Genomic DNA, 144,179 nt, shown 5'->3' on the forward strand with positions numbered 1-144,179 from the left:
GTTGGGAAGATCCTCTGGAGAAGGGCATGGCAACCCACTCCATTATTCTTGTCTGGGAAATCCCATGGACAGAGGAGCCTGGCAGGCTACAGTCCATGGGGTCACAGAGAGGCAGACACGACTGAGTGACTAACACTTTTGCTTTTTTTCTTTTCTTTGAGGTAATATTTGTATTTCGGAGAAGGCAATGGCACCCCACTCCAGTACTCTTGCCTGGAAAATCCCATGGATGGAGGAGCCTGGTAGGCTGCAATCCATGGGGTCGCTAAGAGTCGGACACAACTGAGCGACTTCACTTTCACTTTTCACTTTCATGCATTGGAGAAGGCAATGGCAACCCACTCCAGTGTTCTTGCCTGGAGAATCCCAGGGACGGGGGAGCCTGGTGGGCTGCCGTCTATGGGGTCACACAGAGTCGGACACGACTGAAGTGACGCAGCAGCAGTATAGTTGTTTGGATTTTCATTTTTTTTTTTTTTTAGGTTTGGTAATTAGTTTTCTGTAGGAATGCCTCCATTTTTATCTACTTTAAAAATTATTGGACTTATGCTCATAATACTTCTTTATAATCATTATTTTTCATTTCTATAATTTGTGTTTGTATTATCTTTTTTTCCATCAATGTAGCTAATGGTTTATCAATTTGCTTTTTCAAAGAATCAGCATTTGGGTCCTTTTTTCTATTTTCTTATTTTTTTTATTCATTGACTTCTATTCTGATCTTCACTATTTCCTTGCTTCTATATAATTTAGGCTTGATTCACTCCTTTTTAGCTATTTTCTTGAGGGGGTGCTTAGTGGGAATATAAACTGGTAATGTAAGTTTTTAAAAGACCATTAATTTCCCTCTAAGCACACTTTAGCGTGCCATGTCACTTCAGTTTTATCCAACTCTTTGTGACCCTATGGACTGTAGCCCTCCAAACTCCTCTGTCCATGGGATTCTCCAAACATGAATACTGGAATGGGATTGCCATGCCCTTCTCCAGAGGATCTTCCCGACCCACGGACTGAACCCCATGTCTCCTGTGACTCCTGCATTGCAGATTGAGTCTTTACTGCTAAGCCACCAGGGAGGCCCAAACACACTTATAGAGGCAATTAAAGCTGATTCCCTTAGATTTGATGTTTTTCTTTTAATTCAATTAATTAGATATTTTCTAACTAAACTAAAATTAGATATTTTCTAATTTTCTCTGTGATTTCTTCTTTGGCCTGTATCTTATTTAGAAAATATTAATTTTTAACTATTTGGAGATTTCTCAGATTTCTTTCTGTGGCTTTCTAATTTAATTTCTCCTTGTAGAAGAGAACATATTCTGTATGTTCTTAATCCTTTTCAATTTGTTGACATGTGTTTTGTGACCACCATATGGTATATTCTGGAGTGTCATTTGCACTTGAAAAGAATGTGTATTCTGATGCTGTTGGATGGTTTTCTATAGTTGTCAACTATTACAAGTTGGTTGATGTTTGATGGTGTAAGTCAGATTTTCTATACCCTGTTGATTTTGTCTTGTCCAATCAATGGCTAAGATTAAATCTTCAACTGCAAATGAACAGTCAATTTCTCCTTTCAGCTCTCATGATTTTTGCTTTACATTTGTTAAGAATTTCCTTCCTTTTAAATTCTATATAGTGTTTCACTTTATGTACGTAGCACATTTTGTTTACCCATTCATCCAGTAATGGACACCTGAGTTGCTTCCACATTTGAGTGAAATAGCTCAGTCATGTCTAACTTTTTGCAATCCCATGGACTGCTGCCTACCAGGCTTCTCCATCCATGGAATTTTCCAGGAGTACTGGAAAAGTACTACAGTACTTTCCAAGAGTACTGGAGTGGGTTGCCATTTCCTTCTCCAGGGGATCTTCCTGACCCAGGGATTGAACCCTGGTCTCCCGCATTGCGGGCAGACGCTTTACCCTCTGAGCCACCAGGGAAGCCCTCTACCTTTCAAGCTATTCCAAATACCTCAAATTTGGATTTACAAATTTCTCTCTCTCTGGTTTCATTTCTTTGGGGTATATACTCAGAAGTGGAATTGCTGGATCAAGTGGTAGTTCTATGTTTATTATTTTGAGGAACCACCGTGCTGTCTTCCATGGTAGATGCACTATTATATATTCCCTTCAACCATCAAAGCCATGGGTTTTGACCTCCCACAGCAAATCAAGTCCATTCCTTCTGGGAGCAAAGCTGCTAGTTTTCTCGGCTAGCCCCACCTACACAAATAAAATTTCAGTTCTGGGGCAACAGGGCAGCCTTGGGCAAGGTTACAGATATCTGCTCTTCCTAATAGAATCTTTAGCAGTTTTTCAAGAATAGCTGATTCTCAAATTGTCTGTGTTTGATTTCCAATGCCCTGAAATGGTTGTGTTTGACAATTTTGTCCAAGTTATACTTGCTTTGTGTGCAGAGGAATTGTTGACCATAATATATAACCACAGCTGAAAGTCTATTCCACAGTTTCTCTTCAAGTAGGAATCTGTATTAGTCAGGGCCTTTCAACATCATGTAAAAGAAATCCAACAGAATCAGTTAGGACTTTTAAATTTTTGAGTTACAGAAAACTCCCCAATGTAAACTTGTTGAATCAACACAGGAAATTCTAAAAAGTCTATAGGACTGTCTATAAGACAGGTCAAAGAGGTGAGGTTTGACAGTGCAGCTCTAATGATGCAACAGGGCACATCTGACAGAACTGACCTCATTTTCAGGCCTGACTGTTGCCTTTTCACCTAAACCTTTTCCCTACAGACTTTTTGTAGGAGCAAAATAGCTGCCACCTGTCCAGACTTCACAAATGTACACCCTGCCAGAAGAGCAAGGATGCTGCAGTTTACCAGAAGCCCCAACCCACATCCCATTGGGTCTCATCAGGTTCTGATTGGGTTACCACCTCTGAAAGGCTCAGCCACCAAAGGGAATGATTATGCTGCATGGCTTAAATGGGAGGAATGACTCTCAAGAGGCAACCAACAAATACGTTCCATAACCACAGAGTAATTGCATTGGCTCACCTAGCTAGGTTCACATACTCAAAGCACTTCAAAAGAGCTATACAAACCATGGCTTCTGAAGCTGAAGCCAGTCTGCGTAGTGCCAGCTCCTGCTTTCTCTCCCCCTGTTCCCCAACCCCCCACTTGTTTTAGCCTCTTTCATTGCTGCTGCAAAAATGCCTCTTTTTTTAAAAAAAAATTATTTACTTATGGCTGTGCTGGGTCTTCGTTGCTATGAGTGTGCTTATTCTAGTTGCAGCAAGTGGAGACTAGTCTTCCCTGAGGTCCACAGGCTTCTCATTGCATTGGCTTCTCTTGTTGCTGAGAAGCACAAGCTCTAGGCATACGGGTGCAGTTCTGGTGCATGGGGTTGCCCCGAGGCATGTGGGATCTTTCCCAACCATGGATTGAAACTGTGTCCCCTGCATTAGCAGGCAGGTTCTTAACCACTGGACTACCAGTGAAGTTGAGAAAGGCCTCTGTGTGTATAGCATGACCATCAATAACATGCTATCTTTCCTCCCTTTTGTGTGTCCATATAGCAACTTCCAACATGGGTTCAATAGCCAACATGGTCAGTGCCCATCCCTTGGCCCAATCAATGTTGCCAGAGGCAACAACTGTAATTGGCAAGATAACATGCCCATCCCAGTGGACAGAGGACACCGTTCTGTTGCCAGACGGGCAGTAAGAAAGCTTTTCAAAAAGTTAGAATACAATGGCTGCCGCAGACCATCTTGGTCTGTTGTGGGCCAGTTGTGGGCCCTTCCTCAGCGTCAAGCCAAGGGGACTGAACTTTTGAGTGGGAAATGCAGGGTACAAGGGAGGGATCTACCGTCAGACTTGAGGCAGGCTGATTTGGAACAGGGTAGGGTGGATCACAGAGGTCAGTCTAAACATGTAATGAAGTTGTAGGAAGAGGAGCACAGGCAGGAATGGAAGTGATTGGGAAGGGCCATCTATTTCCAATCTTGGGGCTTCCCCGGTGGTTCAGATGGTAAAGAATCTGCTTGCAATGCAGGAGACCCGGGTTGGATCGCCGGGTCGGGAAGATCCCCTGGGGTAAGAAATGACAACCCACTCCAGCATTCTTCCCTGGAGAATTCGATAGACAGGAGACATCCCCCAGGTCAACTGCCAAACTTTATAAGACAACAACATTTGCAGAACAATTATTGAAGCCTTTGTGAAGGGTTTCTGGAGGAAATGCAGTTATTTCCATCTTCCTTCAGATCCAGTTCTGTGTGCAGGGGCAGCTCTGACTCAAGAGCTCTTCGGTACAAGGTGCAAGGATCGAGGGAGGCTCTTGACGATCCCCGTTTAAGGAACGCCGAGGCCAAGGCCGACACAAAATTCTAGCACGTTCCTCTTTGGAAGCCCGGGGCGCTTCCTTTGTCCAAATCCCCAGCAAAAGTCCCCACCCCAAGCCAGACTCCCCACCCAGCCAGGGATGAGCCCCACCCCGCGGCTGCTGGGCCGGCCTCCGGGCCGGTTTAACTGGTTGGGACTGAAGCCCGCAGTGAAGACGGTCTGCGCCTCGGGAGCTAGGGAACAGGTTGTGCGGAGCGTAGACAGGACAACTCCTGCCCTTCTCCGGAGTTCGGCCGGCTCTGCCCGCAGCAGTCCTTCCCGGAGCCCGCGCTGGATAGGTACGCGACCACCCGGGTCCCCCACCAGCGGGAACTGCGCAGGCGCCGGAGGCGCTCTGGCGCAACGCGTTCTCTCGCGCGCTCCCGGGTCTCCCCCGCGGGCCCCTGGGCCGGGCAGGCGTGATGCTTCCTGGATGTTGTAGTGAGCCGCCCGCGGAGGGCCGCCTGAGGACTGGGCATTGGGTTTCCGAAGACTACTATTCCCAGCGTGTCCCGCGCAAGGGTCACGGGGCGCTTGCCCTCACGGCCCCGGCCGTCAGCGCTGGGGGGAGGAGCCGGGAAGCTGGCTGCGGCGGGCGGAGGGAGTGCGCGTGCGCGGTGGGCCGGCTCGCCAGGTTCTGTCCCAATCATTGTAAACAGGCGGAGGCTGGGGCGGGGTGGGAATGGGGCGTCCGAGGCCGGCCGGGGGCGCAGCGCAGGAGGCGGCCGCGGCGGCAGCGGCGTGAGAGCAAGGAGGCGGCGGCTGCGGCGGCTGGCGGTCGCGCGGCGGCGGCGGCGCAGGTCAGTGGCGGGCGGCGGTCGCGGCGGGGCCCGGTGCCTGCAGCCGTCCGCGCGCCTCCCCGCGGCGTCTGTCAGGCAGCGGGCCGGGCTCTCGCGGCCGGGCGGCGAGGCGGGGGCGTGGCTGCCGGGGCTGGGCGCTGGTCGACGGCTCCGGCCCGTGTAGCCCGTTCCTCCGCTCGCGGGCCGGGGCTCTTGGGTCCGGGCGAGGAGGGTGGAAGCCGGGCCCTTCCCCGGGGCCCGGGCCTCGGATGGCGGAGAGGGACTCGGGCTTTTACGTAACCGCGGCCGGGATGCTGGAGGGTCTCCGGTGCGCGCCCGGCGCGGAGGGAGGCTGGTGGACGCGGGGGTGCTCGAGGGGGCCGGCAGGTTCGAGCTGGGAATTCTTCTCAGAACTCCTCGTCAGGTGGGCTTGTGCCCACAGGCTCTTGTGGAGGTCAGCTGTGGGGTGGCTTTCGGGTTTTTTTTGTTTGTTTCTTGTTTTAACCGTCGTGAGAGTGAAACAGGTTTCCCCGCATACCCCACACCCGAGCCTCCCTCAAGTCCTCACGCCCCTCGGGTTTGGGAGTCGTGACTCCAGAGCCTCCCCGCTGAGCACGCAGAGCATCTTCTCCTAAGGCCTGGTTGAGTGCTCGAAGGTGATCAAGTGTTAACTCGAGCGTTTTGACGGTGCGGGTGAAAGTGCTGTGGTTTGGACGCCGCGTTCACGTGGACGCGCTGGGTCAGGAGCCGGTCACCGCGGGTTGTGCGACTGGAGCGGGCGGGTCACCGCCCTGCGGCCCCGGTGGCGGTGCAGCTGCTCGGCAGAGAGGCTCTCACGGTCCCCGGAAGGCGTCGGCCACGGGCGGTTCGCTGGTCACGGAATCTTGTCTGGAAATGAGAAAGGTAATACATTTTCTGCCTTCCGAATTAGCTTCGCCACTTGGTAACTCCTTTCTGAGTGTCTTCCTGAGGACGAGTTAATTGCTGTCAGCTGTTTCGGCAGATGGTGCCGGCAGGAAGGAAGTTAGCAGAGGGGCTTCCACTTTTCATAGTGACCCATAAAAGGAAGCGAGGTGGGCTAGCTTAACAGGAGCCGCTGGGAAGTAATTCTTTAAACAGAGTATCTCGAAGCTGCGAGAGATAATTTATTATCTCTTTAAATTAGTATTTTCCCTTTCAGGTCTTCCAGGGACCATTTCTCCCTTGATTTAGAAAAATGGAAGTGGTATCAGAAACTGCATATTAACTTTAATTACGGTGTTTCCTTTACAAGGAGAGGTTGGGCCCAAAATGTAACCCAAAAGTATGTTTTTTCTTTTTTGGAAGAAAAATCTCCAATAGAAGCTTTTATTAGTATATGTAGAGGAGATAAGTAAAAGTGCAGGTCATTTAGTTTAATTTCTGTGTAGCAGGTACTGTGAAGACTTACAGATGGATAAGGCAGTGCCCCTGCCTTCAGGATACTAAGACTTTATCTCTTACTTGAACTTCCATGAAGACAGTGTGTTTTTGAGATTGCTTTGACTGGAGGAAGGCCAGGGGCACAGTGGGTATACAAGGGAGGTAGTGGTCAGAGTTTTAAGGGACGGGGAGGAGAGTGTGGAAGGGGGCAGTGGTAGGGAAAGGTGTATGGGAAGGGATGAGAACAGTGAGGAGACAGGCTGACAGGATGGGCATTTTGGTAGGAGGATCTGTTTGAGAAAAGCCAGGAGTCCAAACTTACAGAGTGAGTGTGGGATCTGCAGGTATGGCTCACAAGGGTGGAGGGTGGTGGCAAGCTGTGAAACCCAGGAGGTAGGCAGAGGCCAAATTAGGAAGAGTCTTGAAGACAGGTGAATAATTTCAGCTTTACCTAGAAGCAGAGGGGAGTCACTGAGACAGGATAAAGAGACCTAAGCCTCTCTCCCCATTGTAACTCCTCCCTATGTGTCAGGCATTGTATTAGGTGTTTTAGACTTTATGTCCTTAAACTTGAGGAAGGCTTTGGCATGACAGGCAGAAATTGCAGGAAAAGAGGTTAAGGCCAAGGGAAAGTTGAACCAGAGGATTGTGAGGATGGAAAGTTGTTCTCTGCAGCTGTAGCATGGGGCTTACGGGGTCAGTAGCAGAAGATGAGGCTGCACAGATCGGTCCCCATGCCATCCTAAGGGTTCTCGAGGGCTTTTTCTCTTGGAATAATAGAGTGTATGAATTTTAACCAGGCAAGAGGCATGATAAAGTTTTCATTTTGGGAAAATCCCTCTGGTATCATATAGATGTCAGAAGGGATGGAGGGAAGACAAGGCAGGATGTAAGAGGACGGTGAACAGTTTTTGTAATATTTGAGGTGACAGATAAGGGCCTAAACTAAGGTAGGGTCAGTGGAGATGCAGAGGAGTAAGTTAATAGCACAAATATTAACAAGGTTGAATTAACAGGATTCAAGGAGAATTGGATTTGAGAAGTGAGAAAAATAGTAGGACAAGATAACTGGATTTTAATTTGGGTGATTGAATAGACAACAGGAAAGTACACTAAGACAGGGAATTCAGGAAGATGAGCAGATCTGGGGAGGAACAGAATGGCTTTTGGATACAATTAGTAGGAGTTACCTATAGAACATGCAGGTGGAAAAGCTTGCTACAGAGTCAGGTGTGTGGGTTTGGAGCACATGGGAGAGGTCTTGATAGGAGAGTCATCCGGATCTATCATAGGTGGTACCTGAAGCCTATCATTAGGTAACACGACTTAGTTTCCGGATGGAGAGTAGTCCTGAAATAGGCCGTGGAGAATAATAGCATTTGAAGCCAAATTGAAGAAGAACTGAAGAGGGAAATTCCCGTGTATATAGAAATGTCGAGAAATCGTGAGAAAGTGGTGTAGAAGCCCAAATGGAATCATTTCAGAAGGAAGCTGTACTTCACAACTGCCTCTCCAGAAAAATAAATAAATAAAAAATAAAGGAAGCTATGTGCTTCCTTTGAGAACTTGAGGAAAACTGGGTTGTTAGGCGTTTGTTGAATTTGATAACTGAGAGCACTTTCATAGCATCCTACTTAGTGCTGTCATCTGGGGAGGGAGCTGTTCGGTTGAATTGAGGTGTAAATGGAAATTCAGAGTGGAGAAAGCCATTTTAGGTTATTTCAAGAATAAACAAATCTTCAGCTGTGAAGAGAAGAGTAGGAAGAAGTGTTACCAGAGGTTAATAAAGGGATAGGAAGGAACTTTTAATTTGGCAAAGACCTGAGCCTGCTTCTTCCTTGTTGTTCAGTCTCTAAGTCGTGTCTCTTTGTGACCCCATGGACTGCAACACGCCAGGCTTCCCTGTCCTTCACTATTTCCCAGAGTTTGCTCAAACTCATGTCTGTTGAGTCAGTGACGCTAACTATCTCTTCCTCTGCTGCCCTCTTCTTTTGCCTTCAATCTTCTTAGCATCAGGGTCTTTTTGAATGAATCGACTCTTCTCTTCAGGTGGCTAAAGTATTGGAGCTTCAGCATCAGTTCTTCCAATGAATATTCAAGGTTGATTTCCTTTAGGATTGACTAGTTTGATCTCCTTGCTGTCCATGGGACTCTCAAGAGTCTTCTCCAGCACCACAGTTCGAAAGCATCACTTATTCAGCACTCAGCCTTCTTTGTGGTTTAACACTCACATTCGTACATGACTAATGGAAAAACTATGGCTTTGTCTATATGGACATTTGTTGGCGAAGTGTGTATTTGCTTTTTAATACTCTGTCTAGGTTTGCCATAGCTGTTCTTCCAAGGAGCAAACATCTTTTAATTTCATGGCTGCAGTCACCATCTGCAGTGATTTGGGAGCCCAGGAAAATAAAATCTGTCACTGCTTCCATTTTTTCCCTATTTGCTATGAAATGATGGGACCAGATGCCATGATCTTAACTTTTCATTCCAGTCCCAAAGAAGGGCAGTGCCAAAAGAGTGTTCAAACCGCTATAAAAGTGTGCTCATTTCTCATGCTAGTAAGGTTGTGCTCAAAATCCTTCAAGCTAGGTAGACTTCAGCAGTACATGAATGGAGTACTTGCAGGTATACAAGCTAGGTTTAGAAAATGCAGAGGATCACATTGCCAGCATTCGTTGGATCATAGAGATAGCAAGGGAATTCCAGAAAAACATCTGCTTCCTTGACTACATGAAAGCCTTTGGTTGTGTAGATCACTAGAAACTGGAAAATTGTTAAAGAGAGGTGGAAATGCCTGACCACCTTACCTGTCTCCTAAGAAACCTGTATGCAGGTCAAGAAGCAATAATTAGAACCTTCCATGAAACAACTGACTGGTTTAAAATTGGGAAAGGAGTACACAAGATCGTATATTGTCATCCTGCTTATTTAACTTACATGTAGAGTACATCATGGGAAATGTCAGGCTGGATGAATCAGAAGCTGGAGTCAAGATTGCTGGGAGAAATATCAACAACCTCAGATATGCAGATGATTCCACTTTAATGACAAAGCAAAGAGGAATTAAAGAGCCTCTTTTTGAGGGTAAAAGAGGAGACTGAAATTGCTTGCTTTTTCCTTATGCTACCTTTTTTGAGATATTCATATAACATAAAATTGATCCTTTTAAAGTGTACAATTCAAAGTGTTTTTGGTATGTGTAGGGGTGCAGTCACCCCTACAATCAATTTTAGGATCTTTCATTTCTGCCCTTCGTTGTCAGCTACTCACCATTCTCCCTGCTCCCACTCACTAGGAACCACTAATCTACTTCTACTCTGTGGGTTTGCCTGTTTTGGACATGTCATGTACATGGAATCATATATGTGATCATCTATGACCAACTTTTACTCAGCATCATGTTTTCAAGACCTGTCCATTTTGTAGCAGGTGTCAGGACTCCATTCCTCTTCATTGCTGAGAATATTCCACTGGCTGGTTATACCACATTTTGTTTCTTCATAAGTTGTTGAACATTGAATTTCTTTCTACATTGTGGCTATTTGAATACTGCTGGTGTGAATAATCATGTGCAGCATTTTTTTGTAGATACATGTTTTCATTGTTCCTGGATACATACCTAAGTAGAATTGGCCAGATCATGTAGTGACTTTTATGTTGGAACAGTTTGAGGAACTTCTAAACTGTTTCCTAAAGCAGCTGCACCACTTCACTCTCCAGTGTAAAGATTCTCATTTCTCCATATCCTCACCAACACTTGTTATTTTCTGGTTTTTGAAAATTTAAGCTATCCTGGTAGATGTGAATTGGTAACTTACCGTGGGTTTGATTTGCATTTATTTCCCTGGTGGCTGATGATGTTGAACTTCTTTTCATGTGCTTATTGGCCATTTGTATATCTTCTTTGGAGAAATATTTATTCAGGTCCTTTTCCTAGCTTTGCATTGGGTTGTCTTTTGTTGTTGAGTTGTGAGAATTCCTTTGTATATTCTGGATGGTAGACCCTTATCAGTATATGCTCAGTTGTTTACTACTGTTTTGTGACCCCGTGGACTGTAGCCCTCCAATCTCCTGTCTATGGAGTTTTCCAGGCAAGAATACTGGAGTGGGTTGCCATTTCCTCTTATAGGGGATCTTCCTAACCCAGTGATGGAACCCACATCTCCTGTGCCTCCTGCATTCTAGGAGCTGAGCCATCTGGGAAGCCCCTTGTCAGTGTATGTGATCTGCAGATACTTCCTTCCATTCTCTTGGTAGTCTTTTTTACTGTCTTGATAATACCCTCTGATCTACAGAAGTTTTAAATTTTGATGAAGTAGAATTTATCGGTTTTTTCTTTTGTTACTTGTGATTTTGGTGTCATATCTGTGAATCCATTGCCAAATCCACAGGTGTGAAGATTTACACTCTTTTCCTCTAGGAGTTTTATAGTTTTAGTTCTTATAAGTAGGTGTTGGTTCATTTTGAGGGAATTTTTCTATATGGTCTGAGATAGGGCCTGTTTTTTGTATGTGGAAATCTTAATTATCCTGTTCCTGTCTGTTCAAGAGACCATTTCTTTCCCATGGGATAAAAATGGACACATTTGTTGAAAATCAGTTGACCATAGATGTTTGGGTTTATCTTGGACTCTTGAGATCGATTCTGTAGGTCTGTATGTTTATCCTGATGCCAGTACCACATTGTTTTGGTTACTCGAGTTCTGTGATTGCTTTTGAAAGTACAAAGTGTGAGTCTTCCCTCTTTGTTCTTCTTCATTATTTTTGTATGGGTATGCGAGGCCCCTTGCGATTCCATACTGAGGATCAGATTTCCATTTCTGCAATAAAGGCTTGTTGAAATTTTGCCTTGAGTCTATAGATCATTTTGAATTACAGCAATACTTTGTCATCTTAACAGTACTGAATTGTCCCATTAAAAAGGAGTTTGTTTAGGTCCACTCTAATTTCCCTCAGCAGTGTTTTGTAGTTATCAGTGTGTAAGTCTTTCACCTCCTTGGTTATATTTATTCCTGTTTTATTCTCTTGGCTGCTAATGTCCAGGCATTAGCAGACCAGTAAGCTACCACAACAGCTGTGTATCTCTTGGGTGTAGCTTCAGCACTCAGCCACTTGACTACTTTGGTATTAGCCTTTGTTTCTGTCTGCAGATGTCAAGATCATCCAGAGGTGAGTGGGGAGGGCTTTCTTGGGTGGATGAGCTCAATGAGATCCACCTAAGACACTTCTTAATTGACTGGTTTAAAGACAAAGACAAGGAGAGAATCTTGAAAGTAGCGAAAGAAGTGACTTGTCACATACAAGGGATCCTCAGTGTCATCATCAGCTTGCTTCTCATCAGAAAACACAGGAGCCAGAAGGCAGTGGATGACATAGTACACTACTGCAAGGAAAAATTATCAGCCGGGAGTTCTGTGTCCTGAGCATGTGCGTGGCGCTGGGCATACACGTTTCTCTTGATTTCCAGAAATTTGTTGCAGCAGTTCAAGGTCTTTGTTCCCCAGAACATCTTCCTGCTAAGCCTTTCTTCTCATGGTTTGGAGGGAGTGTTCACTTCAGCTGTTGCCTGTTGCTTCAGGGGCAGCGGCTAACACCTCTCTCTGCCTGCCCCCTAGTGGGCTTAGCCCTGGATGTGGGGAAATTTCTGAGGTAACTGCATTTAGGTGAGATAAGGCAGGTTGCTTCTGCAGGTAGGTCTTCCAGAGAGCCTGGAATAATAATTTCGGTTTGTTTGCGAATGAGCTTTGTTCTGCTCTACCAGTGCTGGGGATGTGGGCTGTTATTTTCAAGGCTGCCACTGATCTGGGAAGCCCAGGATAGGATTGGAGTGAGTTAAATATCACAGAATCCTACGTTCTCGCTAAGATTCAGCTGTTTTTCTTGAATAAATGCTCCCTAAATTGCTGCAAGCTTCTGGTTAGTTTCCAGGGTTGTGAAAAAGTGGATTCTGACTGGTTTTAGTTGGCTCTTCTGGAAGGTGAACTTTTGGAGTTCCTTAAGCTATCATTTTTGGAGAAGGAGATGGCAGCCCACTTCAGTATTCTTGCCTGGGAAATCCCATGGACAGAGGAGCCTGGTGAGCTACAGTCCATGGAGTTGCAAAGAGTTGGACACGATTTAGCAACTGAGCACTCAGGCTATCATTTTACCAGCGTCACTCCATCTGTTTATTTAGCACTCCATTCATCATTAGGCTGCCTCTGTTACTAGAGTTCACATGAGTCTTTTGTAGACAACACATAGTTGGGTTAGTATTTTTCTCTGTTCTTTGTGCTTTTTTCCTAAAGAATTTGAGGTGCTTGTAGAGATGCAGCATAATAAAGGTTTTTGGCCATCAAAAACAGTGCTTTGCTTACTTCTGTCTATTTGGGGGACAAGATTTAACAGTGAATTTGCTAGGTCAGAATGATAGTTTTTGGTAGATACTGCTGAATTGCCTTCTAAATGAATCAGTTTACACTTTTACCAGTAGCATGTAACTGTCTCTTTCATCACACCCTCCCAGTGTTGGGTTAGCAAACTTGTTCCTCTTTAGAAAATTGGTAGGTGAAAAAGAGAATCTTTTAAATTCCCTGTTTTTTTCATTTTAAAAGTATTTGCTTCAGATTTAAATCCTCAGTCGCTTTTTGTTTTTATTAATTTGCAGAGTAATTGTCATGTCTAGTGCCAGTACTTTTTCTGCAGGTTTCTTCTTAGCTTCTTACATTTGTTTATGATTTTTTTTTTTAACAGTGCACTTACGATTTTCTGAACGTTATTTGAAATGGGAGTCAGGAAAGAAAAAGCAGTAAAACTCTTCCTTTTTCACACTTTTATGGGCGGAGGATATAGTTTATAAAATCTCAAGTTTTGTCCAGGAATTTTATATTGTTGCTTTTGTGTAGTTATTATCGTTGCTGCATACTGAGTACCTGCTGTAGACCACGAATGCTATTTTGCAGTGCTGTGGCATGTCGGTGTCAATATTGACAGATAAGGAAACCCCATCTATGAAGGGTGATGGTACTTAGACCCGCAGCTGTGCCACATTCTCTCTCCCCATCAGGGTCTCTCCCAATTTCTTTACTGAGGACTGGGGGCCTGGGTGAGCCATTAAGGATAACACTGAAGAAATCACAACTTAATCTTTTCTGGTATATTCCTCCAGAGGCATTTTATACACATACGAGCAAAGAATGTATAACCATGTATACCTTCTGTTCCAAACAATCATAGTGTAAATGGTGGAATGAGGCTTTTATTTGTTGAGTGCTTACTCTACACCAGGCACTAGGTCTGTTTCTTTGCAGGTGATCAGTTTGAAAGAAATCCATCAAACTGATCACCTTAAAGGGTTGTATAGATATTTAAATGTGAAGCTTTGCCTTGCTACTGCTGCTGCTAAGTCACTTCAGTCGTGTCCGACTTTGTGTGACCCCATAGACGGAAGCCCACCAGGCTCCCCTGTCCCTGGGATTCTCCAGGCAAGAACACTGGAGTGGTTTGCCGTTTCCTTCTCCGAAGCTTTGCCTTAAAAGTAATTAAAAACAAAAATACTAGCTGAAGAACAAAAATACTAGCAGAACTTGTTTGGAGTTGCTTTCAGAGTGATACCTTGATAAAATGAAGCATGATCATAATCAGTTGGAGGCTAAATTAAATCAGAAGCACTGCAAATTGAGAGCCAGATTTGTATATATCAATTTGTATATATTATGAAATGATCACCACAGTAAATCTAGTTAGCATTCATCACCACACACAGTTACAAAAAATTTTTAAGAAAAAATTTTTTAAAATCTAGATTTATTTTTGTCACGTTTATTGCTGTTTTAATTTGTAAATTCCCCAATGATACATGATATGGAACATCTTTTCATAGGCTTATTTGTCATTTGTATCTTTTTTGGTGATGTTTCTCTTCTGGTCTTTTGCCCATTTTCAAATTGTTTTGTTTTCTTATTATTGAGTTTTGAGAGTCCTTTGTGTATTTTGGATGATAGTCCTGTGTCAGGTATGTCTTCTACAAATATTTTCTCCTAATCTGTGGCTTGTCTTCTCACTCTCGGTCTTCAGTTCAGTTGCTCAGTCATGTCCGACTCTGCGACCCTGTGAACCGCAGCACACCAGGCCTCCCTGTCCGTCACCAGCTCCCGGAGTTCACTCAAACTCATGTCCATTGAGTCGGTGATGCCATCCAACCATCTCATTCTCTGTCGTCCCCTTCTCCTCTCGGTCTTAAGTCTCTTAATTTTTATGTTCATTCTCCCACTCTTCCTCCTTCCCCTCTCTTTTTCTTTAGTATTAGCTAAATAAACTACATTGTATGCCCCTATATTTTGAGACTTAATCAGAATAAGATTTTATCAGTTTAGTTTTTCTAGGCCGGTGTCTTTTTTGTCTGTGATATTAACAGCCATTGATTGTTGCCAGGATCTGTTTTTAAATTGCTTATTAAGTGGTGATAGTCTTTTATTTCTTTGTTTATTACATGAAGATTTTGATAAAAGGAAACTTGGCTGAACTGTGCTTTGTATAGGAGGTTCAGAATAAATGCTCCCCCCTCCTTTATTTGCCAGTTATTCCAAACAATTACATGGTTCTCTAGTTCTCATATCCTCCAAAGTGATGAGTGAATTTTATTTTTAAATATCCTTATGGAAAAAGGACATGGAAATAAAATTTGCCTGATTTGTGTAGCCTCTGGTTGGAAGATCAACACAGTTTCTAGAGAGCTAGAATCCAGAAAAGCTTCTTACATGGAGTGAAGGACGGATTGCCTCCATGAAAGCTCAGACTAACCCAACAGCATTTCTCAACAATTTTGTACAAATATTGTTCTTCATCAACCAGAAACATAGAATTGCACACTGCAAGACTTCAGAAATAACTCACCTGCTGAATCTTGAGAGTGACGAAGCTGAAGATTCTGCTGAGGTGTCTGAACTGCTGGGACCATTTAAGTGTCCCAAAGACCTAGAAATGGCAATGCCTAAAAGTCAAGATGACTGGTCCAAGGAAGACATTGTGCAGTTACTGGAATGTATAGAGAAAAACATTCCATCCAATGACAGGCACACATTCAAAATGACCCAGTCAGTGATGGACTGGGGTAAAGTAGCTTTTAAAGATTTTTCTGGGGAAATGTGCAAACTCAAATGGTTAGAGCTTTCCTATAACTTGAGAAAGTTTCGCACTTTGAAAGAATTAGTCCTGGAAGCTAAGGAAAATGTTAACAATCCTTCCAAAAGCAGAAAACACAAGAAACATCCTGATTTACCCAAGAAGCCCCTGACCGCTTACCTCCGCTTTTTTAAAGAGATGAGACTTCAGTACCTCCAAAAACACCCCAAGATGAGCAACCAGAAGCTGACCAAGGTTCTGTCTGAGGAATACAGGAAGCTTCCAGAACAGCTCAAGCTGAAATACAGTCAGGATTTCCAGAAAGAGAAACAGGAGTTTCAGGAGAAAATGGCTCTGTTTAGAGAACAGCACCCTGATCTAGTCCGGAACTCCAAGAAACCTGATGTCCCCAAAGGAAGTCAAAGCAAAGTACCAAAGAGGTTTCAGGAAAATGTGCAAAAAGTGAAGTCTCCTTCAGAAAACAATTTACCCATGAAGCGGAAATTCCACGGAGAGCCCAAGAAGCCCCTGATGAATGGCTATCACAAGTTCCACCAGGATCTCTGGTCAAGTAGGGAGCTGAAAGTGTTGCCCCCGAGGGAGCGCATGGTGGAGATCAGTAGACGCTGGCAGTGGGTCCCCCAGGACCAGAAGGAGCTTTATAAGAAGCAGGCGGAGGGACTGCAGACACAGTACAAGGTGGACCTTGATCTCTGGCTCAGGACTCTGTCTCCTGAAGAATATGCTGCTTACAGAGAGGCGACCTGTACTAAGCGTAAGAACATGAGCATGATGGGGGGCCTGAACCCCAAGATTCAAAGGATGAGTCCACAGTCCCCATCATCAGGGAATCTACAAGGAAGGCTTAGAGAGGACCAGGGGCTTCAGACTGCAGAGTTAGCATCATCAGACACAATTGGAGAACATTCTCCTGCCTCAGGGAGATCAGAAGGAAATGAGGAAGATGCAGAGGAGGATGCCTCTAACTCCTCAGCCCAGTGCAGAGAAGATGAAGACTGTGAATTTAAAAGCAGTGGGGATGAAGATGAAGGCTGTGATGTTGAGAGCACTGTCTCTAACTCACCTTCCTAAGGGGACTCCTCTGACTCAGACTCCAGAGTTAACTTTTTATCCCTTAAATGGTGGAACAGAGGACTTTCCAGCAAAGCTCTAGGGAATCTACGTCAAGGGAGTGGAGTCTGCTCCTTCCCAGTTTCCCTCCCTCTTTTCCTTCCTTCCTTCTTTGTTTCCTTTCCCCTCCTCCTCCATGTAAAGGAGGATAGGTTGGGAAGAAGAGAACTTGAGACGTATTCACTGCATCAGGTCCATATACATGAGAGGAGGGGACACTGCTGGAGAATAGCTAAGTATGAACTAGCGTTGCTCCAACCTCCAATACCACCCATCCCTCCTCCTGGGAACCAGGATATATCTGAAAATCTGTTTAAGGTTAATGCCCTCTCATTATTCTTTCTTTTTTTCCCCCCTGAAAGTTCCTGGCTTCTTTCATATTTTTGTTTTCATGAAAACTTGCATTTACTAAGTAGTTGCATCTTTTATATATGTAAAAATAGGTTTGAGTGTTAATTTTGTTGCTAGAAATCTTAGAGGTTTATTTTATTGTTCATAACTGTGTTTCTCGGTAAACAATTATAATACCAGAAATAATGACAATATTTAAAAAATAATAATAATAAATATCCTTATGAACTCATGGATTTAAATATACTTGATACTTCAGTTCATGGCAGTTATTAATTTTATTGGTTCTCTTTGGCATCTTTGGCCAGTGGGAGCATCTTCTAGTTGACTTCTGAGTCCTTTTGTCTTGATTCCAAGCATCTTCCATTTCTTTTGTGACTTGCTATTTCAGCCTCATACATATCTTATGTATTTGACCTGGCGTCAGCCTAATGGAAATGTTTAATAGTATGTTAAATTATATTGTTAGGCTCACACAACTAAATGCGTATTTATGTTTTAGCAACTTTCAGTTCAGTTCAGTTGCTCAGTCGTGTCCAACTCTTTGAGACCCCATGAACTGCAACACACTAGGCTTCCCTGTCCATTACCAACTCCGGAGCTTGCCCAAACTCATGTCCGTCAAGTTGGTGATGCCATCCAAACATCTCATCCTCTGTCGTCCCCTTCTCCTCCTGCCTTCCAACTTTCCCAGCATCAGCGTCTTTTCCAATGAGTCAGTTCTTCGCATCAGGTGGCCAAAGTATTGGCGCTTCAACTTCAGCAGCAGTCCTTCCAGTAAATATTCAAGGTTGGTTTCCTTTAGGATTGACTGGTTTGATCTTGCAGTTCAAGGGACTCTCAAGAGTCTTCTCCAGTACCACAGTTTAAAAGCATCAATTCTTCGGCACTCAGCTTTCTTTATAATCCAACTCTCACATCCATACATAACTACTGGAAAACCATAGCCTTGACTAGACTGACCTTTGCCTTTTCTAAATTCAGGTTGAACATCTGGAAGATCACAGTTCATGTACTGTTGAAGCCTGGCTTGGAAAATTTTGAGCATTACTTTGCTAGTGTGTGAGATGAGTGCAATTGTGTGGTAACTTGAACATTTCACTGGCATTGCCTTTCTTTGGGATTGGAATGAAAACTGACCTTTTTCAGTCCTGTGGCCACTGCTGAGTTTTCCAAATTTGCTGACATATTGAATGCAGCACTTTAACAGCATTGCCTTTTAGGATTTGAAATAGCTCAAGTGGGATTGCATCATCTCCACTAGCTTTGTTCCTAGTGATGCTTCCTAAGGCCCACTTGACAGGCAACTTAGCCATTTGAAAAAAATAATACACATAAGCTGAAAGAGAAAATAATTTTCATCTTAATCTTAAATAACTAAAATTAGTGGTCTGTGTGTGACCATTGAACACTGCAGCTTATGATACTTTGCAGTCAGATTGAACATCACCACCCTTATTTCTTGTTCCATGTTGATTTTTTAAAAACCCCTAGAAAACCCTGCTTTGTGAAGGTATGCTGTTGAAGGGAATGTGTACGGTCAAGTGTTGAAAGCCACCTTCTTTCTGGTAGCTGTGCAGTGTCTGACAGGTGTCGAGTAGCCCTGTGCTTCCCTCAGTTTGAGCTACCCCAGACCTGTGGAGTTTGCTCGCAGTGCCCTGAGTCCCTCTGCGCGCTGTCGGGGGACAATGGACTAGATGCTTTTGCCCATTTCTATTGTAACCGATGGTGTGCATTTTAAAAATTACTAAATGAGGTTTATTGGGCTCCCCTGTTTCCAAGCTAAGTTCTGATTTAAGATTTACTTGAGATCATGTGATTATGAGATATGGCAGGATAGATACCACCTGTCTCCCAGCCAAAGGATATACTGTTACTTTAAAAATGTGCTGTTTTACTGTTAAGTTCCAAATGATAATCACTGCAGATGGTGATTGGAGCCATGAAATTAAAAGATGCTTACTCATTGGAAGGAAAGTTATGACCGACCTAGACAGCATATTAAAAAGCAGAGACATTACTTTGCCAACAAAGGTCCATCTAGTCAAGGCTATGGTTTTTCCAGTGGTCACGTATGGATATGAGAATTGGACTGTGAAGAAAGCTGAGCACCGAAGAATTGATGCTTTTGAACTGTGGTGTTGGAGACAACTCTTGAGAGTCCCTTGGATTGCAAGGAGATCCAGCCAGTCCATCCTAAAGGAGATCAATCCTGTGTGTTCTTTGGAAGGACTGATGTTGAAGCTGAAACTCCAGTACTTTGGCCACCTCATGCTAAGAGTTGACTCATTGGAAAAGACCCTGATGCTGGGAGGGATTGGGGGCAGGAGGAGAAGGGGACGACAGAGGATGAGATGACTGGAAGGCATCACTGACTCGATGGATATGAGTTTGGGTAAACTCTGGGAGTTGGTGATGGACAGGGAGGCCTGGTGTGCTGTGATTCATGGGGTCTCAAAGAGTTGGACACGACTGAGCGACTGAACTGAAGTTTTTTAAAATTTATTTTTTATTGGAGTATAGTTCTTTACAGTGTTGTGTTTCTGCTGTATAGTGAAGTGAATTGGCTATATGTATACACATGCCCCCTCTTTTTTGGATTTCCTTCCCACTTAGGTCACAAGGTTTTTTTAATAAGAAAACTTTTTTTTTGGTCCTTGGTGTTTGTGACTGCTGATGATATAGCACTTTTGATTTTGTGTAAAGGCAGTGTACTTTTCTCTCCATACTTACTATACATACCTTTGACTTGGACAGCTGTGTGCAGAACTGAACTGTGTCCTCCCCAGCCTTTCAGCCCAGGCAGAGGTGAATTATTTCTGGCTTCTAGGTACTGTATGTTCTGGTTGCTCATTTCCTGACACCTGGAGTTCTGAACCTCAGAGTTTTTATGTTCACCTAAATAATGGACATAGTCCGTGCTTTGCAGGTTTGTGTTTCATCCAGAGGTTGACTTTATATTGCATTATATCAGTTTCCTAAAATGTGAATTTTTCTGTTTTATTGTTAATAGTCATGTAATAGTTACTGTCAACCTTACAAAGACATTCATACGTTCGTATTCATTATCATGAACTTTGGAATTTCACATCTTTTAAACTGATTTTGATAGCATGTATCTTAGAGATGTTTTATTATTTATTTATTACGTTTGACTGTGCTGGTCTTCGTTGCTGTTCATGGACTTTCTGTAGTTGCAGCAAATGGGGGCTGCCTGCCAGTGGTGCCTGGGCTTCTCATTGCAGCGGCTTCTCCTATTGTAGAGCACAGGCTCAGGAGTGAGGGCACACAGGCTTAGTTGCTCTGCAGCATGTTGAGTCTTCCGGGTCAGGGATCGAGCCTGTGTCCCCTGCATTGGATACTGGACTACCAGGGAAGCCCTCTTAGGCACATTTTGATCAGCGACACTGAGAATGTTGAGAAGCTGAGTGGAAAACATAAATCTCTGTGTCATTCAGTGAATTTCTCTATGACATATGGGACACTAATTAAAAGTTTTTTGGCTAAGCCCCTGGGGGTAGGGGAGAAATTAAAATAAAGATTAAGTTTGATGATATATAAGACTACAGAAAAGAAACAGTAACTCGAGTAAAATGTCTATTAAAGTACTTGTTGTTTAGTCACTCAGTCATGCCTGATTGTTTGCGACCCCATGGACTGTAGCCCACCAGGCTTATCTGTCCTCACAGACCTGAACAAAAGTTGGAAGTTTTGAAAGGACCAATTACATAACAACCCAGAGGGCTGACAGTTGGTCTGTGGGGGTGTGTGTGGTTCTGTGCCTGTGGATACTGCTGCGTGTCACGGGCGCAGACTGTGAACCTCGCGCGTGTTAGCATGGCAGAGACTTCGCTGTGGACAATAGGAAACTCCCCAAGCCTTGTCTGCTTCATCTGAAGGATTATTTGCCTCGTCTCAGCTCGTAAACTTTTTTTTTTTCTTGAATAGTAATATTCATGTCTTAAGCGCCGAAGAATGCGCCGAAGAATTGATGCTTTTGAACTGTGGTGCTGGAGAAGACTCTTGAGAGTCCCTTGTACTGCAAGGAGATCAAACCAGTCCATTCTAAAGGAGATCAGTCCTGGGTGTTCATTGGAAGGACTGATGCTAAAGCTGAAACTGCAATACTTTGGCCACCTCATGCGACGAGTTGACTCACTGGAAAAGACTCTGATGCTGGGAATGGTTGGGGGCGGGAGGAGAAGGGGACGACAGAGAATGAGATGGCTGGATGGCATCACCGACTCGATGGACATGAGTTTGAGTGAACTCCGGGAGTTGGTGATGGACAGGGAGGCCTGGCGTGCTGTGATTCATGGGGTCGCGGAGAGTCGGACACGACTGAGCGACTGAACTGAACTGAAGAGAAATCCTTTGATGAGTAGAGTTCCTTATGGCCTATAAAATTTTATGTAAGTGAGAAGTGTGGTTACTGGGCCTCAGCGGTTTGTAGAATAGTCTGATTTACGCAGAGTGCCTGCCTTCTTTCTGGGAGTCTGGGACTTCAGTACCCGCTCTGCAGGGAACGCCGCTGTGACCGGGCTCCTCGGGCTGACTGAGGAGCAGTCAGAAACTCTTGGCGCTTCGCATGTGTCCCTGTGTCTCCCCTGCCAGGGGGCCCTTGGGAGCACACGCCTGGCTCCTCTGGACTCAGCCCCTTGTGCTTTGCCTTTTTTGCACTGTATCCTGTCTCTATAATGAGTCTTAGCCTGAGCGTGACTGTGTGCTCAGTGATGTGAGTCCTCCTAGCGAATTGCCAACCCCAGGGTGGCCTTGGGGACCCCAGCCCAGTGTCAAGACTCATAGGCAAAATGCTGGTCCCCACCTTGTCCCCGCCCCTCGAGTTTTAAAGCTGAAGCTTTCCTTTCAGCTATTGCTTTTGCTGTTTATTTCCTTTACCTGACTAATACCCTTAAACTGCTGTTTTTGAAGATGGCAGTTTTGAATGTCCTCTGTTACCTGGGCGTTTGGTGGATGAGGTTTTGGGTCTCTGAGACCCTTCCCTGGGTTCCCTGCCCCCAGCCCTCCAGCATAGTCATTCTCTGCACAGTGTTTGGTTCCGTCAGTCACCATCCATCATTTTCATTGTGGTTATTACAGAAGCATTGTGTAATCCTGAACCAGGAGGCGGACGACTACAGTTTCATTTTCCCATCTACCTTTTTTCTTAAAGTTAACGGTCGTCTCTTACTGTTATTTGTTTTTTACTCTGTTCTTATGACAGATTTGTTCCCAAAGCTCCAGTCTTGTTCTTCTTTTCTGCACAGGCAGATGTCTTGGAACCCTTCTTCCCCTGGGTCACAGGGACTGTGTCACCAGCTGGCCACAGGCTTGCTTTTCCCTCGTTCCTTGCTGCCCGTCAGGTCGCATCTCAGGTCATCAAGTTTCTTGGGCAAGTGTACAAGGAATGCAGTCCTTGCGCCTGTGTGTCTGAAGTATCTTTATTCTACCTGTATACTTGGGTGGTTGTTGAAACTGGTTTTCTTATCAGAATTTTGAATATGTTTTTTTATTGTCTGTAAACTTCCAGTGTCCTATTGGCAAATTGATCGTGATCTTTTGTAATTTGCTTGTCCTGTTCCTGCCTGGTAGGAGTCCTTCAGGGTCATCTCTCTGTCCCTTGTGCCCTGAGACCTCATGGTGTGCTCTGATGGGTCTCTGCATGTATGGTGTTGGGTGCTTGTGATCTAGATGCTCTTTAATTCTGAGAAAATTTGAAGAACAAGAATGTATTTTGCATGCACATGTGCTTATGGAGTTGGACATCCCCGGATAGTAGGTTAATGGGGGGTCAGTGCTCAATATGTTCTAACGAGCCAGTATCTGGATTCCCTTGTAGAGATTTAGGTTAGAGACTTCTAATTTACAGATTATTTTCAAAAATCATAAAAACAAGGAAAAGCTGCTTCCAGTGACTTTTAGGCTGTATTAATAAAAATCGTTTATAAATACGGGGTTTGTTTAGCTTGTGAACTAGTTAAGCAGGCTGTTGGTTTTGTGGAAGAGGCCCTTGTCTGTGTAGATACTATCAAGTTTATTGAATCATTGGAGTTATTTTCAAAACCTCATTTCAGGAGACTTCAGTTTAGCAGTCGGTCTTTCCTGCAGATACTGCTTTGTCCTTTGACATGGGTGAGTGGTTGCCCTTACGTGTGCTGATTAACACTGGTACATGAGCAGAAGAGACTATTGGGAACAGTGTATATCCTGGTTCTTTAGAGGAGCAAAGTTTTTTAAGTCTTTATTAAGTTTGAGTCTGATTTTGTGAAACTTATTTTTGGCTTTACCCCAGTTAAAACTGTCATAACGGTTTTTTTCTACATGAAATATTTAATTTCAAAGGTATAATTTTTGGGGATTCTAAAGTAAAATTCTAGATGTATGGAAATACTTTTCACAGTTTTTGTTATTACAGAAGTCACATTTTTTCCCTTAAATTCTCTCTGGAGAGAGATTTTTCCCAGATAGCCATAGGCTTTTATTTTGGGAAAGACTGGAAATAGACATTCCTATTGCAGTGATTTTGGGTGTGGGGGGCTGGGAGGGGATGTCAGCCATTAGGGTGAAAGTAGCAACATTTGAGGAGAGTTCGTATTTTTAATGGCTCATGATCATCTCTGCATAGCATCTGTGGTTTTTTCCCTAATCTGTGAGATTTTATTGAGGTGTAATTTATATTCAATGATAGGCACAGTTTAATGTTTTTTTTTTTGTGACCCCATGGGTAGATCTAGAGGGCATTTTGCTGAGTGAGATAAGTCAGACAGAGAAAAACAAATACCATATGATCTCACTTATGTGTAGAATCTGAAAAATAAGACAAAATGAAAATAGACTCATAGATACAGAGAACAAATATGTGGTTGCCAGAAGGGAAGGAGGTGGCGGATTGAATAGATGAAGGGGATCAGGAGGTGCAAACCCCCGGTTATTAAAAGAAAAGCCTCGGGATGTAACGTGCAGCATAAGGAATGTGGAATAATGTTGAAATAACTGTGTGGGGACAGGTGGTTACTAGACTCACCACTGGTCATCATTTCAAAATGGACGTAAATGTCAAAGCACTGGTACACCTGAAACTAACACAATAGTGTGTGTCAGCAGTATTTCATTAAGATGTGTTTCAGCAAATGTGTATGTGTGTGTAGCCCACATGCCTTTCAGGACATAGAACACAGCCATCAACCTGGAGAGTTCTCTCTAGCTGCTCTGTACTCTGTCCCTGCCTCTTCCCCAAATCCCAGGACCACAGTTCTAGATTCTTGTGATGGGGATAAGCTTGCCTCTTCCAGAACTTCATATAAATAGTCATACACTATGTAATCTTGGGTGTCTGCAGTGCTATCTTGAAGTTCATGTGTTTTGTTGTATGGATGACTAGTTTGTTCATTTCAAAAAATGCTAGTATTCCATTGTGTGAATATATTACTGCTTGTTTATCCAGGCTTGTTAATGGCAGTGTGTTTCTGTTTTTTATCTGTTAGAATACAGTTACTCTGATCATGTGAATATGTGTGAATATGTTTCCATTTCTCTGGGGTAAATACTCAGGAGTGGAATTGCTGGGTCATATGGTAACGGTTTAACTGGAAGATACTGCCAAATAATGATACTTTTCCAAAGTGGTTAAATGTTACATTCCCACCAGCAATGTATTAAATTTCTAGTGCCACACATCCTCACCAGCCTTAAGAATTATAGTTCTGTTTCCTTTTCAGCCATTCTGGATGGTGTCTGTTGATAGCTCATTGTGGTTTTAATTTCCATTTCTTTGATGTTTAGTGATGTGGAGGTTTTTTCATGGGCTTATTGACCAGTCATAGATTTTCTTTCGTAAAGTGTTTGTTTGATTTTGCCCATTTTTGTTTTGGATTGTCTGTTGTTGAACTGTAGAAATTCTGTATGTATCCTGGGTTTAAGTCTTTTGTGAGAGACACACACACACAGTAAGTGTGTTCGTCTTGGCCTTGACTCTTAATTTTCTTCTTATCTTTTGATGAGTGAAAGTTTTTGCTTTCGATAAAAAGTCCAGTTTGTGGACTTTTAATTCAGTAGTTAATTGCTTTCTGTTCCTGTCTGGGAAATTCTTCCCCCAAGGACTCACATATGTGTTTTATTCAGAAGTTTTAAGTTGTTAGCAGTGAAGTTTTGTGTCTGTAGTTTGTCATGCACACTTTGTGGTGATGCGATGGAGGGCTGGCCTTCTCTCTTCCCCACTTGCTGAAGACTTTCCTTGCCCTGTGAATTCCTTTGGGGCCTTTGTTGACAGTCAGTTGACTCTGTATATGCGTGCCTCTGCGAGGTTTCTGTTTTGCTCACTAACCTGTCCACCCTTGCTCCAGTACCATACTGTCATGGTTACGTCTCTGGTGGAGTAGACCACAGAGTAGACTCTGTTCCAGGCTTCTGTCTGGAAGGACCGCCCCCTTCTAGTCCTTCAGCTGAGAGGGCTGGCTTTTGTCATCGCTGGTGTTTCTGGCATCTTTTGCTGCAAGTCTGTGATGCAAAAGAGCCCTCCAGGGTCAGTGTTGGTCCTCATATCTCGAGGCTTCGTCCTGTCTGCCTTCTTTGCCTGTCAGCGTGCAGTCTTTTTCTTAGCTGTGCTGACATTTTTCTTAAATGTTGACAAGTTTACATCACTTCTCCTTTTGCCTCAGAAGTAGGAATTTCTTTTTCTTTTCCCCCCTCACCTTTGGCTGTTTATGCTGAAAGTCACCGTGGACCCTTCGAGGCTCGTCTCTTCTGCCACTTACTCAGGACGCTGAGGTGTGCTGAGGCTCCCTGAGCTCAGGACCGGCCCTGCACCTCCATTCCGGCCTCACTCCATGGCCGCTCCTCCCAGCCATGCGTGGCTGAGTCAGGGCAGCAGCTGTTCCTCTGGAGTGGTCTTCGCAAGATCATTCCTGTCAGGAACAGGACTCTTCCTTGTCAGTCCAGTGTGCAGACTACAGAGTCGGGGGTAGTCCAGACCCACCTGCATTCTGTGATTCGTGGTCCTGCCCTCATGCCTCTCAGCCCAGCGTTGTCACTCTGTACTTGAACTTGGTGATGGCCTCCTCAGCTCAGCACCAGCTGGCTTTCAGTTCAGAACCATCTTGACTTTCCATGTCTTTTCTGTTGCTTCTTCATAAGTCTGCTCCCATCAGACCCGTCTTCTTGCTGTTCTCATAACAGGCCCCACGTTTCTGCTTGTGTCCTTAATATGCTGCTCCTCCTGGCATAAGTGTGCTCTCGTGTGTGTGGGTGTGCACACGTGTACACAGAGGGCACTTTAGCAGAAAGAATGTGTGTTTCCGTCAAGCACATCCCAGTTTTACCTCTTGCAGTGTGGTGTCAGATAAGTTACTTCACTCCTCTGAGCCTTAGTTCTACAGTTTGTAAACCTGGAAAAACACTTTTCTCACAGGACGTGTCAGGTTGATGTGAAAGTTCCTGAAGCCACAGAACTCAAATAAGATTCGGGTTTCCTTCCTTTGTTTCTGCAATTAAAAGTTGAGGCTGAGGGCCAAGTCATTTCTCCTCATCTTTATGTCATCAGTGGGACACAGCGTGTTGGGAACATGGAAGAGACTTGTCAGTGGGTTTAGTTGGTTAAGGAAACGTCTGACTGCTTCCCGTGCAGCCTCTACTGTGTTACATGCTGGGCTTGCGAATTACTGGGCAAGATGGCCCCGTGCACAGGTCCTTAAAACCCAGTGTTGGCATCCAGGTGTGCTCCTTGATTCTGTAGCTCGGGAGGCGGGCATGGCTTAGCCTGGGCCACGTGAGGTGTGAGCAGGGGTTCCTGGAGAAAGGGATACTGGTACTTGATTCTTTTTTAACAGCTTTATTTAGGTGTAATTTGCATACCATAAGATTTCACCCACTTAAAATGTCAATTTATGGTTTGTAACCATCACCACAATCCAAATCTAGACTGTTCCCATCACTCCAGAAAGATTCCTTGTGCCCATCTGCGGGCCTAATGTGGAAAGACGAGTATGAACTGGCTGAGCAGGAATCCTGGAAGGAAGGCTGGGTCCCAGGGCGTGGCGGAGACAGAGTGCAGGGAGGCATGCGACCCGGGGCCGTGTCAAGCTGTGCTCCTTCCTGCGCCTGTGTTTTGGTTCTCCAGTCTTCAGACCTCAGTTTCCTCACCTGTGATGCATAACCGATAGGCTGGTGGCATATAGCTCCCTTTAAAGTCTCATCCCTTCAGTTAAGAAAATAATGTATTTAAAAAAAAAAAGCCGTCAGGACCCATGCAGTAAAACCAGAGAATGAGAGAGAGTGACAGCGATGCTTGCAGTTCCTTTGATGAAACTTCTCGTTTAATGTTTTTCCTGCTTAGGCAAGTGGTAATGTATACTGTACTGGTAGAAAACTGGTGAAATGTAAAAAAGTGAAAAGATCACTTATAACCTTATAATTCAGAGATAATTGTTACTAAAATTCTCTTGTTCTTACATTTTTTGTGTGCTTATATATTTAAAAGTTGATACTGTGCTGTAAATTGCTCTCCTCAGACTATTATTGTCAAAAACAATTTTTATGAGACTAAAAAACATGGCCTGTTCATTTGAAAAACATGATAATAGCAGTACAAGTGATAGATGGGCATGTTAAGGCTCAAAATAAAAAATCTCTTCCCTCCTCTTTTACAACTTCGGAGACTTAACAATGGTTTACTGTGTCAGAGATGGCTTGTGTGTGACTTTACAGTCCATTATTTGGAGCAGGCCTAATTTAACATGTCTTTTATTGATAGCCATTTAGAGATTGCGGTCTTTGCTTTCACAGTGCTGAAATGATTATTTTCATGTGCCCATCTTTGAATGCTTGTAAAAGGATGTCTGAAGGATAAGTTCCTAAAAAGAGGAATTCTTAGATCAAATAGAGCACATTTAAAATTTTGATAGATTTTGCCAAATTGCTTTTCAGAAAAGACTGTGCTGGTTTATACTTCAGCTGTTAGTGGATATTCACACCCTTACCAGCACTTGGTATGCTGGTATATTATAGACTTTTTTTGTTCTTTGCCAGTCTGATGTTATAAAAATTCTAACTTACAGTCTTATGTTCTTAAAATTGCAGTTGTACTTGAACATTATTTTCATGTGAATATTAGTAATTTTCCTGTGAACTGCTTCACATTCTTGCTGTGTTGAAATTTTCATTGACTTGTGAGAACTCTGCTTTTTAGAAAAGTTCACTATCATAATTTACACATTTTTTTTTTCACATTTGCTTGTGTTTTGACTTTGTTTATGGTCAGAGTTATCAGTTATCACTTGTGTTTGTTTTTAAAATTTCAAAATCACCTTAAATCAGTGCAAAGAGAAGTGATTCTGGTAGTTTTTCAGATGAATATTATAAAAACATTAAATAGTAAGAACTAACACAATTCACTTTTGAACATGGTACTTAAACTGTGTACCATTGTCTAATGAAGAAGGAAAATGTGAACAGATCTTGAACTTTTCTTACATTTGTACTTTTTAAAATTTATTTAAAAAATTTTATTATTGAAATATAGCTGGATTACAATGTTGTGTTGCACCGTGACTCAGTTATACACATATATATATTCTTTTTCATATTTTCTGTTCTGGTTTCTCACATGATATTGAGTACAGTTCCCTGTGCTGTACAGTAGAGCCTTATTATTTATCCACATTTGTCCTTTGTAATGTCCATTCTAGCAAAACTGTTTTGTGTATAGGAATGAGCAAATGAGGTTCTTCCTTTGTTAGCTGTATCAACACATGGATTGTCTAGTGCAGTATGTAACTTCAGCTAATGATCTGTACCTGTGTGAATCACTACATCTGTCACTTTAATTGTTTTGTAAATTTTACTTATGATACTGAACTATTTATGTGTAGTTATTTAAAGAGTCTTCTTGTTATTCATGGTTGTTGGTCATAACTTAAGAAAAATTAAGGTTTTCTGTTGGATAGCAATCAAAATGAAACCCCTTACAGCGGCGGGCTCTTTTTAGGAGAAACTTTGTGTCCTGCCTTGATGTCCTGGTGTTGCTGCTGCTGCTGAGTCACTTCAGTCGTGTCCAGCTCTGTGCGACCCCATAGATGGCAGCCCACTAGGCTCTGCCGCCCCTGGGATTCTCCAGGCAAGAATACTGGAGCGGGTTGCCATTTCCTTCTCCAATGCATGAAAGTGAAAAGTGAAAATGAAGTTACTCAGTCGTGTTCGACTCTTGGTGACCCCATGGCCTGCAGTCTACCAGGCTCCTCCGCCCATGGGATTTTCCAGGCAAGAGTACTGGAGTGGGTTGCCATTGCCTTCTCCAGCCTTGATATCCTGTGTCCTTTCATTTGGTTAATTTTCTTCACACTTGAAGATCCAGTGCTGTCAGCTTTTTGAGAACTGACGTGCATGTGTGATACACAAATGCAACTTGAGATGACAAAACCAGCGACGGTTCTTAAGGGGGGGGGGTTTGCTGAGCTGTGCATCTGTCTGCTGCCCCTGGGTGTTGGTGGGCGCCAGGTGACCGTGCTGCTCTGTCTCCCGCAGGTGTGATGGATAGGTGACCGAGAAGCCCTCCTCGCTGTCGTCAGGGAGGCAGCATGACTGAGTGCTTCCTGCCCCCGCCCAGCAGCCCCAGTGAGCACCGCAGGGTGGAGCATGGCAGTGGGCTCACCCGCACCCCCAGCTCCGAGGAGATCAGCCCCACCAAGTTTCCCGGGCTGTACCGCACGGGCGAGCCCTCACCCCCCCACGACAGCCTCCACGAGCCTCCCGATGTAGTGTCTGACGATGAGAAGGACCATGGGAAGAAGAAAGGAAAGTTCAAGAAAAAGGAAAAAAGGAGTAAGTGCCGTTGCCTCTGTGCTGTGGCTTTAGTCTAGATAAATTTCTGCTCTAGTCACGTGCTCCTGCCGTCCTATATCCAGGGACTCCTGTTTCGTATTTTCTTTTCAGGGTCTCAGTTTTTGTATTTTAGGGTCTTACTATCGCAAGTAAAAATACTGAATTTCCAGAACTGGTAAAGTTTTCTGGTGGAGGTTTCTTAAGTTAGTTTTTTAAAATAATGTATGAAAAATAAATGTTGAAATTTTGTGCTTATGGAGTCTTACTGTCTTGGTGAGATTGTGTAGGAGTTGGGGTGCATGGTAAAAGATAGTGTATTTGTTTTCTTAAGCAGATGCCAGGACACAACCATATGGGATTCCTGTTCTATAGGGAGGATGATAGCTTTTTATTATTGGGTTGGCCAAAAAGTTCGGGTTTTCCTGTAAGATGTTACAGAAAAACTCAAACTTTTGGCCACCCAATATCATGCTCTTCTTTTGCCATTCTGGTTGGTGTGGAGCTCTTGGTATTTTAACTAGAGGGAAATTTATGCAATACCTTTAATCTCTATTATAACATCTATACTATTAATCTCTGTTTTAGCTTGTAAGCTATTTGGCTAAAGAAAAGAACAGGAGAGTTTTAGATGTTTAAAAAAAAACCCAAAAAACAGGGAAGCCAAACTTGGGGAGCTCTGATATTGAGTAGCTGTCGGTGTGAAACCCAGGCTTCTTACTCAGGGGCGTGGCCGACGCTTGAGGTTAGGGGTTTCCCGATTGGTTCTCCCCAGAGGAGGCTCTGTCCCTGCTGCCGGCCCCAGAGGGAACTTAACAGCCAGAGACCCAGGAGCCAGGTGCGGTGGGGAGGAAAAGAGCACCTGCACAGTCCTGCATCTGCATTTGTGACTGGAGACGGCTTCAGATTCCAGGAACCAAATAGGAAAACCTAAGCTAAGAGAAGTGTAGGTTAGAGGATGTTCTTCCAACTGTGAAGGAATATTGTATGTGATGGTGGGATTCTTTCCAAGTAAGTTGAAATAATAAATGATTATTTACAGTAATTTGGTTTGTAAAAGTTCCTCTTGCACACGTGTATAAAATAAAACCAGTTGCAAGGGTAACTAGCTCTGGGCACGTTGCCCTCTTGTGGTTGAGAGATGTCACAGCAACACCTTTCAGCCGAGATGAGTGGCTGGGAGAACAGGAGGGCTGGGCCACAGGTGGAAAGCTAGGTCGCCAAGGCCAGGTGACTCTTCTTTGGTCCTGTTTTAAACATAGAAAACGGACAGTGTGACATTCAGCAGACTGTGACTCACACTTCCTGCGTTTCTTTGGCAGCTGAAGGCTATGCTGCCTTTCAGGAAGATAGTTCGGGGGATGAAGCCGAAAGTCCTTCCAAAATGAAGAGGTCCAAGGGGATCCATGTCTTCAAGAAGCCCAGCTTTTCTAAAAAGAAAGAGAAGGATTTTAAAATAAAAGAGAAACCCAAAGAGGAAAAACATAAAGAAGAAAAGCACAAAGAGGAGAAGCATAAAGAGAAGAAGTCAAAAGATTTGACAGCAGCTGACGTGGTTAAACAGTGGAAGGAAAAGAAGAAGAAGAAGAAGCCGATTCAGGAGCCAGAGGTGCCTCAGCTGGACGTCCCGAGCCTCAGGCCCATCTTCGGGATCCCGCTGGCTGATGCAGTGGAGAGGACCATGATGTACGACGGTGTGCGGCTTCCCGCGGTCTTCCGGGAGTGTGTGGACTACGTGGAGAAGCACGGCATGAAGTGCGAGGGCATCTACAGGGTGTCAGGTGAGGGCCACGCTGCGCGCTACCGGTCGGCTTGCCGACCTGTATTTCGAAGGAAGGAGCAGAATACTGTGAGCAAGATTGTGACACAGGTCCTAAGCCTCATTCATGTCCTTGGTCCTTCCAGTTGAGCAGAGGTCCTCACACTGTGTCTGTGTGTGTGTGTGCGTGCACGCTGCCTTTTTTACTCGATCCCCACACCCCCATTAGGAGGGTTCACAGTGGGTTCATTGTGCAGTGACTGGACTGGCGCATGTGGGCAGCACCCCTCTCCTGGGCGCCCCCGAGAGGCTGGGTGCTGGGAGGAAGTCAGCGGGGCGTCTGCGTCCAGGATGTGTCTTGGCCACGAGACACAGTGACTGACGCTGTCGTGGGAGTATTTCCTCAGTTCAGCTGAGGGATGGGCTGTTCTTGCTAAGTGTTTAGACCCCAGGGGTGGATTCCTCTAGGTCAGGTGTGGCTCTGACATAATGTTAGTGAAGTCTAGGTTCCATTTTCCTACGTTCTGTTTGTGTGAAAACTTATATCTCACACTTGGCAAGAGTGTGATTCCTATTGGGTGTCTAAAGTCAAGCAAGACACGTGTGGTCCAAAATTGAGACTCTGTTCTTACAAAGCGGTGCGGCTTTGGTGTTGATGCAGGATGCACGTCCTGCCTGTGTGACATCTGTGCTGTCGCTCTTCACCTTCCCATGACTGAGGCTGTAACGTGCATCTTTGCTCATGCATATTCATGATGAGTCAGATCATACACAGTTAGAATAAAGAGACTAGATTTAGTTTTTCCATTTAATTGGTTCATGCATATTTCTTGAAGGTAGATTTGATATGCCCTTTCTTTGTTAAGAAAGGGCAGGCATGTTTGATAACTGGGGAAACCTTTACATAGCCCACAGATAACATGTCATTTAAGAGTGTTTTGGCTAATATGCTGCTATTTTATAGAAAATAAGAAAATGAATTAGGCACTAAATTTTAACTTATAACTTCTTAGTTACATAAAATACATTTAACTGAACGTAAAACTTGCCTTTTAAGAAAAATTAATGATGGATTTTTAAAGATCTGCACAATATTAACATAGCTGCTTCTCGCTCGTGATTTTGATAGGCATGAGGAAATTTCATTTTAGGTGAAAGCTTCTCTGAAGGTTCCTACAGCGTTGTTCAGAGGATTTTTTGGACTTTGTCCTGATTTTTTATGTTTGTATTCTTTTAGAGCTGGAGGTGTGGAATGTCTTCTCTATTCGACACTGAGCTGCTCCCCTGGTCCTTGGCTCCTTGGAGAACTAGCACCCGCTTTGATCAGTTTTGTATTTATTTGTGAGGCTCTGGCAGAACACTGCATTCAGCATTCTGGACTGCAGAACTGTGCCTGTGACTTTTCTTTTTGAATGCTAGTAGTATCGCTTTTTCATGGAGAACTTTGATTCACACTTACTCATGTCCAAGTTCTAGATTTAAAACTAATCTATTTTCATCTGCTCTTTCTATACCTGGGACTTTGAAGTGTTCAATTTTTAAAAGGAAAACGTTTTGGTAACAATTTCTGAGTAACAGACTAAACACATATTCTAATTGTTCACTTGTGCCATTTTCTGGGCAGGCACTGCTGGGGCAAAACTGCATATCTACAAGGAGTTCATGAGAGGGAGGAGGCCGTCAGGGATTTCAGTCAAAATTATCACTCACCATATTTTATTCAGAAGAGTAAGAAAATAGGACTTAGTTTCTAACTTTTCCACCTCAAAATGAAGATTATAGCAAAATAAAGTCTATATTATTATTTTCCTATTTGGAATTGCTGGTTTTGTCAGCGCTGGATTAAGTTACTGATTTATTGTGATGCCATTTAAAGGTTTTGTGATGTTTACCATTACAATGTCAGCCTCGTGGCTTGTTTTTAATAACTGGCCTCAAGTTTTTTTTTTAAATTGAAGTATAGTTGATGTACAATATTCTTTAAGTTTCAAAGATACAGCACAGTGACTCACTATTTTTAAAGATTTTACTCCATTTATAGTTATTGTGAAATACTGGCTGTGTTCCCTGTGCTGTACTGTGGAGTATATTCATTTTGCACATGGTAATTTGTACCTCTTAGTTCCCTACCTCTAACTTAGCCCTCACCCTTCCTCTCTCCTCTGGTAACCACTAACTTGTTCTCTATGTCTGAGTCTATTTCTTTTTTGTTACATTCACTGCTTTATTTTATTTGTTTAGATTCCATAAAGGAAGTACTTGTCTTTCTCTGACTTATTTCATGTAGCTTAACACCCTCCAGGTTGAGCCATGCTGTTGCCAGTGGCAGGATTTCATTCTTTTTTATAGCTGAACGGTATTCTGCTGTGTATAGCGTCACACCTTGGCCTGAAGTTTCAAGTATTGAAGACAGCGGAAGCTACTTTGTGCTGTCATAAGTGAGCAATCAGTGTCACTGACTTCTGTCTTAAATGCAGATTGGAGTCAAGACTTAACATACTTAGTGTCTGAAAAACATTTATTTGTGTTTCTTTCAGACCAGTAAGAAAAGCAGAACAATTTGATTTTAGTAACCCAGATTTCACTTTTTTTTTTGTTCTAGCCCTGTTTCAGATTAAGAAAACATGTAAAGAATTTAAAGATAGATGGGTATTATTTATTGGGGAATAATTTTCAAACTGTTTGTTTAGATGGTGAGCTCACCTTTTCCATTTGATACAGTTTTTGTTTATTCAAAAGTACTCACCCACCCCTTTTTGTAGCGTGCTTGTGTGTCCTGAGTTGTATTTTATATTGTCAGTCTTGTGACTGGTTAGAAAAAGCAGTTGGCTACTCGTGTAGAGGAAGGCTTATGCTCAAATTGTAGTTGAACTTTTGCCTACGTAATCTTTAAAAACATATTTTCCCTGAATCGATTAGCATATTTGCTTAATGTTTCTGTGTTTGCTGTGATATTTGTTCTGAATATTGTTTTTCCATTATCATTTAGCATTTGGCTAAATTCATCCTCAGAGTGTAGCCTTCTCTCTTATTTACGGAGGAATTGTGTGAACGATATGCAGACAGACAGCTAACATGCCAGGTTGGCTCTTTTCCCATCTCCCCCAGGGGTGATGGTGGGCATGCTAGGGAATAAAGCTGTGTGTTTGATTTTTTTTTTCTTGACACTTTCTTTTGTTCTGAATTTAAACGTTCTCAGGAATTAAATCCAAGGTGGACGAGCTGAAAGCAGCTTATGACAGAGAGGAGTCTCCAAACTTGGAAGAGTATGAACCGAACACAGTGGCCAGTTTGCTGAAGCAGTACCTGCGGGACCTGCCTGAAAACCTGCTGACCAAGGAGCTCCTGCCTCGCTTTGAGGAGGCATGTGGCCGGAGCTCGGAGGCCGAGAAGGTGCAGGAGTTCCAGCGCCTGCTGGAAGAGCTGCCCGAGTGCAGCCGCCTTCTCATCTCCTGGCTCATCGTGCACATGGACCATGTTATTGCCAAGGAACTGGAAACGAAAATGAACATCCAGAACATTTCCATAGTGCTCAGCCCCACTGTGCAGGTACACGGCCTTTCTGGCACACGTGTGGGCCTTTGGGGTTGGGGCGAGGGCGCTTCCTATTGCTGAGTCGTACACCAAGCAGTGGACCAGGGACAGTGGGCAAGGGCTTGGCCTGAGTGTCGCTGTTTTCTTTCACAGTGTGGATGGTGTTGACGTGAAAGGTGGTGAGCATGTTGGCCTTTTAGCTGTGCCTGTGAAATCTGAGTATTGTCCGGGTTTGGGTACACCCAATGACAATGACCTCTCCTTAGTGGAGGAGGAGCCGGGGTACCTGCAGTCCCAGTTCATCCGCAGAGTTTTAAAGATTTCAGTTACTTCATCAAATAGCATAACTGCTCAGTCATGTCACACAGAAATACAGACTCAGGCCCAAGGGGGCCTAACATTATTCATTTGGTCGTGGACTTAACCTGAAGGTTTCAGTCACAAAGATTATATAAAGTATTTTATAGAGTCTTAACCTGGGGAGGCATTTCAAGGAGGTGGGTGGTGATTCTTTATAACGTAAATTTCTGGTCTTCGTTTCCTGCTGCTCATTTGGTGCTGGCATAGAATGTGTGAGTTCCTTTATTGGAGTTGCTGATATTTCAGTCTGGCCAGAAACAGAGGCAGAATAATGAGAGGGGTTATAGTTTTTGTTTTAAGCCCCCTTGGCGAATACACCAGGTCACATGTTGGTCACTGTTATGTATAACAGTGTATTTTCCTTCACTGAAGATTCTTTCATTGCTCATTGTTTATAGCTTGGAAACAAGATGTTTCTTAAATTTCCTCTTAGTTAAGTTTTCAGAATTTGGTAAATATTACATTATTACTTAGTATTTCTATAGTAGGGATGATGGTGTCACAGAAAGTGCAGGTGTGTTGTCAGAGTAAGTTTGAGGTAGGAAACAGTTTTTTTTACTAGCTATTTAGCCACCTAACATCCTGGTGTCTTCGCATCTGAGCTTTGGAGTTTCCTGGAAGGTGTTTGTCCCTGGAGTGGGGGCTCCCATGCTCAGCCCAGCTCTGCAGCCACAGGCTCCCCTGTTCCTCAGTTGATTCACTCGCGTGTGTTAGAATGCCTCATAGTAACTGGAAAATAAAGAACATAGGATTTAAAAAATCAGTTAATGCTCTGGTGCTAAAACAGAATAAATCAATGATCATCAGCCTCTGCGTCCATTTCTTGGCTTTTCCCCAGCCCCTCATAGTGCTGAGTCTACCACTTAACCTGCACTTTCTCATTCTCTTCTTTACGTTGGCCATTAAGTAGCAAAGCATGTCCTGTGACTCCTGAGGGTTAAAGGAGGTACTTAGGCAATAGACACAAATGAAATGATGATTTTAATATTTTTCTTGCAAATCCTTTTTTTTTTAGATTAGCAATCGTGTTCTCTATGTATTTTTCACACACGTGCAAGAGCTCTTTGGAAATGTGACACTGAAGCAAGTGACAAAGCCCCTGCGATGGTCTAACATGGCCACGATGCCCACACTGCCCGAGACCCAGGAGAGCATCAAGGAGGAGATCCGGAGACAGGTGTGTGCATGCCCACCCTCCAGCCCCCGAGCTGCCCTCCCGCTGACCCTGTGGGAGACTGGGGTGCTGACGGCCCGTGAGTCCCTGGTCCTTGAGCACTTTCTGTGTGTATGTAGCTTTCGGGCACACTCTTCATGGCACACCAAGGCCAGAACTTCCCATGTGGTGCTGATTCATGCACACAGAGCACAGGTTTGGAAATCAAAAGACCCGGCTTTAAATTCTTGCTCTGCTCCTGACTGACCAAATTAGGCACATTGCTTAACCTCCTTAAGGCTTGGGGGTTGCATTTAAAAGTGAGTCCTCTCCTAAGTTTGATCTGAAGATGACCTTAAATGAAATAATGTGTTAAAAATGTTCAGCAAGGTGCCAGGTATGTCGTAAGCAGTCCAAAAATGTTGCCTTATCTGGACAAGGCTGCTTTTATCGGCCTTATTTTACAGATGAGAAGAATGAAAGTTGGCAGGGGTAAATAACTTACTCTGTGTCACCTGGTTATTACCAAGTCGTACAACCAGGATTTAACCCCTGATCCTGTGCTTTCCCACTGTCCTTCTGAAATAGCGCTGGTCAGTTGTGTGTGCTTGGCAAGCCCAGTAAGAAACTCAAGACTAAGACATTTACTTACATTTGATTATTAGTACGTCTTTTGTTTGCGTGTAACACATCAGATCCCTGCTCACTTTTCTTCCCTATCATTTCCAAGTTCCTGTTTCTTAGTAGTTGATATGTTGGGGGAAGGGTTATGAATTGACTGCTGGGAACCAATGTGTGCTGATGAATTAGAACCTAGTGCTCAGGCAGAAAAACTAAGGAGGATTTTTCAGTCATAGCCTTGAAAACACAATCTGTGCCATTATGTCATTTCTTTAATGATAACTGAAAAGTAGTCGATTTTGCATCTTTAGAGATGGCATGTGGCTTTACTTTAAGATGATAAGACATGAAATCCTATTCAGTGTATGGTGTATTACTTTCTAGGAGTTTCTTTTGAATTGTTTACATCGAGATCTACAGGGCGGGATAAAGGATTTATCGAAAGAGGAGAGATTATGGGAAGTACAAAGAATTCTGACAGCCCTCAAGAGAAAACTGAGAGAAGCTAAAAGACAAGTGAGTAAATTTATTATTTCGGTATATCATGTTTATGATGAAATGCAAAAAGAATTCGCTAACATCTTTTATATACCATTCTATTTTTTTTAAGAATGACAACAAATCCCTTTTGAAGGGAAGTTCCCTGATGGGAGATTTGTTCATATGTTTCCAGTTCTGGATTATTGATCCTTCAGCTTGGTATGAGGGAAGTGCTTCCTTTAGTTTAGGAAGTTGAGTTTTTTAATTAAACTGTTTGACTAAAAGATATCAGTTTTGTTGTTTCTGGCTTGGTTGGACCTGTAAACAGGTTTCCAGGGTGAGAAGCAGTCCAGTGGTGATACATTTCAAAGGCTGCAGGGGAATAGGAGGCCTTACGCTTGGAGGTACCGAAGGTCAGGCGGGGTTTTCTTTTCCTGGAAACAGGCAAGTGACACGTTCTGCCCGATGAGTTCGGGGTTTGCAAGCCAGACTGTTGGTCTCCCTGTGGCTCAGTGTGTTGCTTGGCGCTGGGACTCTGTGAGTGTCCCGGCCACTCTGAGGTTGAGGTCCCACATCTCTGGCCCCTCCTGCACCCACGTGCAGATTCAATACCAGGGTCCAAGAGCACTTCAAAGGGACACAAGTTGGCATTTGTCTGACTGGGACCACGTGGTCCATGATGGTCACAGTTGTTCTGCTGAGAGACCAGACAGTGCAGTACTCTGGCTCGAGGGCTGGCGGTTTGCATGAACGTGGTGGTGGGGGCGGCCATTTGCATGGACATGGCGGTGGCTTTGTCAGAGAGGAGGCAGTGACGAGATGTCTCCCCTGCACTCTAGAACCTGCAGATGCCCTCTGTGCATTTTCCTTTCTCCCTTTTCCTCTGCTTACCAGATCATCTTTTGCTTACAATGCCTGTTTTTAATTACTCCCTTCATGATTTGGCCTGGAATCAGGTTTTAGTGACAGACCAACCAGGCCTCGTGTGGTCATTGTCCACCGTGTGGTGTCACCCATCAGCCTTTAACACAGGGTCTTGACCCGTGTGGGTGCGGCTTCCTTTCTCTTGCTTCTGTTTGTGACATACAAACCAGAGCCAAGACAGAATGGGATGGCTTACCTCTGCTTTGCTAGTTTCTTGAAGCTGTCTTCATGTCTGCTTATTAATTCACAGAATGCTTCAAAGGTTCTATCAAGTTGATTTCAACTTTGAGGAATAAATGACTTTTAAAGATTCATTATATTAACAGACTAAAAATAGGAAAAATGATAAGGTCATATCAATAGATGCAGAAAAAGTGTGTAGCAGAATTTGACATTTATTTCTTGATAAAAACTTTTATCTTTTCAGACTGATAAATGGCATTTACAGAGAAAAATCTTGTGTACTTCATGGTAAAAGTCTGAATTTTTTTTCTGGGATTGATTGGGTATACAAGCAAGGATTTCTGCTTTTACTGCTTCTGTTCAACATTGTACTGGAGGTGTTTTAGCCAGTGCAGCAAAACAAGAAAAAGCATACGGATTGGAAAGAAATTAGTCCTTTTACATAGATCATGTGATCGTCTCTGTATAAAATCTTAAGGAATCTATACAAAATTGAATATGTGAGTTTAGCAATGCTGTAACATACAAGATCAGATACACACATCTGTTGTATTCCTGTATGTTTGCAATGAACTATTGGATAGTGCACCTAAAAAAAGATATAAATAAATTAGAAATATGTTTATATCACAATATTGTTAAGATGTTAGGTTTTCCCAAGTTGATCTGTGGATTCACTTCCAATCAAAATTTAAACAGGTGATTTTGGTAGAAATTAATAAGCTTTTCTAACATCTCTGTGGAAAAAAAAAATCTCCCATGTGGAAATATAAATGACCTAGAATAGTCTAAACCGTTTTGAAAAAGGACTACATTGGAAGACTCACATCACCTGATGAAGATTTTCTGTAAGGTACGGTGATCAATACAGTCAGTATTCTATAAGAATGGGCATACAGAATAGAAAGTCCAGAAACAGACCAACACATGTGTGGGCAGGTAATTTTCAACAAAGATGCTAAGACAATTGACTAGGGAAGTTTTTTCTTTTCAACAAATGGTGCTGTAACAATTGGATATCTATATGCCAAAAAAGAGAGCTATTTTTTTCCCTTGTTCCACACAACATATGTAGAAATAAGTGCCTAATGAATTGTAGACTAAGACTTAATAAAATGGAGAAGATCTTACTTACTTTGGCTTAGGCAGTATTTGTTTTAATTGAGGTATAGTTGATTTACAGTGTTGTTTTAATTACAGCAAAGTGAATCAGCCATGCACACACAGATACACGTTCTTTTTCATTTTCTTCTATATTATGGTTTTTCACAGGATATTGAATAGAGTTCCCTGTGCTGTACAGTAGGACCTTGTTGTTCATCCATCCTGTATATAATAGTTGGCATCTGCTAACCCCAGCCTCCCAGTCTATTCCTCCCCCATGCTCCCATTCCCTTGGCAACCACAGGTTTGTTCTCTGTGTCTGTGAGTCTTTTGCTGTTTCATAAATAAGTTTGAGTCATTTTAGATTCCACATATAAGGGGACTGACTTTGCTTAGTATGATCATTTCTGGTTGCATCTATTGCTTTTAAATGGCTGAATAATGTTCCATTGTATGTGTGTTTATATATAGATATATGTATATATATCTTCTTTATTCATGTCAGTGGACATTTAGGTTGTTTCCATGTCCTGGCTATTGTGAATAGTGTTGCTATGAACATTAGGGGTGCACGTATCTTTTTGCATTATAGTTTTGTCTGGATATAGGCCAGGAGTGGGCTTACTGGATTGTATGACAACTCTATTTTTTGGTATTTTGAGGAACCTCCATACTGTTTTCCATAGTGGCTGTACCAAGTTAAATTCCCACCAACAGTGTAAGAAGTTTCCCTTTTCTCCACACCCTCTCCAGCATTTATTATTTGTAGATTTTTTAATGATGGCCATGCTAACCAGTGTGAGGTGATACCTCATTGTAGTTTTGACTTGGATTTCTCTAATAATTAGCAATGATGATTTCATCTTTTCATTTGCTTGTTGGCCATCTGTATGTCTTCTTTGGAGAAATGTCTATTTGGGTCTTTTGCCCATCTTTTGATTGGGTTTTTTTTAATTTTTGTTATTGAGTTGTATGAGCTGTTTGATTTCTTAAATAGGATACAAAAATTCATGAATTATAAAAGAAAAATTTGGTCAACTGTATTTTATCAAAACATAGTCTTCAAAAAACAGTTAAAAAGATGAACATTCAGGCCAGAGGCTGTGACATATTTGCAAAACACAGACACTTGATAAAGTTCTTGAACTAGAATATATTAAAAACTCTTTAGACTTAATAAGAAGACAAACCAATTTTTTAAGTTGTATTTTTATAGGGCAGTTTTAGGTTGACAGCCAAACAGAGGGAAAGGTACAGAGAATTCATACTCCTTTACCCCATATGCTTAGCCTCCGTCATTATTAATATCCCCCGCCAGAGTGTACAATTATTACAATAAAAATTCAGTTTTAAAAAGGCAAAAGTTTGAACAGCACTTTACTGAAGATCTTTACCAAAGAATATATATGAATGATAAAGAAGCACATGTGAAGATGGTTTGTCACTGAGGAAGCACAGATCACAGTCACAGTGAGAAGCCACTGCACACCAGCCAGAATGACTAGTATCAAAAATTCCAAGTGTTGACAGGAACGTAGAGCAGCTGGAGCTCTGCTTTACTGAGCTTGACTATTTCAGTCATTTGGGAAAACAGTTTGACAGTTTCTTTCAGAGTTAACCATCAGGTTATCATCTGGCCCAGCAATCCCACTCCTGAGTATTTATCTAACAGAAGAAGGCATGTTCCCTCACAGAGCAGATACTTAGTGGTTTTTACAGGTCTGATTAGCTCAAAAGTAGAAAGGACTGAAATATCCACCAGCTGGTAAACAGATAAACAGACTGGGGTACATTCATATCCTTGCATATTACTCAGCAAACTACTGATACAACACAGATGAGTTGTGAAATTTAACGTGCCAGGAAAAAGACTGCTTACTGATTAATTCAGTTTATATGAAACATAAAAGAAGGTGAGACCAGAGCAGTGGAAAGCAGGTTAGTCATTTCCAGGGGCAACAGGTGGCGGAGGAGCCCAAGGGTACTTTGTGGTGTTGGAGATGTTCAGTGTGGTGATAGACAATGGCTACTTGACTGTGTACCAGCAGCAAAACTGACTAACTGTAGGCTTAAAGTAGACCCCCTCCAAAAGGGAAGGATCACGGAAGACAGTTTATATGGGATGGTTCCAGAAATGCTGAGCACGTTAGCTAAAACGGAACATTTTCCTCTAGTGCATCCACAGTGTGAGAGCCACACATTACTGTCAAAGCTCAGTTAGCAGATGCCCCCTTGTCTGGAGGTTTTGCTGGCTGTGTCACTCTTAGTTTTTCAGTTCTAGAAGCTGAGGAGGAAATTTCAGGAATGGGGACAGTGTAAGTTTGTTGAATGTGTTACAGTGGGCTGACCAGTGCTTTCATTTCTCTTGTTGGACAGGAATGTGAAACCAAGATTGCACAAGAAATAGCCAGTCTTTCAAAAGAGGATGTTTCCAAAGAAGAAATGAATGAAAACGAGGAAGTCATAAACATTCTTCTTGCCCAGGTAAGTGTAACTCCTCTGTTTTGCAAGATCTTTAAAAAAAAGAAAAATATATATTTAAGATATAAACATGATTTGATGCACCTCCACCCAGTGAAATGATTGCTACAGTTAGTTACCCTCTCACAGTTACCTTCTGTGATGAGAGCCCCTGAAAGATACTCTCATGGCATAATCCAGCATTTAGTGCAGTGTCGTCATCAGCATTGCCTCTCCAGAGTCCTTCAACACAAGTGCAGCTGCATATATAATTTTTTTACCAGTACCTCCCTATTTTGCTCACTCTCCAAGGCCTGGTAACCACTGTTGTACTCTCTGCTTCTATGAGTTCAACTTTTTCTTTGATTCCACAAATAATCAGTGAAATATATGGTATTTGTCTTTTTCTGTCTGGCTTATTTCACTTATCATCATGTCCTCCAGGTTCATCTGTGCTATTAAATGCCAGGATTTCCTTATGTCAGAATAATATTCGTTACATATATATGTATGTTTATTTTTTCTATGTTTTTATATTTATGTGGGCATGTGTATACTTACGTATTATGAATATGTGCATATCACGGGCTGTTTTCATATATCGACTGATGTGAATAATGCTGCAGTGAGCATCTCTCTTCAGCATCCTGTCTATAGTTACATATTCAGAAGCTGGGTTGCTGGAACTCTGATAGCTCTATTTTGTATTTTTTGAGGAACCTCCATGTTGTTTTCCATAGTCGCTGTACCAATTTACATTCCTACTAACAGTGCACAAGGGTTCCTTTCTCCACATCCTCCCCAACACTTGTTACCTCTTATTTTTTTGATAAAAGCCATTCTGACAGGTATGAGGTGATATCTCATTGTGGTTTTCATTTGCATTTCCCTGATGATGAGTGGCAGTGATCTGTTGGCCATTTCAATGTCTTCTTTTGAGAAATGTCAATTTAAGTCCTTTGCCCATTTTTTAATTGGGTTGTTTTCTTGCTATCGAGTTGTTCAACTTCTTCCTATATATACTAACCCCTCATCTGATGTAAGGTTTGCAGTATTTTCTCTCATTCCATAGGCTGTCTCCACTCCATTTTCTTTGCTGTGTGGAAGCTTTATAGTTTGATGCAATCTCATTTGTATATAGTATATTTGTGCTTTTCAGGTCATATCTAAAAAACTCTTGCTCAGACCAATGTTAAGAAACTCTCCCTGTGTTTTCTTCTAATAATTTTATGATTTCAGGTCTTATATTTAAGTCTTTAGTCCATTTTGAGGTGACTGATGTGTGTGTAGTGAGAGAAGGTAAGGGTTCAGTTTCACTTTTTTGCCTGTGGAAAACCAGTTTCTCAACATCATTTATTAAAGAGACTGTTCTTTCTCCATTGTTTATTAGCGTCCTTGTCAAAGATCAGTTGACCGTGAATGTGTGAATTTATTTCTGGACTCTGTTCTGCTCCATTGGTCTATATGTATGTTTTTATGCCAGTACTGGACTGTTTCGGTTGTGGGGTGATGCCTCCAACTTTGTTCTTTTGTTTAAGATTGCTTTGGCAAAAAAAAAAAGTTTGGTTCTTACAGTCTTTTGTGGTTCTTAATGAATTTTAGGATTATTTTTTCTGTTTCTATGGGAAACCTCAAAGCCCCATTGGAATTTTGATAAAGATTCCAGTGAATGTGTAGATCACTTTGGTAGTATGGAAATTTTAACAATATTATTTCTTCTAATCTATGAATATGAGGTACCTTTCATTTTATCTTTAGTGTCTTCAATTTCTTTGATCAGTATTTTATAGTTTTCAGTATATAGATATTTCACCTCTGTTTAATGGATTTGTTTTCTTAATTTCTTTTTTGGTTAGTGTGTAGAAATGCAACTGATTTTTGTATGTTGATTTTGTATCCTGCAACTTTCCTAAATTTATTACTTCTAACAGTTATTTGATGGAATCTGTGGTTTTCTGTGTATAAGATCACGTCTGTAAACAGAAAATTTTACGTCTTTACATTTTGGACGCCTTTGTTCCTGCTCAGCTACTCTGGCTGGTACTTCAGAACTGTATAACCAGAAGTGGTGAGACTGGGCCTCTTATTCTCTCTCTGATCTTGGAAGAAATACTTTCAGCCTTTCACTGGGGTACCGTGTTATCTGTAGTAGGCCCGTCATATCAGCATATCATGTCAGCGTATTCCTTCTGTACTCCCTTTGCTGTGTTTTTACTGTGAAAGGATGTTGAATTGTTTCAAGTGCTTCTTTGAATCTTTTGAGATATGATTTTTATTCTTCATTTTGTTAGTGTACGTGTCATGTTCATTGATTTGTGTTGAACCATCCTTGTGTCCCAGAGATGACTAAAGTTCTACAAGTTTCAGTTCTTTTCTGTCACGCCTACCAGGAATGTGTAACTCTTCTCCCCTGAAGAGACTGAGGTCCCAGATGCATCTTTATTTCAGAGTTTTCATCCTGGTGTTTCTTGGAACATTAACTTTCATAAAAAGGATGAGCATCTGTAGAAACACTGGGGGCTGTGAGGAACACAGCTCTGAGAGAGGTTTCTTATGCACACTGGAGACTTCTGGCCATTGACTTTAAAGTGAACTTGACCACAGCGCCTTTCACATTTGATCGCAGGTTCTTATCCTCCCGCCACCTGTTAGTTTGGAAGGAAATGTAGGCCTTGGCTGCTTCCAGCTCATTTCTATCGCTTTCCATCTCTGTTCTCTCTTAAGTTTTGTCTGCTGTAGTTCCTTTTTCTTGGTTAGAGGGGCTAGCTAGATCCTGGACAGATGCCAGTTTTAGAAACGCATATTGTGTAAAACGCATGTTTACTGTTTAAATACTATCCCTGGGGACATGAGCTGAGGGAGACAGTGGTTGTGTTGAGGAGGAAAGATTTCTTCTGTGGACACTTTCCATCACCAGCTCTGCCTTCAGGTGATACTGACAGCAGCTGCACGTCGCCGGGGCCTTTCTTCCCTGGTGACACTGTTGAAGGCCCCTGTGGCCCTCAGACAGACTTTGAGAAGGTGTTCAGAAAGGCTGGGGGTAGAGTCACTGGTACTCTGCTGTGTGCCTGCTGGCTGGCCTCTTGTGGATCCTTTGCATAACAAGGAATCCTAAGTAGCATTTTATGTCTTGAGAATCTAGTCATTCCTCCCAAACAAGTTAGTCTACCTTTGCTCAAAGCTTTTCTTGAAATTAGGGAAACTGGGTATTTTAGGGGTGTGCATTACAAGCTTTCCTGTAACATGTGTGTTAACGTGTGTGGATGAAGTGTGAAGTGTTAGTCACTTAGTCCTGTCCAACTCCCAACTCTTTGTGACTCCATGGACTGTAGCCTGCCAGGCTCTCTGTCCATGCAATTTCCCAGGCAAGACTACTGGAGTGGGTTGCCATTTCCTTCTCCAGGGGATCTTCCCAACCCAGGGATGGAACCCGGGTCTTCTGCATTGCAGGCAGATTCTTCACTACCGGAGAAGCCCCAGTGTTGTATGTATGGGCGTAAACAGTTCAGGGCAACAGAGGAGACCCCAGAAGAGCACCCTTTCCTAGACTTTCAGAGGTGCTCACCAGTGTCCCTGCTTTAGGAGAATGAGATCCTGACTGAGCAGGAGGAGCTCCTAGCCATGGAGCAGTTCCTGCGCCGACAGATCGCCTCGGAGAAGGAAGAGATCGAGCGCCTCCGGGCGGAGATCGCGGAGATCCAGAGGTGAGGGCAGGGCTCAGGGCTCCACTTGGACTCTGGGGAGAGCGGGGCGGTCCAGCCTCAGCCCTTCCTGTGATGGGGCCAGGCAGGGCGCCCCCTTCCACACCTCTGTATTATGTCTGAGGTTGGCCTTGTCCCGAGTGGACCCGCTAGAAAGCTGGGCAGTCCGGAAGCAGACCACCAGCCTGTCCGTGCGGGTAGGTCACGCGCGCCCCGTCCTGTCCTGTCCCTGCGCAGCCGCCAGCAGCACGGCCGCAGCGAGACCGAGGAGTACTCGTCGGACAGCGAGAGCGAGAGTGAGGACGAGGACGAGCTGCAGCTCATCCTGCAGGACCTGCAGCGGCAGAACGAGGAGCTGGAGGTGCGCATGTGCGGGGCCGCTGCCCTCCGGAGCGCGGGGGTCCACATCGTGTTTATTGCACTCGCTCCTCGCCTCACACGGGGCATGTGGGCCTGGGCTGCTGTCTTTCCTTCCGGCAGGGGCTCGGACACAAAGAATCTCACCCAGGGCCCCTCACCTGGGGTTGCTGGCCCCGGAGCCATTTGAGGGGCCGGGAGACAGGCCCCGGGCAGCAGCTCGCTCTACCCCACAGTTTACAGATCGTGTTAGTGCTGAGCAGGAAAACACCCCCCCGGGAAGGAGGGAGCCCCCCGGGTCCACAGAGTGGGAGGGAGCCCTGCCCAGAGGGAGGCAGGCCTGCTGACCGTGGGCTGTGGCTCAGCCTGACCGTTTCCGGGGTCGCGACTCCTGGCTGACTGACCGCTGCGTCTATCCCTGCAGATCAAGAACAACCACCTGAACCAGGCCATTCATGAGGAGCGCGAGGCCATCATCGAGCTGCGGGTGCAGCTTCGCCTGCTCCAGCTGCAGCGCGCGCGCCCCGAGCCCCTGGCCGAGCCTGAGCCCGTCACCCGGGAGCCACCCCTGCCACCGACCTCCAAGGAGCAGGCGCGGCCGTCGCCCGGCAGGGAGCGTAAGGAGACGCCCATCTGAGAGCCGTCCGGGGCGCGAGGGCCTCCAGAGACGGCTGGTTGGCGCACCGATGTCCCAGACGGTCGGCTTCTTGGAAGAGTCATTTCCTTTGTTAAATAACTATTTTAACCCTTGAGTGGCTTCTTTTTAAACCAAAAATCGTCTTTCTTTGCTTTTTTATTACGGCAGAATCAGGATTTTTCTCTCGTTCATGGGGGAGCCACACGGGGTCGCCCCGCCCGCCACATACCCAGGATCTCGCTGCCGCCACTCGCCTGTGCCTTCACACCTCCGCGGTGCGGGTCCTGGGGGCCTCTTTCCTGGCCGGCCGGCCCCCCCACCCTCCCCTCTCAGCCCCGCTTGAGTCACCGCGGTGGCCTGGGTCGTGGGAGGACCGGGGCGTCCACACAGCATGTTTCTTCAACCTTCCATTAGGACAGAGCGCCATGGGTGGCTTGCTCGGGCCCGAATGTAAGCGTGTCTTTGCCTGCATAAGCCATATCGATGGGTAGCCGTGCGCTCAAACAGGATTGCAGTCGGTGTCCACACAGGCTCGGTGAACTGCTGCTGGACGCCCGGTGGGCCAGGCTGAGTACTAAGAACCGGACTTCCTCGGGAGTCAGCCATGGTCCTGACCCCCCCTCTCCCCACGACCTTGGTTACCCGAGGCGTCCGGCTCACAGGCACCGGGGTCCAGTGCCACTGGGTCCAAGTAAGTGGCTCCAAGAGGCTCTGGGCTGTGAAGACAAACCCACAATTCCCGGTGATGGAAACACCCCATGAGGGCGCATCCTCTTCTCCTGGTTAGTATTTATTTCAGCACCTGGTTAATGCGGTTTTTTATTCTCTACCTATTGCACTGTTGTGACTTGTTGGCCATTATTTGATTTTTGTACGAAAAAAAAGCTTTGTTATAGAGATCAGCATACTATTTTTTTAAACCTGGAGAGAAGATATTATGGTGACTGAAAATATGGTCAGGTGTCAAATATAAATGTATAAAAGCCTTCTTGCTGTCCTGTCGGTCATGTTACATTTATTTTATATTTGCTGGCAATACTGAAGGTTTCTTTTTCGTTTGTGTAAACTCTTAATTTCTATCACGGTGTCATGAATTTTTAAAATCAGTATTTCATTACAGTTGTCTCGGTGTTGGTTAACTAATTTTTGCCAGGACCATTATTGATCAAGCAAATAAATTCAACAGCCATTTGAGGGAGAAAAAAAAAGCTTCTTGTTTTCTGTACCTGTTCTTTCTTTGAAATAGCTGAGTGCACTGTAGCTGGTCGACTTGCCTTCAAGGTCCGCGAGTGAGCAGGATATTTTGTGTTAACTCACTTTGTGTCCCCTTCCCCGGCTGGTGCTGAGCAGGTGGCTGGCTGGCTGGACTGGATCTGCAGTGGCTTCTGTGAGTGTTGCCCGGTCAGCCGGCCCAATTGGGCAGGAAGGTGGGTTGTGGCCAGGTTACTGTCTTGTAGGTGATGGCAGGGGTCTGTCCAGTGGGTCACCTCTTTGGTGCAGGTCATGTGATTCCAGACTGATGGTTTCAGGCTTGGGTTCTGGGGGAGCCAACACTGATGGTCTCAAGTTTGGTGAGGGTGGGGCTTCCTTCAGGCGACTCTATTTTGGGCCTGCTACTCTCAGCCTGAGAATCCCAACTGAGATTTAAGGCACTGGAGTTCCTCTCAGCTGCCGCATTGGAACTCGCAGAGGTTTTGCTGAATCTGTGGTGTTCACAGGTCCTGACCGTGGTTCAGTCTGTAAGTTGGTGGTTCTTTCTGCTCCTTTTCTGTTGGCTCCAGTCTTAGGGAGATCTTGGTCTGCTTGGTGGTGAGTGCTCCAAACACACATTAAGGCTTTCCCAGCAGGATCACCACCAGTGAGTGTCTGGGGCCTTGAGACCTACAACTAAGTCACGTAAGTCAGGAAAGAGCCTGCTGAAAACAATACTTTCTGCAGCCCAGCAACTTGTTCAGTGATGTTAATCCAGACGCAGCAAGCAGTGTTGGCCAGAGCAGACACCTCAGTGCTCAGCTAAAGGTAATCGCACAGTGTCCTGGAGTCAAGAACACCACCAGCCAGTCTGGGGGTTTTGTTGGGCAGCTCTTGCTTTAGCAGCCGCATCTGCAGTGTCTTGAAGAGTTTAGGAGCAGTCCCTGACCACAGCCTCGTCTTGCACATTCTCCTAGCCAGGGCAGTGGAGAGCTGCCAAGGGAAGGGATTTTTGAATCAGGAATGCCTTCTGCTAATTGTGGCTTAGTCTGAGGCTCAGGAGGGGAAATGCCAGGATCTGCAGGCTGCACAGGTGGTTTTGTGCTGGTGTCCCTTTCTCTGCCCAGCACCTAGATGCAGTATTTCCTCTGCTTGGGGGTTGCCAACCAGAGGTGGAGAAATAGACCCAGGGTCTTGATATGATACAGAGAAGGCTGAGTTTGCTCCAGAGAAACTGTCGCTCTGGGCATCAGGGCAGAGTTTGTGATGGACAGAACTACAGGATCTTCAGATGCGTGTCAGACCCTGCTGTGTGATGGCCTAAGACAATAGCATTCTCTTTCTAGGCTGGAGGAAGTTTCACAGAACGTGAGTAGAAGGCCCAGAGAGGCCTTCCTGGGGTAGTAGTTGGGAAAAGGAGGGTCAGAGAGGGAAGGAGGAGTGGAGAGAAATGTTCTCAGTCCTTTTGGGAGGGAGCATCCTACCATGATGTCAGCCATTTCTCTTCTTGGTTGGTTTGATTCGTGGTCTCCAGCATTTGCATAGGACCAGATGTCTGGTGGGGCCTTCTTCAGCTGTAAAATACACAGCCGAGGTGCCACACCTTGTAACTTGGCAGTGGTGTTAGTGGTCAAGAGTCTCTTGTAGGGTGCTGTCCATAAATATATTCTTTCCAAAAGCATATGCGTAAAACAGTAACCGTCTGTAAAGGACAAAAGACTTAAAAATGCCAGTGATTAAAGAGCTGATGAGGTTTCATTTGATAAGGAAACGCAGTTATTTCTGTGGCATACAATCACTGTCCAATGATTATCCTAAAGTATTGATACATTTCTAGAAACTTCAGACAATTTCTGGAATACATATTAGGAACATATATCCATACAAATATAACCTAAGAAGGTTTATCATTATCATTTCTTATTTGACAGTTCTTCTCACGTATTATATCAACTAAACCCAAATATTTAACATCTCATTTACAATATGAGAGGCAAATCTTTTGATTTCCCAGAGGGCTCCTGGAAAACCTGAGTTTACTTTAAGGTAAAAAGACAGTGATTTTTTTTCTTTGTTTTTAAATTTCTTGGCTGCAGCATGAGGTATCTTAGTTCCCCAACCAGGGATGGAACCTGCGCCCTTTGGAGTGGAAGCATGGAGTCTTAACCACTGGATCACCAGGGAAGTCCCTCTGTTTAGTAATTTGATGAGAAAGTGTTAAAAGGATTGAACATTTAATTCAGTAGGATCACAGATTATTGATACAGTGATACTTAATTGTCTATTTAAGCAAGATGACAGTAGCAGATATTAAAGGGAAATACAGAAGTTTACCTTAAAAGTTAGTGCTCTTCATGTTTAGAAGCCTGGGTTTTGTTAAGTGAAGACCTGATAAAAACAACGTGAAACAGAGTCAGTTATTCTGGTAACATACAATTACCAGCAGAACAATAATCGAAGAGAACTTTTTATCCTTTTAACAGAGGGAAAAATCAAATTCTTAATTTTGCACCAGGGTATTTTACTGATAAAACTAATTTTTTAAGAAAAACTTTAATCCATTTCAATCTTAGCCTGCTTGACCACATACACACTTCCTTTTCCACAGACAATTCTGCATCCTGTGCTGTTCATCCAGGCTCTGTCCCAGATTTTTCCTCTTTCTCATCCTGGGACTGTCATTTTACTTTCCTTTACTATCACTGACTTTAGTGATTAGAATTCTTAACCCTTAGAATCCTTAATTCTTAGTGAACACTGCCTTAGCACTAGCATTCTGTGGACTGGCAAGTTAATAATAATTTTATAATTTCTCGAAGCACATTTATCCTCATTAAATTTTCCAACGTGGCACAAAACTTGTTTACAGAGAGACCCAAATATCTTTAGTTCCTCCATAAAAACCAAAAGTGGATAAAAATTTGTTCAGTAATTAATGTGTCAGAATTTTTATCTTATTTGGAAATGATCTAGATATTCAGTGATAGCTAATGAATGTCCATCACTTAACTTCTCTCAGTATAACTTTAACTATTGTTGGAAAGTTGATTTATAAACTTTTATCTTACCTCTATTTAATTCACTTGTCCTCAAGAATTATGTTCAGTCATGAAAATTTCACAAGATGTTAAACAGCTAATCATCTTAAGTTATCTTTCTTGCTGACAAATTCTGTAACAGGGATAACAGCTTATTTTTTAGTAAACCTAGGTAGAATAAAAATATTTTATGCTAATAACTTTAACAACATGCCTGTTTTACTTAAACCAACAGACTTAAACTAGCTTTTATTTACTGAATATTATCCTAGATCATATGAAACCGAAAAACATTTAGGTTAGTTTCCATATTTCTGAGAATAAATGATTTATGTCACACCTGTCTATATAATCTGATTAAATAGAGCTCTTTACAAATTAACTCTGGCAGTACCATTTGGAGGTAGAAATACATAAAGACAGACAAAAGGAGATACCTTGTAGTGTCTGTTTCAAAATTTTATCCATGATTTTAAAGACATTGTAAAATTTCTAGAAGAGAACAGAGACAAAACATTCTCTGACATAAATTGTACCAATGTTTTCTTAGGTCAGTCTTCCAAGAGAAATAGAAATAAAAACAAAAATAGACAAATGGGACTTAATCAAATTTACAAGCTTCTGCACAGCAAAGGAAACCATAAACAAAATGAAAAGACAACCTACAAAATGGGAGGAAATATTTGCAAGTGATGTGGTCAACAAGGGCTTAACTTCCAAAAGTGTATAAACAGCTCATACAACTCAGCTAAAAAACACAAATAATTCTATCCAACAATGGGCTGCTGCTGCTATTGCTGCTAAGTCACTTCAGTCGTGTCCGACTCTGTGTGACCCCATAGACGGAAGCCCACCAGGCTCCCCCGTCCCTGGGATTCTCCAGGCAAGAACACTGGAGTGGGTTGCCATTTCCTTCTCCAATGTGTGAAAGTGAAAAGTGAAAGTGAAGTCGCTCAGTCGTGTCCGACCCTTAGCGACCCCACGGACTGCAGCCTACCAGGCTCCTCCATCCATGGGATTTTCTAGGCAAGAGTACTGGAGTGGCTTGCCATTGCCTTCTCCGAAAGTTTTTCATATGCAAGTCTACAATTGTATATGAAAAACTTATTTAATACTACAATTAATATTATAAAGAGACCCTCACAACTACATAGTACATATAACTGTGAATTCAGTAGGTATACACGTAATTAAGACTAATAATTAATAAAAAGGACTAGCATTTACTGTTTCTTGTACCCAGCAGTTGACATATCTCATTTAAATAATTTAAACTCTGAACAAGTACTTATTAGTAGGGTCATTGTATAATCAGGGCCAATATGGCTTACAGTTCAACTAATCTGCTAAAAATATCAGAATTAGTCAGTGACAGTGTCAGAATTCAAAACTTTTGTCTATTCAAAAAAAAAAAAATGGTTCACATTGTGTATACTACCACACTGATGACTTCCAGTTGTTTATTTCATAAATAAGTTATAAGCAAACCACAAAATGCTGTGTACTGACACAGTTTCCAATGTCTGATTTGGAAAGTAGGGATTAGCTTTAACCATTAAAGTGCAGTAACAAATGCCTACAGTACTTAACATATGCCAGGCACTATTTTAAGTGATTTACATGTATTAACTCATCTAATGTGCAGTACTATGAAATAGGTGCTATTGTCTCCATTCTACAGATCAAAAAGTTAAGCATGGATAGGTTAAATAACTTGGAAGAGGTCATTAATAAGTTAAGTGGTAGAACTGAATTCACAATCCAGGCAATCCTAGCTCTTCAAAATTACACTACACTGCAGAAAGTCTATTGTTTCAGTTGAAAACAATTCTAAATATATATAACCCACGTTCACTCTTTTTCTTCCCATTTTACTAAGAAGTTTTGAATATCTGACACAGACAGCACTGGACCTGCACTATGAATCCAACTAGAGCTTCTAGACAGGTCAGTTCTAGTTCCTTGACAATATACTTTGAAACACTGGTGAAGCAATTGTGCTATTTATGTTACCTTCTTGTTTAAAGGTGCTCGGTTTGTTTCAGAAACTGCAAACTGAGGCTAGAGAATAAACCTTAGATGATGAGAGGTTAGCAATCACAAGGAATAAAGAAAATCCTACTTTAAGGCAGTATTTCTGAAGCTCTGCTGTGAAAGTATGCCAAGAGATCCTTGGAAGATCCTGCATGGTGGCTACAAGTTTCACTAAGAGCAAAGTTCCAACTATTCTTTGGACGTGTGTTTTGTTTCCCTGCCTAAGCAGGATATGAACTATAAACAGAGGCTGATCTCTTCAAGAAAAAGTAAAAAGGCTAAGCAAAATGACTACCACTAAAGCTGTGAGAAGAAATGAGATGTTAACTCCACCCTGGCAAAGAAAATTGAGAGAAAAAAAAAAAAAGGTTTATAAAGGGCTACATTCAAAAGATCTGGTAATGGTGTAGAGAAACTGAAACTCTAGTACACTGTGGGAATGTAAAGTGCAGCAACCATTTTGGAAAAATAATCTGGCAATTCCTCAAAACATTAAATATAGTTAGTATCTGATCCAGCAATTTCATTTCCAGGTATATACCCAGGAGAAACCAAAATATGTCCACACAAAAAGTTACACATGAATGTTTCTAACAGAATTACTCATAATAGCCAAAAATTAGAAGCAACACAAATGCACATCAACTAAAGAAGGGATAAACAAAATATGGTACATTTATGCAAAGGAACCTTATTTGCCAATAAAAAGGGATGATGTGAGACTTCCCTGCTGGTCCAGTAGTTAAGAATTTGCCTGCCATTCTTGTTTCTCTTAAAAATGAATTTTGCCTTTGACCAAAGATTCACCTAGGTAGGGATAAGTATAAGTGTTGCTTTAATTTTCTAAGGTCTTGTGAGATAAACAAGGTAAAAAAAAAAAATTCACCTGCCAATTCAGGGCATGGGTTCGATTCCTGGTCTGGGAAGATTCCACATGCTGCAGAGCAACAAAGCCCATGCTCCACAACTACTGAGCCCTCATGCTGCAACTACTGATGCCCGTGAGCCTACAGTCTGTGCTCCACAACAAGAGAAGCCACCACAATGAGAAGCCCATGTACCACAACTAGAGAAAGCAAATGGGCAGTAACGAAGACCCAGCATAGCCAAAAATTTTTAAAAAAAAAATTTTTTAATTAAAAATTAAAAAAAAATTTATTAAAAGAAGTACTGATATATCCCACAATGTAGATGAACTTAGAAAATGTTTTATCAAGCAAAAGAAGCCAGTCACAAAAAATTCCACTTATATGAAATACCCAGAATCTATAGAGACAGACAGTAGATTTGTGGTAGCTTAGGGCTGGAGGAAATGGAGTGATAACTAAAGAGTACAGGGTTATTTTTTAAGGCAAGAATTGTACACTTTAAATGGGTAAGCTATAGGGTATGTGAATTATATCACAATAAAGTTATCAAAATGAAAAAGTTTAAATGGACAAATATAAGGGAACAACTAAGTCTCTTGCTTCATGTTTCAAATGTGTCTCAGATCCAAGGGCAGGAATTCTGGCTGAGCCATTTTTATATCCATAGTACACAGCACATAGCAGTACTCCAATATTTGTTAAATAAGAGGAGGTGGGAAAATCCTGCACCTGAGGAGTTACACAATAACATAAGACACTCACCATAGAGAAAGAGTATACCCTGTGAACCAAATAAGGGAACTCCAGCACCAAAGTGACAAAAAAAAAAAACACGAAAAACCCACCTGCTACCCACTGCAAGCTGGTGACTACAGAGGTCGTCAGTCAACAATCATGTTATTCCCAGAAATATAAACCCACTAAATATGGGAGAAGAAATTAAATTTCAAAGTAACTGCTAGCCTCTCACTTCTGTTGGCTCAAACAGGCCTGTCCTGTGAGTCAGGCAGCCGCCCTGGGTATTATGCTAATGAGGACTCCAGTGCATACTACACTTTACTCTCCTTTTCTGAGGATCATTATTTCACTATCAAAATACTGGTCTTTAACAGGGTCTATGAAAAGTACCGACAGTATGGGCACCTTTCAAGTACAGTTTATCTTAGGCAGCCCCAACAGGTTGTCTTTCTCAACCTCTATCCTTCTGGGCTGTGGTTGTACGAAAGGGATGAAGAAACAAGAAATCCAGAATGTACACTTATGATTTTGAAACTCTAAAAATGAAATTAAGAAAAAGATGAAATTCTATTTGTGTCCTGCCTTTTTAGGCTTCCCCTATAAGCTTCCTCATTCATGACCTACTATAATGCTACTATTACCCAGAAAATTCTAACACATCAGAAAATCTTCTACTACTAGGGAGAACGAAATTAATAATAATTACCTCCTCAGACTTAAATATGACAGACAAGTGTTAGGATGCAGAAGGAAAAGAAACCCACAAATAATCTTAACAGTCAAAGAAAATTAATGTTTCCTACTATGTAAGAAAAACAAATTGGCCAAAAAAAGACGGGCAGAGTCGTAAGAAGTCTAAAAGCTATGTAACTTAGAATTTGTCATGGTTAAGAAAATATGTCTGGGATAGAATGTGAAGACTATCACAAGACTAAATCTATACTCTAACTTAACGTGAAAATTAAATGAGACAGTCTATGTAAAATGCTTACACCAAGCCAGGAATACAGTAAACACTGAAGCAAAAGTAGTTCTCTATCATTACTATGGAACAGTTGAATAAACTATCTTACCATGGCAGTTATTAATTCCTATCAATGAAAGCAAAACCGAAAACTAGTCAGTAGCTGTGGAACCTGAAGTAGTAAAGCCCTGAAGACACAGAGCTAACTCTCCAAAATACACAATTCTAGAATCCCATCCTGATACACCCAATCTTAAGACTCTAGAATTCTACTTTAATACAGCCACAATTATGTCATAAATCAATCACTATTTCAGAACCAAACCTGTTCATTCGTTTGCAATAAGGACTTCTTGGTCCCGCAAAAGACAATCGATATCTTGGTCTCACAGGAGAAGCTGGGCCAGTATAAAATATTTTGGGCTTTCTCTGCTGACGAGGTTTTTCCAATGGAGCCTGATAGCCAGATCTTCATCCAACAATGGGCAGAAGATCTGAGACAACATTTCTCCAAAGAAGAAACACAGATGGCCACTAGGCACATGAGGAGATAGCTCATAACTATTAGAGAAATGGAAATCAAAACTACAATGAGGTACCACCTCACAGCAGTCAGAATGGCCATCATTAACAAGTCTAAAAATGCTGGAGAAGGTCAGGAGAGAAGGGAACCCTCCTACACTGTCGGTAGGAATATAAACTGGTACAGGCACTGTGGAAAACAGTATGGTGGTTCCTTAAAAACGGAAAATAAAATTACCATATGATCTAGCAGTCCACTCTTGGCATATATCCAGACAAAACTATGATTCAAAAAGATGCATACATCTCTATGTTCATAGCAGCACTATTTACAGTAGCCAAGACATGGTAACAAGCTAAATGTCCATGAAGAAGAATGGATAAAGATGTGGTACACATATACAACAGAAGATTATTCAGCTATGAAAAGTGAAAGTCAGTCATGTCTGACTCTTTGCAACCCCATGGACTATAGAGTCCATGGAATTCTCCAGGCCAGAAAACCAGGGTGGGGAACCTTTCCCTTCCCCAGGGGATCTTCCCAACCCAGGGATCAAACCCAGGTCTCCCACACTGCAGGTGGATTCTTTCCCACCTGAGCCACAAGGGAAGCCCAAGAATACTGGAATGGATAGACCTATCCCTTCTTCAGCACATCTTCTCGAACTGGGGTCTCCTGCATTGTAGGCAGATTCTTTACCAAGCTATGAGGGAAGCCCATTAAAACACAAACTAATGGCATTTGCAGCAACATGGATGCAATTAGAGATTATTATAAGAAAAAAGACAAATATGTTACCACTTATAATGTAAAGTATGACACGAATTTATCTATGAAACAGAAACAAACTCAGAGAACAGACCTGTGGTTTCCAAGGGGGAGGGAGCAATTGGGAGGTTGGGATTAGCAGATGCAAATTATTACATATAGGATGGATAAACAACAAGGTCCTGGGTACAACACAGGGAACTGTATTCAATGTGATAAACCACAGTGGAAAAGACTATTTAAAAAATGAATATATAACTGAATCGCTGCTATACAGTAGAATATAACAACCCTAGTCTTCAGAAGCCTCTCCTCTGATAAGAACTGCTTAGAGAAACCAGGGAGAATACTTACAACCCCAGAGGCACAGAGAAAGAATGCAAGTTCCACCGCGGAAGGACTTTTGCTCCCTAGGTCCCTATCTTTTTGATGTCTGCAAGCCTTCTGGGGTGAACAGGGAGGTTTGAGGACTGGTAAAAAGCACAGGTGGAGGTTTGGTTTGTTTCTAGAGCCGCATTACTGTTCTTGGGAAGACTTGGTTTGTAAGACAAGTGAGTAGTAAATTCTTCCAAGAGGTGGGTAATGGTACCAAGGTGCCACCCACCCTCCCAACTACATCATCTTTGCTTCTTCATATCAGCGAGAAGGTCAGTCAAGATGAAAATCAAAAGCTCTCATGTCCTAGGCTTAGGGCTGTGTATCTTTTCAGAAGGACTTACTAAAACATTCTAAAGGTTTCAGAATGTTTTTCTTTCCCTGTGGGTATACAGTTTCATTCCAGCTTTGGAGAGAAGGCTTAAAAAAAGTTCATATTAGGCTCTGAATATCAGCTGCTAATTTGGCCAACTTCTGACCATAGAGCTACCTAGAAAAAAAAACCTTTCACATATCTTGTCCAGGTTCGGTAAATATTCCTGACAGTGAGCAACCCCATGAATGCAAGGGGTGTCCCTAAAGAGGGTGCAACAGATGCCCCCAAAATCCAGAGCCACCCCTAAAGGGCCCAAAGGAGGAGCTCTTTAGATGATTCCCCTGAGAGCTGGCGAGTCAGTAGCACCCTAGCAGCAACTGGGGTATGGCCCTCACTTCTGCCTGATCTCCAACCTGATGGCAACTAAGCCAAGTTCTCAGGACACAAAATGAGACCAGTAAGAAGGTAACATCTGTCCCTGAGAGAGAAAAGGTCAACCACCACTGGGTACCTGAAAGCACAGTCATATATCACAGTTACCACTTGATTCTCACAAGCATTCTCTGCCTGCTGGTCTGGATCTGGAAGGCAGTGACAGCAGAACATGTCACCTTCCCCCCACCGGGCACCAAGGTGGACCCTAGCAGAGCTGGCTCTGGCAGAATTCCCACCCTTTGCCGGCTTCTCCAGTTTCCCCAGGGTTCCCTCTGCGGGCCCTGGGATGAGTTGTGTCCGGGGGTGTCTTCCTAGTCACAGCGGACGCTGTGGAGGAGGGGACAGAAACTCCTCTAGGTTAAAAGCTCTCTTCTATAGACGCTGATTTGGGATCACCTTCAGTACCATTAACCTGCTTATTCGTCCTTAGACCTTTACTCACCTGAGGCCTCAAGGACCAAGCTGAGCTGAAGTCAGACCCGGTTTAACCCCAGATGTGGCTGGCTCACAAGTCAGACCCAGTCAAACCTGGACCCAATCCCGTTTCTCAGTTTGACCTAGTCTGACACCAGCCGATTTCCAGGACCCAGACCAGAAGAAGAGGTGTTCAGGTAGAGTCTGATAGCCCAGAATGCCAAAGCTGGGGGGCCCAGTGAGTACCTGTGCCTGGCTGTGTGCTGCTCCCGGGACCATCGGGGGCTCCACTGAGCCCCACTTCTGATGCCACAACTGTTAATTGGGGCCTAGAAAAACATTAAAAATTGATTTGAATAAAAGTGACTAGAATCAGGCAGCACGCACTCTAGCAGCTATAAAGGAGTTTCAAGGAGCAGGAACAGGAAGTCACCTTGGGCTAAAGGTGGGTGGGTTATCATGAGGTCATCACAGCAGACCTGGAGATGTGGTGGGTTTGGTTTCGGGCCACCCCAGTAAGGAGAATATTGCAAAAAACAAGTCACAGGAAGGCTTTGGCTTCCCAGTGCTTATAAGTTATGTTTATATTACACTGTAGTCTGTTAAGTGTGCAATAGCATTTTGATAAAACAATGTACATACCTTAATTTTTAAAAGTTGCTATTGGATAGACGCTTGACTCAAGGTTGCCACAAACCTTCAGTTTGTTAAAAGAAAAAAAAATTGCTGAGCACAATGAAATGAGGTGTGCCTATGCTTGCCTTTAGGAGATGTCGGGGGTTGTCAGGTGCTTCCTGATTGACTGGCTTAAGATTAATTTCCGGGAGAGCTACAGCTGTGGTTAATTCAGGCCAGGGCTGTGCATAAACCTCTCTCCATCTGGGGCCCAAGTCGAGACTGAGGCTCAGAGCCCCTGGGTGTAGCTGCCGGCACCATGCATCCCCTGAGTCCTAGAGGGGATGAGCTGGCACCAGCCGACAAACTGGGCCTCAACCTCCGATGAGATTGGAACAGCTGGGCTGGGGGGAAAGGACAAGCATGGTGCTTGTCTGAGCCTCACAGCGGCAGGCAGCGCTGCACATCCCGGCTGCAACTGGAGAAAGCAAGGGCTGCGCTTGGAGGGTTGCAGGGTGGAAGGGGTATCGGCAGCCTCCCAAAGGAGGGCCCACCCCAAACTCCACTGCTTCTCACGTGGGGATAAAAAGGTATATCCTTTACTGCTGTAAGGTTAACTCGATGCTGTGGGCTTCAGACCAGGGGCGGCAGTGCGGAAAGGCCTGTGCGTTCTCTGGCTGAAACCTTAGCTCGGCCGGTGGCAGGGCGCCCGCAGCACACACGGCCCACGCCGCTGGAGACAGAGGCCCCGAGCAGAGGTGTGGCTCCCAGCTGTCTGTTGATATCGGTTGGCCTTACCAGGAGGCAGCCATGTGCACAGACACCCTGTTACAGTGGAATTTCAGGTCAACCACGGCTAGTATTTGAATGTAAGATTGTTCCACACTTCATTGGGTGTCCTGTTTTGTTTTTTTCTTTTTTCCTGAGCCTTTTTGCCTAAAGCAGTGACCTCAAAAGCTGTCTTTACTGGCTTCCCTCTCCTTTTCTGTATGTGTATTTTCAGTCTGGCATGCCCTGCCTTAAGGACCCAGGTGGCACTGATGGTGAAGAACCCGCCTGCCGGTGCAGGAGATATTAAGAGACGGGTTCGATCCCTGGGTTGGGAAGATGCCCTGGAGAAGGGAATGGCAACCCACCCCAGTCTTCTTGCCTAGAGAATTCCATGCACAGGGGAGCCTGGCAGGCTATGGTCGCAAAGAGTCGGACAAGACTAAAGAGACTTAGCTCAGCGCTGCCTTAGCATCTCAGGTAGCGACTGGGCTGATGACCCTGATACAAAAGGGTAAAGAGGTCCCTAGTGTGCAGGTCAGAGCTGGCGACATCTGGGGGAGATGGGTTGGAGGAGGTGGGGGGACCCAGTGTAGTGAGTGCAGAACACGCACGGCCCACTGGCAGCTCTAGCAGGTGGGCCTTGGGGAGCAGAACGGATTACAACTGACCGGGTTTGGCTCTTGGCCTTGCGTGTAAAAGCGTGGGGACACCCCCGCTGCCTCCTGGGAGCTGTATTCAGGCACCAAAGAAGCCGCTTTAACAGGAGACATCCTTCCCCTCTGCGCTCACCCCCTGTGCCCGCCGGGCCTGCAGGAGGGCAGCCCTGGGAACCCCGGGCTCTGGGCTTGCCCACCTGCAGCTCAGCTCTGCGCTGCCATCACAGCTGCTGTGGCTGTGACCACCTGTCACCTGTGGGTGTGACACCCAGAGCATCTCAAAGCACTGACTTGCAACTGAGGAAATAAAATGCAAATGCTGAGTGCAGAACAGTGGTTTTGATTCTGCGCTGTTGGGGGTTAAGAAAGTTACGGAAAGAGTGTTAATCTGGGTAAGGCAAGACCCCACAGCCACGGGGTCCCCCTGCTCTGGTGGGAGCGCAGGCCTCAGGCCCCACCTGGACCTGCTGGGTCACTGGCTGTATTTTCATGGCTCCAGGGTGACTGAATGCACAGCGATGTTTGAGCAGCACTGTCCTAAATCACCTACTCAAGATACTTGAAAGCCAAAACACACTAAGAGCCCAGAAGAGTCTCCAAATGAAGGACCATCGAAGACCTGTCAGGTGGCAGCCTCACCACGAGCATGTACACACACACACTCCCGTGCATGCACAGGCACGCACTCCCCACTGTCTTTTCTGTTCTGAGCAACAGGGAATGTCCTCCGGGCCTGGCACCGCCCGCTGTGAGGCCATCCTCCCCTGGGCGTCTGCCTGGGAACCAGTCTCCAGATCACCCTTTGCCCACCCGCTCTTGCTGGGACACCTCGGGATGAGCGGTCGTCCAGTGCAGGAGCGGCTGATGGCCTTCGCCATGGAGCATCTGAAGACACCACGCCCCCCAGGAGACGTCTGCAGCCAATCAACCACCACTGCTGACTCCTGAACACGAAACACAGCTGATGAGGGTGAAAGAGTCACGTGGTTAGGCTAAACCTCTGTGTCCGATTTTGTCAAATTTAAACCAGCAAAATGTGCCCTCAAAAAGATTCAGCAGAAATCAAGCTATAATAGTGCTGTAAAACATTCCAGGGACTAAAATATGATCACTTAAGTTTTCTAGGAAAAAAATTTTAAAGGAAAATAACTTTCGTAAGATAGGACTAAAACTAGTTGGTTAGTCCCCTATGTAAACACTGCAGAATTTAACGACTTAGTAGGGTTCACAGCAGAAGAGGCCTTCAACAAAACTGGCTCACAGTAGGAACTCTGTGTTTGTGTTTATAAATAGTCAAAATGTCCTCAAGGTCAAATCACCGGGTCAAAACCCTCACTTTCAAGCGCTCACAAAACCCCCAGTTTGGAGTTGCTGGCAGAGGGTGAGAGTTGGACCTCCTTCCCCACGGTCACCTACCCCACGTCCAGCTCCGACCCTGGCAGGTTGTCGCCCCGCGGGGCTCGACGCGTTCACAGAGGCGAAGGCGGGGAGCCTCAAAGGCCTGCTCCCCGTCTGCTCCCAGGCTCATCTGCTCTGGGCTGGAGGACCCCCACCATTCCGGAGACAGGGGCTCGGCTCTGGGCTCCTGGGCGCCTCTGCATTTTCCTCCCGCTGGAACCTGAGAGGGCAGTGCTGGCAGCCGGTGCCTGAGACACAGCACTTTTCCTGTTGGGGACAGTTTCACAATGGCTGCTCCCTATCTCCAACACACCACCCCTCGCCACCCACCAGGGTCCTGGCGCCCACCCCCGGGGACAGGGGCTGCCCAGATCAGGCCCACACAGCACTGCACAGGGGTGGGAGGGACCCTGTGGGCTGCATCACCAGGCCGGCTCTGTGACTCAGCCCTCGCCAATTCAGGGTTCTGGAGAGTTCCAGAAAGACTGCAGGGATCTGGCATCACAAGGGTCTCAGGGGCTTCAAAGGGAAGTTCACAGGCAAAAAGTAACCCCTAAGCCTCTAGGAGTCACAGAGGAGGGCTGGTGGCCTTGGGTGGTGGGTTTTGTTAGGGAGGGACAATCAGGCACTCAGGAAAGGCTCAAGGGCAACTCCCCGCTGGGGACATGGGGACATGGGGACCTGGGAGAAGGCCCGGCTGGAGGGAGGCAGGCAGGCAACAAAGGGGCTGCAGGAGGGGCAACGATCAAGGACACTGGCCAAGGAGGAGGCTCCAATTTGGACAAACAGTTTCCTGTTCACTCGGGTCACTCGGAGTCCCACAGCAGCACAGAATTACTCCTTCGAGGAGTCGCCCAACACTAAATGCCACCAGCACAGATCCCGTTCATTTCTCTGTTGTGAAATTAATAGTTTGGGTACTCATTAGATTGTGGTCTCTTTTAGCCTCTGGGGGGCCTGGAGGAAGCGCGGAGGTGTCAGTGTCTGAGTCCGCTGGGTTTCACTGCCCCTGGGGGCGTGTCCTCCCTTCCTCAGAGGCTCCACCTGCTGCTCCATTCACCCCTAAGGGTGACTAGAGAAAGCCGCCATCAGGACGGGCCAACCTCGTCTCCTCTTGAGCTCTATCCGAGGTGTTCCACGCCAGGGAGGCCTGACCATTACTCACTGCTGGTATCCTTCCCTGCCTGCCGTGTGGAGGCACCTGGAATCCAGCTCAGGAACCAAAGGTGAGGACGTGGCTCAGTGCCTCGGGAGGAGCTGGCTGACCCTAAATCCAGGTTCTTTTCCCCAAAACGGACTGTTATTCTTGCCACTGCTTAAAAAAAAAAAAAAGCAGCTACTAGTATAGCTGTTGTTCAGTCGCTCAGTCATGCCTGATTCTTTGCGACCCCATGGACTGCAGCACACCAGGCCTCCCTGTCCTTCACTATCTCCTGGAGCTTGCTCAAACTCATGTTCATTGAGTCAGTGATGCCATCCAACCATGTCAGACTCTGCTGTCCCCTTCTCCTCCTTCAATTTTTCCCAGCATCAGGGTCTTTTCTAATGTCAGTTCTTTGCATCAGGTGGCCGAAGTATTGGAGCTTCAGTTTCAGCATCAGTCCTTCCAATGAATATTCAGGGTCAATTTCCTTTAGGACTGACTGGTTTGATCTAGTGTAGAATTCTAATTAATTTACAGAACTAAAGTAGGGGGAGGGACAAAGTATATCTTTATAGCCTAATAGCAGAGAACATGCATCTCAGAAACTAGGCTGACATCAAGGGGCCTTACCTCCTTCCGTCTCTGCTCTTACACTGACTCACAGACACGTCATACGTTCCCCTAACGCCTGCCCGCCACCCCCATCACTTTTTATTCTGCGGTTCTGCCCTTATTACCTGCGTCACGTTACCTGTGTGTTTACTTTTTTGTTCGTCTCCGTGAATCTGTCCACACACGTTCCCAGAGCACAAATTTCCGGTTGTAACGAAGGAGGAGGAACCAGAGGCTCATCTGTAATGACAAGCACGGGAAGCAGCCTGTGGATCCCCGAGGTCTGAGGTCAGTGGGCTCACAACACGCCTGGGGGGCCCCCACCAGCTGAGAAGACAGAACCGCAACCACGGGAGTGCCACGGCCACTCGAGCGAGCCTCGCTCACAGCTTTCACGAAGCTTGTCCACGCAGCGTCTCACTTGCCAGACACGGAGCGGGCAGGCTTCACCCTCCCCTCACACGCACAGACCCGGGCTCAGAGGCCTTTCCTGGGAGTGAAGACCCTGGGCGGTGGGGGGTGGGAACCGGGCTGCATACTCGCCCTCGGGGGAGCGGGGGCCGCACAGGAGACCCCGCTGGTGGCCCAGGCTGTGCACAAGTTTCAAAGAAGCTACCAAGCTAGTTAAAAGACAAATATTTTAATCCAGTTTTCCCATTTTATACTAAAATCATTAATACAGGTCACAAATTGCATTTATTCTGGAAAGCAGTCAGGAGTGTGTCCGTCTCTGTATAGATCTTAGTAATAAATTTTATTTGGACAAGAGAACTTGTGCACAACAGTCCAAGAGCATGATTACAGACTGCGGCCCTCCCCGGGGGCACGGGGGTATACAGTATGTGAGACAAGTTGCACCTCAGAGCCGATCATGATCAAGTTAAAAACACCTGACATACAGAATACGTGCTAATAAATTTCCTCCGGGTCATGACCAGCATGAAGACATCAGGACGCGGATGCTCGGCAGACTCTGTGAGTGTACACAGCAATATGCTGCATTTAGAGTCACAATCAGCCCACGGAGTGTCAGCACTGAGCCCTCAGGAGAAATCCAAAAAACATCTCCCCGTTCGTGCACGGCTAAACTAGTCACACCTCGGGCTGGATGGGGCGGAGGCCACAGCCCCCGCAGGGCCCTGCCTGCGTGGACACGGCGAGGCCTGGTGCTGGTGGTCTTGGCCCAGCCCGGCTGGCGGTCTCCGCCTTCTGGCTGCGCTTCCGTCTCGCGGCGGTGAGATCAACCAGCGGGAAGCAGAGGCCTCGGCGTCACATCCCTTCCAAGGAGAACGCTGGGCGATTCAAGTTTCGTTCAGTCAGGAAGACGGAAGGATTTAAGGCTTCGGTGACAATTATAATCCTCTGAGAAAAGTGTTTTCCCTTCAAGTCAAGACGAGACAACGGCGTTGACTGTACTTTCTCTTGACTCTGAGAATCCCTGGAATCGGTGTAGGCAACTTGCACCTGCAGCCGAGTGTCGTGGGAGGACGGGCCCCGAGGCTGTTCCCGGCCACGCGTGGGCGCCAGCGGGACCTCGGCTCCCCGGGACCACACCAACTAGTAGGTGGAAGAGGCCGTGCTCAGGGCGTCTTCGGAGATCCTGGTGCTGGCCGGGTGGGTGCTGGCGAAGTACTTGACGTCACTGTCGCGGTCCATCTGCAGGGCCATGATGGTCTGCTCCACGGCCTCCTGGTGACAGCTGGCAGAGGTCAGGAAGTGCTCTGGAAACAGGAAGTGCAGACAATTGGAGTTAGCTTTGCTGGATGACAAACAGTGATCCAGACTGACTCATGTTCTATGGAAAAAACCCAAATATAAGAGAATCAAAAATTTACCTTGTTTTCATAACAGACTAAATATTGTGCCATCTAATGGCAGCAATGCTAATAAATATATTAAAACCCCTGTGTTCTATTTCAAAGTTTGTCGACACAAAACTCTACCTGTTCCCACTCATGAACCCACATGTTCAAGGGACATTTATCAGGTGTTTGGCTGGAGGCGGTTAAAATAAGTCCAACAGCCTGAGTCTCGAGGGAGGAGCTTATAATCTGCAGCAAAGCAGACACTAAGGGCACGTCCTCCGCCTAACGTGCACGCGCCTCCTGCCCCGACGGGGAGATGGATGTCAGATGGGTGCCGAAGGCATGGTCCTGGCTGGATACCCAACTGTCCACACTACTGAGTTCAAAGTGTGAAGACAGGGTCACGTGGAACGGAAGGGTGAAAATTCAGCGCCCCTCTCCTCGCCCCTGACCCTGTGTCAGACTCTCCCGCTCAGGCCGCCGGCCTACCTTTCTCCAGCAGAGTCTGTCTCAGTGTCTTAGCGAGCAGCACACGCACGTTGGGAACCCTGTCGTTCGCCAAGGTGAGCAGGTGTGGCATCAGCTGCACGGCGAACTGGTCCATGGGCAGGCAGTCGTCCTCGATGACGGTCTGGGGACAGAGATCTGCGTCAGTTGCTAGTTCCATTGACCAGGCCGGAATGCCAGCTCGAGAAGCCCCTTCAGAAACTGCTGAAGTGCCTCAGAGTCCCATGACTACCTTTAAACTAATATCCCGGGCACCCAGGAACTCGACGTGATGCAGTAAATCCCTGGGAGATGCACAGCGGAGCCCTGGCCGCGGAGGCCTGGCGATATGTTCACCTTCACAGACCCAGGAACTCCAGGCGCCAATGGCCACAATTGGGAGCTCCGGGGATGGGGCAGGGGGGGATTGCCCAGATAGCAAAGCTCTGCCCTCAGGGACAGGGCAGGAGTGAAGGGGCCCCTCACCTGGCAGACGAAGACAAACGCTTGACGCCCGGACCAGCGCGGACAGCGGCCGAAGCTCTCCACCAGCTCCTGGATGAGGTCCGCCCCGAAGGTGGGTGGTGCTGCCCGGTGCAGCTTGCGCACCATCTCGCTGACCTGGGGGGGACAGGTGGGTGAGCCACACCGCTGCCAGACCTCACCGAGGCCGCTTTAATAACGCACCACCTACCAGCTTGTAGGAGATCCAGCGCACGGAGGACACCTTGTCCGCACAGAGGTTCAGGGCGATGGGGCGCAGGTAGTCATACACGTCCCGGGGGCTGTACAGCTCTAGGAGCAAGATGAGCTGTCTGCAGAGTGAAGAGAGAGACAAAAACGCAGTCACAACCCCTCAGCCAGCAAGAAAGATGGCTGCTCGCCTGCAGCACACGCCATCCTGGTCAAGTCTGAGAGTGGAACGCATGGAGGGTCACGTGTGCAGTCAGGTGAACAATGAAATGACGAGATGCCCCATCCAAGGGTGCGCAGACCCCGGGAGAGGGGCCCTGCAGACCCTGTCCCAGCCTGGGAAAGTGGAGGAGGCCGTGCCCTCATGAGCAGAAGCCTCGAGCCCCCGACTCTACGGAAAGGCAGCAAAGCCTGTCAGCGCCCCACCTGGAAGTGGGCCTGGAAGACCAAGCAGAGCTTCCTGAGCCAAGACCCCTTGCTGATGCCAAGCAAGAGTCTCGTTCTGCTGGAGAAGGGTGGGGAGCACTGCCCAGACGGAGCATGGATCCAGGCAGAGACATGGCCCCAGGGAGGGTGAGGGCTCCAGGGGGCCCCAGCACACAGGCCTCCCCAGGACTGAGGCCCAACCAAGGGACAGAGGAGGCCCCACACTGGGCAGCCTCCACCACGTAGGTGGCAACCCCAGCCCAGGGCTGGGAGGGCTCCGGGTAGAGGAGGCCTCCAGTCCCTACCCTCAGCAAAACGCAATGGCAGCCCACGCTGTGTAGAAGTGCCCCGGGCACAAAGGTGACATGGCGACACCACCTGACGTGGTGCCCGCTGCCTGGCCAGACACCCCGCGTCCACACCAGCTGCAGAGGAGGAGGCCGGGCAGGACAGAGCCCAGGTCAATGACCCTGGAACGTGCCGAAATAAATACCCCAGCCCCACACCCAGGCAAAGGTGTCTTCTGAAAATGCAGGTGATGCCCAGAATCCAGAATATTTAATAAAGACATCTGACAATTCAACTGCCCAATTGAAAAACAGGCAATGGACTTGAAGAGACATCTCTCCATAGAACAGGTGCAAGTGGCCAACAGCACGTGAGAAGGTGACCATCACTAATCACTGGGGAAACGCACACCAAGACCTTCGGCGCTACTCCACACCTGCTGCGAAACTGGTGACGGCGGAAAGAAGAGGGAAGCGTGGGGAGACGCCCCGGACCCAGGCACACCCACCACGGGTGGGGAAGCAAGAGCCGGCAGCCGTTGTGGAAACGGCCACGCGGTCCCTCGATCAAATGAACATACGATCACTGGATGACCCAGCACGTCCACCTCAAAAGACTGAAACCACGGTGCAGCCACGGGTGTTCACAGCAGCGGCGCTCACACCAGCTAAAACACCGAACCCACGGGGGAACGGACTGAAAGGTGGTGTGTTCACGAGAGCGGTGCACGCTCGTCACAAGGAAGGTCATTCCGACAGCTGCCCCGCGATGAGCAGGGCGGCACGGCTGCGAGAGGGGGCCGCGCACGTGCCTGCGGCTCCCGCGGTCCCCCCGGAGGAGAGGCTCCCGAACGAACGGACACGCGGGCTGCCTGGGCTGCGGGCGGCTGGAGGGGTGGCCGGGGCGTCCTTCTCGGATGAAGAGACGCTCTAAACGGGATGGTGGGGACAGTGCGCCAGCGGCAAAGGTGCTCGTATTTTACCACCATTTTAAAAAACGAAGCTGACAAAGTTTCAAAAAAAAAAATTCCGTGAGAACTCACTGCCAGTCAGACCCCACACCACAAGCCGCATGAAAGGAGCTGGACGCCAGACAGCAATGAGGCTCCACGCGGTGACGAGGAGGTAAACCCAGGACAGGCAGAGGGGAAGCAACGCCCCCCGCCCCGCAAAGGCCGCCCAGTCGTGAGGACTCACTCGGCCAGCTCGGCTCGGAAGCGCCAGTTTCTACTGTTGTCAGTCACCAAGAACTCCTGAAGCTGATACAGATACTCTCTTCTCTTGTCGATGTGAAGAAGCTGAAGAAACAAAATAAGAGTGTTCATGAGGACGAGGCAGAGACCGGGGTTCTCTTCACCCGCTGCTGAACAACTGTACACCACACGTCAGCCCTTCTGGAGGACTGAAGTTGTCGTGAGCGCTGGCTTAAGTCCACGTCCCCTGGTGACGCCGCCCACCTTCAGGAGTCCTCCCCATCCTCAGTCTTTGCTTCCTGGGTCAGCGCATGGCTCCTGTGGCCTCTGCTGCGCCCTCCCCCCGCCCCCACCCCCAGGCAAGGCGCTACAGCAACACCCCAGGGCCAACCCGAGGAGGTACCGTGCTCCTGCTCACACATCTGTGCCCAGCGGGCGGCACTGCAATAGCACACAATAGGTGCTCATAAATACTTGAGTGAAAAAAATTAATTTATCCCAATAACTGTTCCGTAAATATTGGAAAGTAGCTTTATAGTCAATGAGAGGGCAACCTCTAAAAGTTGATGTGTCTGTTAGTCGCTCAGTTGTGTCCAACTCTTTGAGACCCCACGGACTGTACCAGGCTCCTCTGTCCATGGTGATTCTCCAGGCAAGAACACTGGAGTGGGTTGTCATGCCCTCCTGCAGGGGATCAAACCAGGGTCTCCACCATTGCAGGCAGATTCTTTACCATTTGAGCCACAAAAAAACAGTCTAAGTTTAAACTCAGTATTCTGACTCTCTAGCTTCATGGAGTACATTCTAATGACAATGTGCTGAAGGAAGTCCTGACCATTACGTGGCTGGTTTCATGTTGGACTTATTATTGGAGCAATTCTGAAACTTTTTCATTTGCTCAACTAAATTAGCAAATGACTAAATATGGTAATGATGCTAAAAAACAGAGCTTTTACCACAAGAAAAGAAAGTGTGAAGAAAGGAGAGGAAATAGTATTAGATTGGACGTGAAGACACCATATAAACTAAATGTCTTTTTGAACCCCCTCCCCAAGCTCTTGTCCCCTGAGAATGAGGGCCTGGAGCTGAGCTCCAGATGCCCTTTCAGGCTCCCCAGAAAGGACCAGGGCTGCTGGGGAGACAGGAGACGCCTGGCCTGAAAGTGAGGTGTGCCTAGAAATGAGGGGCAGAAAGGACATAGGAGGTGGCTTCAAGGGCTCTCAGTTGCCAAATTTATGCTTCAAACAAACAACAGAAATGGATTACGTTACACAGAATAAAAAGGTAATTCTGGAGTCCATGCTAATACTATTAAAAAAATAAAAAACTTCCAAAAAGGCAGAGGAAGAGAAGGAAAAGGTTATCTTTACAGGAGACATTAGTAAATATATAGAAAGAGTTACAAAAATAGAACACTGGTATTTTACAATCCACACAGTCACAAGGGGGGAGCTGGGTACAGACGCACGAGTGCAGAAGCAGCGGGGAGAGATGCTCAGAGCCTGAACGCACTGCCTACCAAGGCGGCGCTGACCCAAGACAGGAGGCTGGACTCAGCACCACCAGGGCCCCAGGAGCCCATACCGTGGTGCCCCTGAGAGGAGACCCGGGACCCATGCAGACAGGCCGTGCCCCTGAACGCGCCACCTGTGAAACTGAATCTGACTAGTTGACAGCGCTCAGGCATTTCAAACTGGGGACATTCGGCAAGACCACCAGCCCAGCCTCTTCAAACAGGCCCAGGCCACTGAAGGTGAGAGTCAGGGAGGCTGATCTAGATCTAAGGGACTGAAGAGACACTTCAATTCAACGTGTGATTCCCCACTGGGGTCTGAGTCAAGGGGACAATTCGGGACAGTCTGAGAAACTGTGATCACAATTCTCCTGCACCTCAGACTTAGGACTACGGTCGCTGCCCAGGACTAAGCCATTTATGGTCAGGGCTGCTCCTACTGGAGACCACGGTCCATGTCAGAGGGTGAGGACAAGGGGACCTCTCAGAGTTCCCACACACCACAGAAGGCTGAAAGTCTATGGGATTTTCTGTGTGTTCAGTTCAGTAAAGTTTGAGAAAAAAATGTACTAATGTTTGTAACTATGATCTAACATCATTTCCAAATAAAACTCAGCATGATTTTTAAACACTAAAGCATCACCAGCAAAACTGATCAGAGTGGGACTATTTTCTAAGTCACCTTTTGCCATCAAACTCACGGCGACATTTCTCATGGAACACATGGGAATCTATCTTGATGGCAGCATGGAGTCAAAACTCTAAATCTACAGTGGAAGTCTAGTGTTTTAATAAAAGAACGTAAAAGTTACCTTCAGAAAGTCATGTAAGTGCTTCAGGACACCTATCCTGACTTCATCGAGGTCTTTTAAAAATCCATTAAAAATTGGGACCAGGTCTGCAGCTGTGAGCTGGTCTCCCAGGATGACTGCGAGCTCGTGGATGGAGAAGGCTAACGTTCTTCGAACCTTCCACTGCACGAGAAGACAACGGCGTTAGTGAGCCGAACACAGCGTCCTGGTGCGTTAATGTCCGGACAACACACGAAGGCTAATTTATAGCTGAACAATGTTATTAACCTCAAGTGAAGTCAAAATAAAATAGTCATAATACCCAGTTTAAAATGCTCACTTTCTATCAAAAACTGGCAGAATAGGGTCAAGTCCCTCAGAGTAAGTCCCTTCTCATGTCCCACTTCACTCAGGAAGGAAAACAGCGCTTGGTGAGCACGGTGGAGCCGCCTGTGTGCCTTCAGAGCACTGGGGGCCCGACTTCCTGGTGTCCCCCCTCCTGACTCCACACGGTCTACCCTGGATTAAAAAAACCCCAAAACATATTCTTAAGGAACTGGCCATTAAAGAAATACAAGACTGGGGAAATCTCTTGAAGGCAGCCCTAGAAAAGAACCACTGAACAGGAATGCCCTGCTTTTATAGGCAACTTTATGTCAAAAACTTATTTCTCTTCATGTGGCCTTAATTTAAATATTTACTTTGTTATTTTGCTTAAAACTTTACTTGCTGAGAAGCTGGTTAGGACAAGGGGTTTATCCCCATTCCCAAACACCAGGACCTCTTCCTGAGACAGAACGCTGTGCCCACAGGGATGTGCCCCACGGAGGAGGACTGGGTGCTCGGAGGAGCCCCCCGCCCTGCTCAGAGCTATCCCATCACTGTCACCACAGCCACGAGAGGCCGGGGAACAAAGGCAGAGAACCGCTCAGACAGGGTCCCTGGCTGTGTGGAGGAAGCATTTCTGATACTGTTTCTGGGGGAAAGGCCCCACTTTCTTAAGAATTAATCTGCACATACATTTCAGACCACAGCGCCAGCACCTCTGTGAGTTAGGGACGTCGGCAGCTCAAAGGGGAGGCAGATTTTAGCGGTTTAGTCCAAAAGAAGGCACGATGCATGAGTGGAGGGAGGAGCCTGGACCCGCAGGGAGACCCTCTGCGCACCGCCCCGCGCTCCAGCCCCCGGCCCGCACCTGCATGTCCGAGGCCAGCGTCTCGTAGGTCTCGCGCAGGCAGTGCCAATTCTGGCGGCCGAGCGTCAGCGCCACGCCTGGCAGGCTGTAGGCGCAGTGCTTGGCGATCTCGGTGTCCACGGTCTGTGCCCGCGAGGGGTCAGTCATGGACAGGTACTGGTCGAGCAGGGCCTGGGGCACCACGTCCTAAACGAGACAGGTTGAGACTTTGTAGATTAGGTATGCTTATGTTAAATATCTGAATTTAACGCAGCATCTCATACAGCAGCAAAAACCTGTCTCCACGTCTCTAATAACTGAAACAGATAAGAAAACATGTGAAGGGAAATACAGTGAATAAAAGTACCTCTAGAAGAAAGACGACAAACGAGACCTTAAAACAGAAAACAGCTTAGATGATGAGGACTTCTCACTAAATTTACAAGATGTCAGAGACAAGAGCAGGTGGTTCAGTGCTGGCAGAGATCACAGAGTCTGGAGTGCCCCAGAGACCCAGGTGAAATGGGTTTGCTCCCGCGCCGTTACCAGCCAGGATCTTAAAACCACCACCACCACCTCCAGAGGGGAATTTTAGCAATTATCTGTGGAAACTTGAAGTGTGCACACCTCTAACAACTTGTATGCATGATCTTGGGTGGATACAGCTTTGCAAGGAGCTACAAGATAAACGCACAACTGCTGCCTTGGGTGAAAAACCAAGCGGGTGCTGGAGGAGAAAACTGACAGAAGCTCAATTCTGAACTTTGTAAACCTTTACTCTATTTTTAAAAGATACAGTGGAAATTCACGAAAGCAATGAGATAATCTGTACGTACTGGCGTGGAAAAGCGTGCTTTAAAACAGTGTTAATATGGACTCCATTTTTAATCAACAGAACAAACAAAAATCAAGGATTCGCCCCCTTTGGCCCAGGCACCGTCACGATGCATGGGCTGCACCTGTGCTGTCAGAGCACACCCACACCCGCACACCCGCCACAGCCCTGCCCACACGGGCGGGGCTGGAGGTGGGTCTGTGCTTCTGTGCAAAGCGCTCCAAGACACGATGCTTTTAAAACGAGAAGAAAGAAAAGTACCACCGCACCCCAGCAGTCCTACACTGGAAGTTTCTGCCTCAGGCCACCCTGTGGCCAACGGCACTTCATGGCAGCTCTGGCCCTGTGTCCACGTTCTCCTCTCTGAAACCCAGCTCCAGCTTAGAAGACACACAACCCAGGCATGAAGACCAGGCGTGACAGCCTATCTGTCTCCGAAAGACAAAGGTGCACACACGTGTGCTCACGTGCCCACAGACACACTCTGAGGAAACAGGGAGGGAGGGTGGTTGTGGTCACCCTGGGGGGAAGGGGTCACGGTGTGAGAAAGGAAAGGTCTCTGCTTGTCCTCCACTCCACTGCTTGAATCTTCTCATCAAAAATATGACACACAAGCACTCCTTTCCAAAACATTATCAGAAGGGCCAAATTTGGGGAGAAATAGGTTGAAAAGTGGAGTGAAAGTAACATGTCTGGGGTCACTGACCTGGACTTTCGCTCTCCTTTCCTCATCAGGGCTGAAACCACTGCTGGTGCCCGAGTCTGAGTCATTGTGAATGTAGTGGAGGGCAGAGTCCATGGTCTGTTGGGAGAAAACTCACTCAGACAGCCATCCCTGTCAGGCAGCTTCCTGCTCTTACACCATCTAAGCTGCTCACCTTTCACGACCTCCAAAAGACAGGAATGCATATAAAGTCTTCATGCTTTTCAACATTTATAAACAGATGTAAGACCTCCTAAGAGTTCCCCTGCCTCAAATCAAACTTGCAGAATAGGCTACTTAAGGTTTAAAAATAAATTCCAGAAGAAACGTAATTGAAAAGCAAATTTAGAAGTAATTTTGAAAAGGCCCAAATGTCTAAAATTAGCCATCAATAAAAGCAGTACTTAGACGGTACTACAGTCAACCCTTCTACGGTATGTTGCGTGCAGTTTTTCTTCTACTATTTCTATTCCTGGCTATTTCTGATTTCATAAGCACACCTTTTTTCTTGTCACAGATGGTATGGTAGCACGGGGAAAGCCAGTGCAGAACACAGGCTGGGGGCCAGCACAGCCCACACCCATTCCTGGCCTCAAGTCCCGATCTTCGCTCAACACCATGCTCGCTGCAGGGAGAGACCAGTCAGAGACCCAGCGCCTCTCCAGAAAGACACGGGAGGAGTTTGTCACCCCAAGAGAGGGCTCTGCCCCTTGCAGTGCCCTCACCTGGGCTGCAGAGGGCAGGTGGGGACGACGGACCAAGTGGTAACTCCAAGCACCAGCTGTGACCCTCAGGTGTCACAGAGATGGCACGTGGTGACTTTATGCAGAAGGGGGGCACTAAGTGGTCGGGAGGAGCCCCATGGCTGCCCGAGAACATGTGCCGGCCCCGCAGCACCCTCACCTCCTCACTGATCAAAGGCCCAGTGGCTTCATGGTCAAGCCGGCAGCTGGGGAGCTCGTCCTGGGGGGCCCTCCGGGCGGCCTCGCTGGCCTCATCGCTGGCGTCCAGGCTGGAGGCGCGCAGGGCAGCAGCCAAGACGTCCACCTGCGCTGTGGGCGGAAGGACAGGCTGTAAGCAGGGCCGCCACGTGGGACTCCCCCTGCGCGGATGCTGCTATGGGCTCAACGAGGTGCAGTGTTCTGGGGACACTACCCTTGAGAAGCTCGAAGAGACCGCTACTGTGGTCAATCATTAGTTTTCCGAGGGAAGAAGTAGAAAACTAACACGCTTTCATGAGATTAAAGTGTTTACCCCACTACTGTGCATTATTCTGCGTTAGTATGAGAAGAGGTGCTATCTAGTCAATTTCAGGGTCAGTGAACTATGTTTCAGGGACCATGAGTGGGACTGGCTTACTTACTAAGCCACCTTAGCAGGAGAGCAGTCACACAGACCCTGCCAACATAAAACACGGGATTACAAAGACGTCTGTGGCAGTCACATTTAAACATCTCACATCTTACTCTGGTTTATTTACATTTTCCTCTAATTTTTTTTTTTTTTAAGTGAAATCAGTGACTTGCCCCAAACACAGGGATCCCAAATAAGCACTATCTTGCTCTCAGGAAAGCAAAACAACAGATCTCCAAGCAGCAGTGCTGCAATCTGGCACATAGCATTGTCTATGACTTTGAGTTACATCTTCTGTATAAAAGTTGTTCAAAGCGAATATAAGCATTCTTCCTCCTCTGCCCCAAACAAATGAGGAATTTAGCAAAAAAAAAAAAAAATCTGTTTAGCATTAATTCAAGTAACAATCCACCTGGATGCTCAAAACATAGGAATTTATAAAGTTTAATTGCAAATTTACTTAGTACAAAGATGAGAAAGTGGGCTCCTGCTCTACTTAAAGGTGATTAAAAAGCAATCAGCATTTTATTAAGATAGCCTATTACCATGCTACAGCATTTATAAAATTTACTATAAAGTTTCCTCTGAGTAACTGGCAGCAAAGACACAGGAAATGTACAGGATGATGAGCTGACTGAACACATTACACTGAGGTGCCCGACCGTGAAAGCTTACTCGTGGAATGTATCCCCACTCTTCCAGGAATCTCAGTGGCTATCTGTACTAATCCTTTAGTCACTTCTGCTCCCCTTTTAGAATGCTCTGGACTGGGCAAGTGCTCTGTCCCTGGTAGACATGGCAGGGGGGTCTGTGTCCCTGACCCCCGATGACCCTGTCCCATAAAGCCTTTCACAGAGCACGTCTCACACAGGCAGCCTGCTCCGGAGGGCGCTCTGTACACACCTGCTAGTCAGCCAATTCTCTAACACCTAATAAACATTAATGGGAATACTGAATATGCTACTTTAAATGCTTTTTAAACAAATAAGCTAGAAGTAATCTGTGTAGTTTGCTTTTTGAAAAGAGCTACACGGACATATGCGTTTCAGAATATAACTGCGTGTTTCCCATCGTGAAACAGTAACTAACACTGTTTGACTTAAAATTTACAGCCTGCAATTGAGATTTTAGTAGCAATACTATATTACGATTTAATTATTTCTCTAATTCAGCTCTTAAACCTGCTACAATTTAAATGTGTCATGCCATTCTTTCTGTCCGCAATGCTGATGTTTGATAACACAGTCATTTATCCAGCGTCACTTACCAAGCACCTTGTATGTGCCAGGTACGTCTTCCAGACAGTGACCATATAGTGACAACAGACGTTAACGCCCAACAAAGACAACTGCTGACTTCACCTCCACTGATGAAATTTCCCAAGTTTAAATGTAACTAGATTTTGTGTGTTTAGAAGGACACTGAAGGTATAGCTCTGTCTGCTTTAAAAGCAGGGATCTGCTAACACTGAGCAAATTGACAGTTTACAAAGTTTAGCTTCTGCAACAAACAAGGAAAGAGAAGTCCACAGAAGATCTGGAGACTTGCAGTTTGGGGATTTTTCAAAACTGCTTTCTGTTTTACGGTGACATTCCAGATTGCCCTGATGGTGCTCTGATGTCACAGGCGTCAGGTGCCCACACTGACCGTAAACCACCCCCGGCACCCACACCCAGGGCCCTCTCCCCACACCCCTATTCCACCATGTGAGAGCAGCTTGCTATTTTTACACAGTCACACACAGTGACCTTCAAGGCTGCCTTTCACGATGGCAGAACCCAGGTGACACGTGTGTAACCCAATGGGAACAAGGGAACTGAGACACAAAGACACCAGGAGGACCCTCGCCAATGAGCACCGCGTCCTGCTCCACAGGACGACGGGCATCTCATCCCCGCTAACAGGCCACAGGCCTTCCGACACAGCCCTCCTTCTATAAAACAAAGCACCGTCTGCTTAAAGGTAGGTACTGAGACCCGGGCAGATGAGCAGAGGCAGGACTCAAGGTTTAAACTGTAGACCAGTGAGTGCGTGTGAACACATCAGAGTGATCTGTGAACCAGCACACTGGAACCTGCTATGCTCAGAACAAAGACAAGCTCATCTAAAATTTACTCCCTAAAATGCAGACCAATCATACTCAAGATAAGAATGCATGATGACAATGTTTGATAGCGATTTTTAAAAGGTAATCTTTCTGGCAGAAAAAAACCAGAAAGTAACATTTCATCAGAACAAAGAACCAACTCCCTCCCATACCTTTCACATCGGGGTCGTCAATGTGTGGCTCCAGGTTTTCTATCATCTCCTCCAGCTCCTTCCTGGTGGCCATGGTGATGCTGGTGGAGCCGGGGGCGGGCACTTCAGGCTCCACATCCAGCCCCTGTGGGCCGGGCTCGCTCCCGGAGCCCTGCTCCAGCTCCACATCCAGGTCTATCTCAGGGAGAGGAGTCCTCCAGAAGTGAAAGGAGTTGTACAGCTCCTGGTCCAAGGGAGCTGAGTCCTGTGCACCAGTGCCTGCCTCTGGCCAGGACGCTAACCTGCATGTGCAGGGCTCTCGCTCCTCCTTGCTGCCAGCTGTGTCTGGCGGAGGCTCCGGGGACAAGGGGGGAGGCTCCGGAGACGACCGGCGAGGTGAGGAGCTCTCCACGGGAGCGCTCAGTTCACCCGGCAGCTGCCTCGGGCTCTCAGCACTGTCTGCCAGCGCCTCTTCCAGGTGGACGCTGGAATCACCCACAGTGGGCCTGGTCTCTACGTCTTCTGGAGCATCTTCACCCCGGGTCCTTTCATTGCTTCGTTTGGGAAAAAGAGAGTCAAAGTATCAAGATAATTCCTGAAGAAAACCAATAAAAGATACTACTTAAAGCATTTAGAGTTAAAATTAAATATTAAATATTTTTATTTTTAAAAATAATAACTTTAAATATTAAACATTAATTACAAATTCAGTAGTTTGTGTATATCAGTGATGATGCTTCTTCTCCCATCAGGTGTTCTGTGTTCAGAGAAGCAAACATCAGTTAAGTCTAGATATTAAACTACTAGATATTAGTTGGAGGAGATAATATTTAAGAACTCTGTGATGATACAATACCATGCTAATTTCAATAATACAAAAACTAAAAAGAAACAATAGGAAGATAAATTCCCACAGGGCATTTTAAGATAACTCCATTTTTTAAATTATCTGATTTTTAGGATTATGGTATTGTCACCGTGTTCCAGTGACATACTGACAAGCTGAGAATTAAAACCGCATTGCCCACGCTGCAAAGAAACAACCCCCTCCACGCAGCATTAGAAAAGATCCTTATTTACTATCTTACAAAATACATTCAAGTCCACTTAAGTGTAAATACAGTTCATTCTATTTCTTCTGCACTTTGAGCTCTACTCCCAGATGTTTCCCCCAGTGGAGTCATGACCTAATTGGTAGAGAGATGGTACAAGCCACTAAACCCAAAGCTCACTAGTCACTACGCCCATCACCTAAGTCCCTAAAGTTACTCAGTTACATTTAACAAACGTGTACTGAGCACCTATAGGAGCCAGGAGGTGACACTGTATTGAGGATCTGTGTGTGAATGAGACTCAGGTCCTGCTCCTGAGGTTGTAATTAGAGGCAAACAGCAACAGAGCAGGTGACCACCAGCAAAGCAGTGCGTACAGAAGCACGCCCATGATCGTGGGAGGCGGGGCTGGGAGGAAAGGCTTCAGTGGGAACAATAGGAGTCGTGTCTGAAGAACCAGTCAGCGTCTGCGAGGCTTGAGGGGAAGTGAGCTCAGACAGACGTGCAAAGGCAGGAGCAACAGAAGAGGGGCAGCACTTTCTAAAAACAGAAATGTGAGTGTGATGGCTCAGAAAGGAGACGCTGCCATCTGCATGGGCCGAGTTGGGATCTACATGCTATTCCAGGTAGTGACGCCCTGGGAGAGTGGTCAGACCCTGAGCCAGACCAGAGGGGACTCAGGAGGATGAGTGTGGGCTGGGCCTGCGTGTCTGCACGCCAGGCGTGCAGAGTAACCAAGAGTGCTGCATTCCTCTCGTACAAAAGGGTGCGTGAGGCGCAGGGAGAAACGTCAGAAGAGATGAAGAACTGGAGATGCAGGAGGCTGATGGAACAGCTGACAAAGCCACGTCTTTCTCGGGAGGACCGACAGGGGCTAAGAATACAGGCGGGCAGATGAGACGGGTGACAAGACACCTCTAAGAACAATGACGGGGAGGTGAGGACAGACACGTCAGGCGAGTGTGGGGGGAGCATCAAAGGTGCTCCCCTGAAGCACAGACCCTTGAACATACAGAATAAAAGACATTACACAGGAGGTTCCCTGCCCTGGCAGGTGACGGCGCTGCCTACGTGATACCCTGGCCACCGTGCATGGTCTTGGGAGGTCACCCACTGGCCGGATTAGGTTTTGTCTCGTAGGAATGTTTACACTGTTTTCAGAAACAATTTTCTGAAAACACAGCATGATTATTTTACAAAGCTGTTTTCGATACAGATACAAACATTTAAAAAATCATCTGAAAACAGACCATACAGTGATAGCATTTAAAATTCTGGTGTTTCTCCTCCGTTCTTATAAACCATGAACTAGGCCACATGCAAACTGTGCGAAAGCTCGATTCTCACCCTGCACTCACGCTGCAGGTTCCATGTTCACACCCTGCTCATAAAGCAAGGGGCTGGCTGCGATGCCTACAGCACCCTGGAGCTCCCAAAGGTCCTCCAAGCCAGTGCTCCCGTGGGTAATAAACATCCTCCATGTGTGTATGAATTGCATGACGTTTTTCCAACCACCTTCTCTATTAAAGATATTTTTTCTTTTGCTTTAAAAAATGATCGGGATAATTGGTAACATTTGAATGAAATCTAGATGACAGTATTGTATCTATGGTAATGAGACTGTGGTTATATGTTCATGTCTATGTGTTTTGAGGAAATACAGTGAAATATTTAAGAAAGAATATCATGTCTAAACCTTATCTCAAAGAACTCAGAAAAATAATAATAAAGCAACTATGGTAAAATCTTAACATGTGAAGAAATCTAGAAGAACGATTTATGGGATTCTCTGTGCTATTTTTACAGCTTTTTTGATATTATGCAAACTAAATTTTAAAAATCAAAGCAACGGGACATTGCTTGGTGGGGGTGGGGAGCAAATGACTGAAACTTCAGACATCATCTATTATTTGAAGAACTTAATATTAATTTCCATTTAAAATTCACAAACGGAACCCAATTCAAAGCCAATTAGTTTGGAAAACTTTTTCAAGGGCTTGAAGCTCCTTTATCACTACCTCATCTCAGCATTAAAGTTAAATTTTAACATATCAGTAGAAAAAGCAAAGAGTCACCAGCCAAGTCACTTTATCTGCTAATGAAAAATTACTAATCTGTCCTGACTTCAAACTCCTGCTACGGTTTTCAAGAGAGAAAAACATCTTCCCTCACATGAAATTCTGCAAAGTATTAAATTCTGTATGAATGCCAGTTGCTTCAAACTGTCAAAAATATAAATTCTCTAAATACACTTTTTCCTGAAGCTGAGTATTAACCACTGCACCATCAAGCTGCTGAAGATGGTCAGGATTCTGACCTTCCTAACAGTTAGTCTTGCAAACACCGCCCATGTGTGCAAACACCATCATACGTGCAAACACCGCTATACGTGCAAATACCGCCATACGTGCAAACATCACCATACATGAAAACGCTGTTCGGAGAAGGGAGGAGAGGGGCTGGCAGAGCGAGCAGAGCACCCAGCTCCTCAGAGGTGCCAGAGGGTCAGCCAGGAAGGCATCTCCACCAGCACCCTCGTCCCTTCGGCATCTACACTGGCTGACAGTTAACATCCTTAGGGTTCAGGTGAGCCAAGACCCTGGCCCAGGAAAGTGACCAGGGAACCGCTGGTCCCAGAAGTGCATGGGTGTGCTGGGCAACAGCAGACATGGACTTCATGTGCTCAGTTAATGGAATCTCAACATCAGTGAAGTACTTCCAGATTTAAACCAATAACAATCAATTTTACTTACACAAAGTTAGCTTTATACTAAACTGACAAAGACTAGCAAAAATGATTCAGTTACTTAAGGCTTTTGGGATAAAATCCATTACTTTCTTACATTAACTCATTTGAGATTTGCAAACGCTGTCAGTTTCCTCCAAGACATTGAAGTCGTCCATCCAGACAGCTCTCTGTTAAATGAGGTGTGAGCAGAATAGGATGGCGTCCCAAACAGGAAGAGGAAGACCCAAAAGGCAGCATGTGCAGAGAGTAATGTGATATTAATAGCTGGTTTAGCTAAACAGAAGACAGGGTGCTCATTTCAGATAACAGTGCAAATTTCAACACTTAACCACTCTGGAAGCACCTTTCTCAACACCTTCAAAGAAGCCCGATCCAGGGTGAGTGAGAGAGAAACCTGGCATTTTATAAAGTCAGAGGTTTATAATCAATACATGCTTCAAAGAGTAGTAAGTGATATTAAATATCTCCAGGATCAGATAAAACAATACAAATGAAATAAGCAGCAGTGGAAACACATTGCCAAAAACTTGCTTTGTAAGACATCTGCTTGAGAAATCTGAGTTCTAGGAAACTGAGAGGACCCTGAGAACAAGAACCAAGTCCTGTGCATCTGGCTACAGTCACTGGTTCATAGCTGGTGTTCAATTAAGTTTTGCAAAATCAACCAATCAACCAACCTTAAAAAGCAAAACTAGACTTAAGGCAACTCAACAGGTATTTAAGAGTGGGCCATCCAGCTAATGGCTCTGAGATGAATAATACATGGAACTACATGATGGCTTTTACAATATCTAACAGAACTCTTTTCGCAGCCAGGAACTGCCTCCTCCCGCCAGCAACGTCATTAACACGAGTCAACAAAGTCTAAAAACACAGTGAAAGTCCAATGCTACAACAGCACTAACCTGACACTAAGACAGACCTCATTACAATGGAAGAGAAGTTAAGGTTTGTAGCCAAAAGATAACAGCCTTTAAACAGCTCTTCCAACAAGATCCTATAGAGGCAGTCCAGCAAAATCACCAGCCATATTTGGCCACACCAATGTTTTTGTCAATAAAGTTTTATTGGAACACAGTTGAGCCCACACACCACGGACTGTCTGCAAAGGCAGGGTGAGTAGTTCTGACAGAGACTTAAAGTATTTACTGCAGGTCTTTTACTGGAAGTCTACTTACCCCTGTCCTATACGATTCTCTGTAAATTTACATTATCACTTCCTAGACTCTTTCCAGATTCATAAATAAATAAAAGCTATGCAACAGTCTTTATACAATTAGTGCCACTAGCAAAAAGGTCGCTGACGTTAACAGTGAAGAGCAGAGAATCCCCACCGCCCATCATCACTGAAAAACATCCTGCAGCAATGGTTTTCAAAAGAAGTGACCAACTTTCCTCGCTAGGAAGACAGCTTTAGGGTGACTTTTCTTCCTTCACAGAGTAGTACCTTGGATTTGTTTGACTATTTAGCAAGACAGGAGAACAGGCAAAAAGGTAAAACAAGGCAGCAGAGAAGAAAGGAAGGAGTGCCAAGTCACATCATCAAAAGAGGAAATACCACAGAACCAGGATTGACAGAAGAAAATGTCCATTAGCATGGTGACAAGGGGGACTGGTGCCCAGGGAACTCAGCCTAAGAGCACACCTGTCAGAGTCTGTGTGTGTTTCCCGTGCACTAAGTTAGGTCTGGACTGTTTTCCCCCAAGGATATACTAAAGTAAATCGTAAAAACTAAAACTCAATTTAAAATTAAATGCAAAAAAAAAATTTTAAGTAAAAATCAGAGGTGTCCTCTTTAAGCTTTAAAATTTGGTTGCCTTATTGTTGTCATTCAATCTCTAAGTCATGTCTGACTCTTTTCAACCCCATGGCCTGCAGCATGCCAGGCTCTTCCCTGTCCTTCACCAACTCCCAGAGTTTGTTCAAACTCATGTCCATTGAGCTGGTGATGCCATCCAACCATCTCGTCCTCTGTCGTCCCCTTCTCCTCCTGCCTTCAATCTTTCCCAGCATCAGGGTCTTTTCCAGTCAGCTGTTCGCATTAGATGGCCAAAGTACTCAAGTTTCAGCTTTAGCATCAGTTGTTTCAATGAATTCAGAGTTGATTTCCTTTAAGATTGACTGGTTTGATCTCCTTGCAGTCCAAGGGACTCTCAAGAGTTTTCTCCAACACCACTACTTGAAAGCATCAGTTCTTCGGCACTCAGCCTTCTTTAGGGTCCAACTCTCACATCCATACATGACTACTGGAAAAACCATAGCTCTGACTATATGGAACTTTGTCAGCAAAGTGGTGGTCTCTGCTTTTTAATACGCTGCCTAGGTTTATCATAACTTTTCTTCCAAGGAGCAAGAGTCTTTTAATTTTATGGCTGCAGTCACCATTCGCAGTGATTTTAGAGCCCAAAAAAATAAAATCTGCCACTGTTTCCATTTTTTTCCCTTTTATTTGCCATGAAGTGATGAGACTAGATGCCATGATCTTAGTTTTTTGTCTTATTAAATGCTCTTAAAAGTTGATATTTCAGTTAATAAGTACACTGGTGGTGGGTGGTTTAGTTGCTAAGTCATGTCCGACTCTCGTGATCCCATGGACTGTAGCCTACCAGATTCCTTGTCTATGGGATTCTCCAAGCAAGAATACTGGAGTGGGTTGCCATTTCGTTCTCCAGAGAATCTTCCCAACCCAGGAATCGAACCTGGTCTCCTGCATTGCAGGTTGATTCTTTACTGACTGAGCTATAAGGGAAGCCCCAATAAGTACACCAACTTGGGGCAAATCATTAAAATATTTCCCCTTCAATTGACAACTATTATTATAATTACTGACATAATCATTATTATGCAGACAGAGAACTGAAGATCCAAAAGGAAATTGACTAAAGAGGAAAATAATGGTAAGAAACTGACTTTAGAGTAACACATACTCCTAAGTTAGGTTTTACGCCTTGTAAAACCAAACCCCTTAAATTGTATAACCATTACTTTGTATATTCTTTGTAAGTGTTAACAGATGGTTTACTAGGTAAATTAATTATTAAATAAACTTACTCAAAAATTATCAAATCTATCATGACAGCTATCTATGTGCCCAGCACCAAGCTAGTTGTGTTAAATGCATCTTCACCTTCTCATTTCAATACACAATTAACCAAAGACATGTTTAACAAATATGTTTAAAATAAGATTCTACAAAAAACATTTACCAACTTTTACAATCAAGAGAAATAATAAACTCTCCAAAAAGAACATAATAAAAGCAGTGAAAATAATTGCTCACAAGCAGTAAAACTTGAAAGCAAAGTTTTTAAAGATCTTACCTATTTTTGTCTTCTACTGATGTATCTTCTGAGCTTTTGTTTTCTTCTTTAAAATACTGGCCCGAGCTAGATGGATTAGCGAACGTAGATATGAAAGGTCCCAGAGACTGGAAAGCTGCTTGCCGAACCTACGGAGGGAAGAAAGATAGTAGACCTTGAGCCCGTCCCCAGCTGGGAGTTACAACTCCCCCTCAATCACTTCCTCCTTTTCACAAAGGTCCGTCTAGTCAAGGCTATGGCTTTTCCCATGGTCATGTATGGATCTGAGAGTTGGACTGTGAAGAAAGCTGATCGCCGAAGAATTGATGCTTTTGAACTGTGGTGCTGGAGAAGACTCTTGAGAGTCCCTTGGACTGCAAGGAGATCCAACCAGTCCATTCTAAAGGAGATCAGTCCTGGGTGTTCATTGGAAGGACTGATGCTAAAGCTGAAACTCCAGTACTTTGGCCACCTTATGTGACGAGTTGACTCACTGGAAAAGACTCTGATGCTGGGAAGGATTGGGGGCGGGAGAAGAAGGGGACGACAGAGAATGAGATGGCTGGATGGCATCACCGACTCGATGGACATGAGTTTGAGTGAACTCCAGGAGTTGGTGATGGACAGGGAGGCCTGGCGTGCTGTGATTCATGGGGTCGCAAAAGAGTTGGACACGACTGAGCAACTGAACTGAACTGAATCTTGGCTTGAATATTCAAACCGTGAGGATGTGAATATGAGACCCTACAAAATATTTGCATGGAATAGAAATTTTGTCCTATTTTTTAAAAAAAGTTAATATAGTAGTCCATTGTCTACTCCCAGAAATATCAGCAGCAACAACTTACATGATAAATTATTTCTTAAATTATGGGATTAAAATCAATTTTCTGTAAAATGCACTGTTTCACAAAAATGATAATTAAACAAAGTCCTACCCAACGTGAAGGATCACTGATCAAATTAATAAAGAGTGCTGATAGTTTAGTCCGTCGAATCTCTTGACACGTGGCACATGAAACGGCCATGAAGCACTCCGCGCAGGCCTTGCGGACGCCCCACACATTGTCTGAGCAGAGCTGGAAAAACCTGGGCAGCTGGGCGAGAGGGACCCTGATTGTTAGGCAGACACACTTGGGTTTCAGCTGTTACTTCATTTCTCACTTTCCCGGCATTTAAAACATTAGCTTAACAAAATTTAGAAGACCCATTTAATATTAGCAATTAGTAGCTCGAGAAGGAAATGGCAACCCACTCCAGTGTTCTTGCCTGGAGAATCCCAGGGACGGGGGAGCCTGGTGGGCTTCCGTCTATGGGGTCACACAGAGTCGGACACGACTGAAGTGACTTAGCAGCAGTAGCAGCAGCTCTAAATAAATCACACCCAATTCATTCCACTACTGACTGTGGTAAAGCAAAGACACTCCTGACAAACAGAGCTCGAGTTTGTACTTAATGACTCTGCATGATAGGTGGTCTCCAAAACTCCTCGAGCACATTAACGTGTACATTAAGCCCTTACATCCCATGAACTAACCATTTGAAAATCACCTGCTGTAAATCTAATTGGTTACTAAAATACTCTAGAATTGCAATAAAATGAAAGATTCATTTGAATAAATTAGAACTGATTTTATAGAAATGGGAGTTAAAAAGAGATTGACGGTTCTTAACACACTTGCACTTTTAACAAAACTGTCCTTAAAAAGAACACAATACAAACACCCAGACTACAGAAACTTAAACTCTCAAAAAAATCATACTGTCTTTCTGGAACTATATTAATACAATTTGGGGGCCACTGTATGTATTTCAAAGTTCAGGTGCTGCTCTGCAATGCACTGCTTTCTCCTCGGTTCCTGTCTGCAGGCCTTACCAACATCTCCTCAGTAGCTTGCTGGCCGACCACGCTGCAAATATCTCCAAAATTGGCAGCACAGACCTGACAATGAAAGCATCATTGACATTTAAAAATATTATAGTGTTCTTTAAAAATAATCTTTTAAATTCCAAAGATTAGGACAGTAACCATGAGAAGAACCATGTATCTTAAACACCACCACCACAATACCTTTCGAACATGAAACATTCTGCAGTCACAGCACATCTCACAAAACCGAGGGAGGATCAAACGCTCCGTGATGTCCTTGCCAACCATGGGGGCCATTTTGCACATTATCTAAAATAAATGAGAGCACAGACACACTGAATATACCTTCAAACTAAGACTTCTGCCAATTTATTAAAAGTATGTAAATTAAGGAAGTATAAAATATGACATGACGTCCTTATACATCACAAAAAAATTCATCTTATTTGTCCAAGTTGAAGACAGAAAAACAGATATTAACTACTACCAACAGAATCAACCCAATGATTATTAAAGGTACAATAAACCCAGAGAAAATCCGAAAAATTGCATTTTTACCTACAGTTTCAACCTTATTCATCATTTTGCCTAATAAAAGTAAACAAACAAACAAACTCCTACATTTCCCTGATAAGAGAATAAATGGTGACTGCTCAAAGGAAAGACTATCCACAAGAAGGGTCTGGATGTGGTGCACCTGCACTGCTAGGAAAAGACTGTACACAGCCAGTCCTCACTGTGCAAAGACCCACTGTCTCTGAAACTCACAAACGGGAAGACCACCACAGGCTTACTCTGCAAAGCCAGGGTTCCAGGAAGGCATGGACAGAGGTCTGAGATGCACAGGATTTGGGTAACACCGTTCCAGGCAAAGTGAGGACAGACTGTTTGAAAACCAGCTCAATGCATTTGAATACCTTCCCCTTAGTTAGAATATAAGGAAATCTGATGGTCTGTCATCATTATATATTACATCCACCCCCGGCCCAGGCAAACACTAGGATAGGCAACTGACTGGAAAGAAAGGGGATTCTACCCATATGTGCATGACTGTCTACGGACCACATCGCAAGGAACCTACCAAGAAGCCACTGCAACAAACAAGTGAGCTTAGGACATAAGACAGAATGAAAAAATATATATACATTTCTATAAATTAACAACGAACAACTGGAAATGTATACAAATATTCACAATAATGAAAAACAAACAAACATGAAATTTAACACAGTACATACATGATCTATTGGAAACTCCCGAACACGGAGGAGATGAGGGAAAGACCTAAACAAACGGCGAGGTCTCTGCGCCCACAGACCGTCAGGCTGGCCCACCCCCATCAGACCCGCCCCTCAGAGTGGGGCGGCGGGGGACACTGACACCTCCCCACCCTCTAAAGCAGTGTGGTTTGTGACTCCAGACCGTTTCCAGGCATCTCCAAGCCCAAGCTAACGATCCAAAGATACACAGCATCACCAATCTGGCATAATTAAATTCTTAGGATGAATTATTCCCAAAACAGAACAACTGGGAAGACAGGGAGTGCAAAACCTAACAGAATAAACACAAACCATTTGTGAGAGAATCACACATTTCTCACTAGCACTGGGTATATAGCCTTTTGTTATAATTACAAAGTTTTACTATTCCTAAATCACATCAAAAATTATAACACAGCAAGTTAAATTCTGCTCAATATAAACCAACAATTACGCCAAAATCTATTTCCTGGAGAAGTATGTGAAATTAAAAAAGAAATCTATGATTTGGAACTTGACAGAGGTGATACAACACTATAAATGTACTAAATGCTTCTTAATTGTGAACTTTAACATGATTGATTTTATGTGAATTTCACTCCAATAAAAATGCAATTACTGAAAACTATCTAAATTCATTATTAACTGGTACCTAAGTATCTAAAAATAATGGAACTTCCAATAAAAGGCACTAGAGAGAAAATACAACTCATCCTACAAAAGATCCAGAAGCACTATTTAATTATTTCTAGTGTCATTTTCTTTCATAGCTACACAAATGCCATTGTATTAGGTTTAAACAGCAAATTCTCACTACCTAAATAACTTAAATTAGTTTTCAGATGGATTGATCACTTTCCTGTTGTAAGAAATCTTACTTTCTGAACTAAGGACCCACAGATGTGAATGATAACATCATAAGTAATTCAAGCCCAACTTGTGATGGCTCTCAAGTAATCCAACTATTTGCTAACCATGTCCAAAAACCAGAAAACTCACCATACTTGACTTTATTATGTGCAGGACGACTTAATCTGTGTAATCGTTAACTTACATATTCCTCCCTGCAAGGACCATGCCATCAAGGACAGGAGCAACAGGCAGCATCACTCTCTTTTCTTACTGCGCTCTCCCAGTGCCTAGAAAAGTGCTCAACAGCAACTCAAGGAGCTCAAATGCGTCTTCATTCAATACAGGGTTTTTAAAAGGATCCTATCTTTGCCATCTTACTTTTTCCTTTTGATGAGATGAATTCACAGCTGATTCACTATTTTCTTGCCGTGCATCCTGGCCTCTCCGAGCCTAGCAAGGACCATCATCCCAAGAACTCCATGCGGCACAAGCCCTCCAGGAAAGCACCTCTGCCCTTGGAAGCCTGTGTCTGCTCCGAGCGTAGCATTTATGTTTCAAATTCCATGACCCATGGCTACTCTGATACCCAACACGTACCCACCCTACCACATGTAACATGGCATCATGTCTAACGTCACCTCCTACAGTCACACACTAGCTCATCCCCCTGAACTGAAAAACTAAGCTCTGCTTACGGCCACGGCCTCCGTCTTCACATCGTCGTTGCTGTCGGGGGCTGTCAGCTCCACGAGGACGGGGCACACCTTGGTCTCCACATCAAAGCGCTCGATCAGCTCCTGCTCCAGCAGGGCCAGCAAAGCTGCTTGGCTGGTTTTTCTTACCTGGGAAAAAACAAACATGTAAACAAGGCCCGTGCACAGTGTGATGAAACCCTAAGGCATGAAGTTCACACATCTGCAGACTCCTCATCCAGCCAAAGGTTCAACTGGCACAACCTTGCCGATGAAAGCTGACGGCTGCTCTGCAAAGACAGAACTTGGCAGACTGTGTTGTAACAGACCAAGGGGAACAGAAAAGCCACTCCTGGAAAAAAGGTCTCCCGGTGACAAACTTCTGGGGGCCACCTGGAAGGGTGGCAGGTGAGCAGCAGCCATTGGCGCTATCTGTCGCAGCACTAAGGCGATCTCCTAGACTCTGCCCCATCTTCTCTGAGGTGTCCTTTTGTCATCCTGAGAAACCGAATGACCAGGTCTAAGTGGGAGGAACATTCTAAGGAGACCACCAGATGGCACACATTTCCGTGGGAACGTGGATAGGGCCCTCCTACCTGGTTATTCTGATCTGCGAGATAGCGAACCACAATGGGCAGCAAGTACTTTGAAAAGGCGTACGGGATTGCTGGCCGGTTTTCTTGGCAGAACAAGGCAATGTGAGGCACCTGCTCCATCAGCTCTGCCCTCACGGTCGGCTCTGTGGAAACGACAGGAAGGTGAGTGGATGCGTCCTCCTAGCACGGGGTTCTCGCCAGGTGGGCATTGGGAGAGCCCCCAGGAGAGCCCCAGACTCTCCTCCCAGCATCGTGAGGGCTCAGGGAACGCAGTCCGCTCTGCGATGCTCTTCACAGTCACGGCAAGGTCACCCCCTCCCAGTTTCTGTCTTCAGAGCCTGCCTGGAGCCTGCAGTCACTCCCTGCGAGGACTGGGGAGCCTGCAGTCACTCCCTGCGAGGACTGGACCTGTCCACCTGAATTCAGGTCAACTGTACACGGCATCACCCACAAACTCTGCTCTCCCAGAACCCCCAGGACAGGCTATAAGGACTGGTTCCTAATCTGAATGCAGCCAGTGAGTGCAGGGTTTGTAGTCAGACTTAACCACGATGATAGAGGGTCAGCAAATGCTAAAGGAGACCCACAGACTGAAAATAACAAAAAAAAAATCTGAAAGGACCCAAGTGCATAAGGGAAAATTTAAATGTGACAGCATTTAAAAAAGACCAACTGTAGAAAGCAGGCTGGTTATATGAGGGGAAAAGGTGAGATTCCTACACTGCTCTCTATACATAAATTCTAGGTGAATCAGAGATCCAAATTTTTTTTTAAAAGAAGATCAAAAGCACTAAAAGACAACATTTTAAGGGATTTTCCTGGTGGTCCAGAGGTTAGGGCTATGTGCTTCCACTGCAGGGGGGCACAGGTTCAATCCCTGATTGGGGAAATAAGATCCTGTAAGCTGTAGGGCGTGGCCGAGAGGAGCTACCCCACGCCCAAGGTCAGGGCGGTGGCTGAGAGGAGCGGTCTCACATCCAAGAGGTGGTGGCTGTGCGGGCACAGAAGGGCCGAGAGGAGCTACTCCACATTCAAGGTCAGGAGGGGCGGCCTTGAGGAGATACCCCTCGTCCAAGGTAAGGTACAGTGGCTGCACTTTGCTGGAGCAGCTGTGAAGAGATACTCCACGACCAAGGTGAGTGAAACCCAAATAAGATGGTAGGTACTGAGAGGGGGCATCAGAAGGCAGACACACTGAAATCATAATCACAGAAAACTAGTTGATCTGATCAGATGGACCACAGCCCTGCCTAACTCAATGAAACTAAGCCATGCCATGTGGGGCCACCCAAGATGGACGGGTCACGGTGGAGAGGTCTGACAGAATGTGGTCCACTGGAGAAGGGAATGGCAAACCACTTCAGTATACTTGCCTTGAGAACCCCATGAACAGTATCAAAAAGCAAAATGATAGAATACTGAATGAGGAATTCCCCAGGTCGGTAGGCGCCCAGTATGCTACTGGAGATCAGTGGAGAAATAACTCCAGAAAGAATGAACGGATGGAGCCAAAGTGAAACAAATACCCAGTTGTGGATGTGACTGATGATAGAAGCAAGGTCCGATGCTGTAAAGAGCAATATTGCATAGGAACCTGGAATGTTAGGTCCATGAATCAAGGCAAATTGGAAGTGGTCAAACAGGAGATGGCAAGAGTGAACGTCGACATTCTAGGAATCAGTGAACTAAAATGGACTGGAATGGGTGAATTTAACTCAGATGACCATTATATCTACTATTGTGGGCAGGAATCCCTTAGAAGAAATGGAGTAGCCATCATGGTCAACAGAAGAGTCTGAAATGCAGTACTTGGATGCAATCTTAAAAATGACAGAATGAATTCTGTTCGTTTGCAAGGCAAACCATTCAATATTACAGTAATCCAAGCTTACGCCCCAACCAGTAATGCTGAAGAAGCCGAAGTTGAACAGTTCTATGAAGACCTACAAGACCTTTTAGAACTAACACCCAAAAAAGATGTCCTTTTCATTATAGGGGACTGGAATGCAAAAGTAGGAAGTCAAGAAACACCTGGAGTAACAGGCAAATTTGGCCTTGGAGCACGAAATGAAGCAGGGCAAAGGCTAATAGAGTTTTGTCAAGAGAACGCACTGGTCATAGCAAACACCCTCTTCCAACAACATAAGAGAAGACTACACATGGACATCACCAGATGGTCAACACCGAAATCAGATTGATTATATTCTTTGTAGCCAAAGATGGAGAAGCTGTATACAGTTAGCAAAAACAAGACCAGGAGCTGACTGTGGCTCAGAACATGAATTCTTTATTGCCAAATTCAGACTTAAATTGAAGAAAGTAGGGAAAACCACTAGACCATTCAGATATGACCTAAATCAAATCCCTTATGATTATACAGTGGAAGTAAGAAATAGATTTAAGGGACTAGATCTGATAGATAGAGTGCCTGATGAACTCTGGACAGAGGTTCATGACATTGTACAGGAGACAGGGACCAAGACCATCCCTATGGAAAAGAAATGCAAAAAAGCAAAATGGCTGTCTGAGGAGGCCTTACAAATAGCTGTGAAAAGAAGAGAAGCGAAAAGCAAAGGAGAAGGAAAGATATAAGCATCTGAATGCAGAGTTCCAAAGAATAGCAAGGAGAGATAAGAAAGCCTTCCTCAGCGATCAATGCAAAGAAATAGAGGAAAACAACAGAATAGGAAAAACAAGAGATCTTTTCAAGAAAATTAGAGATATCAAGGGAACATTTCATGCAAAGATCGGCTCGATAAAGGACAGGAATGGTATGGACCTAACAGAAGCAGAAGATATTAAGAAGAGGTGGCAAGAATACACAGAAGAACTGTACAAAAAAGATCTTCACGACAAAGATAATCACGATGGCGTGATCACTCACCTGGAACCAGACATCTTGGAATGTGAAGTCAAGTGGGCATCACTACGAACAAAGATAGTGGAGGTGATGGAATTCCAATTGAGCTATTTCAAATCCTGAAAGATGATGCTGTGAAAGTGCTGCACTCAATATGCCAGCAAATTTGGAAAACTCAGCAATGGCCACAGGACTAGAAAAGGTCAGTCTTCATTCTAATCCCAAAGAAAGGGAATGCCAAAGAATGCTCAAACTACTGCACAACTGCACTCATCTCACACGCTAGTAAAGTCATGCTCAAAATTCTCCAAGCTAGGCTTCAGCAATATGTGAATCGTGAACTTCCAGATGTTCAAGCAGGTTTTAGAAAAAGCAGAGGCACCAGAGATCAAATTGCCAACATCCGCTGGATCATGGAGAAAGCAAGAGCGTTTCAGAAAAACATCTATTTCTGCTTCATTGACTATGCCAAAGCCTTTGACTGTGTGGATCACAATAAACTGTGGAACATTCTGAAAGAGATGGGAATACCAGACCACCTGACCTGCCTCTTGAGAAACCTGTATGCAGGTCAGGAAGCAACAGTTAGAACTGGACATGGAACAATAGACTGGTTCCAAATAGGAAAAGGAGTACGTCAAGGCTGTATATTGTCACTCTGCTTATTTAACTTCTATGCAGAGTACATCATGAGGAATGCTGGGCTGGAAGAAGCACAAGCTGGAATCAAGATTGCCGGAAGAAATATCAATAACCTCAGATATGCAGATGATACCACCCTTATGGCAGAAAGTGAAGAGGAACTCAAAGGCCTCTTGATGAAAGTGAAAGAGGAGAGTGAAAAGGATGGCTTGAAACTCAACATTCAGAAAACGAAGATCATGGCATCTGGTCCCATCACTTCATGGGAAATAGATGGGGAAACAGTGGAAACAGTGTCAGACTTTATTTTTTTGGGCTCCAAAATCACTGCAGATGCTGATTGCAGCCAGGAAATTAAAAGACGCTTACTCCTTGGAAGGAAAGTTATGACCAGCCTAGATAGCATATTAAAAAGCAGAGATATTACTTTGCCAACAAAGGTCCGTCTAGTCAAAGCTATTGTTTTTCCCGTGGTCATGTATGGATGTGAGAGTTGGACTGTGAAGAAAGCTGATCGCCGAAGAATTGATGCTTTTGAACTGTGGTGCTGGAGAAGACTCTTGAGAGTCCCTTGTACTGCAAGGAGATCCAACCAGCCCATTTTAAAGGAGATCAATCCTGGGTGTTCATTGGAAGGACTTATGCTAAAGGTGAAACTCCAATACTTCGGCCACCTCATGCGACGAGTTGACTCACTGGAAAAGAGTCTGATGCTAGGAGGGATTGGGGGTGGGAGGAGACGGGGACGACAGAGAATGAGATGGCTGGATGGCATCACCGACTCGATGGACATGAGTTTGAGTGAACTCCGGGAGTTGGTGATGGACAGGGAGGCCTGGCATGCTGTGGTCCATGGGGTCGCAAAGAGTCGGACACGACTGAGCGACTGGACTGAACTGAACTGAACTGAACTGAAGCTGTAGGGCAAGGTAAAAAAAAAAAGTTGCATCGTGTGGTGGGAAAACCTTCAAGGCAAATAAAACCCCCAAACTAACGAAGACCAGCTAATTTCACTTTACAAAGACTTCATTATAGACAAAAGATGTCTCTAACAGGAGTTCTGTATTTTGAACCATGTATAAAATGTATAAAACATTTTGCCGACAAAGGTCCATTAGGTCAAAGCTATGGTTTTTCCAGTGGTTATGTATGGATGTGAGAGCTGGACTATAAAGAAAGTTGAGCTCTGAAGAATTGATGCTTTTGAACTGTGGTTTTGGAGAAGACTCTCGAGAGTCCCTTGGACAGCAAGGAGATCCAACCAGTCCATCCTAAAGGAAATCAGTCCTGAATATTCATTGGAAGGACTGATGCTGAAGCTTCAATACTTTGGCCACCTGATGCGAAGAACTGAGTCATTAGAAAAAACCCTGATGCTGGGAAAGATTGAAGGCAGGGGGAGAAGGGGATGACAGAGGATGAAATGGTTGGATGGCATCACTGACTCAACGGACATGAGTTTGGGCAAACTCTGGGAGATGGTGAAGGACAGGGAAGCCTGGCTTGCTGCAGTCCATGGGGTCACAAAGAGCCGGATGTGACTGAGCAACTGAACAACATCAACAATAAAACATCTACTTAGACAAAGAAAACTTAAAAAAAAATAGGAGTCTGAGATGGAGGAAACGTAACATTAAAAATATTAAGACCTGACATCTGACAGAAAGACTAGCACCCTCAAACTCAAGGAGGCTGCAATAGCGTGGCTCTGACAACCCTCTGGCCCTGACACTGCTCCCAGACGACTCCTAACAGAGGAGCTGCCCAGCAGGCCTTCCTACCCAGCTTCTCCTCAAGTCAACGCTCTCTGCCTTACTGTTTCAAATCACAAGCAGTGTGCGGTGTGAACTCTCAGGCTCAGAACAGTATAAATCTTTACAATCTAGCCCTCAGCCCCCACGCTTAAGCCTAGTTTTTCTAAACTGCAGGACTAGTAAACCCACTGTTGACCAAATGGGCCAGTGACCTAAGCTCCTACAACTCTCCTTTCCTCTCCCCTCTGTGCCATCAAACCCAGCTCAGACGCCACCAGCTGTCTGAAGCCAGCCCCAATCCTCCGTTATATTGTCAGTATGTCGGTTGCATTCACTCAACTGTTAATTTGATGACAGGAATTCTTATTCATCTTGGTAATGGCTCTAGCATTCAATCTAGAATCTGGCATAGAGTATGTACTGTTTACACGTATCCAAAGTATAAATGTCCACAGAGATATTTACCAGGAACTCAACAACTTGAGATACATTTTAGAACACACACAGAAGGGAATGGCTATCTACTCCAGTATTCTTGCCTGTGAAATCCCATGAACAGAGGAGCCTCGCGGCCTCCAGTCCATGGGATTGCAAAGGGTCGGATACGACTGAGCTACTAACACTTTCACTTTTACATATTAAAAAATAGCAGTGCAGCTGGCAAACAGGCAGAAGAAATACAAATTCTGCCTTAAAAAATATCTAGGTCTCCACTAAGAAAGGAATAAATACAATGGAATGCAACAGCGCCAAAATTGTAAGTTAAATTGTCTATCTCTGCCAAATCTAAACTTAAGTAAAAGTAATAACTGATGACACGCCCCTAAAACCACTTTGGAACAAGCATATACATGAGCAATTACACAGAACATCAAATGAGAAAGTAATAGAATATCAGTGAACTTACTAATTTTTTTTTATATAGGAAAATAAAACTATCGAAGGCTGATATGAATAGTAAACATATTCCCATAAAAAGAGATGCTCACCAAAAAATGAGCTCATCTAAAAGGATGAGAATGCTGACATGCCAGAAAGTTTGATAGAAATGGAAAAATTACACATTTCAATAAAGAGATCATGGATTTAAGAAAAAAATTTTATTTCTGAATTGTTTCTAAAATAAAATATAGGAATATGTTCAAAGCAATATTAGGCTAAAATGGTAAATTTTATGTATGTTTTGCCTCAGTGAAAACTATTTTTTTTTAATGTAATAAACTGTATTCTAAAGTCTCAAAACAAGTTTACCTCTTAAGCAGACTCTCCTCCTATCTGCACTTTAGAGATAGCTTTAGTTTTACAACGAGTGATTAACAATTTTTAAGTAAGAATGCATTTTTTGTCAAAAAAGTTTTACAGCCCACTCCATCCCTTTTTACTTATTCAAAAAAGTTTAAGGTTTTTATTACAATAATAAAATAGTTATTATGAATGTACATGATGCAAAACAATGTTCTTAGATTCTTCTGAAAAATTTCCAAAGTCAGACTAAATAGGCCTAGTATATAAAATGTCTAGATCTTGGCGATAGGTTTTTTATTTTCTTGTTACTCATAGGTTAGATAATTTACTTAGGAAATATTTCCAAGAAACCTCATATTACACTTAAGTTTTTCATTAGTTTTTCGAAACTTAAATTTGATAAAAGAAATCTTCTTCTGCATAAACACACACCTGAGTCATCAGCTAGTCTGCTGATTCTTTCCAGAACAGCGATGCACTCTCTCTCATCATCGCACACTTCCCTCAGCGTGTCCAGCAGACTCCGGGCCACCATCTGTCTGCACAGAAGATCATACTACAGTCAGTGGCACCCAACAGTTAGTATTCAGAATTTAAAAGCCAGAATCCATACGGATTTAAAAAGCTTTTCTCAACACATTTTCTAAGTGACAAATGCTGGTATGGATTTTATTTTAATTAAGATGAGACTGAACATTTACCAGAACGTTTCACCTTTATCTGACAAATTTCTAAGGCCACTGAAAATTTGTTTCAAGTAGCTATTAATACCTTCAATTATCATAAATAGTGGAAAAGTATAATTACTTTTCATATATAAAACGTTATCTTTGCATATTTGATTAAACGAGTTTTATACATCTACACTAAGAAGATGCTAGAGAGACTTCAATTTCCCAGAGAAACTGGGAATTTCCCAGGTGGTCTGGGGGCTGCAGGTGGAGAAACAGTGCAACTGGGCAGAGTGCGCGCTGGCCACTGCCGCGTCCCACGCCCGACAGCCAGTCACCTGGTCCACGGAAGGGACAGACCGCCCCCTGCTGGAGGAATAAGGTTCCTCAGTAGCCGCTTCACATGAACGTCAAAATGATGCTTAATAAAAAGAAAGTAGTGGGGTTTTTTGGTTGCTTTTTGCCAAAAAGCCAAGAAAGAGTGAGTTTTCTTACAGGACGGAGGAGTAACGAGTGTAAAGGCGGCCACAGCTGTGACCAGCAGGGAAGCTGGGTGACTCCCTGCCCGTGGCAGTGACACCTGCTTTAAACTGGGCACTTCTGTTAACTGAAATTCGTGCAGTAAGAGCCACCCTCCCCGTCCCCCAGTGGAGAGCACAGGCACGTACCTGTTAAATACGTTCTCACTCGCAGCATACTTGTCCAGTCTCCCCAGTGGCGTCAGCATGTCATCTTGTGAGACAAAGTCCAGGGCTGAAGGTACAACAATCACGTCAGACTCTGAGCTGCAGTCATCCACACCAACTATCAGAGACACGAGAACACTCCTCACACACTGCGCGGAGAGGCGCCCGGGCCTCCCCGGCAGCACAGGTCAACCCGCCGCTCGCTGCGTCTAGAGGACAGACAGCCACAGGAGAAGCTGGGCTGGAGGCCACGGATGACAAGGGGCTTCCTCTCCTCCTTCAATGGGTGTGTTCTAACTGCCCCGAGAAGCACAGGGGTCAAAGGGCGCAGATGCTCAGTCGTGTGACCAACGAACAGAGTGACCAGAAAAGAGTGATCCCACAGACCTGAGAACCCACATGTTCAACCAGATCACTGACGACTTGTAAATAAACGAAGTGTCAGACACCGACAGAGTTAATTCTGCCAGGCAGTCAGAGAACTCACACTGTATAGAAAAGAACAAAGACGAGAATTACAGCAGCCTTCGCATCAGGAAGAACACAAGCCAGAAACATCAGAGCAGCATCTTTAAGGCATTGAAAGTGAAAAAGCCAACCTACACCTCTAGATCTAGTAAACAGAAATCGTTCAGATATCTTTGAAATTCATGTCTCTTGAACGTAAAGAGCCTCTTGATGAAAGTGAAAGAGGGAAACGAAAAAGTTGGCTTAAAGCTCAACATTCAGAAAACTAAGATCATGGCATCCGGTCCCATCACTTCATGGCAAATAGATGGGGAAACAGTGGAAACAGTAGCTGACTTTGTTTTTCTGGGCTCCAAAATCACTCCAGATGCTGACTGCAGCCATGAAATTAAAAGATGCTTACTCCTTGGAAGGAAAGTTATGACCAACGTAGACAGCACATTAAAAAGCAGAGACATTACTTTGCCAACAAAGGTCCGTCTAGTCAAGGCTATGGTTTTTCCCGTGGTCATGTATGGATGTGAGAGTTGGACTGTGAAGAAAGCTGAGCACCGAAGAATTGATGCTGTTGAACTGTGGTGCTGGAGAAGACTCTTCAGAGTCCCTAGGGCTGCAAGGAGATCCAACCAGTCCATCCTAAAGGAGACCAGTCCTGGGTGTTCACTGGAAGGACTGATGTTGAAACTGAAACTCCAATACTTTGGCCACCTCATGCAAAGAGCTGACTTATTTGAAGAGATCGTGAGACTGGGAAAGATTGAGGGCAGGAGGAGAAGGGTACAAAAGAGGATGAGATGGCTGGATGGCATCGCCGACTCGATGGAAATGGGTTTGGGTGAACTCCAAGAGTTGGTGATGGACAGGGAGGCCTGGCGTGCTGCAGTTCATGGGGTCGCAAAGAGTCGGGACACAACTGAGCGACTGAACTGAACTTAAATAAAGCTGAAATAAAGACTTTTTCTGACATACAAAAGCTGACAGACATCAGTAGCAGCAAACTTACAAGAACTACTAGAGGTCCTTCAAGCAAAAAGAAAATTACACCAGATGGAAATCTGAACCTACACAAAGGAATGAAGACTATCAGAAACGGTGAATATGTGGGCAAACACAAATGCCTCTTCTTATTGAAAAAAACCAAACCACTCTTTAAAGATAACTGTTTAGGGCAAAACTACACACTGTAAAATAAAGAGAAAAAATATACTGTGAAGTTTAGAATATGTGTAGAAGTAAAATATATGACTGTGTGTACTCAGTTGCTAAGTTGTGTCTGACTCTTTTGTGACCCCATGGACTGTAGGCCACCAGGTTCCTCTGTCCATAAAATTTTCCAGGCAAGACTACTGGAGTGGGTTGCCATTTCTTCCTCCAGGGGATCGTCCCGACCCAGGGGCTGAACCCACGTCTCCTGCATCTGCAGCACTGGCGGGCAGATGTTTTGCCACTGAGCCACCTGGGAAGCCTGAAACAAGACTACGAGAGCACAAAGGCGGAAAGAGTGAGGTGCACTGTATACACACACAGGAGGGCCGACGGGAATGAGTCAGAGGAGCACGCCAATGATAAACTCGGCAGCAGCTCTGAAACACCGAAGAGCCCCACCTGAAACATGCAGCAAGTAAGCCAATGAAGGCCATGAAACGGAATCATAGAAAATACGCAGACGAAAAAGAGTATGAAAGGAAGAAAAGATACATGGGACAAACAGGAAACAGCAATATGAGAGGAAAATCAAACCGTATCAGTAATCTCAGTAAGTGCAAACACTCTAAACACCCCAAATTAAAAGGCAGAGATTGTCAAACTGGACTAAAAATAACACCTAACATGAAAATAATTTCTTACATACAGAAAGATTTTACCAGGTTATTCTGATCTACGAGTTACAGCAAAGTACCTCATGCGTTATGAATCAGCTGTAAAACTACCCAGACACTAGCATTTGGCCCATTTCCTCCTCTCAGGACTGTTGGCCGGCATGACCTGGAAGGTGCCTTTATGCAGGCTCTAGAATTCTATGACTATGACCAAACTGTTTCATCAGTTGCACACTTGTCAATCTTAAAGATAAACATGAACAACGTGGGTTCTGGTCCCTAAAAACACAGGGGCTGTTGGGAAGAGTGCCAGAACAGTGATAGTCACGCATGGCTGTGTTTAGGACAAGCCTGGAGCGCTCACCCTAAAAGGCAGGCCCCCCAGGGCTCATATTCAGACCCTGATTGTGTAGGTGTGGAGTGAGGCTCAGAAGCAATCCTTTTTAATAAATACCCTCAACAGTCTGAATTAAACACAGAGTGTTGAACAACTCTATCTGAGAAACGCCAAGAGGTAAGAAACCATATTCTGCCTCTACTCGTGCTTCTGTCTATCTTCACATCGTGGCTGAGGATCGGCTCTATACGGAAGGGAGTGCTGTGCCCCAGCAGGGCACTGGGGCAAACGTACGCTCCCCAGCGCTGCAGCCTCCTGCCAGCACTGGTGGACACCCTGTGCCTGAACATCCTCTCCAGGGTCAGGACTTCCTCATCAACTCCTGACTGGACTAAGTGGCTCCGGATCTCCTCTTTATGGAGGCAGCAAGGATCTAATTACTGCGGCTACAGACTGCATACTTAAGTCTTTACCTAGCCATCCTGCAAGTGCCTGCCGCAGGTGACAAGTAGGAGAAACACACAAATAATCAATAAGGCTTTCACCACTAAAAAAGAGAAATCCTACAGCATAAATGATGGTACAGTCAATAACATCCTCAGATAAAAAAGACAGAACACAGAGCATGAACGTAGCTATACTGCTACAAGGACTGTGTATAGCTTATGCAAAGCAGTACATTAATTTTAAATAGATTATGGTAGATTAAAGGTGCAAATTACAATCCTTAGGAGCCCTGGCTCAGACATTAAAGAGTCTGCCTCCAATGCAGGAAACCTGGGTTTGATCCCTGGGTTGGGAAGTACCCCTGGAGAAAGGAATGGCTACCCACTCCAGTATTCTTGCCTGAAGAATTCCAGGGACACAGGAGCTTAGTGGGCTACAGTCCACGGGGTCGCAAAGAGTCAGACACAACTGCACGACTACTCCCAATTCAAATGTGAAACGTGCAAGAAAGGATGGCTAGAAAGCCAACTGGAAATTAAAATAGAATGCTAAAAAATACTGAGTTAATAACCCCAAAGAAACTCACAAAAGGAGCAACACAGAAAAGAAGACATGAGAAATATGCAATCAGATCAATAATTCAGTTCAGTTCAGTCGCTCAGTCGTGTCCGACTCTCTGCGACCCCATGAATCACGGCATGCCAGGCCGGCCTGTCCACCACCAACTCCCGGAGTTCACTCAAACTCATGTCCATCGAGTCGGTGATGTCATCCAGCCATCTCATTCTCTGTCGTCCCCTTCTCCTCCTGCCCCAATCCCTCCCAGCATCAGTCTTTTCCAGTGAGTCAACTCTTTGCATGAGGTGGCCAAAGTATTGGAGCTTCAGCTTCAGCATCAGTCCTTCCAATGAACACCCAGGATTGATCTCCTTTAGGATGGACTGGTTGGATCTCCTTGCAGTCCAAGGGACTCTGAAGAGTCTTCTCCAGCACCACAGTTCAAAAGCATAAATTCTTCGGCGATCAGCTTTCTTCACAGTCCAATCTCACATCCATACATGACCACAGGAAAAACCATAGCCTTGACTAGACGGACCTTTGTTGGCAAAGTACTGTCTCTGCTTTCTAATATGCTATCTAGGTTGGTCATAACTTTCCTTCCAAGGAGTAAGCGTCTTTTAATTTCATGGCTGCAATCAGCATCCGCAGTGATTACATTACTTATAAATAGACTAAACATTGTATGTCAAAAGGTAGAGAATCACAAACTAGTAACAAGATAACAACTACAGATGTTACTCAACCACAGTCTGTCTATTGGAAATGTATTTTTAAGGTCCAAATTTCAACCCGTGGGTTCAAAAGAAAAGGATTAAGAAAAAAAGACATAAAACATGACACAGTACAAAAAAGAGTAGCTATTTTATCATCAGACAAAACAGACAAGGAGCATCTCAGGGGAGGAGGAGGATCTTTCATCACCAGGCCTGTGTGCTCCAAGGCTGCCCCTCCTTTCTGGATCACTTACTTGATTCTGGATTCTTGGACATTACACAGTAATAGCCCCATACAGTGCTCACTGCTTTAAACATCCAACTTCTTCCACTGATGAAGTGAAAAAATCATGTTGGCTTTTAATGTCATTTGAAATTTCAAAATGACTGAAAAGCAATGAAAACAATGATCATTCTGAAAGGTTTTTTCAAATTGTATCTATACTCCCCAAATCCCAAGGCTCCTCTTCCCCATAAACCCATCCTGGGTAGCTGAAAGGGGACCAGCATGGAAAGGAAAAATGAAGATGACCTGAATGGTCAACATGAGACAGAATTCCTACACTTGTGCAGGAAACCTTCATTTCTCAAAATTTAATATTTATTATAAAATAAAAGCTTCCATGAAGAAGCTAAATGATACAAGAGTCAACAAAAACTTGTGTTTCTTAGTGAATTCTAACGGAATTCCTTATGGGAAAAGAAACCTGGGATATGAACTGAAGCCCTATCCTTAAGGGTTAGTGCATCTTGTCTCAAGTCAGAGTCAACAGATCCTTCTAGTTCAAATCAGACCACAATCAAATGTGTTACAGTGTAAATAAAGAGAACATCCAGGAAAGGGGGACAAGAGAAAGAAGCGCTAAGACAAGGGCGTTCATCTTGTTACTTGTAAACGTGAATCCCTCCCCGTAAGTGAAACTAAGGGGCCACATGGCAGAGGTGGCGTCGACACCCCTGCAGGTCAGGAAGGCTCTGTCCACTCCAGCCCCACTCGGGCACCAGCAGAAACCCAGAACCACAGAAACCAACACCCCGACTTCCAACCGTTTTATTTTTTTGACAGATAACTGTTTAGTTTTTATTTCATAATCATAAATTTAACTTTGCAATCCAGCTAAACTTGGAGGGGGATAAGGAAAACATGGAACCCAAAGAACTGTAGCGAGAGCACAAAGATTATAGGATATTTCGAGCAGGTGGGGGTGAAGGGGTGCTCTTCTGAGCTACAGAAGGAATGGTCTGGTGGTTAAGTAAAACACAAGTCAAATTTATTAGATTTGTCCACAGTCAGCAATGGTGATCTTCTTGCTGGTCTTGCCATTCCTAGACCCAAAGCGCTCCATGGCTTTCACAATATTCATGCCCTCTTTCACCCTGCCAAAGACCACACGCTTGCCATCCAACCACTCAGTCTTGGCAGTGCAGATGAAAACCTGGGAACCGTTTGTGTTGGGGCCAGCATTTGCCACGGACAAGATGCCAGGACCTGGATGCTTCAGAATGAAATTCTCATCATCAAATCTCTCGCCATAGATGGACCTGCCACCAGTACCATTATGGCGTGTGAAGTCACCACCCTGGCACATAAATCCCGGAATTATTCTGTGAAAACAGGAACCTTTATAACCAAATCCTTTCTCTCCAGTGCTCAGAGCACAAAAGTTTTCTGCTGTCTTTGGGACTTGGTCTGCAAACAGCTCAAAAGAGACGCGGCCCAAGGGCTCGCCGTCGACGGCGATGTCGAAGGACACAGTGGGGTTGACCATGGCTAGACAGCAACGGATGCTCCGGGGTGGCGGCGTCTGCCCCAACCGTTTTAGATTCAAGGAAAACGATGTCTTAAAACGTAAAAATGTAAACGCTGGACACATTTGAAATGTTAAAGATGACTGGTCCCTACGTGGTTACAGCGAGAGTGATGTGACAAGGACAGAGGCTCTTTCAAGTTAAGACAAATCTGAGTCCAAACCTCAGGTCCTGCTCCTCACGAACTCTGCCTGGGAACTTGTGCAGGTCATTCGTTAACTTGGCTGCATTTCCTCACACAAACACGGGTTTGTTGTCAAGACTCAGACACACAAAGATAACATCGATCACGCACCCAACACAGTGTCAAGCTAGGACATCAATATTCCCTCAAACCTACAATTCATGTGTTTCTGAGACAACCTCAGCATGGTTTCCCTGAGTTTTAAATGTCTTCACCCATCTCATTCAACAGTAAGCAGGATGCTGTCTCCTGTTTACCTTGAGTGTCAGGCACTCAACAGAGAACACAGATACAAAACCTAGACAGAGTGTGTACACACAGAAGTGTCTGTGAACACACGTGTATACACAGGCATGCGCAGACGCAGACACAAACACGCTGCTAAGAGCACACACACGACATGCTCGTCACCTTACACTGCTAGGCGTGCCCGGAGAGCAAGAGAAGGCCTCACAGCCCACAGTCCTGGGAGGACATGGGGCTGCCCCGCAGGACAGGGCGGGGAAGAGTGCACTACGCCGAGAAGCCTGGGGACAGGGTGTCAAGGAAAACCAAGTCACATCAGGACAGATGAGAAGACCTTCAGGGCACAGGATTCACACAGAACTGAGGCAGGAGAAAGAGGAGGGGCCCGGATCAACCTGGCTTTCTGCATCTCAAAGACTTTGCAAAGTCTTCCTACCTGGCTGGAAAACCTGCCTTTGAGATTATGGGGTCACAAAGAGTCAGACACGACTGAGCGACTGAACTGAACTGAAGCAACAACATAGTTAAATTCAACCATTACCTCCTTTGAGCAGGGGACATACTTACTCAACTATATGAATAAGTGATTTAAAGGTGACTTGAAATGATCAGTTGTTAATTAAAACCATCATTTTCATTAGGAAAGAAGCAGAGCTCGTCATGTCTCTCCCAAGGGCAGGGTATTCCGAGAGCACCAGAGCCTGAAGACAAAGAAAATCCCTGCTGGAAGGTTGGCGTTAGATGACTGGTTGGGGCACTATAGGCTGTTCACTGGAGTGGACATCTTTGCCTAGCTGGGAGTCAGGAAGCTTGTTGGTGATCATCAGAGGCTTTTGGCAACAGTTACAAAGGGGCTCAGCCAGCTTGAAGGTGACCTTGCTTCTGGGCTGCAATTCTATGGCCTTGGTACGAGGCTTCCCACCTGCGGCTTGGGGGCAGGACTCAACATCCCTCATCCCGACAGCCTCCTCTCTAGTTCTTGGGTTCTCTGGGAGTACGTACTCTCCATCTTGAGTATTTCCCACCTTTCTAGACCATCCCTGCTTGCTTCTTTCACAACCTTTTGTGTAGGTGGTTCCTCTCACCCAACTCTGTCCTCGTATGGACGCTGTTCACACACACGCCTCTCCTCCCCTGGATAACCCGCAGCTTCAACCACACTCGCAATGCAGAGGACCCCAACGTTCTGCTCTGATCCCTGCGTCCAGGGCTGCTGGTCCTTCAGGGTCTCTGCCTCCATGTCATGTGTTTTCTGAAAACCCAACTGTCCAAATTGGTCTTATAAAAAATCAGCTCCTCCTCCAGACTCTCTAATGACCATCACTTCCCCAGTAACCTGAGTTCTCAGGCATGAGGCCTGCAGGTACTTTTCAAAGCACTTTTCTTGCCCCTGTTATCTAATCGGTCGCTAAGAACTATGAATTTGACTTCTAAAAACTCTTCTGTATTCCCATACCTCTCAGTTTCCAATACCCTAACCCAGAGGCTCTATACCGTCTGCTTAGAGCAGACTAAGGTATCTGAACCCCATAAGGTGTAAGAGGGCTTCCCAGGTGGCACTAGTGGTAAAGAACCTGCCTGCCAATGCAGCAGATTTAAGAGACATGGGTTCAATCCCTGGGTCGGGAAGACTCCCTGGAGAAGGAAATGGAAACCCACTCCAGTATTCTTGCTGGAGAATCCCACGGACAAAGAAGCCTGGTAGGCTACAGTCCGTGTGGTTACAAAGAGTAGGACATGACTGAAGCAACTGAGCACACATACACGCAAGGTACATGAAGTTTTCCCGAGGAGTAAGTCACGTGGGTAATGCTCCATCACAGACACACACCAAGGGTGTGGCCCCAAGGTGTTCCCATCCACAATCTCCCACCTCCCTGAGCTCAAGACTGCATGGCCCCCAAGCAAAAACCCTCCACTGCACACCACAGGGACCCTCTGACACACGGATGAAAGCGCTAAGATACTACCTCTCTGAAGGCTGTAACACCTACTTTCACAAGTCAGGTATCTGTTCCACAATCCTTTACTTTAAAAATAACTGAATGATTGATAGATCATTAAAAATAATTTTCAGATTTTTGACATATAAGTTGGAAGAAATTCAAGAAAATTAGTGGCACTGCTAGCAAAACTCTTTCCATCCACTCATCTACGTCAACAAAATTTCTCTGTGCTCACAGCTCTGAAAACCTTATGCTAATACAGTCTCATTCGAGCACTAAATTATATACACCCATGAATACATAAGTTATTTTTTAAAAGCTCCACTTTATTGAGGCGCTTATTCAATAAAATTTTGGTTACCAAGTGTTTATTATAATTTGTAATACATTCTGGTGGATAACTGAGTATTAATAATAATAACAAAAACAAAGTTTTAAAGATTTTTATGCCCACAGGAAATTTAAAAATTTCAATTTTTCCTTATATCTTTGGTGCCAAAAAATATGTGACAGGGTAATCAATCAAACTTTCAAGCATAAAAATATATTAAGGTAAAATTTTGTTAAGGAAATAGATCAAAGAACAATGGAAAATCCTCAATTTAAAGAGCTTATTCTTGGATTTTTGAAAACAGCTAATAGTGTATGTAAGTGCTATATTATTTAGATTCCATTTTTAACAGTGATATGACAGTTTCATTTTTAAAATACCTTTAAACTTAAAAAATGTGAGTTTTCTAAATTATTGTAGAAGATACCCAGCAATTAATTGTGAAGACCACTGCCCCCCACCATCACAATAGTCAACTGTCTTCTCGTCTCCTCGTTCCAACCAGGCTACCCGGCCTCCCCCACCCCCCACAGCCCACAGGTGGGGCAAGCTCTACCGTCCTGAGTGACCCCACCAGCTCCTCATCTGCCCTCTTTTTCCTCATCGCAGTTGAAACTCACCTACTCACAAATACCATCCAGGAAGTACTTCCTACTCCTTCTGATAAAGATCTCTTCCTCCCATGAACTGCCCCCAGTCTTGGGGGCGCCAGTGCTTTTCTCCACCAGCAGTTGCAGTGTTTCATTTTCTTCTTCTTTTTTCCTTTTGCCCTCCAAACCAAACACAGATAAAGTCCCAGAAGACGAAGTTTGTTTGCTAATCATTTTATTAAAAAACAAACCCAGATAATGGAGTCTCATGCTCCTGAAGAATGCCTATTCACTCATAAGTGTTCCTGAGGAGGTGGTCCAGACACCCGTGAGGGGACGAGGGTCCTTTAAGAGCACTTTACCCACCCCCCCACATTCCCAACATCATTAGCCTATCAGCACCTCTGAGAAGCACGGCACCTGAGAGAACTGATACGTGTATACACCCTTTCTCCAAGCTTGATCAAAAACAACCTTCTATCCCCACACAGCCTCTGGAAGAGCTGCTAAAACAGGAAAAAGCCAACGGTCTGTTCCCCTTCCATTTTCCCCATGATAATGCTAAGGCCACAATAAACTTGCCCAATTTTGTTTCCAAAGTCCTTTATATCAGAAAATGAAAGATAACAAGACTAACCATACATAACTGATCTCTGTCAATGTTACTCTTTCTGAACTTGCTGTCAGAGGAGCCTGGCCTTGCTCTCAGGAGATACAGCCTAATGATCAGGTCTAGACATGGGTGAACTCCGGGAGTTGGTGATGGACAGGGAGGCCTGGCGTGCTGCAACTCATGGGGTCACAAAGAGTTGGACACGACTGAGCTGAACACAGACAAGTGAAAAGTGAAAGTGAAATCGCTCAGTTGTGTCCGACTCTTTGCGACCACATGGACTATAGCCTACCAGGCTCCTCCGTTCATGGGATTCTCCAGGCAAGATTATTGGAGGGGGTTGCCATTTCCTTCTCCAGGGGATCTTCCTGACCTAGGGATCAAACCCAGGTATCCCACATTGTAGGCAGACGCTTTACCATCTGAGCCACCAGGAACTGAGACAACTTCATCTTAAAAGGCACAACAAAGAAGATTAAGTATATATTACAGTTGTGTGTCTAATTACAACTGTAGACAGAAAAAGAGCAAATTGCCAAAATGGTAACAATGCTGAATGGAGGTGAAGAGTTTGAGGAATTAACTAGAACACCTGTGCAACTTTTGTGTGAATCTGAAAGTTCTCTAAAGTAACAAGTAATTGATTTAAAAATAAATAATTTCATTATTTTACTACAAGTTAGGTTTACGGCCTTATTCAGCTTGACCAGAAAAATCACGATTTATCTCAGCAAGTGTATACTAAAGTCCTACGGTGTGATGGACACTCAGCGATGGGTGAAGAGTAAAAGGCTCCAGATGTAGATCCTTGAGCACCTGGTATATCCAGTTTCAATTTCTGACAATATAACGCTTATCAGAAATCTTTTCTTCGAATATTAAAGTTCTTAGAAATGATCTTTACTCCTAAGAATAAATCTGTCCTAGAGCAGCATATTTAATTTAACAATTGAATTTAAGCTGGAATAATGTGCTAAAATCAACCCTGAATATTGACTGGAGCAATGATGCTGAAGCTCCAATACTTTGGCCACATGATGTGAAAAGCAGACTCTCTGGCAAAGACCCTATGCGACCCCTATGCAGGGAGGAGGAGAAGGGGACAACAGAGGATGAGATGCTTGGATGGTATCACTGACTCAATGGACAGGAGTTTGAGCAAGCTCCAGGAGATGGTGATGGACAGGGAAACCTGGGGTGCTGCAGTCCGTGGGGTCACAAAGAGTCGGACATGACTCAACAACAACACTGAGCTAAAGTTCTATCTATGAATATTTCAAAAAACATTTCCCTCAAGTATGCACATAAAAGAGGCAGGGGCGTGTCTACCTGCTCTCCGATTAGGTACCAAGATCTCATTGTCTGTGCAGCATCTGTGGGTCAGAGATGGGGCACTCGGAGTGCTCGCAGGTGTGGACTCACATACATTATAAATGGGGTGTTTGTTCCTCCATGAGCAAACGTGTCACTTGCAGTCGTGCTAACCCAATTGCTCGATTAGTGATACTTTTGTTCTGTACGTAATCCAAACACAAAAGTCAAGTTAATCCAGGGCCAGACTGCCACCGATCCCCAGAAACGAAGCGCTGAATCTACCTGGAGTCTTGAAGTTTATTTCCACTAAAAACTAACTTGATAGATGTAAATGTAAAAATAATTTATATCAACTCTGACTCTGAATACAACTTCCAAGCTGTGTATAAATTTCAATATAAATCCAGCCACAGGAGTTTGGACTGACTGCTTTGATAACCAGACACATCGGATCACACAGCACTCTTCCCACCTCTGCTCCAACGACTGGCTCCCTTATACATGAGTGGGTTAAAATACAAAGAAAAAGGGTACACTGTGCCTCCAACATTCCCATGTGAGACAGGTGCTACTCAGACAAAAATGATTTTACCCACCAAATACTTGGAACGGGCTATGACCTTCACATCCTCCAGAACCTTCAGGAGGGCAGATGAACCAAATTAGTGATAAATGAAGGTAAGTCACAGCTGGCAGACAGGAAAGGCACAGCAATAAGGAGTAACACAAGAATAGAGACTGTCGGGGTGTAGGAAGATGGGGGAGGGGAATGGAGAGTAGCATGGAGACATACACGAACACATGTAAAGCAGACAGCCAGAGGGAATTTGCTACATGACTCAGGGAACTCAAACTGGTGCTCTGTGACAACCTAGAGGGGTGGGATGGGGCAGGAGGTGGGAAGGAGGTTCAAGAGGGAAGGGACGTGTATACCCATGCCTGATCCATGTTGATGTATAGCAGAAACCAACACAATATTTTAATTATCCTTCCACTGAAAATAAAGGAAAAAAGAAAAAAGGCATTTGGTGATTGAATGCAAGATACAATTGCCATGTAAAAAAGAAAGAAAAAAAAAAAGACTGTCAGCCAGCTCTAAATGGGACCTAACACTGTCAAGGCAGGTGACTGAGCAAAACACTTAACTGTTCAGATGAGCCTCATCAGGTGCCACTTCTGTGGTTAATAATTTGCGGGGCTACACACCTCACAGGTGGAGTGTCAGCAAGGTTACAGCACAATGCCCAACACACAACATGACAATACATGGTGATTTTAAAAATGAACAAAATCCAGAAATTTCTCCCACTTCCCTTCCGCAGCAAGTTAAAGAGCTATGTCAGTGTTATGAAGCAGCTTGGATGGGAGGGGAGTTTGGTGGAGAATGGACACATGTATGCCTGAGTCCCTTTGCTATGCACCTGAAACTATCACAACATTGCTCATCAGCGCTACTTAAAAAAAAAAAATTAAAGAGCTATGTTAGATGATATTTAGGAAAAGAACTTTAAAACCTACAAGGTCTGAATTGTAGCTGAAGCTCCAATACTCTGGCCACCTTATGTGGAGAGCTGACTCATTGGAAAAGACCCTGATGCTGGATTTTGGGTAGGAGGAGAAGGGGGCAACAGAAGATGAGATGCTTAGATGGCATCATGGACTCAATGGACATGAATCTGAGCAAACTCCGGGAGACAGTGAAGGACAGGGGTGCCTGGGGCACAGCAGTCCATGGGGTCACAAAGAGTGGGACACGACTTATCGACTGAAAGACAACAAAGTCTGCCTCCACACCACCTCTATCTGCAAGAGCTTGGGTCTACACTTTTTCATGCTTGACATGAAAAGAATGAACACATAGCCTGCCCTCTAGCTCCCGGTTTCTATAACCCTGGAACCACTGGCTCAGGAGACACATAGCACAACTCACATCCATGTGATCCTCTGAATGATACAGCAAACCAATTTAAAACATAGTTTTACAATATTCTTGTTACCATTGAGGCTGACCCCAAACAGAGAAATGTGCTTATTAGCAAGATGAAAACAAGCAAACAAGCAAGATGTTGCTTCTTTTAATCTGGTAGTCAGTATTTAGATGAAAGTGAATTTAGTAGTTATATAGATGAGCTTTATTACAGTAGAACATGCAAAGAAAATGTCTTAAGAATTTAACCGCTTAAACTTTCATAAATTATCACACCTTACTACAACCTTAGATGCCACTCTGTCTGCAGATTAGTCTGAAATATTTCAGACTTGTGAAATATTTACAGTTAAAATAAATGACACCTGGGATGGCCTTAAAGCACTCTATGGCCTCCCCCACAAAAGTTCAGGTGTCAGAGGGTGGATAAGTGAAAGCTGAGTGGTGGGTTTATGATGGTTCATTTGCTTTTGTGTATTTTTAAAATATCCTGTTAAAAATATTAACAGTACTTACTTTTAAAAAAATACAATTTGTCATATTAAAAGACTAGAGAAAAAATCATAAATGCAGAACAAGCATCTGAAAAAATCCAACATTCAATTCTAATTTCAAAAAAGGTCTCAGGAGACTCAGGGGACTTTTTCAACCTGATAAAGGGCATTTGTGAAAAAATAATACATTGAACATCAAGATTCAAAACTTCCGCTCTTCAAAACACACTGTTAGGACAATGAAAGGAAAGTCAAAGAATGGGAAATGGCATTTGCAAATCACATATCTGAGAAAGGATCTGTGTCTGGAATACACAAAGAACTCTCAAAACTTAGAAAACAAATAACCCAATAAATAAATGAGCAAAAGATCTGGACACTTCACCAAAAAGACAGATGCTGAAAAAGCCATGAAAAAAATGAGCATTATCGGACTTGACAGAGATGCAAATTCAAACTGCGAAGAAGTGCCAGGAATGGTGCAGGGCACCTGGGCTCTCCCACACACTGGGGTGGGAGGGAGTGGTAGGGGGAGACTGCACAGCCACTCTGGAAAATGGGTTGGCAGCTTCTTATAAAGTTCAGCAGCCAAACCACCCCCAGGTACATACCCGAGAGAAGGAACGGGTATGTCCACCGAGAGACTTGCTCCTGAGTGCTCAGAGCAGTGTGGCGGAGCCAACCCAAAGCCCAGCAACATTGTAAAGACAGAAAACAGTTGAGGAAAGTAGGTACTTGCTCAAGATGGTATGGATAGTGATACAGCGGGTAAAAGTCCACGGCTGGAGCCTGGAGTCGGCTCTGAGCTTTATGATGCTAGGTGCTTCTTACCCTACATTCAACTATAAGCACAGCATGATAAATGCTCAACTACTACCCACACTGGTACCAATCAGGCAGGAAAATGAATGAGTCTGCCCCTAGGTCGGGGGAGAAGGGGGCTAAAAAGACCAACTCAGGAGGGGAGGTCGGAGAAGGCAATGGCAAGCCACTCCAGTACTCTTGCCTGGAGAATCGCATGGACAGAGGAGCCTGGTAGGCTGCAGTCCATGGGGTCGCTACTAGTCGGACACGACTGAGAGACTTCACTTTCACACATTGGAGAAGGAAATGGCAACCCACTCCAGTGTTCTTGCCTGGAGAATCCCAGGGATGGCGGAGCCTGGTCAGCTGCCGTCTATGGGGTCGCACAGAGTCGAACACAACTGAAGCGACTTAGCAGCAGCAGCAGCAGCAGCAGGAGGGGAGGACTGCGGGGAGGTGGCCCGGAGGCCTGTGCTCAAGTCCCCTCTTACAGGCTCCGGAGAGCACAGGCTTTTCCACCGCCTTCCCCAAGGTGCAGAGATGTGTCACCTGCTCTTCTCTCAAAACACTGAAACAGCTGTATTTTCAGATCCAACTTCAAAGCCCAACGACTTCCCAATTCAATGGTAGGAACTGTCCACCCTATCATGTAGCTGACAGCAAATATTCTTCATCATCAGGAGAAAGAAATCCGAAATTCCAAAATATAAGGCAAATGTTGTGAAGTCACGACAGTTCAATAAACAAATATAACACCTTTGTTTGGATGAGAGGAGGAAACAAGGCACAGGTAGAAGAACAAAGAGAAATCCCTGTGTTTAGCTGTCTGGGTTCCCCAATCCTGCAGCTACCAGTCCAAGAGGCCGTCACGACATGCGCAGTTACAGAGAACAAAGATGACTCTTCCAAGAGGACTCTTTGAGAAATTCCACAAGGGGGATCATGATCCAAGGCATCATTAACTGATTGCATACACACATGGGTGCCACTAAACCCATGTTTAAGCCCCCTTTCTAGGACACCAACTATATTATCTCCAAATAGAGACTTCTCCTGTCCAGTCTGGTTGGTGGCAGTCGAAACACGCTACAAGTCTCATGACTCACCCTCCCAAATCCCCATTTAACAACTCTTAAACATTATGGTCTTCAAGGCCGCCTTCCTCGGGGTTGCGACCCTCTGACAGGCCACCTGGGGACACACACTATGAACCTCCCCAGGCAGTGTGACTCCCAAGAAGCTTATCAATCCCAGTCTCCCTAAGTAGCCGTGGGCACAGAGGCTCCGAAAGGAGTGAGGCGGGGTAGTTACACCCCATCAGCCCTGGTTCTATCACTAACTGCTTCAAACCGGAAAAACAGCATTGGGCAACAGGATTCTAAAACTTCAACAGGAAAAAGTCATGCTATGGCATATTCCAGAACACAGCTCCAAGGCCCGTCCACAGCACGCTAGTCACAGCTGAGAGAAATTAACATGAAGACTAGATTAGCTGTATTACGCATGAGCCTCATTTGAATCACCCCTCCCTACCAGGTTAAATTAAACCTTAGGCAGCATGCTACATGCACCTTCAAGGGTATTATTCTAAGTACAGGTTCAAACAAACTGCCTACACTAGCTGGGGCTGCTCAATGGTGCAAAATCAGGAATCTAAAGGAAAAATGGTCTTTAATATAAAAATACTCTAAATATTAGAATCAGGAGGTTTGGCTTAAATTCTGGCTGGTACCTAGAGGAGTTTTGCCCCCGAATCATTTAGTCTCTATGCGCTTCAGTTAACTTATTTATTAATATCAGAATGCCAGAGTCTACAGGTCCCATCGATTCTAGGAAGAACAACTCACATATGAGAGCAACTGGAAAACCACTAACCTGACGTCATCTTTCTTTTAGAATAACATTCTTCAACATATTACTTGAACCAAAATTTTAATTTTAATCAAACTCCTTCAGTGAAATTATTTTTACAAACACAAACTCATCAAATCCTACTGTATCTGAAGTCCCACCTCACCTACCCTAGAAATCCAGCAACTTAACTGTACACCAGAACTGCATCTGTGAACTGAGGACAGAAATTTAAAATCTCCTCCGAGAGTCCATCTGTAACTCCACACTGGAACCCATCATCCCAGGACACAAAGGGTTCACCCAGCTTGGAAGTCGCTCTGCTTTTTCTTTGAAATTCAAAGTGCGTCTCATCAGACGGTTAAGTACTGGAAGTATCACTTTTAAGTAAACTGAGTTTTTCAATGGGCTATTCTCCTAAACTTAATAGTACAGTACAAAGATGTTATTTATTTACCGCTGATAAGGGAGTCTGCCTGCAATGCAGGAGACCTGGGCTCGATCCCTGGATTGGGAAGATCCCCTGGAGAAAGAACTGGCACCCCACTCCAGTATTCTGGCCTGGAAAATACCATGGACAGAGGAGCCTGGCCGGCCAGAGTTCATGGGGTTGCAGAGTTAGACACAACTAAGAGACTTCACTTCTCTCTCTGCTCTATGACCCTTTGAGTTGTACATACAAAGCACCATTTTTCACACATTAGGGTTTTATTCCCCCTAAGAATATCAGTCAAGTCCCTCTCTGACCAACCCTTTCCTGTTCTACTCACTTTTCTACTGACTCTACATAGAGACTTAGAGGCTTAAAATGAAACAAATCAATGAACGACCTGAGACTCTCATCTCAGGATCCGCTGATGGCCCCCTTTCAAGATCTGGACCTCACCTGGGGCCTCCCTCAGGCTCCCCAGCTGCTCATTACTTGCACAACAGCACTGACTCTCTTCTGCCTTAGTCTCGGATCTGCATTTAGGAAAGGCCACCGAGAATCTGGAGCTCAAGCAGCTGACTCAGCCCTTGGTGTAGCTGAAGGGGCAAGCCCCGAGATAGCCTCCGCCAGCACTGCCAGTGGCAGAAGACCCGGCAGAGACAGTCCAGCCGCGCAGGCAGCCCAACACCCACCTCCTCCACCCCAACACCTCTGGTCCACTCCCCTGTCCAGAACATGCCCAGCCTCTCCATTTCCCCCCGTCATCTCACCCTGGACCAAGGCCCCATGGCTAGGTTCCCATCTCACCACCCACCTCCCTTCACAACAGACCCTGAGGGGTCCTTTAACTGGCCGTAGGTAGGTTCCAAGATGGCTTGTTCCTGAATATTCTGGGTAAAGGCATCACCTGTAGAAACTGCAGCCACTAAGAAAAATAAGCAGTTATTCCAACAAAGACTTCCACCAAACTATAAATATACAAATCCGTCTAGTCAAGGCTATGGTTTTTCCCGTGGTCATGTATGGACGTGAGAGTTGGACTGTGAAGAAAGCTGATCGCCGAAGAATTGATGCTTTTGAACTGTGGTGCTGGAGAAGACTCTTGAGAGTCCCTCGGACTGAAGGAGATCCAACCAGTCCATTCTAAAGGAGATCAATCCTGGGTGTTCATTGGAGGGACTGATGCTAAAGCTGAAACTCCAATACTTTGGCCACCTCATGCAATGAGTTGACTCACTGGAAAAGAGTCTGATGCTGGGCGGGATTGGGGGTGGGAGGAGATGGGGATGAGAGAAAATGAGATGGCTCGATGGCATCACCGACTCGATGGACATGAGTTTGAGTGAACTCCGGGAGTTGGTGATGGACAGGGAGGCCTGGCGTGCTGTGATTCATGGGGTCGCAAAGAGTCGGACACGACTGAGCGACTGAACTGAACTGAAGCTACCTGTACCTTCTAAGGTCGAACATTTTATCCTAAATTGACATGCATGCGACAGCACTGTAAATCAACTGTACTTCAATAAAACACACACACACACAGGGAACAAATAGGATCTTTAAAAAGTTAATTGTGAGCACTAGCAGCACCCGTAAAAATGTAAATTCTGTGGCGTAATGTTCAACATCAGTATCCCCTCCCTGCACTTTCTTTCCAGCTTCCCTTGTAACACCACCACCACATAGTAGTCACTATTTACCAGGTATTATTCTAAGTGTTTTGTGTGAATTAATTTATGAAAGGCTCTAAACTGCTCTCTAAGGTAGCTAACGTTAATTACGCCTATTTACAAATGACCACATTTGGCACTAAGAAGTTCAAGTGAGTTGCGGAGTCTGCTCAAACTGAGGACGCCAAGACTGGAACTAAGCAGTCCTGCTCCTAAGTTAGGCCCGGTGTATCCACGACTGTATTGGGATGCGCACTATGATGCCCACATCATATTGTCTCGGGGCTTGTCCCTTCAGCTACACCAAGGGCTGAGTCAGCTGCTTGAGCTCCAGATTCTCGGTGGCCTTTCCTAAATGCAGATCCGAGACTAAGCCAGAAGACAGACAGTGCTGTTGTACAAATAATGAGCATTGTGGGCATCATTGGACACCTCACTGTCACACTTACAACATCAAAGCTGCTTGGGAACCACTAGACGGGCACGGAGGGTGACCGCACCTGCTGCTCTACACTCAGCAGCCTAGAGAGTCCTGAAGAAATTAGGCCGAGTTCCACAATGGTGGGCTGCCCCTTCCGGACTGTGCTCCTCAAGGGTAAAGGAGAAAACTGCAGCTCAGCTCTTAGGCTTTGATTGCCCAGGGCACCCCAGGGACAGTAAATGAATCAGACAGTCCTTGACACCTGCTGCAGAGGGGCCTCTTCCACCGAGAAGCCTTGGACCTAAACACACGCCTGAGGAGGCCCTGCATGGGGACAGTCCTTAGTCAACTCTCCAAACCTCTCCAACGCTAACCCTGCAGGAGCCCCAGAGCTGCGGTAACCGACACCTGAAACTTAGCAGGTGCGCGCGTCCTAGCGGACAGCACGAAAAGAGATGGGAGAGCCGGCCTTCACCACATGAGCACTGCTGCCTTCAGAGAGCCTTTTACTGAAGGAAAAAAAAAAACAAACGTAAACCCAGACTGCACCAAACACGAGTTTACGTATGGTTCATTCACTCTAGAAATATTTTTTTCTTAAAGCGCCTTATAAAGAGTCAATTTCCCTCACGTCACTCAAAACACCCAGTAATTTAAAAACTGAGCTTAATCTGGGCAAGGAAGCCACGTTAGACAACGCTAGGGATCAGCTCCCGGCTCCTACAGGAGCGACGCCCAGGTACGGCCCCCGGGGGACCCCCGAGGCGGGCCGGACCCCCGCACGGTTCCCGGAGCCCGCACGTCCCCGTAAGCCGCCCCCGCCGGAGCCGCTTCCCAGCTCCCTTCCGACCCTGGAGCCGAGCACGCGAGCGGGACGCCTCCTTCCCGACGCTCCTCCGGGAACAATGTCAAACTTTTTGTTTTTCCTGAAGCACAAGACTCCTCCGCTCGGAAACTTCACGGTCCCCAGGAAGCCAGGCGTGGAGGCGCGGGAAGGCCCGGCCGAGCCGCCAGCCTTGGCGCCGAAGAAAGGCGGTCGATGCTTGCGGGCCCGACCCGCCCGGGCCGCCCCTTCCGCCTCCGCGGACCCGGGCCCCCGGACCCCGCAGCCCGGACCCCGGCCCCGGTCGGCGGCCTCGGCGCGGCTGCGGGCGGCGCCCCGACCCCTGCCTGCCGCGGCCCCGGCCCCGCCGACCAGCCGCCGCGCTCCCGCTTCCGCCGCCGCGGCTCCGCCCGAACGGCCGCCCCGAGCCGCCGAGGCCTGGGCTCCCCGCCGCCCGCGCCCTGCCTCCCGCCCGCCCGGCCCGCACTCACATCCGTCCGCGTCCTCCGGCAGGTCCTCCTGCAGCAGCGACAGGTCTGCGCCCAGGGAGACAAGAAAGGCCGTGAGCCCGCCGCCCGCCGCCCCGCGCCCCGCGTCCCCGCCCGCCGCCCGCCGCGGGGCCCGTACCCGCCATCTTGCGGCGCCCCCTCCTCCGCCGTCGCCCGGGGACCCGGGGCTCCAGGGGCGGCGCGCGCGGCGGCCGGTGGACGCGCGCGGGGGGCGGTGCCGCGGGGACGCGCGGGGCGGGCCGAGGGCGGCGGGCCGGGGGCGGCTCCGGACGCCGCGCGGACCCGGCCCGCCCCGCCCGCCCGCGCGCCGCTCCGCCTCCCGCCTCGCTCGCTCCGCCCGCCGGCGCGCTCTCGCCTCGGCTGGCCCCTCGGTGCGCCGAGTCCGAGGCGCGGCTGCTGCTGCCGCCGCCGCCGCCGCCGCCGCCGCCGGGGCGCCGCGCCGTGTGCGGGGCTCGGCCGGGCGGGGCCTCCTGCGCGCTTTGTTGGGTCACTGGCGCCGCCCGTCGGCCCGCGGGCCCCGGTCCCGGCACCTGCCCGCCCGTCTGCTCGGCCGCGCGCCGGGGCCACCTCCGGGCGTGAAGCGCCGCCTCCGCGCCGGCCGCCGGGCGCGGCGAACAAAGCCGCGGGGACGGCCCGGCTCCCGCGCTGGCCCCGGCCCGGCGGTGGGCGTGCGGCCCTGTTGCAGGAGGACCGACGAACCTCGCCCCCGGGGTCGTTGGGACTAAGGAAAAACGACAGGAACCGAGCACCGAGTACTGGGCGTCCCGCAGGTGCTGGGGAACGGCGCCTCGCCTTAGCTTTTGTCTGTAAATAATTTAAATAATTGTGGTAGCACTCGAGGCGCTTGGCCGAAATTGGCAGCACACGTTCTGTTACTTCCGTCTTTCCACAAGTGTTCAGGGATGCACGCAACTGCCCAGTATGGAGTGGGCGCCCAGCCCCAAATCCCTGGTGCACTGCCCACTGGCCTCTGTCCAGGACTCAAGCCCACCTTCCGGTCCCCCAAATCCTCCAGGATGGTGATGCCCTGAATGACCATTACACAGGGATGTGTGTAAGTGATGCCACGTTGGGCGTCTGGCCTCAGGGAAGGACACGGAATTCCGAATGTTCTGCACGACGATCTTAACCAAGGACATTGTATTACATTTAATGCCGTGAAAGAATCAGAGCCTCTGAAATACGTAATTCTGGATAATAAAATGGGTCCCACGTAGCTATTCAAAATACTTGTCTCTCAGATGTTACAGGTTGCAATATGGATTTCATAAAATGAAGTCAAAGTCTCTCAGTCCTGACCCGACTCTTTGCAACCCCATGGACTGTAGCCTGCCAGGGTCCTCTGTCCATGGAAATCTCCAGGCCAGAATATTGGAGTGGGTTGCTTCTTCGCTTCTCCGAGGGATCATCCTAACCCCGGGATCAAACCCAGGTCTCCTGTATTGCAGGCGGATTCTTTACCGTCTGAGCCACTGGGGAAGCATGCATTCCATAGTATGTATTATTAATATTTTCTGAGAGTGAGAAAAACTGGAATAGCATCTCTAACTCTAGGTGTGTGTCTAGTTTAACAAAATAATTAAAACTAAAAGCCAAATGGCCACCATCTAGTTCTCTCCTTCCTCGCAGAACACTCTTATGTGAATTCAGCTGATACTCTCAAAATGACAAGGAGTTAGAAATTCACAACTGTCACTTGACTCAGTCCATGAGAGCTTTGCCCTCCTAGTGCTACCACTTCAGTAATCCTGGGTGGAAAGGGGAGGGCAGGGCATTGAGGTCTTTCCACTAGCTTAGGGTTTCCCTGCAGCAGCACAGAATCTACAGTACCAGCTAGGCTTTGGCCCCCAGACACACATGGAGGTGAAGGGGACCTCTGGGCGATCCACCCAGTAGAGTAAGACTAAGTGATGGTGATAAAACAGATGTTATGTTACAAATACTTTGGCCACCTGATGTGAAGAGCCGACTCATTGGAAGACACCCTGATGCTGGGAAAGGTTGAGGGCAGAAGGAGAAGGGGGTGACAGAGGATGAAATGGTTGGATGGCATCACCGACTCAGTGGACATGAGTTTAAGCAAACTCCGAGAGAGAGAGTGGAAGACAGAGGAGCCTGGCGTGCTGCAGTCCGTGTCCGCAAAGAGTCGGACACAACTGAGCAAGTGAACAACCTCCAAATGCTAGCCTGGGATATATAGGTCGACTAAAACTCTGCCTTGGGTAAGCAAGACTGCACAGTGAGTTTTATCTCACTTTCTCTGGGAATGCAGCCAAGGAGGAGGGGCTGTGTAATTGTATCCATATTGTTGAGGAGCTGTGCATTTGATTATCGTCTTACCTGCATCCCACTTTAGGGCAAGTCCCTGGAGGCAGCTCAGTGTTGAGACTTTTCAGTGAGGACGTTCTTATTCATGGGTCAGCACAAGCACGTTTTTTACATGTGATTTTTCTCTCACTCTCTAGTCCTTGCTCAAAGATACAGTAAATGGTTTTTACACCAGTATTTGTAAAGGGTGCTGTGCTTCCTCCTCATAGTAAGTGACATTTAAAGAACAGTCAATGTTGTGCTATGGCCTTACCCCAACTGCACTTACAGTGTAGACGGTGGATGCCGAGCTGTGTGCCTGGAGGTCAGAGCACAACCCAGAGCCTGCGTCTTTCACCTGCTGTGCCCCTAAAATCTGCAAAACAGGGGGAATTCACATGTCACTGCTTTCAAAAGTATTATCCAACCATGGCTACTAAGGCCTGGATTTTTCAGAAGTCCTCCTCCAAATGATAGTGAAGACTTTTATGAATAGCCAAGGAGCCTTGGAAATTGACAAACTTGGCTCTTGAAACAACTTAATAAGTATGTTTATTTTTGCAGACATAAGTATCATAGGAAAATATTGCTAATAAAAAACTTACCTGACATTGCTTGCTATGTCATTTATTAATTTTTGAATTGGTAATTGAACAGTTTACTTTTTCTTCAGGATGGTCCTTCCTAAAGCGGAAAGTATGTAAAAGGCAGATCTTTTAGTTATTGTTTTGAATAATAATAAATGAATCAATCTGATAATGGAGACATGCTTTTACAATAAAAATGGTTTTTAAATAAATTTTTGACCTTTATTTTCATTCATCTCTTGGTTTGTTTCTTTGTTTTAAGCCAGGTTTATTCTTCAAAAACTATTTGAAGAACAAATATTTTCCTTTTTTTTTTTTTTATTAATTTCTAATCTCTTACCCAAAGCCTCCTGTACAAATTTTGGCAAATTGTATAAAGATAAATATTTGTGTGAAGTTTCTGTTATCTTTCTTTTCTATGCTTCTTTTAAGTCCCATTTAAGTTCTTTCCAGATTGTGAGTTCTTAGTTTTTCCTAGAGCTTTCATAGTTTGGTTTGTTTTTTCAAAGACGGTGGTCTCTTTTTATTCACATTTTCTCACACCACCTTAAGAAAAGAAAGAATAAAGAAGAGAGGGAGGAAACAGCCACAAAACTGAGCCAGAGTTCTCTCTACTCAGGCTGTCCTTTCTCTGTTTATAGGGGTCCGAGGCTGCCCTGAGATGCACAGAACTTCAGCTCTGTCCACGGTCACCAGGCCGCAGGTTCCCCAGCCTAGGCTTGTTCTGAGCGGAACAGTGCAACCTGGAACCACCATTGTAACCAAGTAGAAAGGAAAGTAAACCCTGTTTCTCATCCACCATGTTAAGGACTCCATTTCTTTCACGACGCTCCAGATGAATAGCACCAAAAGGATTCTGCATCAAGGAATTCTTTAGTTATTCCAGCCAAGGAATGGCACCCATCCAGTTTGTTCCACACATTTTAATTTCATTAGGAAAGCTAAGATGTGAAATAGCGAGCATTAATGGCAGTATTGGTTTTCTTTATGCCTTTCTCTCCAAGTGCGCAAAGCACCAGTGGCAATCAAGCTCAAAGCAACGTGGAAGAGCCTTGGAGTACGTGCTTGAGGAAATGTTTATTATTCTAAATCTGGATGGATGAGTCACGTTGAACCAGGAAAAAATCATAAGCAAACCACATACTCAAACCCAGATAAGCTCAGTGATTCAACTATGTCTTGATTCTAAAGTCTTTCTCATACTATGGCTGCCCCCTGGTTCTGTGATTCAGAGGAAAGAGTTTCCATTACAATTTCACTTCTGTGTAACTCTCTGTAACAAAATTCCTCTGTTCCTGGTCATTGGTTCCTTTATTTGATTGAAAAATAAAAATATATATATTAGCACCATACACAAGAGAACACTCTACATATGGACAACACCAGATGGTCGACACCGAAATCAGATTGATTTTATTCTTTGCAGCCAAAGATGGAGAAGCTGTATACAGTCAGCAAAAAAAAAACAACCCAGGAGCTGACTGTGACTCGGATCATAAACTCTTTAGTGCCGAATTCAGACTGAAATTGAAGAAAGTGGAGAAGACCACTAGACCATTCAGGTATGACCTAAATCAAATCCCTTATGACTATACGGTGGAAGTGAGAAATAGATTTAAGGGACTAAATCTGATAGAGTGCTTGATGAACTACAGATAGAGGTACGTGACATTGTACAGGAGACAGGGATCAAGACCATCCCCAAGAAAAAGAAATGCAAAAAAGCAAAATGGCTGTCTGAGGAGGCCTTACAAATAGCTGTGAAAAGAAGGGAAGTGAAAAGCAAAGGAGAAAAGGAAAGATAAACCCATCTGAATGCAGAGTTCCAAAGAATAGCAAGAAGAGATAAGAAAGCGTTCCTCAGCGATCAATGCAAAGAAATAGAGGAAAACAATAGAATGGGAAAGACTAGAAGTCTCTTCAAGAAAATTAGAGATACCAAGGGAACATTTCATGCAAAGATGGGCTCAATAAAGGACAGAAATAGTAGGGACCTAACAGAAGCAGAAGATATTAAGAAGAGGTGGCAAGAATACACAGAACTGTACAAAAAAGATCTTCACGACAAAGATAATCACGATGTCGTGATCACTCACCTAGAGCCAGACATCCTGGAATGTGAAGTCAAGTGGGCCTTAGGAAGCATCACTACGAACAAAGCTAGTGGAGGTGATGGAATTCCAGTCGAGCTATTTCAAATCCTGAAAGATGACGCTGTGAAAGTGCTGCACTCCATATGCCAGAAAATTTGGAAAACTCAGCAGTGGCCACAGGACTGGAAAAGGTCAGTTTTCATTCCAGTCCCAAAGAGAGGCAATGCCAAAGAATGCTCAAACTACCGCACAATTGCATTCATCTCACACGCTAGTAAAGTCATGCTTAAAATTCTCCAAGCCAGGCTTCAACAATACGTGAACCGTGAACTTCCATATGTTCAAGGTTTTAGAAAAGGCAGAGGAACAAGAGATCAAATTGCCAACGTCCACTGGATCATCGGAAAAGCAAGAGAGTTCCAGAAAAACATCCATTTCTGCTTCATTGATTATGCCAAAGCCTTTGACTTCATGGATCACAATAAACTGTGGAAAATTCTGAAAGAGATGGGAATACCAGACCACCTGACCTGCCTCTTGAGAAACCTGTATGCAGATCAGGAAGCAACAGTCAGAACTGGACATGGAACAACAGACTGGTTCCAAATAGGAAAAGGAGTACGTCAAGGCTGTATATTGTCACCTGCTTATTTAACTTATGTGCAGAGTAATTCATGAGAAATGCTGGGCTGGAGGAAGCGCAAGCTGGAATCAAGATTGCCGGGAGAAATATCAATAACCTCAGATATGCAGATGACACCACCCTTATGGCAGAAAGTGAAGAAGAACTAAAGAGCCTCTTGATGAAAGTGAAAGAAGAGAGTGAAAAAGTTGGCTTAAAGCTCAGCATTCAGAAAACTAAGATCATGGCATCCGGTCTCATTACTTCATGGCAAATCGATGGGGAAACAGTGGAAACAATGGCTGACTTTATTTTTCTGGGCTCCAAGATTGCTGCAGATGGTGATTCTAGCCATAAAAAAGACACTTACTCCTTGGAAGGAAAGTTATGACCAGCCTAGACAGCATATTAAAAAGCAGAGACATTACTTTGCCCACCAAGGTCCATCTAGTCAAAGCTATGGTTTTTCCCGTGGTCATGTATGGATGTGAGAGTTGGACTGTGAAGAAAGCTGATCGCCGAAGAATTGATGCTTTTGAACTGTGGTGTTGGAGAAGACTCTTGAGAGTCCCTTATACTGCAAGGAGATCCAACCAGTCCATCCTAAAGGAGATCAGTCCTGGGTGTTCATTGGAAGGACTGATGTTGAAGCTGAAACTCCAATATTTTGGCCACCTGATGTGAAGAACTGACTCATTTGAAAAGACCATGATGCTGGGAAAGGTTGAGGGCAGGAGGAGAAGGGGACGATAGAGGATGAGACAGTTGGATGGCATCACCGACATGATGGACATGGGTTTGGGTAGACTCTGGGAGGCTTGGTTCATGGGGTCGCAAAGATTCAGACATGAGTGAGGGACTGAACTGAACCAACAGATAGAGAAGTGAAGTTACTCAGTCGTGTCCAACTCTGTGAGCCCATGAGCTGTAGCCTGTAAGGTTCCTCTGTCAACGGGATTTACCAGGCAAGAATACTGGAGTGGGTTATCATTTCCTTCTCGAGAGAATCTTCCCAACCCAGGGATTGAACCTAGGTTTCCTGCATTGCAGGCAGACTCCTTACTGGCTGAGCCAGGAGGGAAGTCCATTGGCACCATAACACAATGCAATTCATACAAAAGATAGCTACTCCATTTTTAAACTTTTTATTTTGAAATAATTACAGATTCATAGGAAGTTGCAAAAAATGTATAGGATGGTCCTGTGTACCCTTCACCCAGCTTCCCCCAATGGTAATAAGTACATCTTAAAACATTCTTGAGATGTATGTACTAGGTATTATGCTAAGTGCTTTTCAGATTTAATCCTCAAAACAACTCTACAAAGTAGGTATTGATATTTACCTATTTTACATTTTAAAAATCAAAGAGGTTAAAATTTTATGAAAGTCAGATAGAAAATAGCGGAGTTGGAATTAAATGTTGGAATCCTAATTCTAAATGATGCTAACAGGATCTGTATGTCATCATGTTCATGACTTTTCCATCAAATTTGTCTCTCGGCCAGAGAAGCTGGCTGAGAAAGGGAAGGAAAAGGAAAGCCTCAGGAAAGCCTCTGTCGTTTCACACGTACAGTCTTGGGATCATCTTAACTCCAGTTGGGTCGTCTCTGTGTCGCCTGCTGATTTCGACCACTGAAATATTTTAGGAGTCACTCTTTCCCTTTGTTCTTACCTAACACCCTAACCAAGGGATAAGCTGCTTGAAAACCACACTAGCAACTTCCTAACTAGCCTTTTACGATTTCTTCTGGCCAAGGATGCAAAAAATTATCTTTCTTATGTAATATTTTGCTTGTATCAGTTCTGTGCCTTAGTAGGACACAGAGGACATCTGCCTCCACCAGATGTCCCATGTTTCATTAGAGACTGTTTGGGCTTCTCTGGTGGTTCAGCTGGTAATGAATCTGCCTGCAATGCAGGAGACCTGGGTTTGATCCCTGGGTTTGATCCCTGGGTTGGGAAGATCCCCTAGAGAAGGGACCAGCTACCCACTCCAGTATTCTGGCCTGGAGAATTCTGGGTTGCAAGGAGTCAGACACAACTGAGCGACTTTCACTCACCATCTTTTCATTTTTTTTTTTTTGGTCCTGCCCTTCAGCTTGAAGGATCTTAGTTTCCCCACCAGGGATCGAACCTGTGCCCTGTGCAGTGGGTCCACGTGCGTGGATGCCTGATAACAGTGGCGATCTAAGGTGGTAAGAGAAAGACAAAAGCTGAACAGCAGAGTTGGGAGCAGTATTTCCAGGTATTGGTAATATTCCATTTCTTAGACTGCACGGAGGTTGCCTGTGCATGAATGCTTTGTGATCATTTTTCATGCTATGTCTTATGATTTGGGCCATTGTTTTCTGTGTGCATGTGTTACTTTTAAAAGCTTACTAAACACATGTGTGCTTAGTAAATACACTGAACTCTTCAGAACTGTACACTTAAAAATGGTTAAGATGGTAAAGTTAACGTTATATATCTTCCCCTTACACAATTTTAAAAAATGTTATTAAAGAATTTGCGTCTTCCTGAAAAATTTGGGTCACAAATCTAACCCAGCATCTAAGAATTTTAAATATTCTCAGTTTTCCTCTGTATCATCTTTAGGTAGAAATAAAGAAGTGGAGGGGAGGGAGAGAAAGGAAGGAAACGGGGAGGAGGTGGGGAAGGGGCGGGGAGGAGGAGGAAAGCGAGGAAGAGGGGCGAGGGCGGGGACAGTGAAAGAGGAAGCTTTTACCTGATGTGATTTGATTATTCGTGCTACTTTTGATTTTGAAGCCGTGCTTCCCAGGCAGGTGAGAGGCACCGCGTGCGCCCCCGGTTTCTCCCCGCCCCTCGGGACCCGCAGCCGCCCGTTAGGATGCTCGGCGTCGCCCCTCCCCCGCTCTGCCCCCGACAAGCCCCTCGGGTGCGAGTCCGCGAGCCTCGACCTGGAGCGGGAAAGAGGCGCGCGTTTCCACGCAGAGGCCGGGGCTCCGCGTCCTGGGTCGGTGGATGTGGCTCGTTCGCGTCACCCCCTTCCGATGTGGCTCCCAGGTTTGCGAAGTGCAAGTGGTAACCTGCAAGTGCCTTTCCCGCGGGCTATTGTGAGGGTCTCCGCGGTGAATCCCTGTCAAGTGCGGAGACCTCGTCTACACGTGGTGAGACGCACAGAGAGCCCCCGGGTGCCCTTCCTCTGCGCGTCCCCGTCGCCGCCGTCGGGGGCACTGAGGGTACCCAGGGGAGCACCAGGGCTTCCTTTCTGCAGATGTCACTGCGCGTACGCAATGGGAAAGGACGCCTGTCCCCCCATTTAACGCAGCTCAGGACGGCACAGCTCTCACTTCCATCTTTCTGCCTGTTCAGACATAAAGGAAGCGTATCTTGGGGAGGTCAGGGCGTCTGTCTCCAGCCTTGGTGCTGTTTGACTTCAGCAGGCTTGCGGCAAGGGGCGGTGGGGGTTGGGCAACTCGCTGCTCCTACGTCATTTCCGGCATCCCCGAGACTGCGCTGCTCGGTGACCGCTTGTGCGCCTCCAATCGGGTGTGACGCTGTCAGTAATGGGAATAACGGTGACCTGGTTTTGTTACTATTAGCAGAAGATGCTGTTTCAAATATAATTAAGCAGTCAAAACATGGAGGAAAATCTCCTTATATGCTTCCTCTGTTGAAATTCTGTCAAAGAGCTCTTAATGCACGCATTTATAACTGCCAGAGTCAATGCTGCAACATTAATGAATATTGTGAAAGCTGTTATTTTATAAAGACCGTTTTAGATAGTTAATTTGAGAAAGATCATCATATACTTTTGAAGCCAACACATTTTTATAAACATTTGGTTACTAATACAGGGTAGTAGCGATGATACAGCGATTCCAAACTTTTCAGAGTTTCGTTGTGTCCAACTCTTTGCGACCCCGCGGACTGCAGCACGCCAGGCTTTCTGTCCATCACCAACTCCAGAAGCTCGCTAAAACTCATGACCATGGAGTCGGTGATGCCATCCACCCATCTCATCCTCTGTCATCCCCTTCTCCTACCTTCAATCTTCCCCAGCATCAGGGGTCTTTTCCAATGAGTCAGTTCTTTGCACCTGGTGGCCAAAGTATTGGAGTTTCAGCTTCAGTATCAGTCCTTCCAATGAGTGTTCAGGACTGATCTCCTTTAGAATGGACTGGTTGGATCTCCTTGCTGTCCAAGGGACTCTCAAGAGTCTTCTCCAACACCACAGTTCAAAAGCATCAATTCTTCAGGGCTCAGCTTTCTTTATAGAACAACTCTCACATACATACATGACTACTGGAAATAGCTTTGACTAGACGGGCCTTTGTTGGCAAAGTAATGTCTCTGCTTTTTAATATGCTGTCTAGGTTTGTAATAGCTTTTCTTTCAAGGAGCAAGCGTCTTTTCATTTCATGGCTGCATGAAATTGTTTCTTCTAATAAACTTAAAAATAGATGCTACAAGAATACTTCCAAGAATTCTTGGAAGTATTCCAACAATTCCTTATAGATTTAAGCTTATAGAAACTACACATTAAAACCAAAAGCCTGTCAAAATATTTGCTATGGTGTACCAGCCATTTTTTTTTGTAATTGAAGATATAAAGTAGTTTTAAGATTTTCCTAGGTACTCAATACCTTCAAGCAAATATGTCACTGAAGACCATTTTCCTGAAATAATTCTCTTATGCACAAATATTGGATTTCCACAAGCAAATATGTCACTGAAAACCATTTTCCTGAAATAATTCTGTTATGCACAAATATTGGATTTCCTACATGGCGCAGTGGTAAAGGATCTGCCAGTGCAGAAGACACAGGTTCAATTCCTGGATCGGGAAGATTCTTTGGAGCGGGAAATGGCAACCCACTCGAGTAGTCTTGCCTGGAGAATCCCACGACTGAGCGACTGAGCACAGCCATGCATGCACAAAGAGTAGTGCTGTCATCCAGTGCACTGGTGACAATTTAGTCTCATAAGTGTGCAGCAGAGTGACTATGAAAGTGACTTTGCAGATGATGACATTGACCAGTTTTGTTTCTACAATGAAATGTCAAACTTTAAAATATAGATTACTAAAATATTTAAGGATAGAATTATAATCCTAATTAAATTTTTATAACATGCCATTTATTTTTGAATTTCAGAAACTCAATCTGTGATGGTGAGATTCATCTTCTGGCATTAGGGCTTCTCTGTTGGCTCAGACATAAAGAATCTGCCTGCAATACAGCAGACCCGGGTTCAGTCCCTGGATCGGGAAGATCCTCTGGAGAAGGGAATGGCTACCCACTCCAGTATTATTCTTGCCTGGAGAATTCTATAGACAGAGGAGCCTGGTGGGCTGTAGTCCTTGGGATTGTAAATAGTCGGACATGACTGAACAATTAACACTTGAGTGAAGCTGGAGTTCTCCTACCTTTGGTTAAATGTTGTTTTTAAGATTTGGTCATTAGGTGTTTGACCATGATATATATTCAGGAGGTTGTTCAAATGTACATTATGAATAAACGTGGTGTGTGTGCCTTTTGACGTGTGTCATGTGATTGTCTACAGTTTCTTAGTATTTTTCAGCATCTCCCAAATCAATGTGGGTTGATAAGAGACAGTAGCCTCTGATAAGATGAGAATATATGGTCTGTATATTAACGAGCTATAAGAAATGAGTTCTCTTGTTGTTGTTCATACGCCAAGCTGTGTCCGGCTCTTTGTGACCCAATGGACTGCAGCACACCAGGCTTCCCTTTCCTTCACTGTCTCCCAGGGTTTGTTCAAACTCACGTCCATTGAATTGATAATGCTATCTAGCTTGAAGGGGCTCATCTTCCAGTGTCATATCCTTTTGCCTTTTCATACTGTTCATGTGGTTCTCAGGGCAAGAATATTAGAGTGGTTGGCAGAACTCTTCCTTTGAATTACAGTAAATAAAACTTATTTTACATGTTTAGTGGGCAACAGACATAGAAGATACACAAATGACCAATAGGCACATGAAAAGATGCTCAGTATCACTAATTACTAGGGGAATGCAAATCAAAACCACAATGAGATACCACTTCACACTTACTAAGATGACTATTATTAGGAAGGAAGAGAAGGAGAAAGGGAATTGTGAGCATTGACAAGAGCATGGCAAAACTGGTGGGACTCTAATGCACTGCTGGCGAAAATGTACAATGATGCAGCTGCTGTGGGAAACAATGTGGCAGTGTTTCAAAAAAAATTGAACATAGAATCCCCAGATAATCTAGCAATTCCGCTTCTGGGTATATACCCCCAAAGAACTGAAAGCGTGGACTCAGACAGATATTTGCACACTCACATTCATAGCTGCATCATTCATAAAAAGCCAAGTCCTTCTGGGCTTCACAAACCCAACCCTTCCAACTCAGTCAAAAGTTTTCAAAAGTAGATGGACGTGTTGTATAGACGACATGGAAACAAGAAGGAACTTCTTAATTTTGAATTTTAAATAGTGGTCATGATTTCTGACTTACTTTCAATCTGTGTTTAATGTCTTTGGATTGACTGGTACACATTTTTGGCATGATTCTTTCCCCTTTTATTTTACATAAACATCTCTATGGGAGCTGATTTAAGGAGAGTGAAATTCGCCGAGGGCCTGGTTTTCTGTCCATTTATAAGTCTGCCTCCAGGGAAAGCTAGTTTGGGAGAATGAAGAGATTCCTTATCAGTATATTTTGGTTAATCCGTGATCACTGACCACAGTCAAAACCTGTTGTGACAAACATCTTCAAACGGCACACCTGGCATTTGTCTGCAGGTCTGGCCACGCAGTGAAAGGGTTCCTGGGCTGCTTCTGTGTCCGGTCTGCCAGCCCCGCTGCTGCATCTGCCTCTAACAAGAGGACCAGGACCCGGCGGTGTGAGCGACTTCTGTATCAGTTATTTAAATTTAGTTCAGTCGCTGAGAGTGTCCAGCTCTTTGTAACCCTGTGGACTGCAGCAGGCCAGGCTTCTCTGTCCATCACCAATTCCAGAAGCTTGCTTAAACTCATGTGCATGGAGTCAGTGGCGCCATCTCACCCTCTGTCGTCCCCTTCTCCTGCCTTCAGTCTTTCCCAGCATCAGGGGTCTTCTGCAATGAGTCAGTTCTTTGCATCAGGTGGCCAAAGTATTGGAGTTGCAGCGTCAGCATCAGTCCTTCAGCAGCATTTAGTCCCTCTTTGTTGACTAAAGAGATGATTATGTAAGGACATTAGCTATTTTGACAAGTATCATGTTGAGTAGAGTATACAACTGACATGCTTGGGTTTACAGGAATTCTCTCTCAGGTTAGGGAGCCCTGCTGCCTGCTGAATGCCTTTCCTGGTCCTTCCGTCAGTGGTCTTGCCCTGTAACTTCTAAGAACCCCCTGGAGGGCTGGTCAAGGCTCAAGCGCTCAGCCCCACCCCAGAGTTTCTGAGTCAGTAGGTCTCTGGTGGAGCCTGAGGACGTGCATTTCTGACACCTGCCGACACTGCTGGTTCAGAGGCCGTACTTAGAGGACCCATGACACACAGAAAGCTTGTGGTGAAAGTGTGGACTCATCTCACAAGTTTGCATTAAAAGCCATGGCTTCTTTACAGATTTTCGAACTTCCTCTTCTGAGCCTATACTACTGTGCAATGAAAAAGTTTAAAACTAGGAGGGGCCTCTTGAGATTTTCCCAACTTCATGTCATAAGAACGTATGCTTTTTTCTATAGGAGACACCTTTGAATTCAAGAAAAGGGAGCAACAAACCAAAAGGCCCGTGAACTGAACCCTTTCAGACCCAGCTCTGCAGCCCTGGGATGAGAAAGTCTGGGAGAGGCTGCAGATCTAGATCGGAACCAGGGGTCCAAGTTCTTCTTTCCTATCTCACAGCAGGGTGTATAGCCTTGTGTTAAGAACAGAAAAGTATAAACGAGGACCTACTTACTGCACAGTATATTGCTATACTCAGTGTCCTATGATACACCACAATGGAAAAATATATATATTTATAATGGAATCACTTTGCTGTACAGTAGAAACTAACACAGCACTGTAAGCCAACCATACTTCAATAAAATAAATTTTTAGAAAAGAATGCAGATGAAAAATACAGCAAATGAAAGATGCTGAATTAACCCTTCTGTAAAAGCATCTTAAAAAAATAAAAAGCATCTGTACCTGTGGGGATGCTGAGGTGACATCTAGGATCTGGCCTTTCTCACCTCCCCTGCAGGGGAAGGAGAGATAAATCTGCTTTTGCAAATTAAAGAGCAATGCTATTGCTCTTTCTGGTAAGATTCATATGTGAGACATAGTGTCTGAATCGAATCCATCAGTCATGGGGCATAATCTCAAGTCAAAGGAGAAGAAAATTCCCTGGAAGGTCCCCAACGTTGCTGGTCTCACCCTGGATTAAAAGCCTTCCTTTGAGTCCTACACATCAAGGAACAGGGCTGAGCTACTTGCTTTTTAAATACCACAAGCAGCCTGCTGTGGCCATATATAATCAAACATGAAACTTGGGCTTGAAAGAACAGCGGGGCCCTAACCCTATCTGCCACCTGTCAGCTTTGCTGTTGTTCAGGCGCCCAGTCATGTCTGACTCTGCGACCCCATGGACTGCAGCACGCCAGGCCTCCCTGTCCCACGCCATTTCCCGAAGTTGGCTCAAGTTTATGTCCACTGAATCAGTGATGCCATCCAGCCATCTCATCCTCCGACCCCCTCTTCTCCTTCTGCCCTCAATCTTTCCCAGCATCAGGGACTTGTCAGCTGTGTGACCTTAATTCACCTGTTGGTTAACTGAGAAAACATGTCATTATTAAGGACTTGTAATGGCAACCCACTCCAGTACTCTTGCCTGGAAAATCCCATGGGCAGTGTAGGCTGCAGTCCATGGGGTCGCTAAGAGTCGGACACGACTGAGAGACTTCACTTTCACTTTTCACTTTGATGCATTGGAGAAGGAAATGGCAACCCACTCCAGTGTTCTTGCCTGGAGAATCCCAGGGACGGGGGAGCTTGGTGGGCTGCCGTCTATGGGGTTGCACAGAGTCAGACACGACTGAAGTGATTTAGCAGCAGCAGCAGCAGCATTAAGGACTGTATCTGCCAGGCACGTCGTTTACAAAAGGGACTTAACAAGCTTTCTTTGTGAAATAAGGATCATGGTGCCCCTGCTGTCGGGGACCAAGTTCTGGAAACCTCCAGGTTCTCTGGATCCATGTGCTCTTCTCCCTCTGCCCTCTGATGAAGAGCCACCCCATGACCGTGACCTCCCGCAGCATGGCCCTCTGAACTTTAGGTGTTTGGGGGCCCAATGAGATACAAGCTGTGAAAGCATCTGGGAATGGCTTCCTCGGGTACCAGACATCAACTCACAAAGCCACTTGAAATAACTTCCTGCATGAAACACACCCCAGCAGTGTTGGGCAGGGCATCCTGTCCTCCGTGGTTGGCCGCAGGCATGATTACAAAGGGAAGGCCTTCCTGCAGTCCCCACAAAGCCCCTGATGAACTACCTCACACTTTGGGGGCACTCCACTGTTTACTGACTCAAACTCAGCACCCTCAGATCTAACACATTCAGGCAGCTATTATCCAAAGGAATTTGCAACTGTTTTTAAAGAAGGTACATATTAGTTTTCTCTCCTGTGGTCTGCTGCTGCTGCTGCTAAGTCGCTGTGGCCTAGTCTCCCCCAATATTTGAAACAAGCAAAAATGTCTCTTGAGTTAAGCATGGAATAAACATTTTCCATCTCCTGCTGACTTGGTCTTTAGAAGTGAAATTACAATTTATTCCATAGAAAAGAAAATATTGGTAGAGGTACAATTAAGGAGGTGCTTCCCAGGTGGTGCTAGTGGTAAAGAACCTGTCTACAAATGCAGGAGACATAAGAGACACAGGTTTGATCCCTGAGTTGGGAAGATCCCCTGGAGGAGGGCATGGCAACCCACTATAATATTCTTGCCTAGAGAATCCCATAGACAGAGGAGCCTGGTAGGTACAATCCTCAGGGTTGCACAGAATCGGACACAACTAAAGCAGCTTAACACACACATACAATTAAGGCGAAAGACGTGAAAGGTAAAGTCCTTAAACTCCAGAAATCCTATCTTTTTAGTAAATTCTTTTGCAAATAGCGGTCAATTCAGCTGATTGGTCAATTCAGCTTATAATAGAACCAGACCACAAGTGTATCCCAACCTGGGGTCTCTGGATTCGAATCTGCAGCCACAAGGGCTTCTTCATCCCAGGCAGCTAGCTGTCTGTCACTGCTTCCTCTGGGAATGTCTGGGAAAAGTCTGGCTGGCAGACTAGTAACACTTACTTTATATTCTCATAAGTGGAGCCTCATTCATGTATTATACAAAGTGATTAGGATCTGAGTGGTCTTCAGTCAGTAGGTGACCCAGTAGGAGGTAGAAACCCTTCTGATGTGAACCTGCGTGAGCACTGGACCTGCCAGAGTCACCCAACGCCTTCACTAAGAATGTATTTCCTGGTTTCTCCACTTCCCTAATCAGAAAAATCACTGACAAAGCTAAATGTCTCATTAGTGTGGGTAACACCTTTCTGTAGAAAAATCAGGGTGACATAATAAAACAAGAAGGTGTTTAACCTACATATAATCAAATATTAACATCTAACTTCCAGATTACTGGAAATACAGGGAATGAAGGAGCAGGTTACCCAGCCTCTGGAGAAAGCAGAATTCTAGAAAGTGGAAGATTAAATGGGGCAGCAGTTCATACCAACAGGTGAATGTCAGGGTTAAGAGCAGGGAGAGGAATAATGTTCTAGATTAAAGGGAATTTAAAAAGTTTTTTTGAGCAACCAAATGTAAGGTATGACCTCAGTTGGAGTTTGGTTTGAATAAATCAGCTGTCAAAGACAATTTGGTGCAATTGTAGAAATTTGACTATAGGCTGAGTATTAGTGGGTCAGAGGAGAATTATTGCTAATTAGGTTTGGGGTAATAATGCTGCTACACTCAAGTAAGAAAAACTTCTTTAAAAAAAATCTTTTGGTTGAATTGTGTAGCATATGGGATCTTAGTTCCCCAGCCAGGGATTGAACCAATGCCTCCTGCATTGAAAGTATGGTTTCTTAACCACTGGACTGCTGGGGAAGTCCCCAAAAGTCTTTATTTTTCAGAAGTACATTCTTGGTATCTGAAGGTGAAATGACACGTCTATAAAAAAAGAAAACTTTCCAACAAAAGAAAAGAAAAAATGCAGCAAGCGTACTGAGTTGTTTTCAGTCGCCCAGTCATGTCCAACTCTTTGCGACCCCATGGACTGCAGCATGGACCCCATAGACTGGCTTCCCTGTCCCTCACCATCTTCCAAAGTTTGCCCAAGTTCACGTCCATTGCATCGGTGAAGCCATCCAGCCATCGCATCCTCTGACGCCCTCTTCTCCTTCTGTCCTTAATCTTTCCCAGCATCAGGGACTTTTCCAATGAGTCAACTGTTCGCATCAGGTGACGAAAACGTATTGAATATTAATTGTTAAATCTAGGTAATGCGTGGATTGCATTATATTCTTCTCTGCACTTTTCTGATGTTTGAAATTTTCTCAAAAGGTTAAAAACATGCTAGATTTCATATTTTGTTTGGTTTCCTAGCTTTCTGATACGTTAGCCATATGAACCTACACACATTATTTAAATTCTCTGAGGCTCTGGTCCCTCATTAGAAAATTGGTGATAAAGAGAAATTCAAAGTTGCATGAAGATTTAATCGTACGTATGTAAAAATTCTCTGTAAATGGGCAAAACTCACAAATTTTGCTCCTTCTTATTTATGCACTTGGCTTTTTAAAGTCTTGAAATAAACTCCGGATTGCAAAGGACTCAGCATCTCTCAAAGTGATGCGGGTGCTTGCATTAACCAGGGTTCTCTAGAGAAAGAGAACCAATAGGATATATTTATATATCTATCATTCATCGATTGATCAGTCAATCTACCTATCTAGTCCTCCTCTATCTATCCATCCATCCATCCATCTATCTATCTATCCTTCTGTCTATCTATGGAGACCGAAAGATAAACAGAGAGACAGAGGAAGAGAGAGATTTTATGGAGTTGGCTGCTATGGAGGCCAGCAAGCCCACATCTGCAGGGCTGGCAGGCTGGTGAACTGAGGAGAAGACGGTCCTGCAGTAGGAAGGCCATGACTAGCAGGATCCTCTCGTCTCTGCAAGACCTCAGTTTTTATTCTGAAAAGGCCTTCGACTAGTTGGATGAGCCCCTGCCACATTTTGGAGAGTCATTTACTCTACTTCATCTACTAATTTAAACATCAATCTTGTTTAAAAAATACCTCCACAGCAACATCTACAGTAATGTTTGACTAAATATCTGGGTACTGGGGCCTAACTAGGTTGACACATAAAATTAACCATTGCCATGTTTCAAAAACAACTGATTAAAGAGATAGCTAGTGTTTTGCTCGGAGAAGGCAATGGCAAGCCACTCCAGTACTATTGCCTAGAAAATCCCATGGATGGAGGAGCCTGGTGGGCTGCAGTCCGTGGGGTCGCTAGGGGTCGGGCACGACTGAGCGACTTCACTTTCACTTTTCACTTTCACACATTGGAGAAGGAAATGGCAACCCACTCCAGTGTTCTTGCCTGGAGAATCCCAGGGACGGGGGAGCCTGGTGGGCTTCCGTCTATGGGGTCACACAGAGTCGGACACGACTGAAGTGACTTAGCAGCAGCAGCAGCAGTGTTTTGCTCTGTTCGGTTCTGTGCAGTTGCCTAAAGTTGGCCTACTGTTGTGCCATTCTGAGTCATTCAATGCCGTACCTTTCCAACCTGCAAGAAATATTTAGGGGTTAAAAAAATACACCTAAATTTAATTGCACCTTTCCTATAGCTTCCCTTGTGGCTCAGCTGGTAAAGAATCTGCCTGCAATGTAGGACCTGGGTTCGATCCCTGGGATAGAAAGATCCCCTGGAGAAGGGAAAGGCTACCCACTCCAGTATTCTGGCCTGGAGAATTCCATGGACTCTATAGTCCATGGGGTCGCAAAGAGTCGGACACGACTGAGCAACTTTCATTTTCTGTAACTTCTTATCTAAAATTTATCCTTAAACAGAATATAGTAAATTCCTTGTTTTCCAGGATGAGAATGTAAGACCCATGAGAACAAGGGTTCTTCTGTCCCCACACTGTTGTAACCATGGTAACTGTAGCCTTGGTAACAAGGGCAGTGCCTGACAGAGGAAGTGCTCTCCACAGACTATATTGAAGGAATCCATGATGAGAGGACCAAGCAGGTATCAGAAGGGCAGGTAGTAAAGTGTGATCAGGATATTGCATGGATAGCTTCTAGGATCAAATTTGGCTGCAGTCCGCATGCATAGAAGAAATATTCCATTTCAGTTTAATCTGAAACATTTTACTGCTTGCCCAGACATTTGGAGAGCAGGGGTTACTGAAGTAGCAATTGTTAAATAAAATATGAAGATCCTGTTAAAGTATGTTCTGCATGGAATCTTTCACACAGATGGAATGACATGCCAATCATTGTCATAATCTGACTGTCTTCAGTGAGAATTTTCAGAGCCAGCCCTTGGACTTTCTAGTGGGCAACTGTGTGGAGCTGACTTTCCCAAAATAGCTCCCTGTCATCTCAGGGCATAGAATTCCTGAAGGGCCACCATTTGGGGTGTATTCCTTAAATCTTGAGAGGATTTAACTTTCTAGCATGCTCAATCAAGATGCAGATGCTTCACTAGGATAATATGTGAAAACAGTCAAGTTAGTCCTTCAGCAGGGATCCACTCAGTCTATTAATTGACTCAGCAATTAGTAGATGTCTCACATTTGTTTCGTTAGTGATGACTTTTCTCAGTTTTGACAATTCAGAAATATCTGTAATCAATTCTGCCTTTGTAGCTGTTGAATTGTGTTGTTCCTCTCTCAGTCATGTCCGACTCTTTGCGACCCCATGGACTCTAGCTCATCAGGTTCCTCTGTCCATGGAATTTGCCAGGCAAGAATACTGGAGTGGGTTGCCATTCCATTCTCCAGGTGATCTTTCCAAGCCAGGGATCAAACCCATGCCTCCTGCATCTCCTGGTTGGCAAGTTGATTCTTTACCCTCTGAGCCACCAGGGAAACCTCTTGTAATGGTAGAGGAATCGAATTCCATGGAAGCCACAGAGTTTGTGTTTAGTGTCTCTCTTTCCCCTTACACAATTAGTTAGATGCACATTAGAAATAGTCTAATTGTTTCCACCTTCATGAAGAGGAAGGGCAGTGTTCCAGGCTCCTGCTCAGGGAGGGGTCAGGCCTGTGGAATGCCGTCGGATGACTCTCCGCTGACGTGTCTGTGGTGGTTGCCAGGGTGTCGCCCATATGTTTATATACTTATATAAAAATGACCTAAGGGATGAAGAATGAGCAGCAGCACTTCAGCATTTGGAACCTGAATCATTTCCATAAACCTATTAGATTTCTCTTTCATCAATCCTTCCAAAGTAAAAAACCATACATTGTACAGAAAACAAGACCAAGAAACGTTTCTATAAATTCCCAGTTGTACTGTTGGCCTCTCATAGAATGTTATCATGTGAGCAGATATAACACTGCTGCTGCTGCTGCTAAGTCGCTTCAGGCGTGTCTGACTCTGTGTGACCCCATAGACAGCAGCCCACCAGGCTCCCCCGTCCCTGGGATTCGCCAGGCAAGAACACTGGAGTGGGTTGCCATTTCCTTCCCCAGTGCATGAAAGTGAAAAGTGAAAGTGAAGTTGCTCAGTCGTGTCCGACTCTTAGTGACCCCACGGACTGCAGCCTACCAGGCTCCTCTATCCATGGGATTTTCCAGGCAAGAGTACTGCAGTGGGGTGCCATCGCCTTCTCCAGATATGACACTAGGAAGTATCATTTCAAATATAAGTGTGGTTTTAAAAATAAATAAGTCGCAAACCTGTAGGAAAAATCTAATGCTTCCCAATTGGATGTGAAGGTCTATTTTGAATGTCTCTGTCTCATAATATCCATCATTTAAGTTACAACCTCAAGCTGATATACAAGTTGCATTTTGACTAGAAAAACTCCTCTTTGGTTCCCTTTCTTGGACAAAATTTTAACATATTATACTACTTTTCAAAATCACTCAAGATATAAATAGTTTACCAGTCATATCCTCTGAGAAGAGAATTTCATGCCCTATTTCTATTTTTTGGTAACAGACACACTAGGAGTTGATAGAAAGAGCGCCTTATCTCTGCTGCAAGCAGCAGCAGCAGCACGGCGTCATGTTTTCTGGGACAGCTCCTGATCGCACAGCTCCTGGAATCATGATGAAAATTAAGTGGAACAAAGTGTCCAAGTTCTCAGCCAAAGGTCTGGCATATTTCACACTCCATGTCTCCGTTTCTCTTGCTTATCCTAAGGGATCTGAAATTTGTATATGGACGACCTGGAAATGTTTATATAGATGGGGATCTCTATGAAGCAGGCAAAATTCTGCTACTACAGGTCACGTACTTTTCATGTGTTTGTATTTTATATTAAATCTATCAAAACATTTCCTTTGAAGAGATTGAAATCCTTTCCCTTCTTCTTCTAAGAAGGCGAACCTCTTCCAAGAAAGTATCCATCCAATATTGTCACATTAATGTCACATATGTGTGTATTGCTGCCCTTTTGTCAAGGTAAAGAACACATTACATGCTACAAGTTCAAAGGTGCATCTGTAAAGCAAATGTGCCTGTAATCGGTATGACAAACATTAATTGTAGGCAGAAACACAACCATCTTGTCCCCTACACTGATACTCAGTTGTTTGGGGGGAAATGATGCCTTTTAGACATCTAATAAATCACTCGCGGAATTATGTATCCGTAAGTTGACAAGGCAGCACACTTCTCTTTAAAAATTTAAAACCATCTTCGAGTAGAAGCACAGACTTCCCTGTTACTACTGATACTCACACAAAGCCATATGAATTGAAGGAAAATCTCTCACCTTTTGCAGCCTCCTTCTCACACTTCCTTTTGTACTAAATGTATGCTGTGGCTCTGTTCTGATGGATGTGTGTGTGCGTGCGCTCAGTCGCTTAGTCATGTCCAACTCTTTGCGACTCCATGGACTGTAGACCATGAGGCTCCTCTGTCCATGGAATTTTCCAGGCAAGAATACTGGAGCAGGTTGCCATTTCCTACTGCAGGGGATCTTCTTGACCCAGGGATTGAACCCTAGTCTCTTGCATCTCCTGCATTGGCAGGCAGATTCTTTATCCTTGATCCACCTGGGAAGCCCATCTGACGGATGTATAATCTCTTAAAAACGTAATCTGTGCTTTCTAACAGTTCATTTCATGGAATAAAGGTTTGAAACCTTACTGGATGTCATGGTGTTGCCTCTCATTATAAAGATTCCGAGTTACCAGCTCCCTTTCTCCACAAACGACTGTTGTCCCCTACTGACCAGCCCCCAACCCCTGCTTCCAGAATTCAGGCCCAACAGTGTCAGAGCTGTATGTGTTGGTAGTCACCTGGGTAACTTCAAAATGTCCATCTTTTAGAATGCCCCTAAAATGGAAGGTCCCACTATGAGATTCTCTTAAACAACAGATGAAAAAAAAAAATTAGGCAAGACACCACCATCTCAGTTTCTGTAAAATAAAACCCAGACACTATCAAAGATGATAGACTGGCACCAAAACCAAGTCATTCATGTCACAAGGAGAGAATACTGACTCTGGTCCCTTTAGAACAGGTGCTGCTATGCGGCATTCAGAGTTGTCTTTCCTGGTTTGTCCTCTGTTATATTTTTCCTTTGATCTTATGCCTCTTTGTCTTGTTTAAAGCCTGCTTGATAATGGTTCTCTGCACAACTGTATCCATGTTTGCTAAAGACTTTGCAGAAGTCCACTGGGCATGGACACCAAGGACAAGCGAGTTGCTGAGTATCTCTGATTTATTCCCTTTGGTCAGGAGAACATAAATGCTTGGTAGCAAGTGTGCTCCAGGGAAGTCCAGGAAGTGCAGAAGGTCATGAGGTGGCCATGTGTAGCTGTCCCGTGAAATCTAAAAATGTAGGACAAATAATAGGGATGAGTGACATGGTTGCTCTCCTGTCTCTCATCAGAAAGTCAAACGTAAATCGATTCAGAATTGGCAGTGAGCAGAAAGTGGGCTGGAGAAGCTGAGGGGGCTGCTGGAAATGAGGGGGACATCCCTGCAGCCCCTTAGCCCCCTCCTAGCTCCCACAAATGGTGACTTGCATGAATGCAAAGGAAAGAAATATACTTGGGGTTGTCTACCACTTTTTGATACCCTGGAGCCAGCCAGGATCCTTCCAGGCTATACTCAACAAAAAAATGCCCAAGGCTGGGTGTCGTAGGATATGCAATCCCACTGTGGACTGTGGATAAGAACGAAGAGAAAATTATTTACTGAGCATCTTTTGTGACCCAGACCCAGTGCTCAACGCGTGGTGTTCACAATAATACTGTGTGGAAATGCCAGCTCCCAGGACAGAAAGGTGATGAGAAAGTTGAACCTTGGAGAGAGGAAGCAGACTGCCCAATTCTGTAGCATTGATAAGAGTCAGCAGGAAGGGTCCCACCCAGATCTGTCTGATTATGAAGACTTAACCAGCTTTAATCTTGAGGGGCATGGCTGGGGTAACGGAAAAAAGCAGAAGACCTCAAATGCACAGAGTCTAGGTGGAGCTCCAGTTCCCTCACCCATCATTCTCCTTTCTCCCTCTCCAGCAGGTACAGTATTGAATCAAGACCTCCAGCTGCCCGCCATGTCGCCTGGGCCTGACTCCTTCTGTATAAACAGGTGACTGGACAGCGGTACTGACCCAAGAGAAGGCCCGCTGGGGTGGTGCCCACACTCGGCCCTGCTTTGCTGCAGACCCACTGTGCACTTAGTTCTCTCTGCACACAGACTCAGTGCTTCCGGTCCTGATTTGACTTTACAGAGACCCTCCCGAGGGTCACCAATTGTGGTTCCGGCGATACTGTTCAATACAGTCTGAACTGGGTAGTCGTTTTTCTAGCTGCTGCTCTTAACAACGTATGGAATGTCTCTGTTCTTCAACAAGTGCCATTTCATTTCAGGCCACTTTAAAGCGAGCGAAAGTGCTGGCAACGGCTTATAGACACAGTGGTGCTGCCCTGTGACGGTGAGGCCTGTGGGGCTGTATCTCGGCTTTATAACTATTCCTGAGCACACCTGTCCTTGTGCAAACTGTACTAGGAGGGGCCTCAGGCCAGAACACTCTGTGATGTCTAAGGTTGTTAACAAGGCAGGGAAAGGAAATTAATTCTGCCAACTCCCCACCAGCCTGTGGGGATAAAAACTCCAGGGATTGACCCCCTGCAAGAAGTACAATTGGTATAAAAGTACTGCTTCCCTGTAAGAAAAGCTTCTTATCTAAATCCAGGACACAGAGCAGCATAAGTGCTCTTTGCTTTTCAGTTTCCTGATATGTGATTTTATTTAATTTTTTCACTCACTCTTGATTTTGTTTTGAAAGTTAATGAAGTTACTCTTTTAATACCACTCAGCCATAAAAAAATAATGAAATAATGCCATTTGCAGGAACATGGATGCAATTAGAGATGATCAAACTAAGTGAAGTAAGTTACAAAGTGAAAGACAAATACCACATGATATCACTTGTATATGGAATCTAAAATTTGTGTCAACAAATGAACTTATCCATGAAACAGAAAGAGACTCACAGGCATAGAGAACAGACTGGCGGTGGCCAAGGTGGGAGGGAGGGATGGACTGGGAGTTTGGGATTAACAGATGCAAGCTATTACATACAGGATGGATGTCCTACTGTGTAGCACAGGGAACTGTATTCACTATCTAAGATAAATCATGATGGAAAAAGAATATACATATGTAAAACTGAATAACTTTGCTATACAGCAGAAATTAAGACAACACTATAAATCATTTATATTTCAATTTTTAAAAATTTACTAGAACCACGCATAGAAAAAAAGAAAAAAAATTACTTTTTTATTTTCAGCAGTTCAAGTTGTCTCAGGGCAACCTTGCTCTAATGAAGATGTTTAATAGAATGGAGATACTCTCGGTCCTGCCGGTCAGTCTCAAATCTCTGGCAGCTCATTCTTCCTGCCAGAGATTGGATGACCACTCCATCAAGGCACCTTAGAGTAGGTGCGATTCCACAGACTCTAAGGTACCTCTGCCTGAAGCGTAATCATTCAGACAACCAATATTCACTAAGCTCTGTGCAGGCCCCAGTGTTCAACACTGTGGAGGATGCAAAAAACCAGGGTCATGATTCCTTCCTAAAGAAGCTTAGGGATTTCCCTGGTTATTGAGTGGCTAAGACTCTGTGCTCCCAATGCAGGAGGCCCAGGTTCGACCCCTGGTCAGAGCATTAGATCCCACATGAAGCAACTAAGACGTGGCCAAGTTAATTAATTAATATATATATAAAAAAGAAGAAGCTTAACTTCTTTTGGGGAGAGAAAATAAACAAAACAAAAGCCTTCATAGGGCATGTGTATGCTTAGTCGCTCCGTCCTATCCAACTCTTTGCAACCCCCATGGATTGCAGCCCACCAGGCTCCTAGGTCCACAGTGATTCACCAGGCAAGAATGCTGGAGTCAGTTGCCATGCCCTCCTCCAGGGGATCTTCCCAACCCAGTGATCGAACCCAGGTCTCCCACACTGCAGGTGGATTCTTTACCAACTGAGCCACCAGGGAAGCCCAAGAATACTGGAATGGGTATCCTATCTCTTCTCCAGGGGATCTTCCTGACCCAGGAATTGAATTGGGGTCTCCTGCATTGCAGGAGGATTCTTTACCAGCTGAGTCATCAGGGAAGCCCCTTCATAGGACATATATCATATAATTAACTCCTGGAGAGAAAAGTGATTAGAAGTTCAGAAGAGAGATGGACCCCTGACAAATTTCATTCACTAGATTACAAATTCATTCAGTCACTCTGCCAACGAGGATTTATGGACTTGTGTTTAGGCACTGAGGGAATTTCAAGATGGATAAGAAAAGGCCATTCCCACTGGACTTGCGGTAAAGTAGACAAGCTGAGTCATGTTCACAAATAACTATAATTCAAATGAGAAGGTATTATAGTAAGTGCCGCAAGAGACGTAGAGATAAACGTGTTGGAATTTCAGATCGCAAGGGGACGGGAGCTTGGAGCCAGTCCAGGGAGGCTCACAAAGCAGATACTCAGACTGAGCCCTGCAGCAGGGGAGGGTCTGCAGATGTGCAGGTGGCTACAGTCACTTCCAGCAGTGGTGCCCCGATAGCATCATCTTACGTTGGCCATTGGTATTTAGAACATATTTTGTATGGGAACGATATTGGTTTCCCTGGCCTGTCCTCAAAGCTCATTTAATTCACAGTGTACGTGAGGAATATTGTCAACATATTCTTTCAACTACACATAGATACTATCTCAGGATTCCTATGGGAAAATTCCAGCTATGCAAATATCTGAAGCCAGGCACACACTTCCTGCTGCCCCACTGTGGGG

The 144,179-nt window shown here is 45.0% G+C and overlaps 3 protein-coding genes and 1 pseudogene across 10 annotated transcripts; 2 read left to right on the forward strand and 2 right to left on the reverse strand.

The window, feature by feature from the left end:
- The first annotated feature begins 4,498 nt into the window (after positions 1-4,498).
- RALBP1 (ralA binding protein 1) lies at positions 4,499-48,188 on the forward strand. Of its 3 annotated transcripts, none has more exons than XM_055417203.2 (10): positions 4,499-4,652; positions 29,636-29,932; positions 31,252-31,710; positions 34,888-35,237; positions 36,598-36,759; positions 37,741-37,872; positions 42,424-42,531; positions 46,090-46,211; positions 46,446-46,569; positions 46,990-48,188. In XM_055417203.2, exons 2-10 carry the CDS (start codon positions 29,689-29,691, stop codon positions 47,200-47,202), a joined length of 1,914 nt encoding a protein of 637 aa, XP_055273178.1. In that variant the 5' UTR covers positions 4,499-4,652; positions 29,636-29,688; the 3' UTR covers positions 47,203-48,188. The 3 variants fall into 3 exon arrangements, with proteins under 3 accessions (XP_055273178.1, XP_055273177.1, XP_055273179.1); XM_055417202.2 differs by lacking the exon at positions 4,499-4,652 and adding an exon at positions 4,994-5,153; XM_055417204.2 differs by lacking the exon at positions 4,499-4,652 and adding an exon at positions 5,354-6,035.
- LOC129549784 (upstream-binding factor 1-like protein 1) lies at positions 6,048-19,449 on the forward strand. Its single transcript, XM_055417206.2, has one exon. It carries the CDS (start codon positions 15,299-15,301, stop codon positions 16,727-16,729), a length of 1,431 nt encoding a protein of 476 aa, XP_055273181.2. The 5' UTR covers positions 6,048-15,298; the 3' UTR covers positions 16,730-19,449.
- A 16,499-nt stretch (positions 48,189-64,687) lies between the features above and the next one.
- Positions 64,688-118,371, reverse strand: PPP4R1 (protein phosphatase 4 regulatory subunit 1). 6 transcript variants are annotated; one of them, XM_055417196.2, is made up of 22 exons: positions 118,214-118,370; positions 118,078-118,122; positions 104,940-105,073; positions 102,388-102,520; positions 97,770-97,905; positions 96,863-96,969; positions 89,930-90,072; positions 89,337-89,483; positions 86,732-86,839; positions 86,537-86,602; positions 85,599-85,757; positions 84,682-84,809; positions 77,582-78,114; positions 74,873-75,021; positions 73,973-74,068; positions 72,453-72,638; positions 71,279-71,440; positions 68,958-69,058; positions 67,049-67,169; positions 66,841-66,975; positions 66,358-66,499; positions 64,688-65,784 (listed from the first exon to the last, which is right to left on the reverse strand). In XM_055417196.2, exons 4-22 carry the CDS (start codon positions 102,449-102,451, stop codon positions 65,621-65,623), a joined length of 2,847 nt encoding a protein of 948 aa, XP_055273171.1. In that variant the 5' UTR covers positions 102,452-102,520; positions 104,940-105,073; positions 118,078-118,122; positions 118,214-118,370; the 3' UTR covers positions 64,688-65,620. The 6 variants fall into 6 exon arrangements, with proteins under 6 accessions (XP_055273171.1, XP_055273175.1, XP_055273174.1 ...); XM_055417200.2 differs by lacking the exon at positions 102,388-102,520 and having other exon boundaries at positions 118,214-118,368; XM_055417199.2 differs by lacking the exons at positions 102,388-102,520; positions 104,940-105,073 and having other exon boundaries at positions 97,770-97,854; positions 118,214-118,371.
- LOC148773568 (peptidyl-prolyl cis-trans isomerase A pseudogene) lies at positions 103,183-104,927 on the reverse strand (annotated as a pseudogene).
- Positions 118,372-144,179: the final 25,808 nt, after the last annotated feature.

Source organism: Moschus berezovskii, chromosome 28 (genome assembly GCF_049115385.1).
Source record: "Moschus berezovskii isolate FMDL1 chromosome 28, NW_MosBer_1.0, whole genome shotgun sequence".
NCBI lineage: Eukaryota > Metazoa > Chordata > Mammalia > Artiodactyla > Moschidae > Moschus > Moschus berezovskii.

Coding starts and splice junctions, on each gene's coding strand:
- RALBP1 (XM_055417203.2), top strand. CDS start 29,689: ATGACTGAGTGCTTCCTGCCCCCGCCCAGCAGCCCCAGTGAGCACCGC. Junction 36,760..37,740: donor AGGAGGAGATCCGGAGACAG/GTGTGTGCATGC, acceptor ATTACTTTCTAG/GAGTTTCTTTTGAATTGTTT. Junction 42,532..46,089: donor TAAACATTCTTCTTGCCCAG/GTAAGTGTAACT, acceptor TCCCTGCTTTAG/GAGAATGAGATCCTGACTGA.
- PPP4R1 (XM_055417196.2), bottom strand. CDS start 102,451: ATGTTTAAAGCAGTGAGCACTGTATGGGGCTATTACTGTGTAATGTCC. Junction 78,115..84,681: donor TCAGTAGAAGACAAAAATAG/GTAAGATCTTTA, acceptor TCCCAAACGAAG/CAATGAAAGGACCCGGGGTG. Junction 74,069..74,872: donor GGCCTTTGATCAGTGAGGAG/GTGAGGGTGCTG, acceptor TTCTCCCAACAG/ACCATGGACTCTGCCCTCCA.
- LOC129549784 (XM_055417206.2), top strand. CDS start 15,299: ATGAAAGCTCAGACTAACCCAACAGCATTTCTCAACAATTTTGTACAA.